Below are 144,179 nucleotides of genomic sequence, written 5' to 3'. Positions count from 1 at the left end.
TTCTCTAAGGTTGTCTAATTGGTTTGGGATTTTATTAAATAAAAGTATGACGCATACATGTTTTAGGACCAATTCCTTTCCTATCAATGTATTCTCATGCATATGCAAAAAAATGTTCTTTTAACATCTTGATTAATTTTCTCTTTTGAAAGTCTTCCAAGTTGTTATTAATGTTAAATGTTTTACCTGGAAAGATTTCTACTAAATAATTTCCAAACTTTCCCATATAATGAAAATCCATTTGATGAGATGATAAATATTTAATATTACATTGTTTTTGAAAAAATTGATCTTGTTCACAATATGAAGAAGAATCATTATTGTTCATCGAATTTATTAATTAATCTTACTCATCTATTTGTGAAAGACTAAATACTGATTGAATATCATCAAAGTCTTCATTGCCATCATCTATCCAAAATTCACTTTCTACTTCAGTTATTGTTTTTGCAGGTGGGTACAATGTGAATTTCTTAGTGGAGATACCATAAAAGATATACATATCACCATATCCACAACTTATGAATGCATCAACTATAGCTAGCCAAGTCACACCAAGGATCAATGGATGGTCTCCTAAATTATTCTTGGGAGTTAAAATCATAAAATCAACTAGATACTCTCATGAATCCAAAGAGATAGACACATCTTCTAATATACCATCCAATTTGATAACAAATCTAACATCTAATTGTAGTAAAGTTGGGGTATATTGAGGATTGGGAAGCTTTTAGTATACCTAGGGGTGATAATATGGGGTACAGAGGGAGGTACCCAAGGAAATAATTTAATGTAAGGATGATAAATAAATGGGCCATAATTAACAAATAAAGTGCTTAATCCATAAGTAGTTAGGGAATGAAATGTTAAGTCCATTGTATTGGATGTATGGTAATTAGAGACCCATGGTAATTTCCCATGGTACTGTATGTATGAAGCCTATATAGAGGCTATATCCTTCCCATTTAGAAATGTCAAGAATCATTGTATTGACAAGCATATGGCTTATGGAGTGATTTCCTTCCTTAAGGAGTAGTTGCATGTTGATGCCCTACCTCAAGGGTTTGACTAATAAAGAAAAAAAAAAAAAAAAATATATATTACTTTTGTATTGGCTCCTGGTTTTATTTTATCAGATTATTTTATAAATATGTAGGTTAGATCTCTTTATTGTTATGAGATCTATTTCTTGGGAAAAGTAGAAAGAATTATTTATTTTTTTCATTTTTTATAGGGATATTTTGGGCAACGAGTTTACCGATTAGATCTAAATTGTTTCATGAAAAAATTGCAAAAAAAGAAAAAAAAAGATCTCGATTCCTTGAAAAAAAATACACAAATTTAAAAAACAAATCATCTAAAACAAAGTCCGGATGAGGGAGATATCTTTGATTTAAAATTAATTGTGTTGCAGAAATTTTTCTAACTACAATTCGTGGATGGCAGATCTCTCATCATCTTTCACAATTTTTATGACAAATTTTATAAAATAGATTATAGGTCTGATCTCCTCTTGAAAAATCACCAAATTTCAAAAAAACAACCTGTTGAATTGGAATTTGGATGAGGTATATATCCCTAATTTAAAATCAACTCTTTTTAAGAAGTTTTTGTGATGGCAGGATAGTTGTAGTGAAGATCTGAATTTCCACTGTGCCCATATCAATATTTCAAACACATGGGAAGATTCATAGTGGTCATTAAATTTCCAAGGATTTTGATTTATATTGAACAATTTATTTCCATTTTAAATTTTCGCCAAAGTAAGTGATTTTCTTCCAAACACTTACTCTATTTTAAGGGTTCTAGCAAGATTATTTTTACAGGAAAATATAATGGCCCTACAATTGAAGAAATCCTAAAAAGTGAAATTTCAACATGTCTGAAATTTTGGAAAAATGTAGCATGGCCTTGTTTTAGAGCTGAGGTTGCCATATGGTGGGACTCGACATAATGAATTTAATAAGCCTTCCTGATGAAAAATTTGAAAAAGTCCTTTTGGACAAATGGTCTCATGCTATAAAACAGGATAATGAGAAACATAAGGGGCTATTTTCTGTTGATATCTCCTTATTACACGTTCATGGATGTATTTAGAAAGAGAAGATCATTGTGTCTATCAATCCTAGTTGCCAACATAATTTTATCAATGTTAATTTGGAAAAAAATTGTGAGTTCAAACAAAACACATTGAAAACACACTGGTTAATAATGATTATGTTCAAATTTATAAATATTTGAATATTTCTATGGATAAATATGTGTTGCATTATGATTTTTATGCTTCAGATATGGCTGATGTAGATGTTGTTTTGGGATACCCTTGGAGGGAATATGTGGTACTGTTAATATTAATGTGTAGAAGAAATTCATGAAGCTTTGGTATAAAAAGAAGAAAATTTCATTATAGGATATTTCCATCAGTAAACAGGTAGGTCCTAAGGAGACCCAAGTTGAAAACGCTATAGGTACTGACACATCAGATGAGGATTCTATGGTGGAAGTAATATTGGAAGACAAGAAACAAACACAAGCACCACAATAGGTACCCGATACCACTCAAGCTCCATCAGGTGGGAATTGAAGAAAGATACACCACCATTTAAAACTTCATCATATCACCACTAGGACTACACACTAGGACAACAACCAGCAAGGTGGAAACGAATGAGAAATAAGGACAACAACCCCTCGACAACATAGAGAGGTGCGGTGATCCACCCACAACACATCAACTTAAAGGAACCCCTAGAACCAACTTCCACCTCAAGCGAGTGAGGCATCGACTAAATCAACTAATCACCTTTCTTTTAGATGGCTAGATGAACGTGCATGTTACCAGTGGAATATTGTTTTGAGTAGATATTATTATTTATGTTCTTCTCATGTTTCGGAGATAAAACATGTTTAATGGGGGTCGAATGTAGTATACCTAGGGGGGATAATATGGGGTATAGAGGGAGGTACCTAGGGGAATAATGTAATGTAAGGATGATAAATAAATGGGGCATAATTAACAAAAAAAGTTGTTAACCCATAAATAGTTACAGAATAAAGAGATAAGTCCATTGTATTGGATGTATGGTAATTAGAGACCCATGGTATTGTATGTATGAAGCCTATATAGAGGCTACAGACTCTCCATTGAGCGATGCCAATAATTATTGTATTCACTACTGTATGGCTTGTGGAGTGATATCCTTCCTTAAGGAGTAGTTGCATGGTGTTGCCCTACCTCAAGGGTTTGATTAATGAAGAGAAATATTTCTATCTTATTTGTGTATTGGCTCTTTTGTTTATTTTATAAGACAATTTTATATATTTGCAGTGCATATCTATTACAAAGCTTCAATTGATCCAGAGTTTGTTTTCTCATGATATCAAGGGTTGTTGTTAAATAAAATAGAGTTTTTGGAATTTCACTACCGTTAATGTGAATTTTTACAATAGAACTAACCGGATATATATATTTTTTAACTATTGGTTTCCCCATCATAATATCTACTATCTTTCCTATCAATTGGATTTTCTCGACATCTTTTTTTTTTCTTTCTGTTTTTTTAATTCACAAATCCTTAATTATTTTTGCAAATGTTGGTATTTCTTTTATAGATTGGATTAAAGAAATTTTGATACAGATATTTTTATATTCATCTAGCATATCATATTTTAGTAAAACAATTTTATTTTCTATTCACTTATATATTTTGAGCCTTTTAGGAAAAGGTGGATTTTGTAGGGAAACAAAAGGTTGCTCTACTAGAGCAATTGTTAAAGTTGGGTTTATTTGATTATCATCTAAATATGTAGTAACAGCTTCCTTTGGAGTAGCATTTTCTTGATCATTAAGTGTTTCTTTTTTAATGACCTCATCCTCTTTAGATTCTTGGATGACAACTAAGGCTGAATTCTTTTGTAAAACCCTACCAAATATAAGTTGGGCACCATTTAGACCTAATGGGGGGCCTATCATAAAAGCTTACAAAAATTTACCCTATACATTGTAGATAGGTTGTTGATTTTCATTATTTGTGTTTAGGAGTGGTTGAGTAGGTAGTTGATTGAATTTATGAGGAAATGGAGTGGATGGTAATGGGAGTGGTTGATAGAGTGGTTGAGCTTGTAATTGAAGTTGAGGGGGTTTGATTGGTTGAAGGGGGTAGCATTGAGGTTGTTAAGTAGAATAAGGTTTTTGGAATTGAGGATAATTGGGATTTCTACCATAAGAATTTTCCCAGCTTTGTGCCCAAGATGGGTTTTGAGGTAGAGGTGGCCAAGGCTGCCAAGGCATAGGTGTAGTCCAATTTTTTTCTGGTTATGCATGTGATTGATATTGAGTGTTAAAACCATGTGACATACCTACATGTTGAGACTACCATGGTTTTTCAAAAATAAAGCACAGTGATTCAACTTGGCTTGACCCAACTTCATCCTGAAATACAACCTTAACCCCAGGTATTAAAGGAAATTATTTTGTATCATGATTTTTAGTACAAATGACACAAATGTATACACTATCAAGAGGAAATTATCTCATACCATGCATTTTCCGACACCTAGTACATAAGATAGATAATACAACATTCTCAAGTTTTCACTTGTTTTGTATCTTTAGAGTATCTACTTGTTCACGAAGATTTCCAAGGATATATTTTTCGAATTTATCAAGAAAATTGCTTAATTTTTCTCTACTCACTATTCTTGATGCAAAATTTACTAACTCTTGACATTGTTGGATCTCTTGTATTTTTACCATATATATCCTTACCTTTCAAAATATGTTTGCACAACCCGATGATTTTATCAAGTGATAGTTGGGAAACATCTCCCTTACCCATTAAATTGAGGAGGTCAATCCAGTCATCTCTTATAGCTTTTAAAAAAAGAGATTTTAATGTATCCTCATCTAAATCGTGCATCCTATCCTTTTAATATTATAGGTAAATATTTCCACTAGGTCTTCATGTTGGAAATAATACTGGGGAGGGGGAATTAGTATTAGCAAGTCCATAATATTTCATTTCAATATTCTGATTCATATACGCTACTTTAGTTAATGAAACTTGCATGTATATGCAACTGTATATAAAGCAACTAGCATATACCCTGTAAACTTACCTTTTAGTTAATTCTTCATAAGTTTATCTTTAATCTTTGCATCAGAACCATATAAACAGTAACCAGGAGCAGTAAGAATAGAACAGACAGTCACACACATGAACACAAGATATAAGGTGGAAACCAAATGTGGGTGAAAACCACCTACTACAATCGTCTCTATCTTTCTTTTAATAAGAAACTTCTTTTTACAATATTTTGTACTAGTGCAGTCTTATACCAGTACGCAGGCTTCTACCTACAGAAGGCTACAACCTTCTCTCATTCTCCAGCTTCTCCTGGAAGGGAACTACAACCCCCTAGCTCTTGTACTAGCTGATATACTAGTATGTAGGTGTTGACCTGTAGAAGGCTACAACCTTCTCTTTTCTTCTAGGGACCACATTTCATAAATTTTCAGACTGGATCCATCAATAACATCAATCAACCATCAAATATATTTGCATCAACCAATCTACTTTGCACCAACCAAAACTGAATCAAACAATCACTTCTCTGAATGTTGTAACTAGAATACAATAGTAGTAACTAGAACTCAAGCTAGAACCCAAAACACTAAAACAGCAATCAGAAGTAGCTAAAGCATATTTTATGAGGTGTACGCTACTTCACTGTGACTAACCTACGTGCATACGTACTTGTATCAAGCCAAACCTGCATATACACACTTTTGAAATATCGAACCTGCGTGTGTATGCACCTTTGCTATAGTGAACCTGTGTATAGATCTGTACATGATGATTTTAACTTCTACAAGTATTCAAACATCAATTATACCCAGATCATCATATTTAAAAATTACAACATGCGGCAGTTATTCAGATAAGAAATCAAAACCACACATAGATACTTCTCTTCAAGACTTAAGATTTTGACCCCTCAATAGAACTTATGCTTCATTAAGTACTCAGGTTCCTCCTTGATTCACATCTAGTTGTGCATCATAATGCAATAACCAGTATTCTAGATCTTGCTCTTCGTTAGATATTCAATTCATAAGTTCCTTTGCCTAATGTTCTTCTCCTCCTTTTATGTCCTCGGCCTTACTCAATACCATGGACCAAAACCACTTAGAACCAATGCCGTGGACTAAATACCTGGGGTCAACACTTCGGATCAAATACCACAGACCAAAATTTAGTTTTCCAACATGTACGTGCCTTTCCTTCCATGAAAGTGTGTGTGTACGCATCCCTTTTGTTCAGTGAACCTACATGTATACACGGGTTGGTCAAGGTGAACCAGCGTATACCTTTTCTTTGTTCATTCTATGTGGCCTGACTGTGATTTTTCATCTGAGAGAGTTGCCATCAAGTACAACACCTATATCACCTCCATCATAATGCCAACAATCTCCCCCTTTGGACTTCATGGCAACAACAACACCAATCACCAATCACTCTCCCCCTTTGTTATCAAGGGCAAAGGGTGATGCTCCCCTGAGTAACTGCTGAAGTCTCTGATATGCTGAAGTGTTGATTGAGCTCCTATGATCGAGTCCATGCTCCCCCTGAGCTTAAGCAAGGTCTGCAAAAAGATAACATGACTCTATACATACATCACCAAATACCTTCCTATCACCAAGGACTCATACATACATCCATCTCCTAACCAAGTGGGAATATACCAAGCTTGACTCATCCACCCAACCAAGTGGGGATATACCAATTGTTTATACATGTCAAAACAAGAACATTACATCATCCATCCCATGCATAGTGGCATAACAAAATATGACCTTTACATTGAAAGATATACGTGACATATAAAAATAGAGATCAACAATCTGAAATAAGACCATGATAGTCATCAGCAACTATCATCAGTAGCATCTCACAATCAACATCTAGACCAGCAACCATGATCTCCCCCTGAACCTGTTCCACCTGAATAAAAAACAACTATGAATTTATACCAAGACCTTCTAAGATAATACCAACAATGCATTACTATAAGTATATGTCCCCCTAAAGATGTGCCAAAATATCACTGTCAGACCCATATCAGACTCCTTTCATCCATTGTTTGTCTTCAAACCAACATATAAGTGACTGTATCCATAGAAACAGGCGTATATACATGGGTATGCTTCATGAAACTTGCGTACAACCACTTTTCTCTGAAATAGATAAGTTTTAATATCAAGATGATGCATCAACGACTCCCAACTTCTGTTTGAGATATTCAAATGTTTCTCTGGGTAGTGGTTTGGTGAATATATCAACAACCTGTTCTTTGGAGGGAACATACTCCAATTTTACCTTTTGTTCAAGCACCTGTTCACGTAGAAAATTATATTTGATGGGTATGTGCTTGGTCTTGGAATGCATGACTGGATTCTTTGAAATACTGATTGCACTTGTATTATCACATAGAATGGAGATGGGTGGAGTACATGTGATTTGAATGTCTTGCAATGTTTGCATCATCCAAAGGAGTTGTGTGCAGCAAGATGCAACAACCACATATTCTGCTTCAGATGTAGATAATGAAATGGAACTTTGTTTCTGGCTGAACCAAGACACTAATTAGAACCCATATAGAATGCACCACCACTAGTGCTTTTTCAGTCATCCACACTTCCTGCTCAATCTGCATTTGTATATGCATGAAGTGTAAGATCTGTATCCCTAGGATACCATAAACCAAAATTCTGAGTTCCTTGAAGATATTTGAAGATCCTTTTAACTGCCTGAAGGTGTGATTCCTTTAGATTTGCTTGGAATCTTCCAACTATTCCTATTGCATGCATGATTTCTGGTTGGGTACCTATTAGATAAAGCAAACTGCCAATCATGGATCTGTAGGTTGGTTGATGTACTATTGTTGATTCATCATTTGATCTGAGACTACATCCTGTTTCCATGGGGGTACATACTGGTTTAGAATCTTCCATGTCATATTTTTTTCAAAATTTGCTTGAGATACTTGGTTTGAGATAGAAAAATACCATCTTTATTTTGTTGAACTTGTAGACCAAGAAAATATGCGAGCTCACCAAGCAAGGACATTTCAAATTCTTTCTGCATTACCAAAGCAAAGTTTTGACTCATGGCTTCTTCATTGCTACTAAAAATGATATCATCAACATATACAAAAAGTATTAGCAATTTATCATTATCAATATTTATATATATATTGCTATCAGTTGATCCTTTTGAAAAAACTTGTTGATGGAGATATTTGTCAAGACGTTAATACCATGCCCTTGGAGCTTGTTTTAGACCATAAAGGACCTTTCTGAGTCTACATACAAGTTTTGGATCATTTCCAAGGATGAATCTGTCTGGTTGCTCAATATATACTTCTTCTTCTAAGTCCCCATTAAGAAAATAAGATTTGACATCCATTTGGTATACTTCAAATTTCTGAAAACTAGAAAGAGCAAGGAACATTCTTATGGCTTCAAGTCATGCCACAGGTGCAAAAGTTTCTTCAAAATCTATACCTTCCTATTGAGCATACCCTTTACAAGCATGTCTAGCCTTGTTTCTAATAACTTCTCCATTTTCATTCAGCTTGTTTTTGAATATAAATTTGGTTCCTATGATATTCTTATCATGAGGTCTAGGAACTAATTCCCAAGTATTATTCTTTTCAATCTGCTCAAGCTATTCATTCATGACTTTGACCCAACATTCATCTTTGCATGCTTCATTTACATTTTGAGATTCGACGGAGGAAAGCAATGCAAGATATATTGAGGATTCTGTAATGATTCTTCTTGTCTGCACAACTACCTCTTTCTATCCCAAAATTTGAGCCTCTGGATGATTTTTCTGGACATACCTAGATGGAGTCTTTTCTTCTACCGTTATATGTTCTTCTAGTGCTTCATTGGTTTCTTCTTCAGAATTAGTCTAATTTGATGTGGAGGGATAATCCTCATCTTCTTCATAATCTTTGGATTTTACCCACTTTGGATTTTTGCCTGCCTCATTAATCACAACATCAATACTTTCAACAATTTTCCCAAATCTTTTATTATAACACTTATATCCTTTACTTTGGGAAGAGTAACCAAGGAGAATGCCTTCATCAGCTCTAGGTTCAAACTTGCCAAGGTTTTCATCAGTCCTTTTGATGTAACATTTGCTTCCAAAAAATTTGAAGTATTTTACAGTAGGAGTCTTACCATACCAAAGTTCATGAGGAGTTTGAGTGTTGTTTACCCGAATGTTTGTTTTGTTGAGAATAGTGACGACAGCGAATGCAACTTCACCCTAGAAGGTTGCAAGAGTTCTAGACTCATCCAACATAGCATGAGCCATTTTTTGAACAGTTTTGTTCATCCTTTCTACCATTTCATTTTGCTGAGGTGTCCTTGCGGTGGAGAACTCCCTTTTTATTCCATGTACTTCCCAAAAATTAAATAATTCATCCGAGGTAAATTCCCCTCCTCAATCAAATCTGAGACATTTGATTTTCCGATCTGATTCATTTTCAACTAAAGCTTTGAAGGCTTTGAACTTTTCAAATGCTTCATCTTTATGCTTAAGAATTCCTATCCAACAAATTCTTGAAAAATCATCAATGAACAATATAAAATATTCTTCTCCACGAGGTGACTTTTTCCTTGATGGTCCACATAAATCAATATGAACAAGTTCAAGAGGCTTACTAGCTGATCCTTCCTTTTCAGGGAAATGTGCTCTGATTTGCTTACCAAATTGACATGATTTTCATATAGTATTTTCTGGAATGCGGATATCTGGAATATCATGAACCGCCTGGTATCTGCATGCTTTTATTATTTGAGGGAAGCTTATATGCCCCAGTCTTCTGTGCCATAGCCAATGTTCATCATTTTTTCTTAGATATAACTATTGTTGTCCTGCCTTGATTATGTACAAGTTGTTTGGAGTTATTACACCTTTGATCACTGTTTCCCCTATATCAAGCTCACGAACAACACATCCATTTGATCGAAATATTACTTCATTTCCTTGATAACACATTGCACTGACACTTAATAGGTTATGTTTAAGACCATCAACATACATAATATTTCCATCTTTAACCTTTTCTTTTAAGAGAATAGAGCCTTTACCTTTTATGACTACATGAGTATCATTTCCAAATGAGATCTTCGTTTCCTTTTCTAAGGCCTTATATGACTGAAGTTTTTCTTTATCACCTGTCATGTGTTTCGAGCATCCACTGTCGATGTACCACTGATTTTCTTGTCCTTCTGCATACAAGGCTATACCACATCTTTCTATTTGTGATTCTTTCTTTCTCCATGTTTTGGGACCTAATGAAGTTTGCTCCTTCTAAGATGTTTGCCTAAATTTACTCCTGCATCCAAAATCTTCATGACCGAAGTTGTTACAGATAGAGCATTCTATTTCATTTTCAAGAGTAGAAAAGTTATTGTTGGTCCTTTCCATGATCCCAGTCACATTCCTTTAATTTCGTGCTTCTCTAGTCATGATGGTCTTGTAAGCAACACATTGAGTAGCTTTGTGTCCAAAGTTATGACATGAAAAACATTGGCCATTAAAGAAATTTCTGCGATTATCGAACCTACTGACCTGGTGATTGTAGTTTTCATTGACATTCATTCTTGAAGCAAATTGTGTATGATTTACCTAAGGTTGGTTGTAGCTTCTGTTCATCCTTGAAGTAGATTGAACCTGATCTACCTAGTGATCTGCTTTATGCCTTTGCTGACGATTGTCAAACTATTGACTTCTCCTTGCTACAGCAAGATAGCTTTTGGAGGTTGATGGCTTCTGTGCTTGAGATGCTTCTTCAGTATATCCAAGACCTGTCTTTATCAGAGGAGAATATTTCACTTTGATAATTTCATCTAAAGTTTTTGATCCTTTAGCAAATCTAAGATTGAGAGCTTTTGTTTTCTCAATATCTTTTCTTAGACCCACAATTTCACATTCTAATTTTTCATTGTGTTTTCCCCTTTCAGCAAGTTGGAATGTCAGAGTATCTATAATCATATTCTTTTCTTCTAAACAAATTTTAAGTTTAGAAATTTCTTCATAAAGACCATCTTCATCTAAAGCATCCAAGAAATCATCATCTTCAAAAGCCATTAAGTCTATAGTCATTACCATGTTCATCTTCATCACTATTAGATAAATCATCGCTATCTTTATGCGTATAATAGCTCTTCTTGCTTACGTTCTATTTTCTATTCCATTTTTCTGATTCCTTACCTTTATCAAGCTAATCTTTATGAGGAAATTTGGCCACATAATGACCGACTCTTCCACAAGCAAAGCATTTGAAAGGTAGCTTACCTCTAAATCTTTCAGAACCCCGTTCAACATTCTTGAAAAAGTTTGCTTCTTCCTCTCCTTCTGAAATATGTCCTGATTCATTGAGTTCTTCTCTTCCTGAAGCTTTGAATGTGGCTTCTCTCATATCTTATGGACCCCCTTTTCTCATTTCGAAAGCAGTTAGGATTCCATGCAGCTGTGTCATAGTAATACTCTGAAGATTCTTCTTTTCCTCTATGGCAGAAACTTTTGATTCAAACTTAGAAGACAAGGATCTTAAAACCCTTTCAACTACAGTAACTTCTTTTCTCTCTTCACCCAAGTTTTTCATGCTATTAACAATCTCATCTATATGTAAGAAGTAATTAGCTATAGTTTCATCATTGTGCATTTTGAGAGTTTCATATTGAATTTTGAGAAATTGTGGTTTTGCATGTTTTACCTGATCGTCTCCTTCATAGCTTAGAACGATCTTGTCCCATATTTCTTTGGCGGTTTTGAGTTGCATAACCTTGAAAAATTATGATTGTGACAGACTCCCCAATAATGTATTGACAGCCTTGGCATTTGTTTCATACTACTTTTTACCTGCCGTATCTATAGGAATTCCTGATGGAAATGTGTATCCTCCTTCCACGATTTCCCAAACATCTGTCCCAAGAGATTGAAGGTAGGTTGTGGTTCTTACCTTCCAATAGACAAAGTTTCTCCCATCAAATATTGGTAGTCTAATGGATCCCTCTCTTTTGTAGGTACTCATAATGATAGATCTTCCTTCAAGTGATCAAGCTTCTTATAAAGGACCTACTCTGATACCAATTGTTGGAAATAACACTGAGAGGGGGGGTGAATTAGTATTAGCAAGTCAATAATATTTCATTTCAATATTTTGATTCATATATGCTACTTCAGTTAATGAAACTTGCGTGTATACGCAATTGTATATAAAGCAACTAGCGTATACCCTGTAAACTTATAATTTAGTTAATTCTTCATAAGTTGATCTTTAATCTGTGCCTCGGAACCATATAAACAATAACCAGGAGCAGTAAGAATAGAACAAACAGTCACACACATGAACACAAGATATAAGGTGGAAACCCAATGTGGGTGAAAACCACCTACTGTAATCATCTCTATCTTTCTTTTAATAAGAACTTCTTTTTTCAATATTTTGTACTAGTGCAGTCTTATACAAGTACACAGGCTTCTACCTGTAGAAGGCTACAACCTTCTCTCGTTCTCCAGCTTCTCTTGGAAGGGAGCTACAACCCCCTAGCTCTTGTACTAGCTAATGTACTAGTACATAGGTGCTGACCTACAGAAGGCTATGACCTTCTCTTTTCTTCGAGGGACCACGTTTCATAAATTTTCAGACTAGATCCATCAATAACATCAACCAACCATCAAATATATCTGCATCAACCAATCTCTTTTGCACCAACCAAAACTGAATCAAACAATCATTTCTCTGAATGTTGTAACCAGAATACAATAACAGTAACCAGAACTCAAGCCAAAACCCAGAACACTGCAACAACAATCAGAAGTAGCTAAAGATTATTTTATGAGGTGTACACTACTTCACTGTGACGAACCTATGTGCATATGCACTTGTATCAAGCCAAACCTATGTATACGCACTTTTCAAATGTCGAACCTGCATGTGTATGCACCTTTGCTATAATGAACCTACGTACAGATCTGTAAATGATGATTTTAACTTTTACAATTATTCAGACATTAGTTATACCCAAATCATCATATTTATAGATTACAACATGCGCCATTTATTTAGATAAGAAATCAAAACCAAACATAGATACTTCTCTTCAAGCCTTAAGATTTTGACCCCTCAATAGAACTTATCCTTCATCAAGAACTCAGATTCCTCCTTGATTCAGATCCAACTGTGCACCATAACCCAATAACCAATATTCTAGATCTTGCTCTTCATTATATATTCAATTCATGATTTCCTTTGCCTAATGCTCTTCTCCTCCTTTTATACTCCTAGGCCTTACTCAATACCATGGACCAAAACCACTTAGAACCAATACCGTGGACCAAATACCTGGGGTCAACACTTCAGATCAAATACCATGGATCAATATTGAAATACCATGGATCAAATACCATGAACCAAATTTTAGTTTTCCAACATTTACATGCCTTTCCTGTTGTGAAAGTGCGTGTGTACGCATACACACCTTTTGTTCGATGAACCTGCGTGTATACGTGGGTTGGTCAAGGTGAACCAGCGTATACCTTTTCTTTCCTAATTCTATGTGGCCTGAACTATAATTTGTCATCTGAGAGAGTTGCCATCAAGTACAACACCTGTATCACATGTATCATAATGCCAACACTTCAAGTCTTTCATCTTCCTTCAACATCATCTTAAATATTTCATCCTTAAGATTATGTGGCATACAAAAATATTTATATTTTTCTAGGAACACTCTCTTCATTTATTCCCATGTTATAATGGTATGTTTTCCTAGACCCATAAACCATTTAAGGGATCCATATTTTAGAGTAGCCAGAAATAATTTCAATTTTTGAGTATCAAGTAAATATTCATAGGATCTACATAATACTTCAAAGTCAAAAAGAAATGTCTCTGGATCCTCCATTCTTAAACCATGAAAGTTGGTAAGAATAGAAGGTGAGATAATTTTCATTGCGGTTGCAGTATCTTCATCAAAGATAGGAAATCTATAATGATCTAGTTTTCCCCTACCTCCTCTACCATATCTTCATCCACCACCTCTTCTATTTCCTCCTCTTCCTCTTCTACCACCAATACTAAGTTCATCTTTTACATTTTGTACTTCTCCTTCTCCTTCTCATGCCATTGTAGACTTTCCAGAGATAATATAAGGTTCAACAATAAGATTGTCTATTCATTCCTCTGGTTCTTCTACTAATGCTATTTCAGAATAAATTTATTCCTCTTCCTCACAAGGAACTTTTAACTCATGCCGTAAGATTTTTTCTCCTGTTGAAGAGACAAATATAACTCCTTCATTAGGAGACGTAGGTTCTTCAACTACAACTTCATTGGAAGAAGTTGGTGAGTCCCTAGGTTGAATTTTAGACCCATGCAAATTAGGAAGTCTATGTCTTCTTGATATAGATGGAATGTGAGTGTTTGTGGATGGTGTGGCACTACGTGGCCTAGTGGAGGTGAGTGGCCATGTTGGTATTGAACTTTTCCCTCTACTTCTACTTACAAATCTACCCCTATAATTGTGTTCTCTATACATGCATTCTGAATGATTTTTAATATGCTTTAATTATGCATATTTTGGATTAATGCATCTAAGATGATATTCAAACAAAAACTAAGTCATATATACACTTCCCGATAAGGGCACCAAAATTACTTCATTAATTGTCAACCAAGGTTCATGTACTTGTGAAGTGAATGTGCACAATATATGTTACGAGTTCTATTTTTTAGTTTAAAAGATGAAATTGAGTTACATATAAATGGAACTAGAATAAATCATAACTTTCCTATGCACATGTTCTTCCCGTCAAAATTACTCTTTCAAAATAAAATTAAAATTCAAGGCAAGGTCAATTGAAAATTATAACTATCAAACTGAATCAAATATTAATCTACTGCAACAAAAATTAAAAATTACTCTATTTGAATTGAATTGAAATATCTATTCTAATGGGAAGAATTGAAATTCAAATTCTACTTGCCAAAAACTGAAATACTATCCCAAATGCTGTTAAAAATCAAAATATCTATTCTATTTAACATAAGAGAAAATATTAATCTAATTGCTTCAAAAAAATAAAAAGCTAAAATGTAACTCTGAAGGATTATAGATGTGCACAGTTGTGATTAGAATTGGTTTGTCCATTTCTCATGAAATTAAAATAAGAAAAACTAAATGAAGAAAAATATAAGAAGGATATATTTTTGTCTTGTATGAGTGCTAGTCTTGTTCAAACTACTGAATGTTAAACCAAAGATCGATGAACAAAGTATGAAGCAAAAGAATTAACTATTTGTAATGAGAAAGAGACTATTCATGAAATAAGTTAATGACTAACATAACAAAAACACTAAACTAACTTACAACTCTTCACGGCCCTCCTGTTGAGTGTAAGAATGAGATCAACTATCAAACTATTCAGCCACTCATTGATCCCCAAATGAACAGAGTAAATTGTATTAAATTTCAAAGTCTTCAATAGAAAATGATTACAAACTTAAAAATATTAATGATGTCTATTGATTCACTCCAGGTATTTTTATAATCCTATGTTAAATAACAATATTACGAGTTATAAATCGAGAAGAAATTTTTAGTTTGACAACTTAGAGAGTAAATCAATATTGGGATCATTATTCTCATGATTTTCTATGAGAAGATAAAATCATGAAAAGATTAAAATTGGGCACATTATAGCATTTGACCCCTGATTCTCTTCATTTGATTCCATGCTCGCTTGATGGTGCCATGAACCTCCTTCAAATTCTTTGCTTAATTGAATTGTTATAACCATAATTGACTTTTGGTTTTACCTTTAGATCTCATGAACCATGTGAATTTCTAGATCAGTGTGTTAGGTGGATTTCCACATGTCAAGCATTTTCCATCTACGTATGTCCTTTATTTATCCCTAAACATGTTAGAATCTATCTAACCATGAATATAGCTGCAAAACCTCTAGTTAGATATTGAATGCGTGCGATTTGGTAGCTTATAGGAATGTTTGAGTTAAATTTCATAATGAAATAGAAAACTATAAACCATGAATTATTGAATCCTTTTTATGATGTCTGAGCATAAATTTTGTGACCTTTATCTTGAAAAGTAGGAAAACTATCATGAAAAAGATGGAAAGAAAAGAAAAAAGGGTGATCACAAGGAAGAAAATTCTAGTCTTCAACAATCAAATATGATTTTTCTTTGAAGAACAAGGAGGATTTTATCGATAACTATAAATGGATTTTTTCCAGCATTTTCCCATTACCCATTCTTGGCACCATCCCAAATTTAATTTTTTTCCCCTCTATGCTTGCCCCTATCCTTCAAAATAATATATATTTATCGGATTGAAAGAATTTTTATGGTGCTTAGCATTAAACACTGAGTCACTCAGATTGTTAGATAATCTCTTAGAAAATTATCCACATTTGAATATTTGTGTTGGTTTTTGTTATATTCTTTCCATGACTAGCCCACGTAGTTAACTAGGGGGGTTAGGAAGGGGGCAAAGTCCCCCCTTCATTGTGCCAATTGCGTAGTAGGGGGAGTCACAGGGGGTTTGAGGGGTGCAGGTAACTGGACTCTATGGGATCTGGGGTAGCGCCACGGAAAATTTTGGTTTTCGACCCTATGCTAGGTTGGGTAGACCTACCTATGGTTTTGTGCATGATTTTTGCACATGGTTTTGGACACGATGGTTTTCGGTCCATGGTATTGGATGCTTCAGCATGTATAAATATGTATTGTAACATTGAAATGAATATAATGAAAGATCAAGCTGGTAGTCTCGGTTTTGGGATCTAGGGGAAAATCTCTATGTATATGTGTTTTATGTGTTATGCTCTCGCATTGTTTATTTTCTATGTTTTAAGAATTTGTATGTAGGTAATATCCGTATGGGGTTAAAACCTACATTTGGTATCAGAGCTATTTTTGGCTTCAATCAGATGCCTTTGTTGCTGAGGGGTTTCGCTTGGGCCTACGGTAAACCCTGTTCAGTCAGATATCTGCGAGATCGATTATGGTGGTGAAAGAAAATGGCGAGCAGTGGAAAGATAAAGATGGAGAAATTTAATGGTCATAGTTTTGAGTTGTGGAAACTCAAGATGGAGGATCTGTTGGTGGATAAAGATAAGTGGATCAAGGTAGATCCAGGTACTAGACCAATGGGAGTGACCGATGAAGAATGGAAGAAGTTAGATCGGAAGGCAAGGAGCACAATACAATTGTGTGTCTCAGATTCAATATTGTTGAATGTATCAGGGGAAGCTACGACTAAGGCTTTGTGGGACAAGTTAGGGACTTTGTACCAATCTAAGTCTCTGGTGAATAAACTATTCCTACGGAAAAAGATGTATAACCTGAGGATGAAAGATGGAGACTCGGTGATAGAGAATCTGAATGCGTTTAATATTGTGGTAAGTCAGTTATCATCTATTGATATAAAAATTTCAAATGAAGATAAGTGCATTAGTTTGTTGCGTTCTCTACCATATTCATGGGATAGTATGGTTATTACAATAGGTGGCAATGCAACTACCTTGCAGTTTGATGAAATAGTCTCATCCTTGTTGACGGAGGAGATGAAACAAAAAAATATGGAGAACCAGAATGGTGATGCCTTATCTATACGAGGACAGTCCTAGAACAGAAACAAAAATAAGTCATCGAGTGGGAGATCTAAATCTAGAGTGATATCTAAATCTCCAGGAAAACTTGTAAAGGTGGTGTGCTAGAAATGCGGAAAGGAAGGGCACTACAAAAGGGATTGTAAATCTAAAGCTCCTAACAAAGGAAAGCGATGCGATGATGCTCCTTCTGCAGAGGCAAAAACCACCTCAGATGAAGGTGGGGATGTGTACTTGACTTCTTCAAGTACACATGTAGATCATGAGGCATGGTTGATTGACTCAGGTGCATCCTTTCACTTCACTCCACATAGAGAGTGGTTCAGCGAGTATGAGAAATATAATGGTGGTGATGTCTTCTTTGGGGATGATAGGAAGGCTAGAATCATTGGTCGTGGAAAAGTAAAATTGAAGTTGCAAAGTGGAAGGGTTAGAACACTTCCGGGTGTTTTGCATATTCCTGCATTGGCCAGAAATCTTATTTATGTAAGCAAGCTAGATGATGTAGGTGTTAAAACAATGTTTGAGAAGGATACCTGCAAGATGGTTCAGGGAGCACTGGTATTGATGCGGGGAGTTTGGATTGGAACTCTGTACAAGCTACAAGGTAGCACTATTGTTGATGGGTGCAATAGTTCTGTGGTTCCTGAAAGTGGAGCATAAAATCTAGTGGTCTCTGGAGAGAAGGCCATGCTGTGGCATCAAAGGCTTGGACATATTGAAGAGAAGGGCCTTCGAATACTTCATGGTAAATGTATGGTAGAAGGTATGAGTAATAACTCTTTGGATTTTGATTTCTGTGAAAATTGTGTATATGGGAAGAAGAATCAGGCGAGTTTCCCCTCTGGTGATAAGAGGGCGAAACAGATATTAGAGCTTGTGCACAGTGATGTGTTTGGACCTGTGAAGGTTCCATCACTAGGTAAGTCTGTGTACTATGTATGATTTATAGATGACTTCTCAAGGAATACATGGATATATTTCCTTAAGAAGAAATTTGAAGTCTTTGATAGGTTTAAATAATTTAAGGCTCTGGTGGAAAACCAGACAGAGAAGAAGATAAAAGTGTTGAGGACAGATAATGGTGGAGAGTTTTTTAGTAAGGAATTTGAAGAATTTTGTAAGAAGTGTGGTATAGCATGGCAGAAGACTACTCCATATACACCTCAGCAAAATGGAGTTGCAGAAAGAATGAACAAGACATTGATGGAAAGGGCAAGAAGCATGCTCAGTGGTGACGATTTAGGATAGGAGTTATGGGCAGAGGCAGTGGAGACAACATGTTACCTAGTCAACAAATCACCTTCATCAGCGTTGGAGGATAAGACTCCACAAGAGGTATGGACTGGTAAGAAACCCTCTCTTTCACATCTAAGGGTATTTGGATGTGATGCATATGTACATGTTCCAAACAAGAAATGAACCAAGTTAGATAGTAAATATGAAAAGTGCATCTTTATTGGGTATAAAGATGGTTTAAAGGGTTATAAGCTTTGGAACCCAATAACAAGGAAGGTTGTGTACAACCGAGATGTGGTGTTCAGAGAGGTAAGGTGCTATTAAACATGAAGTCCAACCAAAGGAACCTGAGAAGATAGAGTTTGAGCTGAAGGAGGAAGAATCAGACTCAACAACAGAGGAGGAATTAGAAGATGAAGAGCCACAAACTCCGGGTGTGAGAAGATCAGTTCAATAAAGAAGGTAGCCAAAAAGGTATAGTCCATTTGCTTTCTATTCAATTTTTTCTTTATCTATTACTAATGATGATCCTAGAACTGTGAAGGAAGTAGTAGATTCAAAGGATGGAAAACTCTGGAAAGAGGCCATGGTTGATGAAATGGCATCTTTGCACAAAAATGAGGCTTGGGATCTGGTGGAGTTGTCGGCTGGAAGGAAACCCATTGGCAACAAATGGGTGTTCAAGAAGAATACAAATGCAAAAGGAAAGGTGGAGAAATACAAAGCTTGGTTGGTAGCAAAAGGTTATTCCTAGGTGCCGAGAATTGATTTTGGTGATATTTTTTCTCCTATTCCCAAAGTAGCTTCTATTAGATTAATTTTATTTATTATTGTTGCTTTTGATTTTGAGGTAGAACAGATGGATGTGAAGACAACATTTCTTCATGGGGATCTAGAAGAGGAGATCTACATGAAGCAACCTAAAAGCTTTGTGATGAAGGGTAAGAAAGAACTGATATGCAAGTTAAAGAAGTCTCTTTATGGGTTAAAACAGTCACCAACGATGTGGTATCAAAAATTTGATACATTTATATGGGGACTTGGCTTCACCAGAAGCAAAGTAGATCACTGTGTATATTTTAAATTAATTGGTGACTGTGTTATTTATCTGGTCTTATATGTGGATGATATGTTGTTGGTTGGAAACGACAAAGAAATTATCCAATATTTGAAGACCCGATTGTCGTCCAAATTCGACATGAAAGATCTTTGTGCTACAAACTATATTTTGGGCATGGAAATTAAAAGAGGTTGGGCAAAGAGGAAGCTCTTGTTAAACCAGAGGAAGTATGTCGAGACAATATTGCAGAGGTTTAATATGCAAGATAGTAAGCTGGTGAAGATTCCTATTCCTGTAGATGTAAAGTTATCTGTTGAACAGTGTCCCAAGACACAAGAAGAGGAAGAGGATATGTCCCGTGTTCCATATGCAAGTGCAGTTGGTAGCCTGATTTATGCAATGGTCTATACTAGACCAGACATTGCACATGCACTGGGAGTATTGACCAGGTTTATGTCAAAACCAGGGAAGGAGCATTGGATAGCAGTGAAGCGGGTTTTCAGGTATTTGCGTGGCACTAGTGATTATGGTTTGTGCTACCAAGGAAGACCAAGATTGGACAAAGTTTTGGATATCCATGGCTTTGTTGATGCAGACTGGGCTAGAGATCTGGATCAGAGAAGATCTACAAGTGGGTATGCGTTTAACCTATTTGGAGGTGCAGTTAGGTGGATGAGTAAGAAACAATCTATAGTGGCACTATCAATTATAGAGACAAAATACATGGTAGCCACTCATGCAAGCAAGGAAGCAGTTTGGTTGCAAAGATTGTCTTCAAGTATGGGGTTAGTACAGGGAGCCATAAGGATAGACTGTGACAGCCAAAGTGCAATTTTCTTGGCAAATAACCCTGCTTACCATTCAAAGACAAAGCACATTGATGTTTAGTATCACTTTGTGAGGGATATGATACAAGACAAAAAGGTGTTGCTGGTAAAGGTCGACACTTTGAAGAATACTACAGATGCATTGACAAAATATGTGAGCTCTGAGAAGTTCTCTAGCTGTAGAGAAACAATGGGCATTGCAGGGCTGGATAAATGATTAAGTTCCCTTTTGCTCCCCTATGGAAAGGAAACAACAAGTGGGAGAATGTTGGGTTGTGTTATATTCTTTCCACGACTAGCCCACGTAGTTAACTGGGGGGTTAGGAAGGGGGTGGAGCCCCCACTTCGTTGCGCCGATTGCGTAGCAGTGGGAGTCACAAGGGGTTTGAGGGGTGCAGGTAACCCCACCCTATGGGGTCCAAGGTAGCACCACAATTTTTTTTTGTTTTCAACCCTATGTTAGGTTGGGAGGACCTACCTATGGTTTTGTGCATGATTTTTTCACATGGTTTTGGGCATGATGGTTTTCAATCCATGGCATTGGATGCTTCGGCATGTATAAATATGTATTGTAACATTGAAAGGAATATAATGAAAAATCAAGCTGGTAATCCCAGTTTTGGGATCCAACGGAAAATCTCTGTGTATGTGTGTTTTATGTGTTATGCTCACGCATTGTTTATTTTCTATGTTTTAAGAATTCGTATGCTTGTAATTTCTGTACAGGTTTAAAACCTACTATTTCTACCAATCCCTTTACCTCATTAATAAATAGAGATTCCAGCTTTGAATTCTGAACTTCGATGTCACAAATTTCATTTATTAGAATTTAAGATGAATTATATCCCGTTGCCTCTCCTAGCCACAATGGTCAACGAATCATTGAGACCCTAGATGAAACCAATTTTGCATGTTTCAGATACAAAGAATTACTATGAATACCCAACTGCACTATGCAACTTGTTTCACTACAACATCATTCTCAGAAGATATCAGGGATAACAATCCAACAAGAAACAATCATATTAGTGAAAAGAAATTAAACCTGAATATCTATGCCTTTGAATATCACCATTTGTTTTTTCTCCACTCTAAAATATAGTTTGAACAACCTTCCAACCATTTATTTGAAGATGGAATTATACTATCATACAAGACATTGGGATATTAACATATATGTTGCATCCAACAACACCAGCATAAGCTACATTTAATCCCCATGCGCCCACATTTTCATTTGAAATGTCCACTACTTACATTATTATTTCCATCGACCCCAACAACCTCCTGTTGTAAATAATACTGAGAGGGGGGGTGAATCAGTATTATCAAATTCTTTTCAATTTATACAATGATTTGCAAATCTAACTATTGAAACTTTCATATACCTTCCAGACTTATAATTTAATTTATTCTTCAGATGTTGATCATTAACCTGTGTGTCAGAACCATATAATAGTAAGTAGGAATAGAAAAGTAGAACAGATAGTCACACAAAAGGAACACAAGATATAAGGTGGAAACCCAATGTGGGTGAAAACCACCTGCTGCAATATGTCTCTATCTTCTTTCAATTAGAAACTTCTTTTTACAATGATTCTGTACTGGTGTAGTCTTATACCAGCACGCAGGCTTCAACCTGCAGAAGGCTACAACCTTCTCTCATTCTCCAGACTCTTCTAGATGGGAGCTACAACCCCCTTAGCTCTTGTACTAGCTGAGGTACTAGTACATAGGTGCTGACCTACAGAAAACTTCTCTTTTCTTCCAGGGACCACATTTCATAAATTTTCAAAATGGATCCATGAATATCAATCAAACATCAAATAGATCTGCAATCAACCAACTTCCTTGTGCAAATACTGAATCAATAACTTTTCAAAACACAGTACCAGTAACCAGACACTAAGTCAGAACCCTGAACACTGCAGTAATAGACATAAGCAGCTAAAACATATTTCAAGGAAAAGTTCGCAACTTCACCAATAGAAACCTGCGTACATTCGTGCCTTCTCTGTGGCCAACCTATGGGTATCTGCACCTTCACTCTGTCGGTCCTGTGGACTTTGCGCCTGCGCTATGTAAAACCTGCGGATATCCGTGCCTGCACTGTGACGATCCTGTGGATCTCCGCGCCTGAACTGTGTCAGACCTGCGAGTATCCGCGTCTACGCTGTGTCGGACCTGTAGGTATAGATAATTTTTCAGACTTCAATTATACCCCAGACTATCAGATTTACAGATCCGATCTTGCACCAAAGAGATTTCACCCCATCAGTAGATTCATCTTGTAATGTTTAGGTTTCTCCTTGGTTTAGGTCCAACTATAACTCACCAACCAATCATAGAATTTCAGATCTTTCTCTTCTTAAGATATTCAACACATTAGTACCCAAACCAAATGATCTCCTTTCCTTTTTATAGTCTAGGCCTCACTCAAAACATGGTCCAAAACCATAGAGATCTAATACTAGGGAGCCAATACCTGGGTTCAATACTTTAGATGCAAAACCATGGACCAAAACCATAGGATCAAGAATGTCAGACTAAATACCATGGACCAACCATAAGATTTCCCACGTGCATGCTTTTTCTCTACATGAAAGTGCTTGTACTTTACATCCGCACTTTTTGTTCGGAGTACCTGCGTACATGTCCGCAGCTTTTGTTTGGCACACCTACGTATGTCCGCGGCTTTATGAATAGGAACCTACAGGTATCTTATTTTCTACTATTTTGAGAGCCTGAACTTGTTATCTGCTATTTGAGTGAGTTGCCATCAAGGACAACACTAATGTCATCGAGCCAAACCTGTGCCAATCCTGCGTCATAATGCCAACAATCTCCCCCTTTGGACTTGATGGCAACCCAAAGTCACTCAAAGTCTTTCTCCCCCTTTGACATCAAGGGCAAAGGGTTATGCACCCCTTGAGTACATGCTAAAATCTCTTCTCTGCTTTGTTGTCCAAGCTCCCCCTGACATATAGGCAAGATCTGCAAGAAGATATTCTACAAAAAAAATCTAACATTATACACCATAACAAAGCTTCCTATCACCAAAGACTCATACATACAATTCCCAACCAAGTGGGAATATACCATTGACTCATCCACCCAACCAAATGGGGATACATGATAAGCACATTACATTATCCATCCCAGGCATAGTGGGGCAACCAAGATAGGCCGTTACATGACCTTGACAAAAGAAATATAAGACATAGAGGCAAAACATCAACAACATCTGTCAATCATTATTCAGATCAGCATCCATGTTCTCCTTCTCCTCCAAGATCTTCTATAATAATGCCAACAATGCATTATTAGAAGAATATATGCTCCCCCTGAACCTGTGCCTACTGGTCTCTGACAGATCCATAGCGGACTCTTCTCATCCTTGCTTTTCCATATAAACCAGCGAATATATTCATATACCCCATATGAAACTTGCATACAACCAACAATCTCTGAAACAGATAAGATTCAACAGCAATATGATGCATCAACTACCCCCATCTTTTGTCTAAGGTATTCAAAGGTCTCCCTGGGTAGTGGTTTGGTGAGAATATCAACAACTTGTTCCTTAGAGGGAACATACTCCAATTTGACCTTTTGTTCAAGCACTTGTTCCTTGAGAAAATGATACTTGATTGGTATGTGCTTAGTCTTTGAATGCATGACAGGATTCTTTGAAATACTGATTGCACTTGTATTATCACATAAGATGGAGATAGGTGGAGTACAAGTGATTTGCATGTCTTGCAATGTTTGCATCATCCAAAGGAGTTGTGTGCAGCAAGATGCAGCAGCTACATATTCTGCTTATGATGTAGATAATGCAATAGAGCTTTGTTTCTTGCTGAACCAAGATACTAATCTAGGACCCATGAAGAATGCACCACCACTAGTGCTTTTCCTGTCATCCACGCTTCTTGCCCAATCTGCATCTGTGTACGCATGAAGTGTGAGATCTGTACCTCTAGGATACCATAAGCCATAGTTTTGAGTTCCTTGAAGATACTTGAAGATTCTCTTAACTGCCTGAAGATGAGTTTCCTTTGGATTTGCCTGAAACCTTCCAACTATTCCCACTGCATGCATAATGTCTGGTCGGGTACGTGTTAGATAGAGCAGACTACCAATCATGGGTCTATAGGTTGATTGATGTATGACTACCGATTCATCATTTGTACTGAGGCTGCATCCTGTCACCATAGGGGTACATACTGGTTTCGAATCCTCCATCGCATATTTCTTCAAGATCTGCTTGAGATACTTGGTTTGTGATAGAAAAATACTGTCTTTGTTTTGTTGGACTTGTAAACCAAGAAAATATGTGAGCTCACCAAGCATGGACATTTCAAACTCATTTTGCATCACCAAGGAAAAATTTTGACTGATGTCTTCTTCATTGCTGCCAAAGATAATATCATCAACATACACAAAAAGTATTAGCATCTTTTCATTTTCAACCTTTATATATAGATTGCTATTAGTTGATCCTCTTATAAAGCCTTGTTGATGGAGGTACTTATCCAATCGATAATACCATGCCCTAGGAGCCTGTTTAAGGCCATAGAGAGCCTTTTTGAGTTTGCATACAAGTTTTGGATGATTTCCAAGAATAAACCCATCTGGTTGTTCAATATATACTTCTTCCTCCAAGTCTCCATTCAAGAAAGCAGACTTCACGTCCATTTGAAATACTTTGAACTTCTGAAAGCTAGACAGAGCAAGGAACATCCTTATAGCCTCAAGTCTGGAAACTGGTGCAAATGTTTCTTCAAAGTCTATGCCTTCTTGTTGTGCATACCCTTTACAAACAAGTCTTGCCTTGTTTCTAACCACATCCCCATTTTCGTTCAGCTTATTTTTGAAGATCCATTTTGTCCCTATGACATTCTTATCTTTTGGTCTAGGAACCAACTCCCAAGTATTATTCTTTTCAATCTGCTCGAGTTCTTCCTCTATGGCCTTGACCCAGCATTCATCTTTGCAAGCCTCTCTTACATTCTGTGGTTTAGTGGAGGAGAGAAATGCTAGATAACTTGAAGCTTCTGAAATGGTCCTCCTTATTTGTACACCTACCTCTTTCTACCCCAAAATTTGAGATTCTGGATGATTCTTCTGAACGTATCTGGATGGTGTCTTTTCTTTTATCCTTATCTGTTCTTTTGGAGCCTCATGAGTTTCTTCTTCGTTATGAATCTGATTTGTTGTTGATGGATAGTCTTCGCCATCTTCGAAATCTTCAGATTTTACCTGCCTAGGAGTGTTTCCTTCTTCATCAACCACTACATCAATACTTTCAACAATCTTACCAAGTCTTTTATTGTAACATTTGTAAGCTTTGCTATGGGGAGAGTAGCCAAGTAAAATGCCTTCATCTGCTCTAGGTTCAAACTTGCCAAGATTTTCATCAGTCCTTTTATGTAGCATTTGCTTCCAAAAATTTTGAAGTATTTTACCGTGGGATTCTTACCATACCAAAGTTCATGAGGATTCTGAGTGTTGTCTACCCAGAAGTTTGTCTTGTTGAGAATAGTAACAGCGGAAAATGCGGCTTCACCCCAGAAGGTTGCTGGAGTTCCAAACTCATCAAGCATAGCACGAGCCATTTGTTGAACCGTTCTATTCGTCCTTTCCACTACTCCATTTTGCTGAGGAGTCCTTGCAGCAGAGAATTCCCTTCTTATTCCATGTTCTTCACAAAAATTGAAGAATTCATTTGAGGTAAATTCCCCTCCTCGATCAGATCTGAGGCATTTGATTCTGCGATCTGATTCGTTTTCAACCAAAGCTTTGAATGACTTGAACTTTTCGAAGGCTTCATCTTTATACTTCATGAATCCTATCCAACACATCCTTGACAAGTTTTCAATGAATAATATGAAATACTCTTCTCCTCGAGGTGACCTTTTCCTAGTTGGACCACATATATCGATGTGGACAAGTTCAAGTGGCCTGCTAGCTAATCCTTCCTTCTCAGGGAAATTAGTTCTAGTTTTCTTACCAGCTTGACATGATTTTCATTGTTGGGTCCCTATAATACTAGTGATTACCCCATTACTATTGTAGTTATACCCCTTATAATATTGTTGTGCCCCTATTTCCCCCATATTTTTATTACTGTGCCCCATAGAATCCCTCTATTGTTATTTTTGTGGCTTTATATTATTATTGTTAGGTCGGCTGGATTATATTGTGACTCCTTAGACTCCTATATATAGAAAGGAGGTTTTGTCATTTGAATCATCCAAGAATTGTTCATTTATGTAATGTAAAGGAGGTTGCCCCCTCGAAGAGGCTGAATTCTAAGGCGTTGATCTATCTTTTCTATATTTTCTTGAGTTGGTTTCATAACATTTAGTATCAGAGCTTTGGATTCTAGGGTTTTGCTACTCCAAACAGGTCATTGTGGAACTGTCATTATAACTTTTTTCTGTGACATTTAAAAAGTTGCCAAAAAAAACCCATTTGATAAGAAATTGCGCTCAACCTCGGGTCCGATTTTCAAAGATTTTTGCGCTATATTTGCGGAGATATGATCTGAGGAAGTTGGTCTTTTTGCAGACTCCTGAATTACATTCCAAACAGGTGAACTGGGGAAAATTGTCATAACTTTCTCTCTAGGGATCGGATTGAAATTTTGTAAGAAGGTACAGAAAGAGGACGGATTGTAGTTTCTTATATGCATTTCTCAGATCCAAAGGTCAAAACAGTAACTCGTGGCACATCGTACAAGTTCGCTCTACTGAACTAGTCTATAAGAAAGTCACTGTGGGAGATTTCACATAACTCTTCCTTGGAGAATTCAATTTGGGTCAGACTTGTGGCATTAGAAAGAGGACGCAGAAGGCTACTAAAGGTTACAATTTCAGAACTGGAGGATCTGAATTTATAGAGATACATCAGATTCAATATCAGGCTTCTACAAAGTGAAAAAAGGTGTGTAGTTTTTTTTAAATTTTTGCATAAGCTTGGTTTGAAGGAATTCAAAGGGCATAGTAAAGCGTTATTATCGGTAACTGATGCCCCGAGGAAAGAAAATGAAAACAACTAGTAAGGAACCTGAAAGCTCTAGCATGACTCATGAAGAAGAGGAAGAAATGCTACATGATATATCAAAATTACAAGAGCAAGTGCAACAAATGTCACGCTCACAAAAGCTAACAGAAGCTAAGATAAATGGCGTGGAATCTCAGATAAATGGTGTGGAATCTCAGATAAATGGCGTGGAATCTAAGATAGAGGGTGTGGAAGCTAAGATGGATGATTCAAAGACAGATTTGAAGAGAGACATGGTAGATTTGAAGACAGATTTGAAGACAGACATGGCAGATTTGAAGATAGATTTGACAAATTTTCTACAAGAAATACTTACTAATGGTGAAAAGGTTGTAAAGGAAACTCATGATGTGAACAAAAGAAATGTTAATCATGATTCCATAGACTCTAATTTTGGATCGAAGACCCACCATATTCCAAAAATCGATATGAGGAAGTTTGATGGCAAGGATCCCGCCACATGGATATTACAGATGGAGCAATTCTTCGATCTCAATAATGTGCAAAACACACAAAAGGTACGTATGGCAACTTTATATTTCGAACCAAATTAGTTTGTATGGTATCAATGGCTTTCCTCTCGTAAACAATTTATCACTTGGGCAATTTTTACAGAAGAATTGATAGCACATTATGAGGATACAAAAATCAACACTTTTTTTAGCCAATTGATAAGTCTCAAACAAAAGGGTTCAATAATGGAGCACATTGAGGAATTCCAAAAATTGAACATAAGGGCAAAAGATATTCCAGAGGAGCATAGGATTGATGTGTTCATAGGGTCTTTAAAGGATAATATCCAACATGATATTCGCCTTTGGGAACCTGATTCATTAGAGAAGGCATTCAGGTTAGCAAGAAAAATGGAAAGCAAAATTATGGCAACCAGGAAGCATACCACTCACAACTATAAAGACGAAAGTGTTGTTGCCCTTAGTCTTCCACAACCTATAAGGTTGACACCACAACAATTGGAAGAAAAAATAGCAAAAGGGCTTTGTTACAGTTGTGATTGCAAATACACTAAAGGTCATAAGTGTGCTAAGAAGAAATTATTCTACATAGATTGTGAAGAGGAAGAAGAAAAGGAGCAAGAAAGGTCAAAAGAAGAGGATATACTCCAGGAACAAAGCCTGGATGAAGAACAAATAAATCCAACCATATCTTGTAATGCATTGGCGGGAATTACCACTCCTCAAACCATCAAGATAGAAGGACAAATCAAGAAGAAAAGGGAAGCACCCACAATTTTATTCGTTGTAAGGTAGCAAAAGAATTGAATTGCTTCCTATATCCAGCACCAGAGTGTCAAGTGATGATTGCAAATGGAGGAACAATAAATTTCTCTGGAAAGTACCATAATATCAACATATCCATGGGAGAATATGTATTGACTAGCCCAATGCTTTCCATTCCAATGGGAGGTGTTGATGTTGTACTAGGAGTCCAATGGCTACAATCCTTGGGTACAATAGCTTTTAATTTTCAAGAACTTTTCATCAAATTTTCTACGGAAGGAAAGGAAGTTGAATTAAGGGGTATTGTAGGGAAACCAGGAAAGATAATCAGCTCTAATGGTATGACAAAGCTTCTAAAAAAGGAGCAAAGAGGTGTAATTGCACAATTATGTTCGCTAGATGTTTCCACATCAGAATCATCTATTTCTCCAGATCTCCAAAAAGTCCTGGACAATCATTCCAAGGTATTTGAGACTCCCAAAGGTCTCCCACCTATGCGTGATCATGATCATGCTATTCATCTGATTCCAGGAAGTGTTCCTCCAAACATCAGGCCGTACAGATATCCCTATGTCCAAAAGAGTGAAATTGAACGTATGGTTGCAGAAATGCTAGAGGCTGGTATAATTCAACCGAGTCAAAGTTCTTTCTCTACTCCAGTAGTATTGGTGCACAAGAAGGATGGATCATGGCGCATGTGTCTGGATTATAGGGAGCTCAACAAGCTCACTATTAAAGATAAGTTCCCCATTCCAGTCATTGATGAATTACTGGATGAATTGCATGGATCAATTTACTTCACCAAGTTGGATATTTGTTCAGGATATCATCAAAACAGAATGAAGACTGAAGACATTCCGAAAACAGCATTTAGAACTCATGAGGGTCATTATGAATTTTTGGTCATGCCTTTTGGCCTTACCAATGCACCTTCAACATTTCAAGGTTTGATGAATTCAATTTTCAAACCATTCCTTAGAAAATTTGTGTTACAAAAGTGGGTCACAAAGATGTTGGGTTATGACTTTGAAATCATCTACAAAAAAGGGAAGAAAAATGTGCTGGCAGATGCACTCTCAAGAAAGGATGAGGATGTGGAAGCATTGTTGTGCGCTATTTCTATTATCCAACCAGATTGGATAAACGAAGCAAGGGAGGAATGGAAGAATGACGAAGAAGTGTGGGCACTTATTCGAAAGTTACAACAAGATTCCAGTACGTCTGATACATTTAGCTGGCAAAATGATTCGTTATGGTACAAAGATCGTTTATACCTCTATAAGAATTCCTAGCTAAAACAAAATATTCTTATGGAATTGCACACTTCTCCCTTAGGAGGGCACTCGGGTATTTTAAAAACTTACCACAAGGATAAGAAGGAATTTTTTTGGGATGGCCTTAAATCAGATATTCAAAAGTTTGTGGCGGAATGTTTTGTTTGCCAACAAAATAAAGTTGAAACAATTAAGACACCGGGTCAATTACAACCTTTATCCATTCCAAGCCAATGTTGGGAGGAGGTTTCAATGGATTTTATCACAGGTTTACCCAAGTTTGAGGGAAAGAGTGTCATCATGTTGGTAGTTGACAGACTTACCAAGTATGCGCACTTTTGTGCATTATCACATCCATTTAAAGCCAGTACAGTTTCTACTGCATTTATGGAAACAATTCAAAAGCTACATGGAAACCCAAAGATTATTGTAAGTGACAAAGATCCCATTTTCACGAGAAATTTTTTGACATAATTATTTTCTTGTCTTGGTACTCAGTTAGCTCATAGCTCATCTTATCATCCTTAATCTGATGGGCAAACTGAGATAGTAAACAAATGTTTGGAAGGATATCTTCGTTGCTTTGTATCTGATAAACAGACATAATGGGTCAAATGCTTGCCTCTAGCTGAATGGTGGTATAACACTTCCTTCCATACAAAAACAAAAATGACCCCATTTATGGCACTTTATGGGTATCAACCACCATCCATCACATCATATTTAAGAGAAAATTCTAAGGTTCAGGCAGTGGAACATCACATCGAACATCAACAACAAGTCCTCCAACTCTTAAAGGATAACCTCGTGTTGGCACAGAATAGAATGAAACAACATGCAGATCAACATCGTAGTGAAAGAAGTTTTGATGTAGGTGATTGGGTATTCCTACAGCTACAACCATATAAGCAAATGTCCTTCAAGCAAGCTAAGAAGGATAATAAATTATCACCAAAGTATTATGGTCCGTACAAGGTGTTGCAAAAGATTGGTACTATGGAATACACATTGGAGCTTCCTGCAGCTTCTCGATTGCACCCAGTTTTCCATGTTTCATGTTTAAAGAAGGTTATAGGCGACAAGCTCCCAGTTCAAATAATATTGCCAGAACTTGACGAGGAAGGAAAAATTATATTGGAACTAGAAGCAGTCACAGAAGCAAGAACTCGACAGCTACAAAATCGATCAATTTCAGAGTATCTTATCAAGTGGAAGAACTTATCCACTGAAGATTCCACATGGGAGGATGAGAATTTTATGCAGAAGTATCCATAACTACTCAAGCATTGAGGGTAACACTTTTTTGAAGGAGAGGGGCATGTTGGGTCCCTATAATACTAGTGATTACCCCATTACTATTGTAGTTATACCCCTTATTAATATTGTTGTGCCCCCATATTGTTATTACTGTGCCCCATAGAATCCCTCTATTGTTATTTTTGTGGCTTTATATTATTATTGTTAGGTTGGCTAGATTATATTGTGACTCCTTAGACTCATATATATAGAAAGGAGGTTTTGTCATTTGAATCATCCAAGAATTGTTCATTTACGTAATGTAAAGGAGGTTTCCCCCTCGAAGAGGCTGAATTCTAAGGCGTTGATATATCTTTTCTATCTTTTCTTGAGCTGGTTTCATAACATTCATATTGTATTGTCTGGAATTCTGATGTCAGGAAGATCCTGAACTGCCTGATATTTGCATGATTTCCTTATCTAAGAGAAGTTAAGATGCCCCAGTCTTCTGTGCCATAGCTAGTGTTCATCATTCTTGCTTAAATAGCAGTGTTGTTGTCCTCCCTTGAGTACGTATAAGTTATTTGGAGTTCTAATGCCTCTGATCACTATTTTTCCTGTATCGAGCTCACGAACAATGCATCCATTTGATCGAAATATTACCTCAGTTCCCTGATCACACATGTGACTGACACTCAATAAATTATGCTTTAAGCCATCAACATACATAACATTTCCAGCCTTGACCTTTTCTTTCAAACGAACAGAGCCTTTACCTTTTATGAATGCAGGGGTGTCATTTCCAAATGAGACCTTCTTTTCCTTTTCTAAGGCACTATATGACTGAAGTTTTTCTTTATCACCTATCATATGTTTCGAGCATCCACTGTCGATGTACCATTGATTTTCCTGTCCTTTCGCATATAAGGCTATCCCACATCTTTCCGGTTGCGTTTCTTTCCTTTTCCATGTTTTGGAACTCAATGAAGTTTTCTCCTTCTGAGTTGTTTGCCGAAACCTGCTTCTGCATTCAGAATCTTCATGACCGAAGTTGTTACAGATAGAACATTCTATTTCATTTTCAAGAGCAGAGAAGTTATTGTAGGTTCTTTTCATGATTCCAGTCATACTCCTTTGTTTTTTAGCTTCCTTAGTCATGATGGTCTTATAGGCAACACATTGAGCATCTTTATGACCAAAGTTATGACAAGAGAAACATTGGCCATTGAAGAAAGTCCTGCGATTATCAAATCTACCAATGATATGATTGTAGTTTCCATCCATTCTTTATCCAAATTGTGAATGAGTTACCTGTGGTTGGTTGAAGCTTTTGTTCATCCTTGAAGTAGATTGCCCCCAATTTACTTGATAATCTTTGATTATTCTTGAAGCAAATTGTCCCTGATTTACCTGGTGATCTGCATTGTGCTTTTGCTGTCGATTGTCAACTTGTTCACTTCTCCTTACTGCATCAAGATAACTTTTGGAGGTGGATGGCTTCTGTGCTTGCTTCTAAGCTTGAGATGCTTCTTCGGAATATCCGAGACCTATCTTGATTAGAGGAGAATGCTGCATTTTGATAATCTCATCTAGAGTTTCAGATCCTTTAGCAAATCTGAGATTAAGGGCTTTTGTTTTCTTAATTTCTTTTCTAAGTCCCACAATTTCACATTCTAACTCTTCATTGTGTTTATCTTTTTCAGTAAGTTGGAATGTTAGAGTATCTATAATCATATTCTTTTCTTCTAAACAAACTTTAAGTTTAGAAATTTCTTTATAAAGCCCTTCTTCATTTGTAGCATCCAAGAAATCATCATCTTCAAAAGCCATCAAAAGTCTATCATCATTACCTTGTTCATCTTCATCACTATTTGACAATCCATCACTATCTTCATGCGTGTAATAGCTCTTCTTATTTACATTTTGTTTTCTGTTCCATCTAACAGGTTCCTTACCTTTGTCTAGTTTATCTTTATGAGGACATTTTGCAGCATAATGACCAACTCTTCCACAAGCAAAGCATTTGAAAGGCAGCTTACCTCTGAATCTTCCAGTTCCCTGTTGAAGGTTCTTGACAAAATTTGATTCTTCCTCTTCTTATGACATATGTCCTGACTCATAGTAATCTCCTTTTCCTGAAGCCTTGAATGCAGCTTCTCTCCTGTTTGATGGAACTCCTTTTCTCATTTCGTAAGTAGTTAGAATTCCGTGCAGCTCTGACATGGTAAGGCTTTGTAGATTCTGTTTTTCTTCTATGGCAGAAACTTTTGAATCAAACTTAGAGGACAAAGATCTTAGAACCTTTTCAACCAAAACAACTTCTTTTATTTCTTCACCCAAGTTTTTCATACAATTTACGATCTCATCTATACGTAGGAAATAGCTAGCCACACTTTCATCATTATGCATTCTGAGACTTTCATATTGAATTCTAAGAGTTTGTAATTTTTCTCGTTTTACTTGTTCATCTCCTTCGTAGCTCAGAACGATCTTGTCCCATATTTCTTTTGCACTTTTGAGCTGCATAACCTTGACGAATTCTAATTGAGATAGACTTCCTAATAGAGTATTGACAGCTTTTGCATTTGTTTCATACTGCTTCTTACCAGCTGCATCTGTAGGAGTTGCTGATGGAAATGTGTATCCTGTTTCCACAATATCCCAAACTTCTGTACCAAGAGATTGAAGATAAGCAGTGATTCTTACCTTCCAATAGACGAAGTTGCTCCCATCAAAAATCAGTGGCCTGATAGATGCTTCTTTTTCGTAGTTGCTCATGATGATAGATCTTCCTTCAAGCGATCAAGCTTTTCCTGAAGGACCTGCTCTGATACCAATTGTTGGAAATAATACTGAGAGCGAGGGGGGGTGAATCAGTATTATCAAATTCTTTTCAATTTATACAAGGATTTGTAGATCTGACTATTGAAACTTGCATATACCTTCCAAACTTATAATTTAATTTATTCTTCAGATGTTGATCATTAGTCTATGTGTTAGAACCATATAACAGTAAGAAGGAATAGAAAAGTAGAACAGACAGTCACACAAAAGGAACACAAGATATAAGGTGGAAACCCAATGTGGGTGAAAACCACCTGCTGCAATATGTCTCTATCTTCTTTCAATTAGAAACTTCTTTTTACAATGATTCTATACTGGTGCAGTCTTATACCAACACACAGGCTTTAACCTACAGAAGGCTACAACCTTCTCTTGTTCTCCAGACTCTTCTGGAAGGCTACAACCCCCTTAGCTCTTGTACTAGCTGAGGTACTAGTACGTAGGTGCTAACCTACAGAAAACTTCTCTTTTCTTCCAAGGACCACGTTTCATAAATTTTCAAACTGGATCCATGAATATCAATCAAACATCAAATAGATCTGCAATCAACCAACTTCCTTGTGAAAATACTGAATCAATAACTTTTCAAAACATAGTACCAGTAACCAAACACCAATTTAGAACCCTGAACACTGCAGTAATAGACATAAGTAGCTAAAACATATTTCAAGGAAAAGTTCGCAACTTCACCAATAGAAACTTGCGTATGTCTGCGCCTTCTCTGTGGCCAACCTGCAGGTATCTGCGCCTTCACTCTGTCAGTCCTGTGGACTTCGCACCTGCACTATGTAAAACCTGCAGATATCCTTGCCTGCACTGTGACGATCTTGTGGATCTCTGCGCTTGAACTGTGTCGGACCTGCGGGTATCCGTGCCTACGCTGTGTCAAACCTGCGGGTATAGATAATTTTTTAGACTTCAATTATACCCCAGACTATCAGATTTACAGATTTGATCTTGATCCAAAGAGATTTCGCCCCATCAGTAGATTCGTCTTGTAATGTTTAGCTTTCTCCTTGGTTTAGGTCCAGCTATAACTCACCAACCGATCACAGAATTTCATATCTTGCTCTTCTTAAGATATTCAACGCATCAGTACCCAAACCAAATGATCTCCTTTCCTTTTTATATTCTAGGCCTCACTCAAACCATGGTCCAAAACCATAGAGATCTAATACTAGGGACCCAATACCTGGGTTCAATACTTTAGATGCAAAACCACGGACCAAAACCATAGGATCAAGAATGTCGGACTAAATACCATGGACCAACCATAAGATTTCCCACATGCATGCTTTTTCTTTACATGAAAGTGCATTTACTTTATGTCCACACTTTTTGTTCGGAGCACCTGCGTACATGTCTGCAGCTTTTTTTCAGCACACTTGCGTATGTCCACAGCTTTATGAACAAGAACCTGCGGGTATCTTATTTCCTACTATTTTGAGAGCCTGAACTTGTGATCTGCTATTTGAGTGAGTTGCCATCAAGGACAATACTGATGTCATCGAGCCAAACCTGTGCCAATCCTATGTCATAATGCCAACACCTCCCTATTATATGCAAGCTCCTCTTTGATGAGTATTTGCAGTGCTTCTTAAAATTGCACTATAGATGATTCTATCATCCTAATTTATTCATACTTGCATAATATTACCATTTGTTTCAAAATGAAACTACCAAATTCCATATTTTGTCACTTTACTACTAAATACCGCCTTCAGACCTCTGTAGCTACACTTCTCAATACTAGACAAGGTCCAACTTTGAACCATCCTCGAAACAAAGAGGAATGTGAATATCTAATGAGTTCTCCTCTTTCGAGACATTCTAAAATCAACTACAATAAGAAAAATCAAAGAGAAGGCTGCAAAAACTAACCCTGCCAACTGTGGAAATTCTAAAACTGACAACCTCAACATTTTTGGTTTTTCAAATACCCTGTTAATTAGGAAAACACTGCAAAAGGATAGAGGCAAGTTGCTTATAGCTCAATGATACTAGGCCATGGATCCATTGCAAACCATAATTTCTCCTTAATGTGCACCCCTGCATTGTCACTGTCACAAAGTTATCAGACTCTTTGTCCAAGCATGCCTACCAATGAAAATAACAATGCAAAAAATGACTGCTCATTTGAAGTTTCATAGAGTGACAACAGAAGTATATTTCTCAGCTAGGATAGTCAAATCCCTTTGGTCACATTGTGCAAGGATTTGGTGGTTAGCTTTTGTTTTCAATTGCAATGACATTAGATTTCAATTTGGCCAGTTATGATTTCGTATGTTTGTTGTGCCTATATTCATTTTTTGTAATTTTTATATGGTAGAGTCTGATTTATTTTTATACAAGCTCGATGTACCCAATTTATTTCGATTTGGCAAGGTATAATTTCCTTTCCTATAGGTTCGGTGTACCTATTTTCGATTTCATATTTTTAAGGTTCTATTTTGTAGATTAGGCTTGCCAAAATATGATTTCCATGTTTTAAATTAATTAAATAAAACTTGGAACCGGGTTTGATTTAAATACAAATTTAAATCACACTGCATATAACTCCAACATCACAGTTGAATTGTCGATTCAATATAAGTTTAGTGGATCTACTATATTCTTAGCCTTTAATATGAAATATGTTTCATAATCTTTTGGTTCAGCTACAAATTTTATCATTACCCTTTTATGTAACAATGTTCCTCTATTTAATAAAGAGAGATGCAATATATCTTTCTCACTCACAAATGTGATATTGTCATATGTCTCTGCGGAAATATGACAAAATGCAAAAGTTGTATGATAATGTTTCTACAGAGAGAACCAAAAAAGCCAAAATTTCAAAATTATTTAGGACTAAAATCAAATCAGTGTTTCAAATTTTTAATTGATAATTTTTTAGATTTATGTTTGTAAATGTAGCTTGGTTATGATTTAATTCTATTATTTTTTTTTGTCAATGTAATTACTTTATATTTCATCTCAAAACATTGAGTATTGCATGATGTTCTTTACCATGCTTATTGCCATACTGCTCCCCTTATTAAATAGAGAGACAAACTAGACTAAACAAACTAAAACCATAAACATTAAGCATTGGACCAAAAACAACATACACTCAGGGAATTGACTACTCAATAGACTAATACCATAGCCATCGACCATTGGACCAAAATCACCATATTTCCAAGAAAACTAAACCATCCCAGAAATACACACTAGAGAATACATAAGTTGTCAAGAAAGATTAAGACAAAGAATAGTTCAGAAAATAAAATAAGCTCAAGGTTATGCCATCATTTGCAGGGTGAACTAGCAAAAAGTAGCATTGAGAAAAAATAGAGACCTCATGCTTTAGTAACATAATTGTGCTACTTCAAAAATGATAAGTAATATGCACTTCTTAGACAATGAAGGATGTCATATTTATGTATACAACTTGAATTGAGGCCTAATACCATGCAACATTGTACCAATGTCCTCCTCCATACAAATTGCTAATGCTTCAAAATAAAGTAAAAACATTGCTTCCAGAGTTAAATGAAATTCATCAGCATATCAAAACCACATAATCCCCATGACCCATAGAGCCTAGAAAATGAAAGCGTGACCAAATATCCCTATGAGGCTATCGAGAGTGAACATGTATAAAAATAGAAGGAAAAATTGCATGCGCATCAAACTAGCCATGATCTAAAGTAATCAGAGGATGTGTTTGAAGACTATCATCCATAGGATTAGTGAGAACAATCGAGGTTGAATCTCTCACAAAGAAACTTTCCACCCATGCCAACTAAGATTTGACATTGTCCAAATAGAACCTTTGGTTGTGAAGCATGTGTTTAATGTCCTCTAACGAAGACAAAACTTTATAAATTCCCACTTGTTTATCCTTGATGATGAGACATAACAATGTCATCATTTGTTAATTTAATGGGCCCAAAGAACTCATGAAAAGAAGTCTCCTTTACCTGAATATACCAAGATGATGGAGACATTCTAGATCCTCCTAGATGAATCAGAGTTAGAGTAGTAAGGAAAAATCCTTGCCTCCTTATTCTCCAGCACCAGAATCTCCTTCCTCACCTATATATGAGTTGCATCAAACACAATAGTAACAATATCATATGAAAAATGAACACTTTTATACCTAATGTTTCCACGACCACATCCCCAACTATTCATTCTCTGGCTTGGAGGCATAATGAATGATGCAAATAAACACTGAGTGCAATGATTAATGATAACTCTACTTATAAAATGGGATGAAGAGTGATATGGAAGAACTTGAATTCCTAACTAGAAAATGATTAAAGAATCACCCAAATCCCACTCCACTCAACCAAAACCCAGAAGATTACCAAAATTGACACAATTCATATTTGTAACCCAACGAAGAGGAACCACTGGAAACTTGTTAGCACTCAGACTAGATAGCAAGGAATTATAACAAGACCTGGGCCACAGATCAATAAATAAGGAAATTTGGACACCCTAAACTGATTGCAATTGAATCAAAAAAGTAAAATCACAAACTTTAGGCATCACTGCTAATAATTCTAGAGGCCAATAACACATAGCCAAAATCACCTTGATTAGCCACAACAATAGAGAATTTGTTGCCAAAGACACCTGAAATTAGATAGAAAGTTGCAATGAACTAACAAAGCAAATTTATTCCCTAAGTACAACAAATTAACGCATAAACATGAAACGAAAAAATTGAAACTTTCATACATTAAGTGTAGCATAATACATATCAGAAAACGTACGAACCATAAAATACCACAATGAGTGTGAAATTCCAATGCCAAAGGCTAGCACACCATAATGCACATAATGGGAAAACCTAATTTATACCCTAATAACAACAAAGTAATCAAATTGAAACTCCTCCAAGTAAGCTTGGTGTATACAAAAAGAAATGTGAGCCAGTAGCGACCCCACCAAAAGTGAAATTCCAACAATAAAGAACCAATAAAGGAGGTTAAGGAATTGTCCTCGCCTCCTTGCATAATATGCTCATACCTCTACCCTTCCATCTCCATCAATTGACACTTCAAATATTTCAATGCAGCACAGTTGTTAACGCGCAAGCATTAACTACCTCATGTCAGGCCCACGTGAGGAGAAGCCAAATGTACTAGTGTCACCCTCATTAAATAAATCCTACCAACTATATTAACACCCTAGCAACACCCCACCGGGGTGACTTGATTCCATTGTCAAAGTCCATAGAATCACTATAAAATAAAAATAAAACAAATATTTAATATATAAAACTAAAACCTTTAATATATAATCTAAACAAAAGGAAAAAAATTGATACCTAGGTGTACCTTGTAATTGCTAATTACATATACCTAAATTTACAATGCACCATATATCTATATAATTTGCAAGAAATTAAATGTGTTAATCAAGTATAGCTAGTTAGGTGTGATGATTTGCATTAAAATATATTTACATCATTTGGCTATGTTTCATAGTTTAAATTGAATTCACAATCCCTCTTCTACATAATTTATAGAGTAAATAATAAATACAGACAAGGAAAAAATATCTCGATTAAATATATTACTTGCAATATCATGTGGGAAAACCACATTCAATTAACACATTTGGTAAATAATTTTCTTTGAATGTAAATGTCAATGATCACAACAATTTTTATTTAAGACCATATTCAAGATTATAGATTTATACTAAGTCACATTGTTCGGGTTCGACAATGATTAGGTTCAGTTCATGTTCAAACTTTTTGACGAGGTTCGAATGAGGTTCACCATTAGGTTAGTCTTGATATATTCTCTCTCTCTCTCTCTCTCTCTCTCTCTCTCTATATATATATATATATATATATATATATATATATATAGAGAGAGAGAGAGAGAGAGAGATATTAAGTTTAAAATGAAATATATGATAAAATGGTAAGATAACAACATCAATAAACATAAAAAAATGTTATCATGGACATAGAAATTGCAAGGATAGATCACAAGCTTGATTTGTGACATGAGGTTATAATTTTTTATCTATGGCTATGAGCTTCGATGAGGTTTGCTGAACCTCAATTTTATTTTTTTTCATTTTACCAAAATTTGAACCTCACGGTTGAAGTTCACTAAACCTTGTGACATAAGATTTGTATACAATAATCATGATCTTGTTTCACCCGAAAACAAAGTAGTTTTTTAATTTTTTACATTGTAAATTATAAATTATGATTATATATAGTGAGAAATTATAGATATTAATTTATAGTTAACATTTTGTATTAGGAAAATTATAAAAATTAATTTATTTTTACTGGTTTTGATCCATTGGATATTTGTACATTGAATTTCATATTTATACATCATACTTCATAGAAAAGCTATCACCAAATTCTACTATAAGCTTAACTAAATTATATATATATATATATATATATATATATATATATATATATATATATATATATATATATATATATATATATATTTAAATAATAATAATAATTTTTAATTATGAGAAGAATTATTACATGATTTGAACATACATACATTTAAAAAAAACATATAACAAGAAAAATGTAATAAATAAAAATAATTTAATGTTATAAATAAAAATAGAATAGCAATCAAACATGACACTTATTCAAACGACATTTTTTTAATTAAATTGAAAATAAAAATTGACATAACTACTTTTGAGCTAAATATGAATCCTCCATCATGACTACTAACAAGAATATTTCCGAGAGGTGAAATCCCTACCATCCACCAAATAATTACTAATAATTAAATTAAAATTGTGTATGCTCTCTTCAGAAATAAACATGTTTGTTAGTGCAATTCCCTGAAATATATGTTGGGATCCTTCCTCTCTCTTATCGTGAGTGTTAATAAATAGTTCCATGTAACTATAAGCATTAGGTTTATAAAAATACTTATATTTTTAAATATAATTTCTATATAAAATATTTATAATAATGTTAATATATATCCTTAATGTAAAAATAAGTTATCTTGTTAGATAAGTTTAATCATGTAAACATATAATTTATTATTAATATAATAATTATATTATTATATTATTTATTTTTATCATCTTCCTTCACTATGTATGTAGTCTCTCAGTGCCATCCCTTCTTAGTTCTTTCTTACTTAGACAACTATCATCAAATTTGTAACATTTAAGCCTAATATGATCAAATGCTCAAATATGATCTTCAATAGGCCTAATTTCTCAAAATCTTACCGATCTCACGACTAGTAGTATCTTGCATGATTTTTGTAAGCCCCAACAACTTCTATTTCTCTGAAAACATTTAGTGGCAAAGCTACGCATGGTTTTTGTCTTTCTCCTCGTCAACGGTTTCTCTCTTCATGGAATAACTCTTTGCATACATACTCCATGTTACTTTTCTATTCACCTACATGGGTGGATTATCCCTACAACCCAATGTGTATCCTCATTTTTCATACCCAAGAAGTCTCATGATTTTTCTCTTTCTGTTAAAGAAACACATGTTCAATCATGGAAATCAAAGATGGGTAGTCAATAGTACCTCTTCCTAACACTCTAATATCCAAACCATGTCTTAATACCTCCATAAGTATAGGTAGTTAGATACCCACCTAAGAAGCTCTCTCAATAATTTATGTTTGGGATAATGGAAAGAGACGGAAATAGTTTCAACTTTAAATTTGGAAAGTTGGCAATATGGATTTTTTTGAGTGAAAGTTGTTTTCAACATAGGAAATATATCTCCAACCCCTTTCCTATCTTAAGGTATGATATCATGGCTATTATTGGTGCTCCATCTTTCAATCAATTGTTTGATGATATTTTTAGTTAATAGAAAATATTAAAATATTGTTCTCATTTTAACTAATTGATCTCATTGCAATAATAATCTATCTATGTTTACATTTGTCCTTAGAAATTTCAATATAATTATTTACAAATTAATTGGATGTGAAGATGGGTATGTTACAATATTCCATTGTATACGATAAATATAATACACCATATCCATCTCAACTTTAAAAGAAGGAGATATTTGTAGAGAATATGCCACGAGCATTATGATGTTTGTGAAAAGTTGTGTTCAAAAACATAAACATGATATGTTATGTTTGCAAAAAAAACGTGAACAACACTAAAATTGGTTATATTTTTTATAGGACAATCTTAAAATAATACAAAAATTATATGTGAATATATAATTGTTATAGTGGATTATAATTCAAGGCATAAATCATATGATTCATGTGAGATGTACTTAGATGTCTCCAGAACAACCATAAATCATCATTTACAAATTTCAAGTTGGTTTGATAACAATGTCCTTATAACAATTATAAATGAACTTAATTTAATACTAATGTCTCTAAAATAAGTATTACATTAGTGTATGAAGTTCAATCTATTTTTCTAGAAAGATATTTCTAACTAGGATACATCGTGAGGCAAATATTGTTGAAAATAGCAACAAGAAATGTTAAAAATAGAATCCAGAAATTCCAATATAATTTGTTCTTGAATTAAACTGAGAATTAAAATAGAATTTTATTCTGATAGCAACTTGTAATAGTTAACTAGAGTTATTTGACTTAGTTAAATTAGAAATTTTGAGTTGGAAGTCTTTCTGAAGTCATTTATATGTTCTCCCTATATTATAGGGGTCGAGGATGAGTTAAGTGTGAGTGGTAATTTGTTAACTCTATTTAGTGAGTTATGTCTGGTTAAATTAGTTCCAAAATGTTTGAAGAACTAATAGTGAGCTAACAATCAATTGATGCATTAGTGCACTCAACTAGTGCTACTCCAGTTAATTGAAGATTCCCTCATCAGAAACTCATGCATGTCAATTCTGAGAAAGACCCAGTTAAGACTAGAGTGCAAGGACAATGTACTATTTTTTCTAGATTTTTCGGAGTTGTACAGATGGTGCATGCAATCAGGAACTAAACCTAGAAGGGATTGTGCAATTATGGATGAGGAATTTCCCTTTAAATATGGGCTAATTCTCTCTGGAATTGTGAAAATAATTAGAATCTTAGTGTCTTGGAAATTGCGCTAAGTATTGGCCAAAGGAAGTCATTAAGTAGAGGATAGGAAATACTTGTGCAGGCTAAGCTCAAGGTTGAGCAGAGCCTATTATATTCATCTGAATTCTTTGACCAAGTGCTCATTGGAATAGAGACTTATAGATATTTCTTATGAGTTGGAGATTGAATTTGTTGAGTGTTCGGATTGTTCTAGAGAGAACAAGCATTGTAGTTACATCTTGATTTTTCATATTAATGCAAAACAAAAGTGGGGTTTTGAGTTGTGGATTTCCCTAGATATTTATTTTGTTATGTGTCATTGATGTTATTCCTCTTGTCGATTATTGTTTTTCTCGATCTTTATGTGCTTTTGTTCTAAGGAGTAGAACTAGATTCTTGTCTCTTGTTTTAGTAGATTACATGTGCTTGAGTTTTGGGCCACGAGTTTGCAGAGAAGATCTGAAAAATTTTGAGCAAATTTTTAAGAAAAATATAGCATATTTGGATTCTTTATAAAAAAATACCCAAATTCGAAAAAAAAAAAGAATTGGCCGAATCGGAGCTCGAATGAGGGAGATATTGCTGATTTAAAATCATCGTTTTTTCTAGAAATTTTCATGATGGTGGGACAGATGAAACAGATTGGTGTACTAGCCAAGAACCTATATGGTCTTGAGGTACAAGATGCATGCAAAGTCTTGAGGAGAAAGGAAAAGGTTACAGACTTGGTGGTTGAGAGGGAGAGTAAATTACCTCTCAACATGCAACCCTAGAAGAAGCCTCAGAAGCAGCTTTAGAAAGTTGTGGAGCAGCCACAACTAGAGAAGATGAGAGGAGACTGAGTGGATAGATCCACTCTGGCAGAGAAGAAGTAGGCTCAGAAGTAGTATCAGACAATTGTGGAGTAGGCACAATTGGATAAGCCGAGAGGAGACTGAGTGGAGGCATCCAGTCATGCAGAGACCTCCCGTAGAGGGGAATTTCGAGCCAAGTGGGTAGAGGGATCACATGCAGCCATACCTTCAGGTATGAGGTGGGGCGATAAGAGGTGATAGTCAGAAGAGGGTGGAAGTTGGGCAAGGTCCATTGAGTGGTTTTATCTCATGGGTTGTACCTTACTACGAGAGCCCAAAGTACATAATAGCAGGAGGAATGAGTGGGGTTGATGCAGTTAGAGATCAAAGGTGAAAAAGGGCAGAGTAGTGAGATACTAAAGAACAATAGAGAGGGTTGGCAACAGGTCAGAAAGGAAAATTAAACCGAAGCACATAATTTTCAATCGACAAATGCAATAGTACTCAAAGACTTTGGTGACAGAGGAATCATTCTGATTCAGGTTGGATGTTTTCTTGTTTCTTGAGTTTTTGGAGCAACAACACTAGAGAGAAGTGTTGCATGAAGAACATTCAAACATTCAGGATTGAGATAGAGTTGAATTCCTTTCTTGTTGAGAGGCAGTGCTGAAAATGGCAACAAGAAATGTTAAAAATAGAATCCATAAATTCCAATTTAATTTGTCCTTGAATTAAGCTAAAAATTAAAATCTAATTTTATTATCATAGCAACTTGTAATAGTTAACTCGAGTGAGTTGACTTAGTTAACTAAGGAATTTCAAGTTGGAAGTTTTTCTAAAGTCATGTATATGTTCTCCCTATATTATAGGGGTCTAGCATGAGTTAAGTATGAGTGGTAATCAGTTAACTCAATTTACTGAGGTAAGTCGAGTTAAATTAGTTCCAAATTGTTTAAGGAACTAATAGCGAGTTAACAGTGAGTTGATGCATTAGTGAACTCAACTAGTGCTACTCCAGTTAATTGGAGATTCCCTCATCAGAAAATCATGCATATCAATTCTGAGAAAGACCCAGTTGAGACTAGAGTGCAGGGAGAGTGTACTATTTGTTCTAAATTTTTGAGTTGTACAAATGGTGCATGCAATCACGAACTGAACCTAGAAGGGATTACGCAATTATGGATGAGGAATTTCCCTTTAAATACGGGCTAATTCTCTCAAGAATTGTGAAAAGAATTATAACCTTGGTAGCTTGGAAATTTGGCTAAGTATTGGCCAAAGTAAGTCATCAAGCGGAGGATAGGAAATACGTGTGCACATTAAGCTCAAGGTTGATCAGAGAATATTGTATTCATCTGAATTCTTGGACAAAGGGCGCATTGGAATAGAGACTTGGAGAGCTTGTCAAGAGGCTAAGCTTTGGCACTGAGCTTTCTTATGATTTGGAGATTAAATTTGCTGAGTGCTGGGATTGTTCTAGAGAGAACAAGAATTATAATTTCATCTTGATTCTTCGGATTAATACAAAACAAATAGTGGGGTTTTGAGTTGTGGCTTTCCCCGGATATTTATTGTGTTATGTGTCATTAATGGCCTTCCTCTTGTTGATTATTGTTTTTCTCGACCTTTATGTGCTTCCATTGTAAAGAGTAGAAGTAAATTCTTGTCTCTTGTTTTAGTAGATTACATGAGCTTGTGAATCTACAAGATTTTCTACATGGTATTAGATCTGAGAACAATATACAAGAGGAGATTTCAAAATTTTGAGTTTTGGGCCATGTGCTTGGAGAGCAGATCTGAAATTTTTTGTGCAAAATTTTCATAAACAAATAGCATATTTGGATTTTTTATAAAAAAAATACCCAAATTCAAAAAAAATATGAATTGGCCGAATCGGAGTTTGGATGAGGGAGGTATCACTGATTTAAAATCAGATCTTTTTCTAGAAATTTGCGTGATGGTGGCACAGATGAAATAGATGGGTGTGCTAGCCAAAAATTTGTATGGTCTTGAGGTACAAGATGCATGAAAAATCTTGAGGAGAAATTCAAAGGTTAGAGACATGGTGGTTGAGAGAGAGAGTAAATTACCTCTCAACATGTAGCCCCAGAAGAAGCCTTAGAAGCAGCGTCAGAAAGTTGTGGAGCAGCCACAACTAGAGAAGCAGAGAGGAGACCGAGTGGATAGATCCACTCAAGTAGAGAGGAAGTAGTCTTAGAAGCAGTCTTAAACAATTATGGAGAAGGCACAATTGGATAAGCTGAGAGGAGACTAAGTGGAGGCATCCAATCATGCAGAGACCTCCCATAGAGGGGAATTGTGAGCCAAGTGGGTAGAGGGATCACATGCAGCCATACCTTGAGGTGTGAGGTGGGGTGATATGAAGTGATAGTCTGAAGAGGGTGGAAATTGAGTAGGGTCCACTGAATGGTTTTATCTCATAGATCGTACCTTTCTATGGGATCCCAAAGTACATAGTAGCGCAAGGAATCAGTGGGATTGATGGAGCCAGAGATCAAAGGTTAAAGAGGCTAGAGTAGTCAGATACTGAAGAAGTGTAGAGAGGGTTGGCAACAGGCTAGAAAGTTAAAGTCAACAGTAGCACATAATTTTCAATCGACAAAGGAAATAGTAGTTAGATACTTTGATGAGAGAGACATCATTTTGATTCAGGTTGGATGTTTTTTATTTTTGGAGTTGCTGGAGCAACAACACTAGAGAGGAGTGTTGCATGCAGAACATTCAAAGGTTTAGGATCGAGATCGAGTTGAATCTCTTTCTTGTTGAGAGGGAGTGTTGAAAATCGCAACAAGAAATGTTAAAAATAGAATCCATAAATTCCAATTTAATATGTCGTTGAATTAAACTAAGAATTAAAACTGAATTTTATTCTCATAGCAACTTGTAATAGTTAACTTGAGTTACTTGACTTATTTAACATAGGAATTTTGAGTTGGAATTCTTTCTGAAGTCATGTATATGTTCTCCCTATATTATAGAGGTCCAAAATGATTTAAGTATGAGTGGTAATTAGTTAACTCAGTTTACTGAGTTAAGTCCAGTTAAATTAGTTCCAAACTATTTGAGGAACTAATAGTGAGTTAACTGTCAGTTGATGCATTAGTGAACTCAACTAGTGCTACTCCAGTTAATTGAAGATTCCCTCATCGGAAACTCATGCATGTCAATTCTAAGAAAGACTTAGTTGAGACTAGTGTGCAGGGATAGTGTAGTATTTGTTTTAAATTTTTCTGAGTTGTACAGATGGTGCATGCAATCAGGAAATGAACCTAGAATGGATTTCACAGTTATGGATAAGGAATTTCCCTTTAAATATGGGCTAATTCTCTTAGGAATTGTGAAAATAATTATAAGCTTGGTGTCTTGGAAATTTGGTTAAGTATTGGCCAAAGGAAGTCATCAAGCGGAGGATAGGAAATACTTGTGTAGGTTAAGCTCAAGGTTGAGTAGAGCATATTGTATTCATCTTAATTGTTTAACAGAAGGCGCATTGGAATAGAGACTTGGAGAGCTTGTGAAGAGGCTAAGATTTGGCCATGATATTTATTATGAGTTGGAGATTGAATTTGCTAAGTGCTAGGTTTGTTCTAGAGAGAACAGGCATTGTAATTTCATCTTGATTTTTTTTATTAATACAAAACAGGTAGTGTGGTTTTGAGTTGTGGCTTTCCCCGGATATTTATTGTGTTATGTGCCATTGATGTTCTTCCTCTTGTCGATTATTTTTTCTCTTGATCTTTATGTGCCTCCACTGTAAAGAGTAGAAGTAGACTCTTGTCTCTTGTTTTAGTAGATTACATGAGCTTGTGAATCTACATGATTTTCTACAAATATATCTACTAGGTGCAGGAATTGCACTTAAGAAAAATCCTCAACACTTAATTGTCAACCCGGGGGTTTCATAAACTTAGAGACGAAGCACAGGAAATGCCATAGGTGGTATGAACTTTTCCTATTCTTAATCCTACTTCTTAAGGGAAATGATTGCAGAATCAGACAGAAAACAATCTTTAAAGGAAATTGAGACCAAAGAAACTCTAGTGCTGGAATATAAAAGAACAATTTGCAAGTAAATCAAGTATAGGAGCTTTCACGCAATTGAAGCAATCTTAAATTCTGGAAGGAAATGCTATGTTCTCTTCAGATAGACGGCTAATAGTCTGACAAGTGGGCCCTTGCAGAGATATTTTTTCCTCTTGATCTTCCTTCTACACAAACAACTTGTTCTTGTACTAATGTAATGTGCTTGCACTAGTGCAGGTATAGTGCCTCTGTGTAAAAGTATATTTTTCCTCCCTTTTTGAAGATTTATGTATTTGTGGAGGTTCTCTAAGCCTTGAGGCTTAGAGCACTGTGTTTCTGTGACAAGAGACCCACTCTTGCACCGAGGCAGAGTTTCCTTCACCAAGTTTCTAATTTACTTTCGAAAAGATTGAAAGACGTGGTAAAAAAGAATTGTAATTGCAAACAAAATTCTAAGATAAATTATCTATGGAAAAGAAATGCTTTAGTTAATTATATCTTGCAAAGAAAGTAAACTTCATGAAATGAAAGCAACTCGAGGTAATCAAAGCAACAGTCTATGTGATCTACATGTATTATATAACTTTGGCAACCCACTTGTTCCTTGGTTGTAAAGCATAAAATGCAAGTATAACGTGTCTATGATAAATTCATGCAATTTTCCTCAGATCCTTCAGAAATATACTTTTAATGATGAATACAATTTCTAAAATTAGAAGCCCATTTTCTTACAAGAATAACTAAAATGATAATCAGGGAAAGAAATGCAATGTTTGGTGTAAACTAATTGACTGAATCGGAGTGCAGGAAATCACATGCACTGGTACAGGAAAAGGGCTTCTTGCAGGATCCAAGCAGAAGCAAATCAAGACAAGAACTGCAAGTAAAGAAATGCGAGAAAGGAAGTACATAAAATAAATAACTCAATCAACTCCCAAGCCACAGATCCGTTACACACATAACTCCAAAATAGATTTAAATCAGAACTATAGAAATAAATATAAAATTGTTCACACCATGCAACTGCAAAGGGAAATATCCACATAGTCTTTCCGACTAATGAAAGCACAAGGGTAAATGAGCTGGTTTGGTTGGGCCCTAGCCAACCAACTCGTTTCCCTTTTAAGAAAAAAAAAGACTCAGCACTCAAGTACACATCAAAGATAAATTAAACACAGTTCTTGAATAACATGGTGGATTCCGTGTATTACTTGATCATGAAATGTACATAGTAGCACGAGTCTAGCCTAGAGTCGAGGGTGATACCAGATTACATAGAAAATGAAATTACTGTCTAAGGATCTCTAGCTAGTTCTACCTACAATCTATATTTTATACATCCTTTCAGCCTTAGCCGTATTCCACTAATTACACTCACTTTCCTATTTGGGTCTTTCGGCTGAACAGACTAACAACCCAACATTACAAAATTGGCTAACAACTATAATGGAATGTGTACTTCACCAGCCGTAGACCATCCTTGGCAAACATCCCTGATTATGTGCCACCGATATCCATCCTCAGTTAATCAGCAACCGAGCTCGGAGTCATGGATCGAAACATCCATGTGGAAAGATTCAGCGCATGGAAATCTTGGACCAATCATCGTGGTGACATAGGAATATGCCTACATTGATCATACTAACTCATAATTTACGCTAAGTTCCTCAATTAAATCTAGGAAATTATCATAAGGTACAAGAGGTACTTAATAGGCATGAAATATATGTAAAAATAATAAAGCACTTTAATAAATCTTAATGTAAAATATGAAGCATATGCAGGAATAAGTAGTTATTTTGGACTAGTGCATGAAAGAGAGGTTTAAGTTGAGATAAAATAGAGGTTAATGTTTATAGAAATGGGGTAAAAATAGGGCAATTTGGGACACCAACATCCTACCATCCCTAAGTTGTTGTGTGTCCTCAAACAACATTTTACCTGCTACAAAAAAATCCTCAAAAATAAGTGGCCAACTCTCAATCTTGAACTTCAATGCTTATTTCTACCTTCACTATCTTCGGCTTTTTCCCTCGGGCTCTTCTCAGCTGATTCGTCACCTTCTTGAGGCGTTTGTAGCATTTGGAAGCTCGATACTTCCACACTTTTACTTGTTGCTTCTGCCTTTTTACCTCTGCAAGTAGCTCCACCTCGCTCTGCTTCTGCCAACTTTGTTCCTTCATGACTTGGTTCAAAGCCTCAAGGTCATGAACTTGCTACTTCAATTCTACTATTCGGTTGTTGATGTAGAGAGTAGAGAGTGTCATGCTAAGATCTTCAGGTGTAAATGTCTTCTATGCAATGGACTTGAAACAGGTCCCATCATCGTCAAGGTCAAGGCCATAAAATGTCTGCATTATGATGTCGCCGAGGGTTTCTACACTTAGGGTTTCCTTGTCACCAAGGGTTTTGATGCCCACCACAATATTTGTGCCAAGGGTTTTAGTACCTTGTGCACTCAACTCCTCAAGGTTTTTAACGCCCTATTCTTCTAGTTCCTCAACAAACTTAGTACCCTGTCCATTCAGAGCAACAGGGGTCTTAGTATCCTATCTTTCTACAATAGTAGGGGATTCAGTACCCCATCCTCTAAAACAGTGGGGGTTTTAGTACCCCATTCCTCGAAAACACCGAGGGTTTCAATATCGAATTCACTGAAATTTTCTAGGGTCTCTCTATGATTATGTTCTTCATCCTCATGACCCTCTGTTTGGACTTTACCAGTACTTGGTGTCATCTTCTTCTTCCTTAATCTGCTGACAAAAGTTCACAATAATACGTCATCTTCCGCGTTCTCTTCATCTCCCATAATGTGTGTTGTTGCATCTAAAAGCACTGAGAGATTATGAACTTTAGGGGAAACTTGGGGTGATTCATTGATTATAATAAAAGAGCTCGATTGGTTTGTCCCTTGGGAGACAGTATTCCTCCTCACCGAGGTTTTTGTCTTTCTCTTCTTAGCCGAGGGTGGAGTAATTTCAACAGTCTTCTTCCATGTTTGCACTAGTGTGCTTTCCTCTTTCTGCTCAGTAGGAGATGATGTCTCTGCTTTCCTTTTCTTACTTGTACTTATGCTAGCAGACTTCTCTACACTTCTTGCTTGAAACTCCTTCAAGAATGCTCCCCAAGTTACTCCTTCTTCTGCGAGTTTCTTCTTAACCAAAATCGTGATAAGCCCGTGATGGTAGAGCTTATTTGCAACTTGGCTTGCATTTCCACTCTACATGCCCTTCGCCATTTTCTCAAGACTCCTAAGCAGGTAGTAAGGGAAATTAATAAATTTTCCCAACTCAAAGTGGAGCAACAACTGAAGGTGATACATGAACACCAATGTATAGCGTCCCTCTCCGGTCATGAATTTATGTAGTATGAACAAGAGGTATCGCCACTTCCAAATCATGGCGCCCTACGGAATTCCCTTCCTCCAGTCAACCTTAAGATTTTTGTCAGCCACGAACCAGTGCCATTGTTTCTTCCCGATCAACTCCTTTTTAAAGAATTGCTCTCCTATAAGTGGCAAGCCTGTAGCTTGCACAATAGACTCTTCTGTAACTTTGGACTTCAACGATCTGACCCTGACTTGACCTCCTTTGAATGCCCTTGCAAACTCTAGTACCACAACCATGTCAAACCCATAAAACTTTTGTAAGAATAGCAAGAACCCAGATTCTTGCAATAGTGTAAGACTGTTCCGATACTCTGTGGTTTGCTCAATCTCCTGCAAAGACAATGACTCACTCCTTATGGGTGCCATTTCAAACTGCACTTCACCCTTTTCTATCACACACTCAAAAGAATTCTAGCAAATGACATGAATGCTTTGCCAAGAGCTTTATGCTAGAGATTCGTCACCCTCCGTCCTTTTAGTCCCACTCACCCAGTCATGATGAAAAAAACTCTTCGTATTAGGCACAGATTCGTATCAACCCACTGCAAGTGAGTCATAATGATTGGGTGGAGTCGAGGTTTATGCGGTAGTGGCACAACAGTTACAATGATCGGGTTACGAGGTAAGGTAATAATGGAAAAGAAATGCGTAATTATTTAAAGGAATGTGAATACAGGCTATCGAACAACATTACTATCCCACAATCTACCTCATAATTTAATCAATACATACTTCAACACTTATTAAAAAAAATTATATTTCAAAACCCTATACACCTTGAACTTTAAAGATTTTTCCTAAGTCAGTAAATGATGAAACAATGTATTAATTGAAACACGTAATGCTATGATATATCAGTACGCATGTGTAGGAAAGTAAAGATCCATAAATATTCTTCATAAAACACTCCTGGACTGTGTGAATTTTACTTTCTTTCACAATCAGCAGCATTCCTGCGCTAAACCTTCTTGCACTGCGCATCTTGCACTAGGGACTTTAACCAAAGCAGAAAATATGATAGAACATAATTCTGTAGCTGGACGTAAAAGAAAAAATCCTCATTATATAAGAAAATTTTATTCGCCATCCTTTGGTGTTTCATGAGCATGCCTTCTCGATTGACTGCATCAAATTCTGCAATCAATTTATGAGGAAATAAAGAAGTGGGAGAGTAGGGATTCCTAAAACAATATCACTAAGAGGGATAAATGAAATGGGATGTGGGAAAAAAAATTCAAGGGAAAAGAGGGATTTTATGAAATAAGGCAAGGGTAGTTTCTTAGAAGAAAGAGGAAGGTAATTCATTGGTGATTTTAGAAAAGAAACTAGTGGAAATTTTCAAAAAGGGAAATAGAGGAAAGGCAAAGTTTTTACCTTGAAATCTGCCTGCACTGGTGAGGGAAAAAATTAACTACAGCGGGAAGTAAGCGTTTACTTGCATAAAAATGTCCATGCTAGTTACTCCAAACTTGGGTAAGTGCTCGGTTTCACGAACCTGCTTCTTCTTGGTGGCAGCCAGCATATCTAAAAATCAAGTAACGTTCCCCTTTTATTAAAATTTGTATCTCCCTGCCAGCATGCTGGTTTTCAAGTTGATCCTTTTGTAATCATGTCAGTCAACTGATTTTCATAATTATAGGATTTTTTTTTTCTTTTTATACTTTTATTTTTGTCATTTTTTCTTTTTATTCTTCTTTTTTTATTATTTTTAATAAGGACAAGAAGGAATCAAATATTCAACAGGTTCATGTTACCACCTGCCAACTCCTTTTCAAATGGTTGTTGGACTTGCTGCATAAAATCTCCTTTAGTAAGGGGCTGAAAATATACCTTCAATCTATGCCCGTTTACTAGGAACATAGAATTCCGTCCATCAATAGTTTTTATTTTTACCGTTCCATTTTTGAACACTTTGACCACCTCATAGGGTCCCATATAGCGTGTATGGAATTTTCCTTTAAAATATTTGAATCTAGAATCGCAAAGGAGTACCCAATCACCTGGTTGGAACTTCTTCTTTTGAATGGACTTGTCATGCCACTTCTTGCGTTGTTGTTGAACCAATATGTTTTGTTGAATAGCATCCATTCGGAATTCATCTAATCCATTTAACTGTAGAAGATGTTGTTGCTGTGCTTCAGAGAGATCTAGCCCCAATTAGACTGCAGTTTTGAAAGACTTGATCTGGAATTCTATCGGCAAGAGGACTTGTTTTCTATACACCAGCTCATATGGTGTGTGTCCTGTGCTATTTCTCCAAGTGGTTCGATATGCCCACAATGCTTTCGGTAATTTTTCAGCCCAATCCTTTCTATGCATATTTACCATCTTTGTGAGGATGAACTCAATCACCTTATTCGTGGACTCCACTTTACCATTTTCTTGCGTGTGATGCGGTGTAGATTTCCTGTGCCGTATTTTATACTTCTCCATCACACCCTGTACCAGATTAGAAATAAACTGTGGTCCATTGTCAGAAACAATTTCTCTAGGCACAACAAATCTAGTAAAGATTTTAGTAAAAAGAAAATCAACAACAATTCTTTCAGTAGCAAAAGAAACAACTTTAGCTTCTACCCATTTCGTAACAAAATCTGTACAAACCAAACTATGCTTTTTATTTGATGATGCTGGATTTATTAGCCCTACGAAATCAATGGCCCATTTTTCAAAAGGCTCAATCGTAACCTGAGGACATATAGGCATTTCATTGGTTTGATTAGGCTGGCCAACTCACTGACAACTATCACATCGCTTGACATATTGTTTGGCATCATTAAACAAGGAAGGCTAAAAATAGCCAGCTCGTAACACTTTGTATGCAGTCTTCTTATCAATGAAGTGACCCCCAAAAGGTTCATCATGGGAATATTTTAAATATCAAACACTTCTTCCTCTCTTACACATCTACGAATAATGAGATATGCTCTGGTGTAAAAGAGGTCTCCTTGGATCTAGGAATATGAATCACTTTTCTGAATGATATTCCTTTTTTCACGAGTGGATAAGTGAGGTGATAATTTTCCAGTGACTAAATAGTTAGCTATGTCAGCAAACCATGGGAATTTTGTTGACAAAGAAAAAAGATGTTCGTCAGGAAAATCATCATCAAGAGGAATTGCTTCGCCAGGATTATTTAACCTTGAAAGATAAATTGCTACTACATTTGATTTTCCTAGTCTATCAACAATAGGAATATTAAATTCCTGTAACAATCGTAACCACCTAGTCACTATACCATTAGTTAATGGTTTATTCATCAGATATCTTATTGCAGAATGGTTAGTATGTACAAAGACTTCATATCTTGTAATATAATGTCTGAATTTATTAATAGAAAAAATTACAACTAAAAACTCTTTCTCAGTAACCGTATAATTGAGCTCGGCAGGTGACAAGTTTTTACTAATGAAATAAATAACATAAGATTGTTTGTCTTCTTCTTTTCCTAAAGTTGTGCCAATAGAAGTATCTAAGGCATCAGAGGAAATATGAAATGGCAGGGACCAGTTTGGTCCTCTCAAAACTGGTGCCTGGACTAGTTTTTCCTTTAATGTCTCAAAGGACTGTTGGCAAGTTGTGGACCAAGAAAACTCACTATCTTTAGCCAAAAGTCGGAAAAGGGGGGTAGATATCCTTGAGAAATTCTTAATGAATCTCCTATAGTAGCCTACATGTATTAGAAAACCTCTCACTTCCCTTTGATTTTTAGGTATAGGGAGACTCAAAATGACTTCTATTTTTGCAGGGTCAACCTGGATACCTTTGTTAGAAATAATATGGCAAAGAACCACTCACACCTTGCACATTAATCTGCATTTCTTGTCACTCAAGGTGAGATGAGCTTCTTGGCAGTGAAGAAGCACTTTTTCTAGATTCTTGGTGGCTTCCTAAAACGAATCACCAAACACAGAGAAGTCATCCATATAGATCTCTACACACTCAACGTTAGAAAAAATAGCCAAGACTACCCTCTGAAAGGTAGCTGGGGCATTACATCGCCCAAAGGGAAGCACTTGGTAAGAAAATGTACCCCATGGACATGTAAAAGTGGTTTTGTCTTGATCCTCGACTGCTATCTATATCTGGTTACATCCACTAAAGCTGTCTAGAAAAGAAAACTACTTCTTACCAGCAAGGATATCGAGTACCTGATCAATTAAAGGAATGGGGAAGTAATTTTTGAGAGTGGCTTTAGTCAATTCTCTGTAGCCAATACAAATGCACCATCTCCCATCTTTCTTCAAGACTAATACTAATGCAGAGACCCACTGGCTGTCAAAAATGGGATAGATAAAATCAGCATGAGTTTTTGCAATTCTTCCTATACAACGTCTCTTAGAGCTAGGTTCATTCACCTTTGGGGTTGTCAGACTGGCTGGGCTCCATCCTGAATATAGATATGGTGTGTACATGTTTCAGGAGGGATGCCTTTTGTATCTTCATAACCCCATGCAAAGGCATCGAGATGGTCTCACAACAAATTCACAAGCTGCTCTTGCTGAGAAGGATCCAAGTATGAACTGATATACAGGGATTTACCTGGACTAATCTAAACAAGAGTAGTATCAGGCTAAAGAGTACACAAAGGTGTCGATAGAGATGGTGGTGATGGAGGTAGAGAGTCATATCTTTCCTGAAAATTTAGACTAAAAATCTGACTCAATGACTCAAAATTAGGCATGGTGTCTAGATTGTTAAAGAAGTCTTGAATCTCATCCTCCTGCGAGGACTCAACATTCTGATGTATCAAGGAAATAGGCTCAGTCTCCTCATAACTACTATAGTCTAACCATAAAGTGTCTTAGTGTTCCTGAATGGATCTGGTGGGTGGATATAAGGTGACCTTCTTCCTGGAATCTCCATGGGAAATATACATATCACTAGAATGACATCTGATATAAGCATTGGCTATAGCAAGCCATGGTCCTCCCAAGATCAAGGGATTCCCTCCCACAGGATTCTTTGGCTGAAGCATAATGAAATCTGTGGGATAATCCCAAGAGTCTAGTTGAGTAGGTAGCTGAGAAGGTAGAAACAGTGGAGGTAAAGGTAATGGTGGCATTGGGTAATCTGCATATGTAGGAAGGTATGATTACATAGGTGTAGGATAGGAATGATGTGAATGGTTTGGCCCTCTCCATCCTTGTTGCCAAGATTAGGAGGGTTGTCCATACTGATATTGGTTCCCATGCTACCAATGTTGAGAGTGACTAGTGTTAGGATAGGAATATGAGTGTGCATTATAACCAAAAAAATGTGGTGGAGGTTCAGGAACCATACCTACACTTACCTGAGGCCAATTTCTTCATGCTCCCATAGCATGTAGTGATTCAGCTTCAGGTTGTCCTCCCTTAAGTACAAATTTTAGCCCGGGTATGGAGGGACATTTTTCTATAGCATGGCTCTCTGCACAAATTACACATTTATTAGTTTCTTTAATATCTAAAGGGAATTCTCTTAAAGGATGCTTTTTTCTACACCTTGGACAAAAAATAGACAATGAGTCTTGCTCTTCTAAAAGTTTTTGTTGAATCTTCAAAGAGTCAATTTGTTTACTAACAGTATTCATTATTTCAATTTTCATATTGTCCATTTTGTTTTCTAATCCAATAATCATAGCATCAGTAGATTTGGTTTTCTTGTTTCTATTCAGAATTCCTTTATCGGATCTATATTGGTTCTTTGATAATGTCCTGCACAAGTCACGGATTTGATAAAAGATTTTTGAGAAATATCCCCTTTTCCTAACAGATTTAAATTATTCCTAGCATCATCAGTAAACCCACGAAAGAACAAGGTTCTAATGGTACTTGGATCAAATTTTTGCTTTGACCTTTGAAGGATATACAGGAATCTCTCCAAGTATTCCCCTAGAGTCTCATCATTATTTTGCCCAATAGTAAATATTTCATCTTGAATATCTCTAGTTTTACAATATTCCTAATATTTTGACAAGAACACTCTCTTCATTTTCTCCCAAGAAGATATAGTGTTTCCTCCCAGTCCCATGAACTAGCGAAGTGTTTTGTCCTTAAGAGTTGCAAGAAACAACTTTAACTTCTAGGCATCAGATGAATAACCACAACTTCTACAAAAAATATCAAACTCAAATAAGAAAGAGTCTGGGTCTTCATGTACCTTACCATAGAAATGAGGGAGAGATGATGGTGAAATATTTTTCATTTGTGCTTGTGTATCAAGATCCACAATTGGGAATCCAAAAGTGGATTGTTCCTCACTTACCTGAATTTCACCAGTTCCTTCTGCATGGTCCTCCTGATCTGCCATTGTTGTTTTTCCACATGAATCACTCTCAACACACTGAGAAGTATGACTATGGGTTCTAATAGCCTCTTTCTTCCCCTTTGTGGGTTGTGTCACAACTGGACTACTGCTACCAGATCCCTAATGGGCTATTCTTGCGTGATGAGTCTGAGTTTGCTTGGACTTTACTCCTACAAAATAAGGCCCAATATGAGATTTGGCTTTAGATTTGTTAGTATTTCGTTGGCCCCTAGTGGGCTTCGGACCCCTGCCTCTTTTAGGTATTCATGTCAAAAAATGACAAAACAAAATTGAAATAAAAAGCTGCAATATTCAATAAAATAACTCAGCACCTATAAATTTCTTCAAACAATAGAAGCACACTACAGGAAAAAATAATAATAAACTTACCCCTATGGAAAAAATGGAAAATTCTTACCAATTCAAATCGCCTCCCTGGCAACGGCGCCAAAATGTTGGGTGCAAAAATTGCACTTAAGCAAACTCCTCAACACTTAATTGTCAACCCAGGGGTTTTGTAAACTTCGAGACGAAGCACAAGAAATTCTAGAAGTGGTATGAACTTTTCCTATTCTTAATCCTCCTTCTTAAAGGAAATGTTTATAGAATCAGACGGAAAACAATCTTTAAAGGCAATTAACACCAAAGCAACTCTAGTGCTACAATATAAAAGAACAATTTGCAAGTAAATAAGTAAAGGAGCTTTCAGGAAATTGAAGAAATCTTAAATGCTAGGAGGAAATACTATTTTATCTTCAGATAGATGGCTAACAGTTTGACAAGTGGGCCCTTGTAGAGATCTGTTTTCCTCTTAATCTTCCTTCTACACAAGCAACCTGTTCTTGTACTATTGCAATGTGCTTGCACTAGTGCAGGTATAGTGCCTCTATGTAAAAGTATATTTCACCTCCCTTTTTGAAGATTTATGTCTTTTTGAAGGTGTTCTAAGGCTTAAGGCTTAGAGAACTTTGTTTCTATCACAAGAGACCAACTCTTGCATCGAGACAGAGTTTCCTTCACCTAGTTTCTAATTTACTTTTGAAAAGATTGAAAGACGTGTTGAAAAATAATTGCAATTGCAAACGAAATTATGAGACAAATTATCTATGGAAAAGAAATGATTTAATTAATTAAATCTTGCAAAGGAAGTAAACTTCATGAAATGAAAGAAACTCGAAGTAATCAAAGCAGTATTCTATGTGATCTACATGTATTATCTAACTTAGGCAACCACTTAAAGTGTTTTTGTTCCTTGGTTGTAAAGCATAAAATGCAAGTATAACGTGTCTATGATAAATTCATGAAATTGTTCTCAGATCCTTCAGAAATATACTTTTAATGTTGAAGACAATTACCGAAATTAGCAACCCATTTGCTTACATGAATTGTTACATAAAAATATCATCACCATGACTATTTACAGTTAGTATGAGTCTATCATTACTTACACTGTCCTCCTAAGCAAGTCTCAGACCTCAGCTCTTCATGTCAAGCTTTGAAAATGAGAGAAAGACCTTAAAAGTCAATAAAGCTCTGGTTCCGCACTTTCTCTCACTGTTACCTGCGGTCCCGCACCCCCTGTTCATGTTACCTGCGAACCTGCCTGCTCTGTCTCTAAAGGAGTGGGTGCGGACCCCTGTGAAAGTAAAAACGGTCCAAGTTTATTATAAAAAACTCACTTTGGGTTAATTCTAGATGATTCTAGAAGGAATTTTGACATGGATGGTTCGCTCCTAGGTGGTTCATGCATCCCAAAAGAGAAGGAGCTAATCCCTTGATGAGAGGAGCTATCCCTTTGAAGGAGGGCTTTATCCCTTTAAAGGAGGACCTAGTAACTTCCCTCCATTGCACTATAAATTAAGGCATTGGGCTGGTTGCTAGAGAGGTTAGAAGCTGAACATTTTTTAGGGTAAATGCTGGTGGAATTGAGACTTTCTAGTTAAGCTTGAGAGGAGAGATCACATACCTTTTGGCTTCATTGGGAAGAGAGTAAAACATGTCAAAGTAGAGGAGACTTCTTGTTGGACCCTGGGAGGAGCTTGTACAGCATCAAGGCACAGGTTGTAAAGTAGTTCTTTGATTTGAATTAATACAATCAGATTCATTTTTCTCGACAAATTGTCTTATGTCATTTGTTTCATGAATTCCTTGATCATCATGTTAAGTATGCTTTATTACATTGGCTTTTCAGGTGCTATTTAATTTGTGTTCTTGTTTTTGTTTGCAGATTCATGACAAGGGAGCTCATTTGGATCAAAGGAGTAAGGCTTCCACAAACTTGCATTGGACCCAAGGTAGGTCTAAAACACTTGTTTGCCTTTGTTTATGAATTGCATATTTAGAGAAAGATAGGATTTGATTGGCTTGCTTGTCACTAGATATCTTTAGATACTAGGGAGGTCGATCTTGTCTGCAAGAACGACTCATTCCATGTGACAAAATGGCGACTCCACTGGGGAATTGAATTTTTTATTTTTTCCTTGCTTTTACTTTGACTTGAGAAACTGTGTTTTTGTTTCTGTTTTTGGCTTGATGTGTGTGGGATTGGGTAGGTTTAGTAGATCTTGAATTATTTTTTGTTTTTCATACTTTTGGGAGAGGACCGCACCCTTTGCTTGTAACACAGTGCGGACCTATCCGCACTTTTTCTTTACACACAGAGCGGTCTCGCACTTGGGTAAACTAGGAGCCTGCGGACCTTGTCAAAATTTTGAAAAACTTAAGATTTTCTCTTTCAGTCAGCTTAGGATTTGTTAATGTGTTTTCAGCCTCTGCCCAAATCTTGCACGTAACTTGTCAGGAACTTTTCTTAGGTTAATTCCATTGGCATTCTTGTTTTAAGCTTTTATCAATTGGGTGTTTTGAGTCTCTTTTTTGAGAAATTCTTGATTTGTTTTCCTTTGGTCATTACTTGGAGGTTTGTCTCAGTCTTTTCACAATTTTGCATCTTTTTGCTTTTGTTTTTGCTTTTGTATGAGTGTTTTTATTTTTTGATATTTGGAACTCTCACCCAATTTTCTTGACTTGCACTAGATTGGTTCTTAGATTACATTAGAATCAACTTGTGTTTGAGAATTCTCTTGCATAGATCACATTTGCATAATTAGAATTCTCATTTTCAGAATATGAATGAAAAATGTGCATAGAGTACATTTGCATACTTTTCAAATGAATTGTGCATAGATTACAATTGCATAGTTTACATTCTGAAAAATCGATCGTAGATTTAGATCAGCTTTCTTTGATTTGAATTTACATATTTTTATTCTTGTTTTTAACACACAAAAAAAAAAAAAAACTTTTTGGAATTGATTTGCATTAGTTTTTCTTGATGAAATTAGTGCATTAGAGAATTTGTTATATTTTCTCTTAGTGATCAATTTCTTGCATTGTTAGAGGTGAATGGAAACTCTCTCCTTACTTTAGTTAGGATTCATCGAATTGAAAAGATTACATTATCATATTCGATTGCTTTCAGTTTTGGGTCAGGTCATAACACCATTGGTTTCATATCCATTTATCCTTTTGAGTAATAACAGCCTAAATAACACAGCGCTTAATTAAAATTCATTTAGTAATTTTTACATTTTTAGGGCTCTTTCCACCAATCTAGCTTAGGCTAGTATCTTGGAGTAGGGAGTAAATAACTCTCCAAGATAGTAAAACAAACAAGTAGTTTTATCTTGCGGTAGGAGAGAAATTCCAATTGTTACATCTATGCTCTAGGAAAGCTCCTCTTAAAGGAGAAGCACGAGATCATATCTGAACCAGTGAGGTAATCAATCCTTCCTCATTGGGAACGATAGAAGATATTCACGTATTAAAAATGGTAAACCTCGGATTAACCATTGTCGAGGAGCCTGGGGTCACTTGTTGGTAAACCTTGGATTATGTCAAGGAGCCTTCAAGGGGATTGAGCTTGTTACTCTGCCCTTGCATGCGTATCGGATCGTAGACTATTCCCCCAGGTATATTTGTTTCCGTTGGTAACCTTAGTGACCATATTCTATAGGATTCTTTCCTAAGGTGACGGTGGAGGGAAGATCCCACTGTACCTGGAGCAGACGTCGACTAGACTCACTTGGATTTTCTGGGGGGTTCTCTTCACTTGAGATGGTTTAGTGGAGAAACTTGTGCCAGTCTATTCATTAAGCAGGTTGTCGGGGTAACTGTTCCAACCGCCATTTCTGTATTGAATTCTGCGACGTTGGATTTCATCACCAACTAGTGTTTTCGGTACGGAAAGTTACTGTTTGTGTGTGGTTTGACTCCTAGATTTGATAGTGCGTGTTAATTTGTTTGTTTTTACTTTTAGAGACCATAGGTGTGAATTGTGAATTTTAATTGTTAGGTGTGAATTGTGAATTGTTAATTTTAGTTTTAAATTGTTAATAAAATTCACTGAAGTTGAATATAGTGGCAAATGTTTCAGAATTTACCAACCAAGGAACCCCTCTTAACGAGGATCCTAGTACTTTTCCTTTCTTTGGAAATGTTGGTCTTCCTTATATGGCTACTTTGTCATTACCTAGATTTACAATAGGTTTACTGATATGGTTATTTTCAACTTCGTTGGCCCCAAATACTCCAATTGTTCCACCTCAACCGAATGCTTCACCTCAATAGAGTTCACCATCTCAACATCACCAACCTTCTGTTGATCCTTTACCTTCTTCGCCTAATTTTTCTTCCTCCATTTCTTCCTCTTCGCTTGGTAAAAGCCTTGACGCTAGTAACCAGGTGGCTAAGAAGAAGAAGAAAGGGAAGAAGAAGAAGAAGAAGAAGAAGCAAGATAAGAAAGAGGTCAACCAACCAACCATGGCTGTAAGTGTTAGTTGTGTTGAGGAAACCTCCAACATGCATCATAAACCAAAATACCCTTGCAGGCTCTGTAAGGGTGACCACTTCCTTATCAATTGTCTTGGTATTCCAAAGGTCTTGGAAGTATGGTTAGAAAAGTCTCATCAACTTTCCATTAATCCATCAACCAGTGATAGTCAGGTTCCTGGGAAAAAGGGTAAAGTTAGGTTTCCTTATAAGTTATGCAAAGGGAGTCATCAAACTCACATTTTCCCTCACATGGATGAAGCCTCAAAATTGTTGGAAAACCTTACTGTTCCACAACAAGAATTTCCAACTGGTTACCGTAAACTTTCTCCCAACCTACCATCAACTGACAGAGTGATTGATCTAATTTCAAGTACAGTCGATCCCACTCTTCCATTGGAGAGTGAAACTCATATCACTCAGGTTGATGATCCTTTAGTTGATCAAGTGGTCGATTCAATTTCACATTCGATCGATCCCACTCTCCCTTTAGAGAGTGAACTTCATACCACTCAGGTTCTTCTTGTTACATCAGACTCTTCTATGCCGGGGGGCATTTCACCTGTTTCTACAGAACCCGCTCCAAATACTGAGGTCTTTTCCTTTGATTGGAATAGACTGACAGAACCTCGTCTTCCTTCCTCCATCCCTTTCCAAATCCTTGTCAAGGTTGGTGGTAGGGACATGCACCGCACACAGGTAGATGAAGGTGCTTCTGTTAGTATTTTATCCTCAACTACTTGGAAAGCTTTGGGTTTTCCTCATCTTGCACCTATTATGCAGAATCTGAAAGCTTTTAACAGAACCATTAGTGAACCTTTAGGGATCCTTCCTAAGTTTTCTATTACCTTGGAAGGTAAAACTGTCTATATTGATCTTATGGTAGTTCAAGGTCCCTTGGATTTCAATTTACTCCTTGGGAGAGACTATGTTTATGCAATGAAAGTTGTTGTATCGACACTCCTTCGCGTGATGTCTTTCCCTCACAATGGAAATATTGTGAATGTAGACCAGCTTTCGTTCCCTAGTCTTGTTTCAACTACCAATAATATGACACCCCTAAATGTTCCTGATTCTAAAGTGGTATCTACCCCGCCATGGGTTAATTATGTGGCAACTAGTCCCATGTTTTCAGTTACCGATGTACGTGAGCCTCTCACTATTTGCTCATCTTCCTTTGATTTAGATCCGGTAATTGACATGGAAAACTCTATGGGATTATTTGAAAGCGATGTTCTTATCCCTTTTGAGTCCCTTGACATGTGTTCCTTCTAGAGAACTATTCTTCCTTCTGATGAAGACCTCTTGGAAGCCATGATCAAGGTGTGTCCATTGCCATGTCTTTCTTCTAGTTGGAAGCCATGATCAATGAGCGCGAGGATAGTTTTTTCCTGTATCAACCTCGTTAAAAAATGAAACAGGCTGCCACGAGGATAGTTTTTTCCTGTGTCAACCTCGTTAAAAAATGAAATAGGGTGTTTCGAGGATAGTTCCTTGTCTTGTGTCAACCTCGTTAAAAAATGAAACAAGGAATCTGCGAGGATAGTTTTTTCCTGTATCAACCTCGTTAAAAAATGAAACAGGCTGTCATGAGGACAGTTCTTTTCCTATGTCAACCTCGTTAAAAAATGAATCAGTTTGTTCAAGGAAAGTTCCTTTTACTGTGTCGACCTCGTTAAAAAATGAATCAGTGAGTATGAGGACAGTTCTTTTCCTGTGTCAACCTTGTTAAAAAATGAATCAGTTGTTATGAGGATAGTTCTTTTCCTATGTCAACCTCGTTAAAAAATGAATCAGTTGGTCAGAGGATAGTTCATGTTATTGAGTCAACCTTGTTAAAAAATGAATTAGGTGTGAGGACAGTTCTTTTCCTGTGTCAACCTCGTTAAAAATGAATCAGTTAGTCTTGAGGAAAGTTCCTGTTACTGAGTCAACCTCATTAAAAAATGAATCAGGTTCGAGGATAGTTCCTTGTCTTGTGTCAACCTTGTTAAAAAATGAAACAAGGATAGGTTATATAGGTAGATTGTAGAGAGTAGTCATGAGCATAGTTCCTTGTCTTGTGTCAAGCTCGTTAAAAAATGAATCAAGGATTTTAGAGCATAGTTCCTTGTCTTGTGTCAAGCTCATTAAAAAATGAATCAAGGCTTTTAGAGTATAATTCCTTGTTAGGTAGATTGTAGAGAGTAGTTATGAGCATAGTTCCTTATCTTGTGTCAAGCTCGTTTAAAAAATGAAACAAGGGTTTTGAGAATAGTTCTTTTCCTGTGTCAACCTCACTAAAAAATGAAACAACTCCCGTGAGTCTTTCCAAGATTTCAAAAGTAAACCTTCATTTCATCCACCTGGTTGAATGCAATGAAGCTTGGGGGGCATGTACCTTGATTTGCGTCATTATGTTGGGGGCATGCGAACTTATAACAAGCATAGTTTTTCATTTCAAGCTTGCGTAAACATGAAACCGGATCCGAGCATAGTTCTTTTCCTGTGTCAAGCTCGTTAAAAAATGAAACAAATCCTCCTCTAATTGAGTCGAGAGTTTGAATAGATCTCATAAATGTTAAGTTGTATATTTAGGTTAGTTATTTCAGTTTTTGCATAATTTTCTTACAGTTTTAGGTCGAGTCTTTCAAATGATCTCGTAACTAAACCTTCATTCCATCTAGCTAATAATTACCAGTAGTGTACTTAGTTGAATAAAATGAAGCTGGGGGGCATGCGCTCTAGCAGTTATGCTTAGGGGGCATCAAGCATAGTTTTCTCTCTGTTTCAAGCTTGTGTAAAAATGAAACTACTTTGAAGCATAGTTTTTCTTTGTTTCAAGCTTTTGTAAAAATGAAACCTATCTCGAGTCAATTTCAGTTATTCTCAAGACTCGTTAAACTCAAGAAAATCCCAAGATTATTTTGCTATCTTTCATTCTCGTAAAACAAATGAAAATGCAGAGTTCTTTCTGTCTTTTCCTGCTCGTAAATTAAATTGAAAGTCGGCCATATGAGTACATTTTTATCTTTTTTTCGAACTCATTAAAACTTACGAAAAAATGAAAACCATGAGTACACTTTTATCATTTTTTCGAACTCGTTAAAACTTACGAAAAAGAGAAACCTTAGAGTCACCTTTAAGCTCTTTTCTGACTCCTAAAACATGAAAAGATCGTCGAGTTTTTCTTTTTAAGCTCGTTAAAAAGGAACTAAAAAGACGGTCCACTTACAACTCTTTTCTGACCGTAAAAACATGAAAAGATTGCCTGATTTTTGTCGTTTCAAATTCGATATTGGTTATAAAACGACGTGTCATTGGTTGCTTTTTTTACTTTTTCAGATCAAAGGCACTAATTACGAAAAGTACTCCTTGGTCGTAATGATCAAGCGGTTCTCTCAAGTATTATTTTATACTTTTTTGGGCTTGGGAGACACAAATTTACAAAAAAGGACAACCATGGAGTCTTCTTAAGTTTTTTTAGACTCTCTAAAATTGAAAAACGCCGAGTTTCTCCTATACTGGACTCGTTAAAATTTAACAGTAAAGGACCTGTTCAATTACAAACAGGAATGGACCACTCCTTCTTAGGGTTCGAATTTAAACTAAGTTGGACTCATCTGAAGGATGAGCTTATAATCAAGCAAATGTTATCCTCCTCAAGCTTGTCAAAAATAAAGAGGTACTTGCCATAAATGGTGGGGGAAAAGAGAGAAAAATGAGCCTATTTGTCATACTTTGTAACCACTCTTGAACACGACACTTTTATTCACCTGGGTTGGGAAATCCTTTGCCTAACAGTTGATCAAACCACATGGAAAGTCTTCAGCCAGTTTCTAGGTATTAACTTTGGGTCAATTGTCACCAAACCATCTACTGTGTCGTTATGTGTTCAAGAGGTCAGTGCAAATAAGCCATTCATCTGCAAAATATCTGTCATCCATCTTGACCATCCCTGAGTCAGTCCTTGCAACTAAATTTCTTCAAACTTGATCTATGATTTCGTGTTGTGGGCTTGCCTACGACGGATCGCTTTCTATCGAATTCAGCTTATTATCTAGAAAGATGATCTAGGAATGGTCAGTACCTTGGGATCTGCATGCCTCAATGGCAGGTTTCTCGCCTTCGACGATAGGTTGCATCATTGACCTTCGATTAAAGGATTCCGTGACATGTTCGACATCAACACATCTATTCACATCTCATGGATTGTACTGAGTACTTTGAGAGCCATTGACATCACTGGTGGTTTCTCTCACACTTGTTAATAGTTTACATCATTGACTGGTAATCAAGTGGTTTCTACCATGTTCGACTTCAACACATTCATTCGCATGGATAGAATCGTACTGTTTCGGGAAGTAGAAATGAAGACCCTGGATCTAGTTTCCACCATCCATGCTGCGAGGAATTTTGTATTCATTATACTGTGGACTATTCATAAATAGATGCTACATCCATACTGTGTCTACATGTGTCTATACTTGTGATGTATTACAAGATCATTCCTATATCAGAGCAGTAGTTAGTTGTCTAGTCAGTTTTGATCTGAGTATGGGAATGCCTACCTCAGTGATGATATGATCTCATATATATATTTTAGATTGAATGTTTTTACAGGTTCCAATCGGGCTCTCCACAAGATGATCCTCGAAATGATAAAGTACTTCACTCTTCCTAGATAATAAATGAAATCCTCATCTACTACAGACTTCGCACTTTAGGGGGCAATCTGTTACACGAAAATATCATCACCATGACTATTTGCAGTCAGTATGAGTCTATCATTACTTATACTGTCCTCCTAAGCAGGTCTCAGACCTCAGCTCTTCATGTCAAGCTTTGAAAATGAGAGAAAGACCTTAAAAATCAATAAAGCTCTGGTTCCGCACTTTCTCTCACTATTACCTGCGGTCCCGCACCCCCTGTTCATGTTACCTGTGGACCTGCCCACTCTGTCTCTAAAGGAGTGGGTGCAGACCCCTGTGAAAGTCAAAAAGGCACAAGTTTATTATAAAAAACTCACTTTGGGTTAATTCTAGATGATTCTAGAAGGAATTTTGACGTGGATGGTTCGCTCTTAGGTGGTTCATGCATCCCAAAAGAGAAGGAGCTAATCCCTTGATGAGAGGAGCTATCCCTTTGAAGGAGGGCTTTATCCCTTTGAAGGAGGACCTAGTAACATCCCTCCATTGCACTATAAATTAAGGCATTGGGCTGGTTGCTAGAGAGGTTAGAAGCTAAGCATTTTTGAGAGTAAATGCTGGTGCAATTGAGACTTCCTAGTTAATCTTGAGAGGAGAGATCACATACCTTTTGGCTTCATTGGGAAGAGAGTGAAACTTGTCAAAGTAGAGGAGACTTCTTGTTGGACCCTGGGAGGAGCTTGTACAGCATCAAGGCATAGGTTGTAAAGTTCTTCTTTGATTTGAATTAATACAATCAGATTCATTTTTCTCAACAAATTGTCTTATGTCATTTGTTTCATGAATTCCTTGATCATCATGTTAAGTATGCTTTATTACATTGGATTTTCAAGTGCTATTTAATTTGTGTGCTTGTTTGTGTTTGCAGATTCGCGACAAGGGAGCTCATTTGGATCAAAGGAGCGAGGCTTCCAAAAACTTGCATTGGACCCAAGGTAGGCCTAAAACACTTGTTTGCCTTTGTTTATGAATTGCATATTTAGAGAAAGATAGGATTTGATTGGCTTGCTTGTCAATAGATATCTTTAGATACTAGGGAGGTCGATCTTGTCCACAAGAACGACTCATTCCATTGGACATGAATAACTGAAATGATAATCAGAGAAAGAAATGCAATGTTTGCTGTAAAATAAATGACTTAATTGGAGTGCAGGAAATCACATGCACTGGTACAAGAAAAGGGCTTCCTGCAGGATCCAACCAGAAGCAAATCGAGACAAGAGCTGTGAGTAAAGAAATGCGAGAAAGGAATTATAGAAAATAAATAACTCAATCAACTCCCAAACCAATGATCTGTTTCACACTTAACTCCAAAATAGATTTAAATCAAAACTTCGGAAATAAATATAAAACTATTCACACCACACAACTGCAAAGGGAAATATCCACACAGTATTTCCGAATAATGGAAGCACAAGGGTAAATGAGTTGGGTTCGCTGGGCCCTAGCCAACCAACTCGTTTCCCTTTTAAGAAACGAAAAGACTCAGCACCCAAGTACGCATCAAAGATAAATTAAACACAGTGCATGAATAACATGGTGGATTCCTTGTGTTACTTAATTAACAAATGTACATAGTAGTGTGAGTCCAGCCCAGAGCCGAGGGCGATACTAGATTACATAGAAAATGAAATTATAGTCTAAGGATCGCTAGCTAGTTCTACCTACAATCTATATTTTATACATCCTTTTGGCCTTAGCTGTATTCCACTAATTACAGTCATTTTCTTATTCATGCCTTTTGGTTGAACAAACTAATAACCAAACATTACAAAATTGGCTAACAATTATAATGGAACATGTACTTCACTGGTTGTAGACCATCCTTGGAAAACATCCCTGATTGTGCGCCATCAATATCCATCCTCAGTTAATGAGAAACCAAACTTAGAGTCATGGATCAAAACATTTGCGTGGAAAGATTCAACTCAAGGAAATCTCATACCAATCATCGTGGCAGTGCAGGAATCTTCCTGCACTGATCATACTAACTCATAACTAACACTAAGTTCCTCAATTACTTCTAGTAAATTATATTAAGTTACAAGAGGTACTTAGTAGGCATGAAATCTATGTAAAAATGATTAATAAAGAACTTTAATAAATATTAATGTAAAATACGAAGCATATGTAGGAATAGGTAGTTATCTTGGACTAGTGCAGGAAAGAGAGGTTTAAGTTGAGATAAAACAGAGGTTAATGTTTATAGAAATGGGGTAAAAATAGGGCAATTTGGAACACCAAAAATATCATCATGTTGTAATGTTTTTTCAAGATATATTTGTGACAAACATTTCTCAACATTGCAATTCCTTTCGTAGAAGTATAATTAGTACTTGAATTAATATTATATGAAATATGATTAACATAATTATCAATGACAACCATAACTATAACATTTTTTAATCTTAACTAAAATTCGTATAGTCATTTAAACGAATATTGGATTAATTATACTCAGTATATTCAATGTTATTCTTTGATTCGAAACCATCATATTCATCAACTTTAAAAGGATTATATCCTTGTAGATATTCCACATCACGTTGTGAATGGCTATGTTTCTAACTGGAAGTATGATATGTTATGTTTACAAACCAATTTCAACAAACCTTAAGTTGTTGATATTTCCCTTTGGTCAATGTTAACATAATATATATATATATATATATATATATATATATATATAATAATTATAATGTCAATAATTATGCAATTCATATGCCATATTATTCTTGTGTGTTGTACTTATATGTCCATACAACAAGTGCAAATCCTAATCTCTAGAGTTCATGTTCTTTTTCTAGAAATATATTTCTAATTATAGTACATCATGAGACAAACACCTCCATAAGTCTTAACGTGATGTTGGATATTTGTGCCAAACATTCTTCAATGTCATAAAGTGACAAACACTATTTGACATCACAATGTAATAAAGAAATGTCAAAATAATTACTTGACAATAGAATGTGACAAATATTTCTTAACATCACAATGTGAGAGGTATTACACAAATTCACAATGTGATAAATAAATCTCAATGTCACAATGTTCCACGTTACTCAATGTCACAATGTGACAAACATTTCTCAACATTGCAATGTGACAAGATTTCTGTAGCATCAAAATGTGACAAGAAAATTTTGATGTCGCATGGGATGAACTTCTCTCAAATTCATAACATGAAAAAGGTTATTTGATGTCACAATGTGTCAATCATATTCCAACATCATAATGTGCCAAACATAATCCAATGTCATAATGTAGAATACATATCCCAATGACACAATCTGATGAATATAACCCAAACGAGCAATGTGTTAAATGCAACATAACAAGAAATGAATCAGATATAGCCCGATATTGCAACACAATAAGCATAGCTTAATGTCTTAGCGAGTTGATCATAACCCAGTGATGATATGTAATGAACATAACTTAATGTCACACTGTGATGACCATAACCTGTCATCAAAATGTTACAAACTTATCTGGTATTATAATGTGACAAACAAAACATGATCTCAATCTATGACAAAAATGCACAATGTTGTAATATGATTACCATGTCTTGATATCATGATGTGACAAACAAAACCTAAAGCCCCAATATGATGACCATAAGTTTGTATTACAATCTAATGAACAAAACCCATTATTTTAATGTCTTAAAAAAACCAACGTCATAATATGCCAATTGTATCCTAAAGTCATAATTGAATATAATCCTTCACAAATTTTAGAGCGGGATGAAATCCAACCACAACGAACTATAGTCAACCATGTTTAAATATAATTACTAATGGCCATATGTGGTCAAACATCATCCAATGTGGAAACATATGGCTAACCGTAGAAAAACATGGCGATCCATAGTCATGCATGTTCAATCATAGTCACCCATGGTCTACGTGGTTGACCATACTCATGCATAGTTAACCACGGTCATTCATAAGAAACCAAAATCACACATTTCTCAATAGAACAATGTGATTCTCATTGATTAACCTTGTAGTTTGATGGGCATAGCTTGATATTGTGATGTGATGACCATAACTCAACATGGAAGTGTGATAAACATAAAATATTGTTGTAGTGTGTCAAGCTATATTTTGATCTAATGAACATAAATGGACATAAAAATGTTACAATCATATCTTAATGTCATAATTGAACATAACTCTTCACTATTGTCACATTGTGACATAATGTGGCCAAAGTATAAAAACCATGGTCAACCTTGTTCAAATGCAGTCAACCATGGTCAACCTTAATCAAACACAGTCAACCATGGTCAACCTTAATCAAAGGCTATCATCCATAATCTACCATGGTAATTTATAGTTAATTGTAGCTAGTGATGGTCAACATGGTCTTCCATAATAAACCATGGTTTATGCAACCCAACCATACTCTATCATGGTAAACCATATTTGACCATGGTTAACATGGGTAACTTGATCACCAATGCCAAAATTTGTTAACCATGATCTAACACAATCAACTACAACTTTTGATGGGTATCCATGGTTAACCATGTTATCACCTTAAAAATGATCACCTAGCCATTTCTAATAAGGTGGATCAAAATAGCCCATGTAGGATTAATTTTACTATAGTAAAATCACTTTCCCCATAGGAAATAATTTAGTAAACTATTTTTATTAAATTATTTCTATTTAAAATCAAAAGCCCAATGAGAATAATTCAATAAATCATTATTTATTTAATTTTATCTAGAAATAATTATTAAATCATTTTTTGATAATTATTTCTTAATACATTTGATTAAACCACCTTGAAATAATTAAATAAATCACTCTTTATTTATTATTCTTTATTCTTATTTTTTGAATAATTGTTAAATTATTATTTAATAATTATTTAAAATTCACATTTTTCTTAATCCTCACAAAGTGATTAATAAATCATTTTATTTGTTAGTGACTTCAATGATTTTTTAAATAAAGATATTTGACAATTTTGAATATATTTTCCCTCTCCAAAAAAATATAATAAAATATTCCTAATGGTTAGATTTTGATTTCGCCAATAATACTTTATTATTCTCTGATTCCTAATTTAGCTCAATACCTTGTTATAAATAAGAGGGTTTCCATTCATTCTTCACCATGATCATTATCATCATCACTATTATGATCTCATAACATTTGAGCTCCCACTTGAGTTCTATCTTGGTTTTGGGTTTTCTGCATTTTGAAAGAGGAACAATATCGCTAAAGCACAAGGACATCAAAAGGACCCATTCCACAAAGGGGGATTTACATACCCATGTTTTAGATCTTCTTCAAAAGGTGTTTCATTAAAATTATAATTCATTTAAAGTCTTCTCTTGTCTTATTAAACTTCTCTTTTCCACTGCTATATGTTTTGGGCTTGCATCGGATATTTTCTTGCGAGGTTTTATTATATTTTATTACATATCTGAAGCATAAAAGAGGTCATATCTTGTTGTTAGGGTCACTTGTCATGAGTGAATCATTTTCGGTATACATACTAAGAATTTCCATACTAACAAACCATGTTCAAACATACTATGCATGGTCAAACATTTTCTATCATAGTCAACATGGTCAACCATAGCCAAACATTGAGACCCTTGGTCAACCATAATCAAACATGTTTATATAAATTCAAACATGGCCAATTGTAGTATGGTCTTCCATAGTCGACAATAGTATACCATGCTGAATCGTAGATAACCATAGTTAACCATGCTAAACCATAGATAAAACGTTAGCTACCATTGTTAACCATGGCTAGTCACAACCAGCTTTAGCTTTTCGTGGTAACCATATGCAATCATAAGCAACCATGATCAATGTCCTCAAGTTTGGTGATATATTTTCTACATCGCCAAACATGGTTAATCATATTCAATAGGGTTGGATGTGGTCAACAATTTAGACATAAACAATTGTAGTCAATTTATAGTCAACTATGGCCTTTCATAGTTAGTCATACTCAACTATGGTTAACTAAAGTCAACATGGTAAACCCTAGTCAACCATATCCAACATGGTCAAATATCGTCATCAAGGTCAAATAATGTTAACATGTTCAATGCTCATCAATGATGTTAACATGGTCAACCACGATCAATAAAGGAAACATAATCACTTAAAGTCAACATAGCCAACTAAAAATAACATGGTCAACTAAAGTTAATATTGTCTACAATGATCAACCATAGCCAACTATAGTTAAAAATAGACAACCATACTTTGTTAAATCATTGTTAACTATAATTTAATCATATTCAAGTAATATCAACCATCATCAACCACAGTTAAATAATCCTCTCCAAAAACATCAATTATCTATTAATACAACAACGCTAAAAGACCAAACTAAAACTAATGGATATACACCAAAAGTGAAAAATAACTTTATCATTTACCTTAGTATAATTATGGTGATATATAATTATATTGAATATCACATTTAAATATATTTTTAAATGCAATAAGTCATTAAAAAAATATTTAATAAACAAATAACTTTATTCATGCAATAAATTTTAATAAAACACATAATTAATTATTGTTAGTGAAATATATCATTTAACAACCAAAACACCAACCAGATACGAAGAAAATATTAACATTCACATTTAAAAATTCATAACTTTCATAGTTAAATCTATCATAATTTTCATATTTAAAATCTAACATGGTAGCAATAAACAAAAAAAATCCAAAACTGTATGATTTGTTTGGGGTTTAATTTCAAAATTTGTAAAAGAATTCAGAGCGAGAACTATTAAACGTTGACTATGACTACCAGAAAATTTAAAATCAAATGTAAAATTTGTGGTCCATGACTTCACCAGTCAAACTCAATTTTAGACCAGATCTTCCATTATGAGCTTTTCAATTGCATTTGGATCTAGTATGCAGTTGCAGGAAAACAATACGAGAACAAACAGTATTTCCAATCTGATTTTGCCCATTCCATTCGAAATTGTTTTACCAATCAAATTTCAAAAGTCAACACATAAAGTCAGAGAAAACAAATGACAAATGATAATACCAGGTTAATATAAATAATCTATATGATCCTGTAATATTTTCATTTTTTAAATAAAGTAATAGTTGTATCAAAAGATGTTTACGATATTCATTTTCATCGTATGTAATCAAAGCTTGAGTTTTTAAAATTGTTTATTATACTATTTACTATATTTTTATACATTAAAATCATATTTCCAGTACAAAATTATATATATTAGCTAAACATAACATATATTTGTTTAAAATAAATTTATTAAAATGGGTAAATAACAATTTTATGTTTCATTTTAAAATTAAATTTTACATTAATATAAATATTAAAAAATGTAATTTTATAATTAAGTTAGAGAAAGATTTCGGCGTAAATCACATGAAAAGTCATTTGTCGACGCGTTTCGAACCAACCATTGTGGTTCATCGTCAGGACAAGATGAAGAAAACAGATCTAGCTTAACATGCTATATAGAACGAGCAGAGCCTCCAACGGCTAGTTTGACCCAACCGCTAATATTGACCAGAGGACCAGGATCAAAATAAAGATAACCAGTAAATAATAAAAAATTAAAGGTCAAATTACTAATAAAAGAAAATTAGTTGCAAAGGACCGTTTCTAAGAAAGAATTAAGGGAGAATAACAAATTAAATAAATAAATAGATATAAAAACCTGAACTAAAATAGTAAAATAAAACAAACACACAAACACAAAAATAAAAATAAATAAAATAAAAGAGAAATTAAACAAAAATAGACCACGGATATGACTAAGAGTTAATCAAGAATAAAAATAAATAGATAAAATAAAGCGCAAAACAAAAATAAAAATAAAATAATAAATCAAGCGATAATAAATTAATTAAATTAATTAATTAATAATATTAACAATTAATAATATTAAAAATTAATAATAAAAATAATAAAAATAACCAACTAAATGAACGAAAAGTACTAATAAAACAACGAAAAAATGAAATAGAATAATAATAAATATATAAGAATGAATAACTAAAAGGGAATAAAATAAAATAATAACCTCAGCAGAGAGGAATATTTAGCTCTCAGATCCTTAAACCAGAACAAGGATATCATCGTCCTCAGGGCTGACAAGGGTGGTGCCGCCGTGATTCTTAACATGGTTGATTACCGCAGCAAGATGTTGGATCATCTTCATAATAGTGGAAGCTACAAAAAGCTTTCCAAAAATCCCTTGAAGAAGGTTGCTAAGAATGTGGCTATGGCCATTAAGTCCATTGGATCGTTGAGCTCCATGCACCATAAGCTAATTGAAAGCAACCCTATTACTCCTAGAATCTATGGCCTCCCTAAAATTCACAAGGAAGGTGCCCCCTTAAGGCCCATCGTCAACACCATTGGAGGTCCTACCTATCTTCTAGCGAAGTTCCTGGCTTTAAAGCTTAAGCCCCTCGTTGGTAGGACCGAGTCCTTCGTAAAAGACTCTGCCTCCTTTATCGATGAGCTCAAGGACATTAAGCTTGATCCTGGGGACATTCTTGTCAGTTTTGATGTTGTTTCCCTGTTCACTTGCATCCCTATTAATGAGGCCATGATTGTGATCAACCGCCTAACGGATCCTGACACGGCTAGGTTGGTGGAGATCTGTCTCACTTCTACCTTTTTCAGTTTTGAAGGGGAGTTCTTCGAGCAAACATGTGGGGTTGCTATGGGATCCCCCCTCTCCCCTGTTGTGGCTAATCTTTTTATGGAAGATTTCGAGTCCAAAGCTTTGAACTCTTCCCGGCTCCTTCCTAAGCTATGGAAGAGGTATGTGGATGACACCAATGTCATTTGGTCTCACGGCCAAGATGAGCTTGATCTCTTCTTTGATCATCTTAACAGTGAGTCCTCGGCCGTTAAGTTCACTAAGAGCAGGAAGTTGATGGATGCCTCCCTTTCCTTGATATTCTCATTTCTAGGAATGAGGATGGTTCCCTAGCCCATCAAGTTTTTCGGAAGAAAACTCATACGGAGCAGTACCTTCATGACAGTTCCCACCATTTCCCAGCTCAAAAGATGGGGGTTCTTAGTACCCTTGCTACTCGGGCCCTGAGGATCTCGGACAAGAAGAGCTTTGAGAAGGAGAAATCCCATCTGCTGGATGTCTTTGTGGAGAATGGTTACAGTAGGTACATGGGTCATAGGGCTTTCCGTAAAGCTTCCAAGAATTCTCTGGTGAAAAGAGAGCCAAAAGATCGTGTTCCTGGTGTCCTTCTTCCTTATGTTCAAGGGACCACTGATAGAATTGGTAGGATCCTCAGGAGACATAGTATCCTGGTATCCTTCAGGCCCCTGAACACCATTCATTCGTCTCTCAGATCGGTGAAGGATCCCATCGACCCTAAAGATATGAAAGGTGTTTATTTGATCCCTTGTTCTTGTGGGACCCCCTATATTGGGGAGACTGGTCGTTCCATTAATCAGAGGATTAGTGAGCACGCAGCGGATCTGAAGCATAGGAGATTTAAGTCTTCCGCTTTGGCTGAACATGTGGAGAAAACCAAGCATCAGGTTTGTATCGAAGAAGCCAGTGTTATTGCTAAGGTCCCGCATTTCCATCATCGAAAATTCAGGGAAGCTCTGGAGATTGAAAAGAGACCTAGCAATCTCAATAGAGACGATGGTTGGAAAATCAGCAGATGCTGGGTCCCTGCCCTCTCCTCCTAGTCTTTTTTCCGTCCTCTGTGGTTTTTATTGTTTTTTCACATATTGTCATTCTTCTAATCGCCTTTCCTTTATGTTTCTGATTATTTAAGGGCTTGGTGGTAACTTATTTCCTTATATTGTTACTATTTTACTCGCAATTTAGCTGTATTCAGGACTCTTTTCTTCTATTTTTCCCTTTTATTCTTATTTAGTTATTTTATTTATTATTATTATTTTTGTTATTTTTTGATTTTTATTATTTATTTATTTTATTCGTTTATTTATTTATTAGTACTGTTTAAGTTATGGTTTAATCCCTTTTAATTATTCGATTCTATTTATTCATTTCATTCTTATTTTTACTAATTCCTCGTGTTTTGTTATTATTTTACCTTTATTTAGTTAGTTACTTTATTATTATTATTATTTTTAGCTTTTATTAATTAATTAATTCAATTAATTTAGTATATTTTTTAAGCTTATTATTTTATTTTATTCCCTTTTAGTTATTCATTCTTATATATTTATTATTATTCTATTTCATTTTTTCGTTGTTTTATTAGTACTTTTCGTTCATTTAGTTGGTTATTTTTATTATTTTTATTATTAATTTTTAATATTATTAATTGTTAATATTATTAATTAATTAATTTAATTAATTTATTATCGCTTGATTTATTATTTTATTTTTATTTTTGTTTTGCGCTTTATTTTATCTATTTATTTTTATTCTCGATTAACTCTTAGTCATATCCGTGGTCTATTTTTGTTTAATTTCTCTTTTATTTTATTTATTTTTATTTTTGTGTTTGTGTATTTGTTTTATTTTACTATTTTAGTTCAGGTTTTTATATCTATTTATTTATTTAATTTGTTATTCTCCCTTAATTCTTTCTTAGAAACGGTCCTTTGCAACTAATTTTCTTTTATTAGTAATTTGACCTTTAATTTTTGATTATTTACTGGTTATCTTTATTTTGATCCTGGTCCTCTGGTCAATATTAGCGGTTGGGTCAAACTAGCCGTTGGAGGCTCTGCTCGTTCTATATAGCATGCTAAGCTAGATCTGTTTTCTTCATCTTGTCCTGACGATGAACCACACTGGTTGGTTCGAAACGCGTCGACAAATGACTTTTCATGTGATTTACGCCGAAATCTTTCTCTAACTTAATATGGATCACAGAAGCCTAAACTCTGTAATTTTATAATGTTTAAAAATTTAAGATTTTCAAAACAATAATTTTATATATTAATGTTTTAATCAAATTTTAAGCTTAATATGTCGAGAGGTGCCTCAATTGTGGGAGAGATAATATGTTATAATATTATATTAATGTAATTTTATAATTTTAAAAATATATTAATTTTATATATTAATATTTTAATATAATTTTAAATTTATTGCATATAGAGGCTTTTCCAACTAAACATAAAAGATGTAATGTTATGTTTCTAAGCAAATATGAAATAGTGTTATGTATCTAACCCAATAAAATATTTTGATCAAGTGAAATAAAAATTAAAAAATAAAATAAAATAATAAAATAATAATTTAAAGTTAATAGTTTTTGGATTCATGATTTTAATAATTTATAATTTTGTTAATATATAAGTTTGTTTATTATAAAATAATAATTTGAAGTTAATAGTTTTTGGATTTATGATTTTAATAATTTATAATTTTGTTAATATATAAGTTTTAAACAAAGTTTTTCGCTAGAAATCACATGAGAGAATTTTTGGTCAATGCCTTTAGAACCAACAAGTGTGGTTCATCATCAGGACCAAATGATGAATCACACTCATTGGTTCGAAACGCGTTGGCCAAAAATTCTCTCATGTGATTTCTACCGAAAGGCTTTGTTTAATTCATTATGGATCACAGAAGCTTGAATATAGAAAATATATATGTTTGTTTATTATTGAATTGAGAGGCTCATTCTATAGTGCCTAAGGATCCTCATCAAAATTAAATTGAAATTTTGCTTATATCCATCATCAAAATTATATTGAAATTTCGCTTAGCTCCGCTAAAATAAAAATTATGAACAATCTAAAAAAAAAAATTAAATAGCTATACAAAACATTTAAATAATGTCACCTCATAAAAAAAAAAAATTAACTCTATTACACTGGAACCGCTCCCAAGAGTTGGGAAACCGTTCCAAAGGTTGGTGCACTCCAAGGAGCTTCGGGAGCTGTTTGGAACTGTATGGGAATGTTCCCTTTTTAGCGGGAGCTGCAATGGGAGCTTGGGAAAGTTCCCTTTTTAGCGGGAGCTGCAATGGGAGCTTGGCAAAGTTCCAGGTTTGAAGACTATTTTTTTTTGGAGTTTCGACATTCCCTGGGGTTGGGGAATACAAATTTTGTACAAAAATATGTTGAAACCTTCGCAAGAAGAAAGGGAAAAGACATTCTTAACACCAATATCCTTAATTGAGAAACTAGAGCAATGGGTTAAGGAAGCCTGTGACACCTCGATGTAAGGGCGATATCTGAGATGTGATGCTGATGAGTATTTCTTTTGTTGCTTTTATATATATCTCAAAGAAGATTGTGTGTGCATATTGTATGTGGCAGTGAATGCTTAAACATTAGCGTTTCTTTACTTTTTCTCTTCAGATACATATGTAAAACTTTTCTTTTGTATTTTTAAGCTAGATTGTTTCAAAGACTCGTCATGTGTCATAATGAACTTGACATTTTAATAGTTTATATATATAAAAGGGAGAGACTCAGAAAGAGAGACACCCAAAGAATATATTTATATATAAGAGAGATTATATATTTATTATTTATATATTTAAATTGATTTTAATATTTCAATATTTTGATTCAATATTAATTTTGATTATTATATAAATTATATAATTAAAAAAATATTTTTTATTATATAATATTACGGCTTTTAGTAGTTTCGTGTAAATTTTGTGGAAATCTCTAGCGTTCCTACACCCGTATCCAAGTTCCCAACGTTCCTACGTTCCAGAAACTCATGCCACATAGCATTTAAATAATGTCCATTCATAAAAAAATTACAGGTGAAAAAATTAAATCCCTCTCTAAGCATGTTAAAATAATATCAGCTCATAAAAAAATTAAAGTGAAAAAATTAAATCCCTTTCTAGATCCGTATTTAAAATAAATCTATGCTATATTGGTTATAATCAAACTTACTTAAAAACTTAAAAAAAATCCATTATGAAAATACCGGTGGAAACTTGGTAAATCTCGGACGGATATAAAACCATTATTTAACATAATTTTGTAACGCGTTATGAAAATACCGGTGGAAACTTGTAAATCTAGAACGGATATAAAACCATTAATTAACATAATTTTGTAACGCGAAGGTTCACTGCAACACCATTGAAATATCAACCTTTTATATTTTCACCGCAATACGATTGGATGGATTAATCATTTATATTTCCAAAACACCATACTTACGTCGGCCGAAGGGTGGTCAATTTCGCCTCGCCTGTCAATTTTCGGTGTTGATTAGCCATAAGGCTTTCTCTCTTGCCTGCTATGTCCGCACGTCGCGCGATCAGTCCGCAATTACATCCCCAACTAAAATGGATCCAGAACGCCCAGAATGCTAATACTGCCCCCCATATCGCGAGCGAAGAAGGTTAGCATAGGTGGACTGTCCCCAACCATTCCATATGTTTCTTTTAGACGGCATTGATATAAATGCTAAACCTTCCACCTGTCTGAGCTAAGAATCTTCACTGAATCCATCAGAATAGTTAAGGACCCTGCTGTAAGGTTAGGTGGAACAGCTCAATCAAGTAGACACATTCCTGTAATGTTGGTGGAACAGCTCAATCAAGGAGACACATTCCTGTTTATCTTGATTACCGATGTGATAGTGGTCCTCAAGTAAACACATTTATTTTTATCTAGAAATACTATGATCTTTTTAGAAACCATACCTACATGTTATTGTAAATGGAGCCATTGGCAAACAGATTATAGAGTGCAAAGTCAACTTCTTTCGTTTTCGGCCCTTCCCTAAATAATAAAACCCAGATTAATATAGGTTCACACGGCCTAGCTTCAAATGAATGTCGCCACAAATGATTGAATAACTGCGTATATAAATGTCAAGAGATGATTGTTACTGAATGTACTGATTCTGTAGTAAATATATATCAGTACACAGAGGGGAAAATAAAGAAACACTGCAGCACTATATTAATAATATATATTTATTTTAAATATAAATTTAATATGAGTTGAGATTTTATGTGTAATTTTTTTATCAGTAGATATTATTTAAATGTCTTGTATAGTTATTAAATTTTTTTTAATATTTTGTATATTATTTTATTTTTAAATTTTTTATTTTAATTGAAATGAACAAAATTTCAATTTTAATAATCGACTTATCAGATTACACATTATATTAAGCTGTAAAATAAACCTCTAAACTCAATAATTTGATTTTTATGAAAATAAATAAACCACAATAGTAGATAGGCCATTTAATCTGATATGCGATGTTTCACTGGTCAAAGTGATTATTGGACTTCTTTATGGCACATGGACGACAGAAGGCAGTCAGGCATATGTGGCATTGAAGTTGTTCAGACATCAGTGACATTTAAATTATTTTCTTCCTTTTAAGTCAAACGTTACCCTTTCTCATTTAATTGTGAGGTACAGTCCTCATCTTCTAAGATGCGGCGATCGCAGCTTTTAAATTTTTATGAAACAATCAAAATGAATTCACTAGATGAACTGTAAAGGTAATTGTTGGCTTTCTGGTTAAAACAATAATCTAAATCTACAGTCGGTTATGGTCCAGAGTTATTTCAAAATCTTCAAACAGAAAAGTTAGATGAAACTTGTTTTTTCAATCGATTAAAGTTTTACGAAATAATTCTAAATCAGACTTCAATAATTTTAAATGAACTCATTAGAATAAATTTGAACGGATAATGCATAAAATGCATTTATAAGTCAAACCTGGCAGTGGAACCACGTGGTTGTGTGATCACCTTATCCATGAAATGTGTTCTGGTTTCCTTGGAAATAATACTGCCTTTTATCCTTATATGATTGCGACCCACGAGTTCATCTTGAAATGAAATAAAAATATGGTAATGGATTAATGAGACCATTTCCATTGGGCATGTCCAATAATAATAGTGTTAGGGAGTCTTTCCCCCTTTGCATTTCTTAACAAGACCTGGAGGCAGCCCAAAGGAAAAATCGGGTATGGTCAAAGTGTTATGTTCTTACTAGATGAGCAAGTCTTGCTTAGATAACTTATCCATAAAACAACTATTCTTTATCTATTTGATTTGCCATGTTATATTGTTCCAAACGAGCCTGAACCAAACTTTCTCAATTCTTCAATGTCAATTTTTTTTTGTGGGGAAACCATGTTCTTTCCATTTGTTAAGGTCAGCATTTTTTTTAATTGAATGTTGACATTTGTTGGTTTTGGGAAACCAGGTTCTTTATTTTTTAAGGTCACCATTTTTTTTTACTGTCTGATAAAATGCATGCAAAGACAAATAAGGAATGCTCAATATGAAACCATTGAATTGAAAAAAAGCACTTCCAAAAATTATATAAAAGGTCATTAAATTTCAAAGTACCAAAAAATAAATCTCTGGACCTACAACAGTTGTAATGAGTGGCATTAATTTATACATTGACATGTTTGATCATTCTAAGTGTGATTACTTTCAGCCTAAACCTTTCCATGATCTATTCTATATGCATAATGCTTTCCATAATTTGCATGGAAATCATAGGTTGGATGTGTATGGGAATCAACAAAGAGGGTATACTCATATCGAACAAGCATGTAGTGTCAATCTGTGGATCACTGATTGACATAGAGCTTGACTAATTCTGCTTTTCTTCTTTAGGATTATGATTCAAGCTCGATGATCTTCTTTTCTCACTAAAGCCAACATTCATCACCAAACGGGGCAGGCATTTGCTCATTTGCCCCTCATAATGTTTGTGTGACTTATTTTCCTCATTGGTTTTTGCTTTACAGAATTCCCCGAGGACATTTTGGGAGTACATTCTTTACATCATTAGTTTCATTATCACCCTTGGTGATAAACCTCAGGGTATAGTAATTAATGGATGAGTATGCATAGTACTATGAGTAATATTACTTCATAATCCAAGGTAAAAGAGGCTATGATGTGGTGAGAAGATGGATGAGTTCGTATTTATTAAATCATTAATAAATCCCAGCATTTACTCAGTGACACTAACAGCTTATTACAATGGCTAGAATATTATTTATTACAATGGCTAGTATATTATCTCTATATTAAGCCATAAGTAAATAATCAATAAATATGTGTAACTTCTAAGATCACCACAGCTAGTAGATACTACACACTGAACACACTACATTTCCTCAGCACTAATACATGCACTACACTAAGCCAGAAAAGAAATGCAATTATTTTCCCGTCTTACTAGTCAAAAGAAATAAGAAATGCATTTATTCTGAACTAAATCTTGTGACAATGGAAAAAAAATCAAAACCAAACACTAACAAAACAGAGCCCGCAATACATTTCATATCTAGAACGAGTATAACATAGATAAGTTTTGTCCCAGTTCTTTTGTAGTTGTGTGATTACACCCTTGATTAGGCGACAAAACCATAGGCCCAATCTGTAATTGATTCATGTCATGTTTCTGGACGGAAATAATAAAACTCCTCCTACAGCCATCTTCACTATTTTCCTAACAAACAACAATGCATGTAAGCAATAGGAAAAACTCATAGCTGCAAGATGTTTAACCAATACAAGCTAACATTGAAATTAAAGTAATATAAAGTAGATTTGTGACTTTAAAAACTTAGTTTATATAATCTATTATAAATATGTACTGTGGCAAAATAGTATATTATTTGCAATTTGCAAGCTGAACACAGAAAGATGTAACTTGGATTGAAAGATATGCCACATTAAAATGTGGTGCCATTGCATCAAAATCCAACATCTCTCAATAGCAAAAATGAATCCAGTTAACATTTTCCTCCATAAGAGAGGCCCTTTTACAAACTTGCAAAAAATAGGAAAAATGGCAAACACATTTCCCTCCGAAATTGTTTCCCCCAAAACTCAAAAATATCTCAATCTCCAAAAGAAAGAATTTGATGTGCTTAGGTGTGATAATAATCAAGAAGTTCTATAATTGGTTTCTTATGTTGGTCTAAAAGAAAAAGGTTGAGACTGTTGGAGAATCTAAGTCTATCTCCGGTTAAGTGTCATAGTGGTTACTCCAAGTGTCCTAGTTCAGTTTTAGTTAGTTAAGTTTAGTTGAGTTCCACTCTAGTCAGTTAATGTTGATATCTCCAATGTAATATTATTTAACTGATTAGTAATATTAAGAAGATAAATCTTATGCTCCACATTTATTTTCATAAATTGTTATGGTATCAAAGCACCACGTCGCATAAGGCTCAACAGAGAGTAGTATCTCAATTCTTTTGTAACAAAAGTGGTAAAAATTCTTCGAAAAGAAGCTGAGGAGAAAATGTGAAATCAGCTTAAATTTCACACCTGTGAAAAAAATCCAAATAAGTCACTTTTGCACCTCTGGAAAAAATAAATGGCTTAAGAAACGACAAACTTATGAAATTGTAAAAAAAAAAAAAAATGCACCTGGTAGATTGAAAGAGTGCACAAAATTTACATTACTCTTCCAAAGCTTATGGGGGCTAGGGAATTTTAAATCTACGTCACTTTGGATGGTCATTACTGTTGAAATCATTGTGGAGGGGCATATTTGGTGTTGGTATTTGGGGCAAAATGATCCGATATAAATACCAAAAGGAACATGACTTTCTGTGTTCGTACCACAAAGGATGTATTGGTATTCGGACGGGCTCGACAATCTGGCTTAGTTTCCAAAAGATAAGTGAATTTTTTATACAATATCTTTCTTGGTCTATGGGGTCGGGTCACAGGATTCTCATTGGCGCTGATCACATCCTAGGTGTTGGTGTGGAATGCAACATTTCAGAGGAGTTCATTCGATGCATAAATGGACATGGAATTTACTTTTGGAGTGAAGTATTATCTACTTGGCGAGGTCATTGTCCTGTTTGGAAAATCGCACATGAGTTGGCACTGGATGGGAAATCGACGTTGGAGTGGGATCAGATATGTGTTGCTATGAAACTACTTGGTATATGTTGTGATGGGAATTGTGACCAACTTGTCTGGACTGGAAAGATGAAGGTGGGAAATATCATGGTTGCCGATATATATAACACCCTCTGTGGTAGGGAAGTTCTTCATGAGAGTATTCATGTTTTATATGCTTTCTAGAAGACTAATATTCCCATCAAAATCATCCTTTTTTTTTGGCTGGTTTATAATAACAAAAATCTCACTTGGGAAAAACTTCAAAATAGGCAGTGGCACCAGTATCTATGTTATATGCAGAATGGTTGTGGAAAACAATGATCATATGTTTCTCAATTGCCTCTTCACTGTTCACGTATGGGAAAAATTAGCAAATTTTTTTGCATTCGGCACTCACATAAGCTTGCATGGAAGATCATTCCCCCCATTCTTTTCTGGGCAATATGGAAGTGGAGGAACAAATACATATTCAAAAAATAAATTGATAACTACATGATGGTATATGAGCCTACCTTACAATGTCACTCTATGTTTATCACTCTTGATACTAGAAATAAAAAAGATAAGCATAAGCGACTAGACCCACAGCTGGAGTATCCGGCAGGCTTTTTTGATGGCACTGCCCAAAGGAACACTTTTGGATGCAGGTTTTGGATAGATCTAACCAAAGAACAGGAATATAGGATTCACTTGAATGCAAGCAGTGTCACAAATACCAGGGCAATGTCCCTGTGGGGCCTTATATGTTTCACACACTTCCTCAATATCCCTGACATCCATATATATGGAGACTCCAATATCATTATTGATCATGTAAATGGATGTGCTAAAATCAACCAACAACTGCTCCTTGGATAGCTATGGAAAATAAACAATCTATGGACATAGTTCAGCAATTCAACAATCAAGTATATAGGAAGAGAACACAACCAACTAGAAGATGAACTTTCAAAGAAGGGTCTTTAGAAAAACCTTGGTTGTATGCACATTGAGATCAAATTGGAGGATAAAGTACTAGATGTTGGGGAATTTCCTTTTCCTAGGTAACTATAGTAAGTTTTTTTTTGTATACTTTTGTGTATCTTTTTCCATTTTTTATCTGAATCTGTAGGGAGCATGTCTATGGATGTGATTATATGTTTTTTGATGAGGAAGGAACAATGGATCTCTATGTATATCCTCAATGCTGCACTACTAGATGGCTTATATCTTTTTCATCCTTTACACTATTTTCTGCAACCTGCTTTATATGGCTGCCATGCCCCTTTGCTATATGATATATGTATGTATATAGGATTTCGGTCATCTCTAGCTGGGAAACATGTCTTTTTTCCCAGATTGAAACATGTTTTATAGGAAATGGATGGATGATTTCTATGCATGTATTTTGATCACATAGGATAATATATCAAATCTTTTTTCGTACTGAAAAAAGAAAGAGTGCTCTCTGAGGAATGCGGAGATACGAAGTTGATTTTTTTTTTTGAAGTTTCTCTGTGGCTTGTTACGACGACATGAGCGTTAAATAAAAAAGGAGGCTAGCGTTAAATAAGAAAGGAAGCTTATGTGAAAAACCAAGTGTTCGATTGAATCATGGACATTCAGTTCCCCTCCAACATTTCACATAAACTCAAAAGGTGTTTATGCACATGTTTTGTGAAATACTTATGATATTTGTGAAGTGTTTATGAATTGGTTATGACATGCGCATGAGCTAATAAAATGAGCATTGTTGAAATTTTAAAGAGCTTGTGAAAGGGTTTATGTAAAATCATGAGATTACTTTAAAAGGCCAAAGTGTGAGGTGTGGATTTAAAGGTGCGATGGAATTATTATTTTAAAAGGGTTTATGAAATGTTTTTAAGATATTTTTTCATAAGATGGTTTAAAAAAGTATTCAAAGCTTAAAAAGGGTTTATTAAAAACAAGAGGGTGTGTAATATTTTTTTTTGTAAAGATAGGTGTTTTTGAAAGTTTTTGTGAAGGCGTTAAATTTGTTTATTTTGGGGAAGCTAAGAAGTAAATAAGCCACCCTAGAGGCATAGTCATTATGTTTGTAGTTTGATTGGCTTGTTGAATCATAGTGAGCCAACACTCAACGAATGTGAAAAGCTAAAAGGCCGACAAGGTCAAAGTGACAACATGACATGTTTGAGATATTTTTAGATTTGGAGGTGAAAAGGCAGAATAATGTAATGCTTGCCCTCATTTAAGATGCCAAGATAGCCAAGGATGTTTGGGACACCCTTGACAGGAGTTTTGGTGTAAGTTGGAGTATTGAAGTTGAAGATGAAGGTGGATCTATAGCAACATATCTACAACAAGATGAATATTTTGGTGAATCCCACTTCAAAGTGGATGTCAATGGTTTGGTACAGCTGCAAAGAAAGAGCATGTAGATGTTTGTGAACCCAACTATGCACAATCATAAAGTGGATGAAGATTTATTGAGTCCAACAAAAGAGCTTGATGATGAAAATTTGGTGATTCCAACAACAGAGCTTGTTGATAACAATTTGGTGATTCCAGCAACAGAGCTTTCTGATGACAATTTGGTGATTCCAGCTAGTGTTATGGTTAATTCAACAATTCCATTTGGTGATGTTCAATTTAATGAATATTTATTACGTAATGCTGAATAGTTGCAGATGATGCAACGAAACCATGATATCGACATGATGTTATATGGTGAGATAATCCCACTTGAATCTTAAAACCAAGTGGAAGACATCGTGTCTACAACAACACACGTTAGTAAATAATTGGAAGAAAAAGAGACAGAGACAGAGATAGAGGCAAGGGAAAAGAAGGAATCCCACAAAGAGAAAACGGAGACATAGGCATAAGTAGATACTGAAATGCAATAGGAGAAAGCTCTCATTACACAGCAGAAAGGACATAACCAATGTGGTTTTATAGATGTTTTTACTCTTACCATTGATTTCCAATGTGTAGGTACACAAAACGATTATGAAGAAGAATTAAATTTCCTTGAGGCATGGCTTGCAACACCATGCCTTGATGAAGTCTGCATAGAAGTTGTAGAAATGAATGTTGAAGAAAACGTAGAGGATGAAAACATCATTGATTTTTTTAGGTATTGACGTCCTAAAGAAATATTATTTATTATAATATTATGTTATAACAAATTGACGATGAGGATCACATAACAAAATATGATATGTGGTAGCAATCTACATACAATTCGATTTTTGAAGAGGTTTAGGACATACCTAGACAAACTGGAAAAATGGAAGACTTGCACCGACAAATGAAGAAACTGAGGTTTGAAGGATACAACAAAGTGAAAAATTTGAAATAAATTAGGGGCTAGAGGATTTGGAAGAAGAGAAGAAAAGTAATTGTAGTTGAAGTCATTTTTTTTAATTATAAGCCTAGCTGAGACATAGACCAGCAGACATATTAATTTTAATTTTTTTTGTGGTTGAAATAAAGGGGGAGTGTTGGAGAATCTAATTCAAACCACCTACTAGGTGTCATAGTCATTAATCCAAGTGTCCTAGTTCAGTTTAGTTGAGTTTCATTTTGGACATTTAATGTTGATGTCCTCGATGTAATCTTATTTAACTGATTCATAATATTGAGAAGAGAAATCCTCTACTCCACATTTCTCTTCATTATTTTTCAGAGACTAATACTATAAAACATGAAAGAACTTAACATTTTCTATTAGTGGATGAGCTTGTCATGTGTTGCCATGGAAATTCCAAAACAAATTCAAAATATCAACACCAATGAGGCAGATGATTGTTCAATTGGGAAATCGCTTGCACAAAAATAGAACAGAAGGAGGAGCTGAGAAACAAACTTGACGTTGTAGAACCTTTTTTAGAAGTGTGACTTGCATATATAAAGCTTTGTCTATAATATGTTTGCAATGGTTATGTTGAGATTCTCATTGGTATTAGACCCCAACCCTGCAATGGACACCAATTTCCCATATGTTGTTGGAACCTTAATATCACCAAATGAAATTGTTATGGATCCTTTCAACTACACCATCACATACCAACAAACAAATAATGTTAGATCCATTAAACCCTCATACCAAATAACAAAATACCATTGTAGATAAAATGATTAGCTAGAAAAGAAATAAAGAGAAAAGAGAGGTGGAGTAGGGTTAGTTTGTAATGATTTACAACTTATAGCTTTCCAATGATATTAGCAACATCTTATTTTATATCATCAATATTTTGGGTTGGGTCAAGAGACAATTCTATCATTACGAAACGAAGCGTGGATTTTCACAAAGAATTAAGTTTATTAATGACAATTTGAAACTTCTAGAAAATGCCAAATGGGATGAAGAATCAAACTTGTAGCATGTGAATTAAGATATAATATCAAACTCGTAGCAATTGTAATTGAGTAAGCTGAATTATCCAACCAAACTTAAGAATCCTATGAGGCCCTAATTGAGTTAGCTTTGAATTGTGTATACAATTTTTTTAATACATGTTAAACTTGTTTAGTTTCTAAAGAGACATATTAAAATAACAATACATAAACTTGTGGTACCAATCTACTTTAAACGTAAAACAACATAACGATCATAAAGAAACCAAATGAAAAACTTTGACAAAGGAATGCCAACCAAAAGTTTGTCAAGTAGGCATGCATATCCAGCATGAATCCCACTTGCCCCTTCTAGAAAAGTTCCCCTTGTGTGAATGGTATTTAATGATTTTTGTATCATATGTGCATGGAGAAGTGTGGGTTATGAATATGATATGGGTTATGAATATTACATAATGTTGGATCGTTTATGCATGGAGAACTGAGGATTATGAACATGAGCTTGGGCATGACCATAGCTCCACAGACAACACTATGATATCACCTCACACATGGACCAATAGCTTTGGTTTGGTTGTGTCATACCCATATATAGTTGCTTCTGTAGAGGAATTAGCCAGTGCTTCTTGAGAAATTTTATCAACTTCATATCGAACTACAATATCTCTGGTTTGGTTGTGGCATACCCCTTTATAATTTCTTCTGCGACTGAATTACACATCATTGTACCTAGCCCCTTTCCTGTGGTATCGTCACTAGTCTAGCCTGCTTGAGAAAAGAGAAAATAGTTGTGATATTGATGGGGAAGCAAGGTCATATATCATCGAGGCAAGTGCATATAGTGAAGAAATAATTTTGTTGCCCCTACCTTTTATTGTGTTCATATTTTTTGGGACTATCTAGGCCAAGGGTTTCAACTACAACAGAATATTTTCACCATGGTCAATATAGGTCAAGATAGCAGAAGGCTCAATAGGGTTCATTTTCATCTAGCTCTTCCTATGTTTCATGTTCCTTTGTGCCTTTCGCAACAACTCAGTTCAACTAAAAGATTGTGTGAGGGTATCCTCAACATAAGAATATATAGGAAAACATGGCAATGACCCTTATTCTAGAATTGTATGCACATCTTCCTCCACTGTTGATATTGCTATTAATGGGTTTTCAATTTTATCTTTCTTATGGAGGTCTATTACTACTTATAGGTTGACCTAAAACCATGGAAATCAAATTATTATCTTTTAGGTCAATTGCTAGACCTTCAAAATGAACAAGTAAGTTCTTTGTGGGGTAGGAAAAATAGAGGGATAGAGAAGGAGAACCTATTTTCTCTATGAGTCACATTCTTAACAAGTGAGTGAGGGGTTACGTAGTCAACATTTCATGGGAACGTGAGATAAGTTGAGTGCACAACAGTGTGGGTGCATAAATCAATACTAACTTAATAGGGAATAGTACCCCCAACAATGATGTAGGATGTATCTCACCTTAGGCTTGCTTACCCCACTCTTACAGTAGTGGGAAACATAGTTGATACAAGATTTGGTGAAACATAGATTTATTTTGTCAAAACTATTTTTTGATTATAATCTTATCTATGCATTGGATTGATGAGATGCGTCTATACCACACATTCTACTAGTTAATGGATTCGAATAAGGATTGAAATAAATGAGGTTTTATTTATCTATTTGTTTATTCTAGTCTGGTTAAGTATTCTCCCACCACCTTGGGATGATATCATAGTAGCACTTTCCTCTATTTAAGGTAAAGGGTATAGTTCATACTCGGGAAAGTTGATACTACTACTTGGTGCTGGTGGAAGGGAAAGGGTATGAACAGTCACTAGTGTGGCTTTCCTTCTCCACTCTTAGAGTGCGCAACACTTGCAGAAGAAAAGGAAACACATGCAAGCACAAGACACACAGGTGTAAAATAAAAACACATAATTTTCATATTAAATCAAATTTGGATGTTAATTTACAATGAAATAGGCTTTCATTTATGTTATTTACCTCTATTCCTTGTTTCAATCACTATCTCTATGGTTTTTGCAACAAGCCTCATGTATAAGTTTTGAATTCGATCTAGAAGTCACTAGAGTCTTTATGGAAAAGGGACCAGTGATGGATAGAGTGTTAGAGCTAGTATTAATCTTTGCAACAAGCCCTATGCATAAGATTTAATTCAGGCCAATTCTTTTAAGAGACTTTTCAACAAAGGGACCAATGACAGGTCAAGTGTTATAGCCAATATTAATATGTGTAGAGGTAGGAACAAATGGGAAGATGATCTGTAAACTACCATGGATATTCCACTAGAAATTTCATCATAACATATCTGGTAATAATATATTCAAATATTCAAATTTTACACTATTACAGTTTTATTTAATTGATAGATCTATAGATTTTACTATAATTAGTGCATGCATGCGAATTGAAATTACACAGAAAAGTAGATAACGACAAAATAAGCTCACACACATAAGACACAAGATATGCTCTATGAGAAACCCTTTTAGGAGAAAACCCATATGGAAGGTGATGTCGCTTCACTCTCTTTATCTGTTTGGAAATATGGTTGCAAGTACAAAGAAGTAATTATTGTGGCCCATGGGATGCCAAAATGCACAAATCCTCTCTGTGTGCTCTACCTCCTATCTCTCCTGGCTATATTTTCTCAACTATGGAACACAATTCTCTCGAAAGAATGGAATGCCTCTTCCTCCTAGTGGCCCGGTTATAACACGACTTGATAGCCTAGTAGTGGTTAAGTTTGACTACATCAACTCTTAACTAGAGTTACAAAATAGACACTTCTAGAGTGTTTTACATTACAAACACGTGGCTACCCAATTTTCCATGAATAATGGGGGTTGATGTGGCATCCTCCAAAATTATAGGTGTGAAAACATGAAGTTCAAATTTTGAGTGTCATAACTTTTGCATACAGACTCCAATTGACGCACTTATTGCACCATTAGAAAGGTCTTTGTGCATAGAATAGAATGAAAAAGGTGTGGTTCTAAAAATAAAAACTGTTAAGTCCATATAATACTAGTGATTCCCCCATTACTATTGTCGATGTATTCCTTATTATTATTGTTGTTCCCATATTGTCCCCATATTGTTATTATTGTGTCCCATAGAATCCCACTATTGTTATTTTTGTGCCTTTATATTATGGTTAGGTCACCTTTGGTTATCTTGTGACCCCTTAGACTCATATATATAGCAAGGAGGTTTTGTCATTTGAGTCATCTAAGAATTGTTCATTTGTGTAATGTAAATGAGGTTTCCCCCTTGAAGAGACTTATTTCTATGGCGTTTATTTATCTTTTCTATCTTTTTGTGAGCTAGTTTCATAACATTTGGTATCTGAGCTTTGGATTCTAGGTTTTCACTGCTTCAAATAGGTCATCATGGCATGTTCGCTATAACCTTTTCACTAGAAAATTTCATAAGCTAAAACAAAAACCCATTTGAGATGGAATCAGTTTGAACCTCGGGCCTAAATTTCAGATCTTGTCTTGCTACATTTTCAGAGATATAATCTGAGGAATTTAGGGTTTTTGCAGACCCTCGAATTACATTCCAAACACGTGACCTTGGGAAAATCATCATAACTTTCGCTTTGAGCATCAGATTGAATTTGCGTAAGAAGCTATAGAAAGAGGATGGGCTGTAGTTGTTTGGGTATAACTTTTAGAAAATAAGGTTGAAACAGTAACCCGCGGCACGTCATACAAGTTCACTCTATTGAACCAGTCTATACTCAGGTCATCATGGGAGATTTGGTATAACTCTTCATTGGAGAATCCAATCTTGATCAAACTTGTGGGGTTAGAAATATTACTCAAAGGGTTACCGCAGGAAGAAATTTCAGGTCTTGGAGATCCAAAATTACAGAGATACATCAGATTCAATATCGAGCTCCTACAAAGTGAAAAAATGTGTGTAGTTTTTTTTAAATTTTGCCATAAGTTTGGTTTGAAAAATTAGTTTGAAGGAATTCAAAGGGCATAGTGAAGAATTATTATCAGTAATTTATGCCCCGAAGAAAGAATATGGAAACACCTAGTAAGCAACCTGAAAGCTCTAGCATGACTCATGAAGAAGAGGAAGAAATGCAACATGATATATCAAAATTACGAGACTAAGTAACAAAAAGTAACAAAAGATAAGATGGATGTTTTAAAGAAAGGCATAGAAGCTAAGATGTATGGCATGGAAGCTAAGATGGATGGTTTAAAGAAATACGTAGAAGCTAAGATGAAAGGTGTAGAAGCTAAGATAAATGACGTGGAAGCTAAGATGGACAGCGTGGAAGTTAAGAAGGATGGCGTGGAAGCTAAGATGGATGATTTAAAGAAACGCATGGAAGATTTGAAGACAGATTTGAAGACAAATTTGACAATGTTTCCACAACAAATTCTTACTAATGGCAAAATGGTAGTAAAGGAAACTCATGATGAGAAAAAAATAAATGTTAATCATGATTTCATAGACTCTAGCATTGGATCGAAGAACCACCATGTTCCAAAGATTGATATGAGGATGTTTGATGGCAAGGATCCTGGAACATGGATACTACAGATGGAGCAATTTTTCAATCTCCATAATGTGCAAAACACACAAAAGGTACGCATTACAACTTTATATTTGGAACCAAATTAGTTTGTATGGTATCAATGGCATTGCTCTCATAAACAAATTGTCACTTGGGCTATTTTTATGGATGAAATGATAGCACATTATGAGGATACAAAAAGCAACACTTTTTTTAGCCAATTGATAAATCTCAAACAAAAGGGTTCAAGGATGGAGCACATTGAGGACATCCAAAAAATGAATATAAGGGTAAAATATATTTCAGAGGAGCATAGGATTGATGTGTTCATAGGGACTTTAAATATAACATCCAACATGATGTTCGCCTTTGGGAACCATATTCATTGAAGAAGGCATTCAGGTTGGCAAGAAAAATGGAAAGCAAAATTATGGCAACAAGGAAGCCTACCACTCACAATCATAAATATGGAAGTGCTGCTACCCCTAGCCATCCACAACCTACAAGTTTGACACCACAACAATTGGAAGAAAAAAGAGCAAAAGGGCTTTGTTATAGTTGTGATAGCAAATACACTAAATTTCATAAGTGTTTCGAGAATAAATTATTTTACATAGATTGTGAAGAGGAAGAACAAAAGGAACAAGAAATGTCAAAAGAAGAGGATAAACACCAGGAACAAACCCTAGAAAAAGAGGAAATGAATCCGACCATATCTTGCAATGCATAGGCTGGAATTACCACTCCTCAAACTATCAAGATAGAAGGGCATATCAAGAAGAAAAAGGTAATAGTGTTGATTGATTTGGGAAGTACCCATAATTTTATTCATTGTAAGATAGCCAAGGAATTGAATTGCTTCTTATATCCAGAACCAGAGAGTCAAGTGATGGTTGCAAGTGGAGGAACCACAAATTTCTTAGGAAAGTGCCATAATATCAAGCTATCCATGAGAGAATATGTATTGAATATCCCAATGCTTTCCATTCCAATGGGTGGTGTTGATGATGTACTAGGAGTCCAATGGATACAATCCTTGGGTACAATAACTTTTAATTTTCAAGAACTTTTCATGAAATTACCTTGGGAAGGAAAAGAAGTTGAATTAAGGGGTAACACAGGGGAATGGGGAAAGATAATTAGCTCTAACAGAATGACAACGCTTCTAAAGAAAGAACAATGAGGCATAATTGCACCATTATGTTCATTAGAGGTTCCCACATAGAAATCATCCATTTCTCCAAATCTCCAAAAAGCCTTAGACAATCATTCCAAGGTATTTGAGACTCCCAAAGGCCTCCCACATATTCGTGATCATGATCATGCTATTAATTTGATTCCAGGAAGTGTTCCTCCAAACATCAGGCCTTACAGATATCCCTATGTACAAAAGAGTGAAATTGAACGTATGGTTGCAGAAGTGCTAGAGGTTGGTATACTTAAACCTAGTATTGAAAGTCATTTCTCTGCTCCAATATTATTGGTTCACAAGAAGGATGGATCATGGTCCATGTGTCCAGATTATAGGGAGCTCAAGAAGCTCACTATTAAAGATAAATTTCCTATTCCTATCATTGATGAATTATTAGATGAATTGCATGGATCAATTTACTTCACCAAGTTGGATCTTCATTCAGGATATCATCAAATCAAAATGAAGATTGAAGACATTCCAAAAACAGCATTTAGGACTCATGAGGGTCATTATGAATTTTTGGTCATGCTTTTTGGCCTTACTAATGCACCTTCTACATTTCAAAGTTTGATGAATTCCATTTTCAATGCCTTCCTTAGAAAATTTGTGTTAGTATTTTTTGATGATATACTAATCTACAGAATGTCTTGGAAGGAACATGTCGAAACATGTTGACATAGTGCTCAAACTATTGGAGGAGAAACACTTATATGCAAAAATCTCCAAATATTTCTTTGGAGTACAAGAGGTGGAATATCTGGGTCATATTGTATCTCATGAAGGTGTTAATGTAGACCCTAGAAAAATTAAAACCATTAAAGAATGGAAGATCCCCACATCCGTAAAGCATCTAAGAGGATTTCTCAAGTTGGCAGGGTATTATCACAAGTTTGTTAATAATTATGGGAGAATAGCAACACCTCTAACAACATTATTGAAGAAAGATGCACTTTCATGGCCTCCAGAAGCAACAAAGGCCTTTGAACATCTTAAAGAGGCAATGTGCCAAGCACCAGTCTTAGCTACACTGGACTTCATAAAAACCTTTATTGTGGAATGTGATGCCTCAGGAAATGGAATTGGTGTTGTTTTAATGCGAGAAGAAAGACCCATTTCTTTCAAAAGTCATCCAATCAAAGGAAAGTATTTACACAAAGCTATTTATGAGAAGGAAATGTTGGAAATACTACATGCACTTATGAAATGGTGACCCTACCTAATGGGATTACACTTCAAGGTAAAAACAGATCATGATAGTCTTAAATAATTTTTAGAACAAAGATTATCTTCAGAAGAGAAGAAAAATGGGTCACAAATATGTTGGGTTATGGCTTTGAAATCGTCTACAAAAAAGGGAAGCAAAATGTTGTGGCAGATGCTCTCTCAAGAAAGGATGAGGATGTGGAAGCATTTCTTTACGCCATTTCTATTATCCAACTAGAATGTATAAACGAAGTATGGGATGAATGGAAGAATGACAAGGAAGTGTGGGCACTCATTCAAAAGATACAACAAGATCCCAGTACATCCGATACATTTAGCTAGAAAAATGATTCGTTATGGTACAAGGATTGGTTATACCTATGTAATAATTCCAAACTCAAACAAAATATTGTTAGGGAATTTCACACCTCTCCCTTAAGAGGGCACTCAGAATTTCTAAAAACCAACCACAGGGTTAAGAAGGATTTTTTTTTGGATGGCCTCAAATAGGATGTTCAAAAGTTTGTGGCAAAATGTTTGGTTTGCCAACAAAATAAAGTTGAAAAAATTAAGACCCAAGACTATTACAAAATTTATCCATTCCAAGCCAACGTTGGGAGGAGGTTTCAATGGATTTTATCACAAATTTACCCAAGTCTGAAGGAAAGAGTGTTATCATGGTGGTAGTTGACATACTTACCAAGTATGCACACTTTTGTGCATTACCTCATCCATTTAAAGGGAGTACAGTTTCTACTTCATTTATGGAAACAATTCAAAAGCTACATGTAAACCCAAAGATTATTGTAAGCGATAGAGATCCCATTTTCTCTGGAAATTTTTTAACAGAATTATTTTCTTGTCTTGGTACTCAGTTAGCTCATAGCTCATCTTATCATCCTCAATCTGATGGGAAAATTGAGACAGTAAACAAATGTTTGGAAGGATATCTTTGTTGCTTTGTATCTGATAAACAGACACAATGGGTCAAATGGTTGCCTATCGCTAAATGGTGGTATAACACTTCCTTCCATACTGCAACAAAAATGACCCCGTTTATGGCACTTTATGGATATCATCCACCATCCATCACATCATATTTAAAAGAAAATTCTAAGGTTCAAGTTGTGGAAGATCACATCAAGCATTAGCAACAAGTTCTCCAACTCTTAAAGGATAACCTCACGTTGTTTCAGAATAGAATGAAACAGCAGGCAGATCAACATCGCATCAAAAGAAGTTTTGATGTAGGTGATTGGGTGTTCCTACAACTACAACCATATAAATAAATGTCTCTCAAGCAAGATAAGAAGGATAATAAATTATCACCAAAGTATTACGGTATGTACAAGGTTTTGCAAAAGATAGGGAGCTTCCTGCAGCTTGTTGAGTGCACCTAGTTTTCCATGTTTCAGTCTTAAAGAAGGTTATGGTGACGAGCTTCCATTTCAAAAAATATTTCCAGAACTTGATGAGGAAGGAAAAATCATATTGGAACCTGAAGTAGTCAAAGAAACATGCACTCGACAGCTACGAAATCATTCAATTTCAAAGTATCTCATCAAGTGGAAGAACTTACCTGTTGACAATTCCACATGGGAGGATGGGAATTTTATACAGAAGCATCCAAAACTACTCAAGCATTGATGACAACAATTTTTTGAAAGAGAGGGGCATGTTAGGTCCCTATAATACTAGTGATTCCCCCATTACTATTTTCGTTGTATCCCTTACTGTTATTGTTGTGCCCCTATTGTCCCCATATTGTTGTTATTATGCCCCATAGAATCCCATTATTGTTATTTTTATACCTTTATATTATTATGTTTAGGTCGGATTTGGTTATATTGTGACCGCTTAGACTCCTATATATAGAAAATAGGTTTTTTCATTTGAATCATCTAAGAATTGTTCATTTGTGTAATGTAAAGGAGTTTCCCCCATCGAAGAGTCTTATTTCTAATGTGTTGATCTATCCTTTATATCTTTTTGTGAGCTGGTTTCATAACAATACGACAATAAAACTTCATTTCATGGGTCAAAATTCTCCCGGAAGGTTTCAGACCATATTTCGCCAAATTGGGTCCCACCAGTAAAAATAGTCACATGAGCTGATTCCTCCATTTTTTACACTCCAAAAAAACCGAGATGGATGAGAAACAATATAATGATCCAATTTGGATCAGACCTCCCCATTTTGGGGGACTTATGGTCCCCAGAAGATTTTATTCAATGAGGTGAGGAAATTTTTCCTCCACCTTCTCTCTGGTGTACCATTTAGCTTTACCTGGAAGTTGTCCCTTCAACCCAATATGCGAAAGGTCATGCTACCCCTGTCTTGTATTTCTAGACCTCTTCTGCAAAATGGTATCTTTTGTCAACTCTTACTGAGCATCTGATGCCAAATCCTCCACAGAAGGTAAAACTTGTTCCTCTTCCTAATTTAGTATGGAAGGCTCATAGAGTTTCAAATTATCTACATTCACAACTCAGTAAATGTGTATATATGGTGGTAAACTAAGTCCATAGGCATTATCACCCACCTTTTCCAGTATCTCAAAGGGACCATACCTTAGAGCCTTCATTTTCTTACAAAACCCCTACAACCTCTCCTTATTAAGTTGTAGCCATACGCTGACTCCCACGTTGAATGATTTATCTGTTATGTGTTGATCATGCTCGGCCTTGTACTTCTCCTACGACTTCTGCAATATTTCTTGTACTAGTAGATGGATCTTCCTAATCTTCTCTATAAATTTTTCAGCCCTCAAATCATCTCATGTAAGATCTTCCCTCACTACTCCTTGCTGCCCCTATGAAATATCCAATGGTGAAGGTGGAAAGTATCCAAAACAAGTCTCAAATGGGGACTTTCCTATAGAAGTGTGGATTTATTTACTATAAGAATGTTGTATTTATACCATATTTTCATCCTAGGCCTTCAGATCCTTCTAGTTGTATCCCCTCAGAACCTGGACCAAAGTCCTATTTACTACTTTTGTCTACCAATCTTTATGTGGATGGAATATTCTATATCTCTTCAACTATTTGTCCATCTTCTCCCACAATGTAGTCCAAAATTCACCCAGAAATCTTGTGTCCCTATTTGAAATCATGGTCCTTGGTATCCCAAAGTGCACCTAGACTTGTCCAAAGAACAAGTTTGTTTCTTCTTGTCCACTTATGGTCTTCTTAGAGGGCATCACAACACACATGTTATTGAACATGTCAACCAACATGAACAGGTAGTCATGTCCCTTCCTATTTATCAATAAAATTCCTACAGATTCCATGGAAATGCTCTCCCAAATATGAATAGGTATAGGTAAGGGATGATACATATCATGTTTCCTATTGTTAGGCTTGTTGGTACAAAAAAGCATGTATCCCCTTATGTACCTAGATACCTGCTCTTTCATCTTAGGCCAATACACATACCTCTGCAAGTTAGCCATTATCTTCCTTACACCTAAGTGCCCCACAAACTTGGAGATGTGAACCTCTCTTATGAGCTGTAAATACTCACCTTTAGGAACAAATATAGCTTATCCAACCTATAGAGTAACCATTCATGGAGATGGTAGTCAACGGTGTTGTCGCCATCATGCATATGACTCTGACTTTGAAACTATTGATACACCTCCTTGAAGTCCTTATATTTTGAATATGCATCTTTGTATGCATCATGGCTGAATGGCTCCATGTGCATAAGAGTCCCCAAAATTGTAATATTTGATGTGGGTGGCCTTGAAAGCATATCGACCAACTTGTTTGTGTTTCCCTTCTTATACTTGATCAACAAATGAAACTGCTATAAAAATGCCATCCACTTGTAATTCCTAGTCTATTATAACTTACTATGGACGTGCAAGTACAGTGACAGTTGATGACCTGTGTGGGTTATTGTCTCCTTTCCCATCAAATAGTGCTTCCACTTCATCCCATCTTGCACTGTGGCATATATCTCCTTATCATAGGTAGGGTAATTGAGAAATCACCCATGAAATACTTCATAATGGTAGGATATAGGAATTCCCCCTGCATCAAGACAACTCCCATGGCACACCCACTCGCATCTATGTCCACTTCGAAAGGCCACTGCAAGTTTGGTAATGGTAGAAATTTTGCTTGATTGATCTTTTTCTTTAACTCCTCGAAAGCCCTTAGGTGACATTTCCACACTGAAAACTCTTGCCACTTGTCATTATGGCATGGAGCGGTGCTACTACCACTAAAAACGAGGCTATGAATTTCCTCAGGTACTTTGATGCTCCAATGAAACTTCCGACCTAAGAAACATTAGTAGGAACTGGCCATTTCATGATGGAATCCATCTTTGAAGGATCTATCTTCATCTCTCATCCACTGATAACAAACTCACACTTCTGGAGATTTTCTAGCAGTTGGTGCTTCTTCAATGTCTTAAGAACCTATGTCAAATGTGAAATATGCTCCTCCAAGGTAGCACTATACACTAGTATATCATCCAGATAGACAATAACAAATGAATCTGTAAATGGGTAAAGTATATCATTCATTAATATCATAATTGTAGATGGTTCATTACATAGGCCAAATGACATAACTAACCACTCATACAAACCTTGCCTGGTTTTGAAGGCAGTATTCCATGTATCTTATTATTTGGCTCAAATTTGGTTATATTCAGACTTCAAGTCTAGCTTAGTGAAACACTTTGCTTGTTGCAACTAATATAACATATCATCTATCCTGGGTAGGGGGTATCTGTTATCGATCATTATTTTATTCAACACCATATAGTCTATACATATGTGCGAAGTCCCATCCTTCTTTTGCACAATCATGATGGGTGACCCGTATGGTGATGGACTCAGTCAAATGATACCTTGTTCCAGTAGCTGATGCAATTGATTCTTCCCCTGAACTTGTTTTATAGCATACTACCTCTACAACCCAATAATTAGCAATGGGGAATCTGGCTATAACACCCTCCTCCAACATCTACCCAAGCAACTGGTCAATCAGGGTAAACATGCGACGAGAGGCAATTTCGATATGATTCAACCTCCTAGGTAACTTTAAGAAATGGAATGGATGGAACATCACATACATTCTACTATCATCATCAAAAAACCCTTAGAATACATGTCAGCCACTCAGACAACCTATCCCTGGGTCCTACTACGATTCTAGACCTCTTAGGTCATAGTTGCTCTCATGTTATGGGCAAGGGAGCAACCAGAAACCAAAAGTCCCTCTCATAGGCCTGCTTGCCAGTGACTGTGGACCAAAATTTACAGTTTTGTGCCAGCGACCCTTGGATTTAAGCCACTTTTTTAGGTCTAGAGCCCAAGCCACTATCCAGAATGGAATGAATTCTTAGAATTAGGAAAATTACAAGGAAACAATGAATGCAAAAGAAATGAGATCACCAAGACCTTAGCCAGACCTCTACTAGCCATGACAAGAATTTCGTCAAACATATCATCGACATGTAACCTACAAGTGTGAACAACATAATTAAGAGTAGGGATCTCATATTTATTTGAGAATCGTTATGAACCATTGTCTCCTTATCACATTAGCTTACATTTCATCCATTAGTTCATAGATACATTGATCATTCAATAACAAGTAATAACATGATGAGCGACACTCATGTCTACTATCATAAAACATGTAAATAAGGAGCATAATTAGGACCGAAATACATTTGAAATCATAGCCATATAAACCACATTAATCCATCATAATGTTCATATAGATACAAGGAGAAATAACCTTTCAGTAGTGACCAAAATCCAAACCGGAGACGGGACTTCCATGTTCCACCCGACCATATAATGGTTGAGCCAAATATCTCTTCAAAAATTCACCCCCATGCCATATTCCAAGCATGAATGTGGGATCTCATAGAACACATCAATCAAAGCTCATCCAGAGCTTCCAGAGGCCACACACCTCAACCCATCAAACATTTATTCCATGCCATGGTTAGACATCACAAAACCATCATCAAATCAGTCTTTATCCCAACCATCCTAGGCTCTAGAGTGACTTTTCCAACCAGCTTCCAAGACTAGTACCTCAACCCATGGTTGTCTCTGGGGCCCAGATCATTTTTCCAACTAAGGCTCCAGGACTAGTGACTTAACCCACAACTATTGTGAGGCTCCAAAGCATTTTTCTAACCAAGGCTCGAGGAACTAATAACTCAACCCAAGCTAGTGAACATGAGAACCAACCAAAACAAAACAATGAAAGTAAACCCATAAACTTCATGGATATCGAGGAAATGGAAAGGTTAGGAAATCCAATGTCAACCCACACAATCCTCCATGCCAATGATAGATCCTGACCAAGAATCCATATGCATATGCCATGCATGTCCAAACTAGTGAAGAAATCATACATGCAACTCAGTTCCGGCAAGAAAATATGATGTAGCTATTGATGTTGATGTGTTCTTTCACTTTCTTTCTCTTGCTTTACCTTCTTGCTCCAAAACTCCAAGTATTCCACCACTCTAAGAGTGCTCCAAGAAAACTCTAAGTATCCAAGAGTATGAGAAAGAGAGAATAATGAGGGACCTCCAAAATTGAACTGATCAAGTCTTTTTACACTGACCAAGCTTTCCAATTGATACTCATAAGCCTTTTTATTAATGAGGCATCTATTTTATTTATTTTCAATTATTTTCCTTCAATTTCCTCCTCACATGAAACTTGTGACCTTTCACCTTCATTTTCTCCGAATTTCCATTATTTTCATAAATAATGTGCCAAAATAATTTTTGCCTCTTTATTGAATTAGTCATTTCCTTTGTCAGTTTCCTTTAGCCATAGTAAACCGAATCAACACCCATTAGGATGTTTCCCCCACCATTCATATTGGAATACATGTCCCGTTCATCTGTGGTTATTTTTTTTAGCATTTATTACATGGAATTTTCATCAGGGTTGTTACACTGGAAATAGCTAGATCTCATGCTCCACTTCTCTCTTAGGTGGTAACCCTTTAGGCTCTCGGAACACATCCTTGTATTCCTTTAAAAACTCATCCAATTATTGTTTTTGTTTCTTAGTACAACTCTCCAGGGATGCCTTGCCTCTTATTGACTCCTCTTCAGACTGAATTTCTCTTAAAAACAAAAAAGCATACTTCTTGCTGGAACTGATCAATTTCTTGGCTTTGTTGGCACTTACCGGAGAAATTTTTGACTTTCCTTTGTGCGCATTTATAATGAATGATTTTTCGTCCTTTATGAGCTGATATTAGTTAGCTCTCCTCATGAATATTGCATCATGCATGTACATGTATGAACTTCCAAACATGACTCCACATACATCAAGGGGATCCACGTCCAGATCTACTTCATCAATAAAATCAGCACTGATAGGAAATCTAATTTGGATGATCACAAACTTCCAACCCCAACTTCTTGACCAACTTTGCTACAATGAAATTATACTGCAACTCTCAGTCAAGTAGAGCATCAATATTTTTCTTCTTTACATGTATCATTATATGGAAGAGTTTGTTCATTCCTTTCTCTTCCTGTTGCTAAAGGCTAATCATATTCACCTCCATCTGCACTGATGGACAAATGATCTTCTCATCCACGTGCGAGTTTATTTCAACTTGGTTACTCAAATAAATGGCCATAAGGTTCTTCTTCTTATTATATTTGTTCTTGTTTTTTAGGTTTAGCTCTAGATGCAAATTTTAGCACTTCTCCTCTATATGGCCATCATTGTTGTAGTGGTTGCAGTGGTTGTTAGGATCTTTGCACTGGTATGCTAGGGTTGCTATCTTTTTATATGTTCCCTCCTTTTTCTTCTTCTTCCCCAACTGAGAAGCTTGTTGTTGCTCCATCTGCTTCAGTCCACTTCATTACGCTCTTTTTGGGCCTATTTTCTCCAGGTACTCTAGTTGTACACAAGCCTCGTCCACTAATTTGGGCTTGAACAACATCACTTGCTCACGCAAATGGTAGTGGAGACCCCCCAAAGACTTGAGGAGTACATCTAGGTTCTTTGGAGAGATACCCAACATTATAGCCATCTTTTCTAAATTCTATGGTGTACTCCTAGACGATTTGGCCTAATTTTTGCCCAAAGTAATGCCACCAGATCCAACATTCCTCCATGTACCCAATTGGATTAAACTGTGACTTAATGAGTGTTTTGAAATCCTCTCACTTATTTACTAGAGGTTCTCTCTCCAACCTTAAGTTTTCTGTGTGTCGCTCCCAACAAGTCAGGGCATGGCCCACTATTTTCTGTCATGCGAATGAGATCCTTTTCCCTTCCTTGGCCTGACTACGCTGAAATAAACTTCCAATTGTTGTAACCAGTGGTTCAACTTTAGAGTGTCACTCTCACTATGGTATGGGTTGATATTGACTTTTTCTTCCATTTTGAACATGGATTGAGTCACGATGCTTGAACTGGGTTGACGTTTTAGAAATTCTTTGTTTAGTTGTTTCTTTGTTTCCTCCTGATCTCCCGACCCTCCTTGTGATTTGTCCTTTGTATTCGAACCCCATCTTCTCCAAATATACATAGCTTATTACTTAGGGCTGCCACGACGAGGTTTACATTGTTGTTTACATCCACAACTTGTTGTTCATGCCATGAAAACCTCACCTCTACATGATCACGATGTTCGTTTACTTATTCATTGGCCATGACTAGGGTTTTAAGATTTTAATCCCGCCAACCTATATCCCCTGCAAATATCCACAAATACCCAAATAAAATTGCTTTGATGCCAAATGATCCATAAACTACAATGGATATTCCATTAGACAATTTGTCACAATAGATCTGATAATAATATATTCAAATATTCAACTTTTACACTATTACAATTTTAATGAATTTCTAGATCTGTAGATTTTATTGTAATTAGTGGAGGCATGCAAATGGAAATTATATAGAAAAGTATAGAACGAGAAAATAAGCTTACACACATAAGACACAATATATTCTCTCTAGGAAACCCTTTCAGGAGAAAACCTAGCTGGAAGGTGAGCCTGCTTCACTCTCTTACTATGTCTGGAAATATGGCTGCAAGTATAAAGAAGTAATGGTTGTGGCCTGTGGGCTGCTACAATGCATAGATCCTCTTTGTTTGTTGTACCTCCTATCTCTCATAGTTATCTTTTCTCAGTTATGGAACAAAACTCTCTCGAGAGGATGGAATACCTCTTCCTCCTAGTGGCCCAGTTATAACACAATCCAATAACCTACTAGTGGTTATGTTTGACTACATCAACTCTTAACTAGAGTTACAAAATAGACTCTCCTATAGTATTTTACATCAAAAACACATTTATAGCCCCACTTCCATGAATAATGGGTGCTGGCATGGCATCCTCTTGAATTATAGGTGTGAAAACAGGAAGGTCAAATTTTGAGTGCCATAATTTTTGCATATGGACTCTGATTGCCATGCTTCTTGCGCTATTGGAAAGTTATCTATGTGTAGAATAGAATGAAAAGGTGTGGCACTAAAGAAACAAAGTTTTTACCCCAAAAAAGATCATTTGAAGCCTCAAAATGCTCCCAGAAGGTTTCAGACCTTGTTTCGCCAAACTGGGTTCCGCCGGTAAAATGCGGTCTCGTGAGTTGATTCCTCCATTTTTTTCCACTCCAAATGAATCAAGATCGATGGAAAAAAATATAGTGATCCAATTGAGATCAGAAGAGGTTGTGAATTGGTGCCATAGATGCATTGAAATATCCTTTTGGAAAGGGACTTGTAAGGACATTGGCTCAAGTGCACAAGTAGAATATGAAGAAAACTTTGGATTAACAAAACATTGCCACAACCTTCTTTTGTTTCTTTGGATAAAATAATTTTTCCCCAACCTTCCTTGTAGAATTGAGCTGAAATAGATTAGCACATACAATGTTTCCAATAAGATACCGAATATTTTTCAACCCAAAACTTTTTTTAAAATTTTGCTAAAGGGAAATTGCCAACTTAAAACTTGGTTAAATTTCCATAAAGAGAAAAAAATATTTGGTCAAAAAATGGATTAATTTATTTTTAGTGCTCCAACAATTGCTAGAGTCCCTACATTTTCAAAGATAGAGACTAATCATGTTTCCATGAATTATATATATAAATGAGGCTTTCCCACAATAATGAAATGGGAAACTTGGATTTTGAGGTTAGAAACTACTAAAATATATGATTCTAGGATCATTATTTTTTTTGCAAGGAAAAAGAACCGTAATTTTATTCACCTCAAAAACAAGCAACAAAATCACATTTTGTATATAGTTAAAGAATTCAAAAATATAAGCCTCTCGGCTCACCATCAATAAGAAGGGAGAACAAAAAAATACATAGAAAAAACCAAATTTAAGTGTGATAATGATCACTTAACTTCTCCTTTTTTCCTTTCTTTTTCTAAACCTTTTTCCAACCCCTAGTGTTGGGGTCAACTAGTACCATTGCCAATTCATTAGCAGATATCAGTGGGGAGGTTTCTTTGTTTGATTCTAAACATTCAGAAGCATGCAATCTTTTTGTACCCACCAACCCATTTTTTGAAAGGCCCTCATTTTTTTTTCTAATCTTCTTCCCGGTTATCTTGTATTTAATTTTCATTTTGTTCATGGGAAATTGCCCCACATTGAGTGTGAGTGACCACTTCTTCTTGGCTTAGAGGAAACTCCATATTTTCCTCTTCTTCATTTTCTAACAGGTAGGGGTTTAAGGTTGGAAAACCTTTTAGTTTATGTACCTTACCCTTTTTCTTATTTAGGACCTTTTTTACCTGTGAGCATGTACTCCATAGGTGACCTATTTGGAAGAGTGTTTTGGCATCTGACTGTCATATTCTCATAGTCAAATACTTGTGTCCACTAATTTTTTTGTTTGTTTCAATTGAGTTTTATCAGGTTGAACTTTATTAATGTCTATCTTTACATAGATTTTGGTAAAGGAAAATAAACCTTTCTATCATCCCTCAAGGTCCTTCTTTTTGTATTTTCCCAAGATTTTTCCAATTCCCTCTAGGACTTTATGGTGCCAAAATGGGAGAGGGATATTTGGTAGACTCATCCAAATTGACGTTGTTGAGACCAACATGCTTTTGGAATCAGAATTTGGGAATCATGAGGGTGATGAAGGGCCCAACTCTACCCCGGAACTAGGGCCCTTCATTTGGAACTTCAAATATTTCTATGTATCAAATTGTAAAAAAACAAATTCATTTGGAACATAAATAGATGTCAAAATTAAACAACAGTAAAAGGTGATTTTAACTCTGAAAGATTCACCTCCCTCACGAGTGCTTGTTCCATTTATTATATGATGTATGGACCTGGGTTGAATTGAAGCTGGTATATTATTTTAATTGACTTCCCTTGCACTACATCACTAAAATAGGTATATCCATTGAGCTTTTGTGTCCTAAAGCTCCTTCACATAATCTCAGGTTAGAATAATGTTGAAGCTCCTTGAAATGTAATAGTCTTTCATCTTGAATGGGTCGTAGAGCACCTTTAATTCAAAAGACAAGCATTAAGATTTAGAAAATATTTCGTACATGATCTCAATATGCTACTTCAAAGAATCCACCTGTAGGTTTTAACCCCATATAGAAATTACTTGAATACGAATTCTAAAACATAGAAAATAAACAATGCGAGAGCATAACACATAAAACACATATACACAGAGATTTTCCCCTGGATCCCAAAACCAGGACTACCAACTTGATTTTTTCATTATGTTCCTTTCAATGTTACAATACATATTTATACATGACAAAGTATCCAATAACATGGACCGAAAATCATCGCGTCCAAAACCATGTGCGAAAAATCATGCAAAAAAACATAGGTAGGTCTGCCCAACCTTATATAGGGTCCAAAATCAAAATTTTCCAGGTCGTTGCCTCGAACCCCCTAGAGTGGGGTTACCTGCACCCCTCAAACCCCCTGTGACTCCCCCCACTATGTAATCCATGCAACGAAGGGGGCCTCCGTCCCCCTTCTAAACCCCCGGTTAACTACATGGGCTAGTCATGGAAAGAATATAACACAACCCAAAATTCTCCCACTTGTTGTTTTCTTTCCACGGGGGCCACAAGAGAGTTTAGTCATTTATCCAACCCTGCAATGCGCATTGTTTTTCTACACCAAGAGAAATTCTCAAAGCTCACAGAATTTTTCAATGCATCTACAGTATTCTTCAAAGTGTCCACCTTTACCAACAACTTTTTGTCTTCTATCATATCCCTCACAAAGTGATACTGAACATCTATGTGCTCTGTCTTTGAATGATATGCAGGGTTTTTTGCCAAGAAAATTGCACTTTGGCTGTCACAGTCTATCCTTATAGCTCACTGTACTAACCCCATACTTGAACACAATATCTGCAACCAAACTACTTCCTTTCATGCATGAGTGGCCGCCATGTATTCTGCCTTTGCAGTTGATAGTGCCACTACAATTTGTTTCTTACTCATCCAGCTGACTGCACCTCCAAATAGGTTAAACACATACCCACTCGTAGATCTTCTCTGATCCAGATCTCCAACCCAGTCTGCATCAACAAAGCCACGAATATTAAACACTCTATCCAATCCTGGTCTTCCTTGATAACACAAACCATAATCACTAGTGCCACACAAATACCTAAAAACACGCTTCGCTACTGTCCAATGCACCTTCCTTGGTTTTGACATAAACCTGCTCAATACTCCCATTGCATGTGCAATGTCTAGTATAGTACAAACCATCACATACATCATGCTATCGACTGCACTTGCATATGGAACATGGGACATGTCCTCTTCCTATTCTTGTGTCTTGAGACATTATTCAGCAGATACCTTTACACCTACAGGAATAGGAACCTTCACCGGTTTACTATCCTGCATATTAAACCTCTGTAATATTGTCTCGTTATACTTCCTCTGGTTTAACCATAGCTTACTCTTTGTCCGATCTCTTTTAATTTCCATGCCAAAAATATAGTTTGCAACACCAAGATCTTTCATGTGGAATTTGGAGGACAAGTGGGTCTTCAAATCCTGGATAATTTCTTTGTCATTTCCAACCAGCGACATATCATCCACATACAAGATGAGATAGTTTAAAATACAACCAGTGATTTGCTTTGCTTCTGGTGAAGCCAAGTCCATGTAGAAATGTATCAAATTTTTGATACCACATCCTTGGTGACTAATTTAATACATGCATAGACTTCTTTAACTTGCATACCATTTCTTTCTTACCCTTCACCGCAAAACCTTCAGGTTGCTTCATGTAGATCTCCTCTTCCAAATCCCTGTGAAGAAATGTTGTCTTCACATCCATCTGTTCTACCTCAAAATCAAAAGAAGCAGCAGCAGATAAAAGTAATCTATTAGAAGCTACCTTGGAAACACGAGAAAAAATATCACCAAAATCAATTCCTGACACCTGGGAATAACCTTTTTCTACCAACCGAGCTTTGCATTTCTACACCTTTCCTTCTGCATTTGTCTTCTTATTGAACACCCATTTGCTGCTAATGGGTTTCCTTCCAGCCGACAACTCCACCAAATCCCAAGCCTCGTTTTTGTGCAAAGATGCCATTTCATCAACCATGGCTTCTTTCCAGAGTTTTCCATCCTCTAAATCTACTACTTCCTTCATAGTTCTGGGATCATCATCAGTAATAGATAAAGAAAAATCTGAATAGAAAGCAGATGGACTATACCTTTCTAGCTACCTTCTTTCTCGAACTAATCTTCTCACACCCAGAGTTTGTGGCTCTTCATCTTCTAATTCCTACTTTGCTGTAGAGTCTGATTCTTCCTCCTTAAGCTCAAACTCTATCTTCTCAGGTTCCTTTGGTTGGACTTCATGTTTAATAACATCTTTCACCTCTATGAACACCACATCTTGGTTGTAAACAACCTTCCTTTATACTGGGTTCCAAAGCTTATAAACCTTTAAACCATCCTTATACCCAATAAAGATGCAATTTTCAGATTTACTATACAACTTGGTTCTTTTCTCCTTTAGAACATGTACATATGCATCACATCCAAATACCTTTAGATGTGAAAGAGAGGGTTTCTTACCTATCCATACCTCTTGTGGAGTCTTATCCTCCAACGTTGATGAAGGTGATCTGTTGACCAGGTAACACGCTGTTTCCACTACCTCTGCCTAGAATTCCTGTCCTAACCCGACACCACTGAGCATACTTCTTTCCCTTTCCATCAACATCTTGTTCATTCTTTCTGAAACTCCATTTTTCTCAGGTGTGTATGTAGTAGTATTCTTCTATGCTATATCAAACTTCTTACTAAATTCTTCAAATTCCTTGCTACAAAACTCTCCACCGTTATCTGTCCTCAATGCCTTTATCTTCTTCTCTGTGTGGTTTTCCACCAGAGCCATAAATTCTTTAAACCTATCAAAGACTTTATATTTCTTCTTAAGGAAATATATCCATGTATTTCTTGAGAAGTCATCTATAAATGATACATAGTACACAGACTTACCCAATGATGGAACCTTCATAGGTCCAAACACATCACTGTGCACAAGTTCTAATATATGTTTCACCCTCTTACAACTAGAGGTGAAACTCACCCCATTTCACTTCCTGTATATACAATTTTCACATAAATAAAAATCCATAGAGCTATTACTCATACCTTCTACCATACCTTTACCATGAAGTATTTGAAGGCCCTTCTCTCCATTATGTCCAAGCCTTTGATGCCACAACATGGTCTTCTCTCCAGAGACCACTAGATTTTCTTCTTCACTTTCAAGAACTACAAAATTGTTGCACCCATCAATAATAGTGCTACCTTGCAGTGTGTACAAAGTTGCAATTCGGACTCCCCGAATCAATACCAATGCCCCCAGAAACCATCTTGCAGCTATCCTTCTCGAACACTATTTTTACACCTGTATCATCTAGCTTGCTTACATAAATAAGATTTCTACATAATGCAGGAATATGCAGAACACCCGGAAGTGTTCTAACCCTTCCACCTTGCAACTTCAACTTTACTTTTTCATGACCAACAATTCTAGCCTTCTTATCATGCCCCAAGAAGACATCACCACCATCATATTTCTCATACCCGCAGAACCACTCTCTATGGGGAGTGAAGTGAAATAATGCACCTGAGTCAATCAACCATGCCTCATGATATACATTTGTACTTGAAGAAGCCAAGTACACATCCCCACCTTCATCTGAGGCGGTTTTCACCTCTACAGAAGGAGCATCATCATATCCCTTTCCTTTATCAGGATCTTTAGATTTACAGTCTCTTTTGTAGTGCCCTTCCTTTCCTCATTTCCAACACACCACCTTTATAGGTTTTCCTAGAGATTTAGATCTCCCTCTAGATTTAGATCTCCCACTCAATGACTTATTTTTATTTCTGTTGTGGGACTGTCCTCATATAGACAAGGCATCACCATTTTGGCTCTCCATATTTTTCCATCTCATTTCCTCCGTCAGCAAGGATGAGAGTATTTCACCAAACTACAAGGCAATTGTATTGCTGCCTATTGCAATAACCAGATTATCCCATGAATTTGGTAGAGAACACAACAAATTGATGCACTTATCTTCATCTAAAATTTTAATATCAACATATAATAACTTACTTACCACAGTATTAAATGCATTCAAATGCTTTGTCACCAAGTCTCCATCTTTCGGGTTATACAACTTTTTTCGCAGGAACAGTTTATTCACCAGAGACTTAGATTGGTACAAAGACCCTAACTTTTCCCACAAAGCCTTCGCCATAGCTTCCCCTGATACATTTAGCAATACTGAATCTGAGACACGCAATCATATTTTGCTCTTAGCCTTCTGATCCAACTTCTTCCATTCTTCATTGGACACTCCCGTTGGTTTAGTACCTGGATCTACCTCAATCCATGGATCTTTATCCACCAACAGATCCTCCATCTTGAGTTTCCATAAATCAAAACTCTGACCATTAAATTTCTCGATCTCTATCTTTCCACTTCTCGCCATCTTCTTTCACCACCCAAATCGATCCCACAGATCTCCCACTGAACAAGATCTACCACAGACCCAAGCGAAACCCCTTAGCAACAAAGGCGTCCCCTTGAAGCCAAAACAACTCTAATACCAAATGTAGGTTTTAACCCCATATAGAAATTACCTGCATACGAATTCTAAAACATAGAAAATAAACAATGTGAGAGCATAACACATAAAACACATATACATAAAGATTTCCCCTGGATCCCAAAACCAAGACTACCAACTTGATTTTTTCATTATGTTCCTTTCAATGTTGCAATACATATATATACATGTCAAAGCATCTAATACCATGGACCAAAAACCATCGCGTCCAAAACCATGTGCAAAAAATCATGCAGAAAAACATAGGTAGGTCTGCCCAACCTAATATAGGGTTCAAAAACAAAATTTTCTGGGGCGCTACCTCGGAAACCCATAGAGTGGGGTTACCTACACCCCTCAAACCCCCTATGACTCCACCTTGTTACGCAATCGGAGCAATGAAGGGGGGGCTCCGCCCCCCCTTCCAACCCCCCTGGTTAACTACGTGGGCTAGTCGTGGAAAGAATATAACACAACCCAACACCACCACATTTGACCCCCATTCCAAAAGGAGTGGATTTCCCATTAATGTTTTTAAGAAAAACTTGGAATGGTTCTTGTGTTGGTTTCAGCAGACTACTATTGTCCAGATCAAAGTTGGGACTGTAAGAGAATGCCCCATATGAGGGTGGAACATAAGGGAGCATTGGCCAAAATGACTCCACAAAACTTGAAGTGAACCACACCAGCTTCATGGAAGAGCCTCAAGCATAAAAGAAAAATATTTTACCATTCAATCGAGAAGGGTATGACATACACAAGCACCCTATGAATGTCAACCCCCTAATATAATAATAATCTGCAAATCCATTTTGCAGACATTGAGATAATTCTTCTAACTCGTTTCTCACCATGTCATTCATTGTTTCCAGGGGACTGAGTCTTCCCTTCCTATAGAGACCATGAACATCCTATAGCAAGGACTCAACCATTTGCCTAGAAAATCTCTCAGAATAGCCAGCCTCGAACACCATGAAGGAAAAAAGGCACCTCAAATCCATTTCTTGATCCGCCTCCAATGTTAAACACAAACTCAAGTCCTTTAGTAGTGCGTGATAGGAGAGTGCAATATAAACAAACCCAGAACAATACACGGGATCCATTTTTCCCTCTCAACTGCCTAATTTTCAGCAATTGTCAAATTATAAAAACATTAAATTATGTCACAAATTCCACATTAATCATATCTTAGGATTTTTCCAAGCCATATTATATATTTCTATCATTCACTTCTTTTACACATGCACAACATATAACATGATGTATGAAAATATATTTCCCAAATTTATATTTCCATTATGCAACATGTATCATATTTTGCATAATAATCATTTCACATCACACGACCTAATGCAATAAAAATATTTGCAATGTGTTTGCTCAATATTGAGATAATTAACAGGTCTAAAAAGCGTGTTGCATTGAATTTATATCTCTCTTTGTTATCCTTTTGGATCATATTTGCACCACTGTTGAAGAAGTGGCATCATGGTAGGTCACAAAACAAAATATCTAATAAACAGTTTCATAATAAAAAATATATTATTTCATAATAATACATAAATAAAATAAATAATGGCTATACTAAATTAATAATAAAAATAAATAACTATTATTAATAAAAATAAATATTAATTTATTAATAGAATTAATAATAACAATTATTTTATAAACAATAACTTATTAATGAAATGATAGAATAAAAAGAATGACATAATAGAAATTGATATACTCAAATCACTTAATTTTTAAGAGTATTTTATACTTTTATCAGGTTGTCGTTAGATTGCTATATTTATATGCCTATTACTTATCCCAAAGATTGGTTATATGCATTATTATAATATAGCTTATGTATTTTCGACTCTAATTCATTAAATTTTATAAATTGACATTATGAAACCACTATAAATTTGTACCAAAAAATAGTAAGAGCATAGAATACTCTCCAACACTACACTCTTAATTTTACATTATTCTCCTTTACATTTACATTTACATCCTCTTGATTATTATTTTTATTTTTTTAAATAGTAGGAGAAAATAATACTTTCCAACACTACATTCTTAATTTTAATTTTACTTAAACATGCACATTTACTTCACTTACATTTACATCATCCTCCTTTTTGTCTAGTGTAACAACCCTTACAAGTGAATTTTCAAAAGTACCTTTTTCCCGTACATATAAGGAATGAAGATGATCAATTTGTTTTTAGATATATTAAGATGGAAGAAAACATGTTCATAGTATTCTAAAAAAACATATGGTTTAAAATTTGTCTATATGGTCATGTATAACATGTCTCCTTTTATCAAAAAAAAAAAACCATTTGCATTGAGAATTCATACATCTCAAGTTACTACATTTCAACTCATTTATCTTCTATGGTGCATTCATAATCAAGTTTTCCTTCTAATGGCTCATACCTCTTGAACTTCTATCACATCTTTAATAAAATGAAATAAAAACTGCATAATCACATCTCTCTACCATAATCTTTATTTCCACTCTAAAATGATGACAATATTTTCACATCAAGGGATATGTTATTAGATTAATTCATAGACAAATTTTTGTATTAAGACCAACATTTTTATCAAAAGAATGGTTAGGAAATTCCATTAAAAAATATTTATTTTCAGGTAAAAAATCTTACATACTTCATCCATATCCATAATAATTCTACCTTCAGAAGTCCAAAACAAGTGGAGCCTATTCTTGTGGCATTTTTTACCTCTACCTTCAGAAGTCGAAAACAAACGGAGCTTGTTCTTGTGGCATTTTTTACCTATGATAATAAAGAGATGGCTTTTGTATTCTCTATAAAGACTCACTGAAACAAACAAAATTTACATGACATTAGATAAAACTAAACAAAATATTTAGCTAAACAATGACTAAATTGTTGTTCCACATTCTTTCCCAAACATTCTATCAGTCAAAGGTGTTTGTCAGGCCAAGCACCAACTTTCCTTCTTTTCGGATGAAGCTTTTGTTGGCTTCCACCTTTGATGTCACAATGTGAAGTCCTATTGCATAGGATTTTTCCAATTCAACCATTTTTCAATTCATTGCGGCAAGTTGAGTTCAAATTTCATTTAGGAAGTAGTCCATTTTTATTTCCAATAGCTCAAACTTGGCATTGATTAGATCCTAAAAGGATATTTGAGCCTTCAATAAAAAGGCCATCCATGGCTTCAAGAATATTGTCCAAAAAGGTATTCACATCTACCTGCATATGGTCTTGGGAATAACAACCGATATTCTTGATGGAATGATTGTACCTCAGAGAAACTTGACTCGCTCCACTCAACACACCAAAGGTAGCTCTAATTGTCAATTCAGTTCTACTTCTATAGACTCCCTAACTCACTATGCTCGACATGATTAATAAATGTTTGCTTTTCCTAATATAATCTTTATGATGCTTGGAGTCAAGCCTTCCATTTCCTCCTCAGCTGATCTACATTCTCCCTATAGCTATTAATTGTGAAACTGAGACGTTTGAACCCCACTTGCTTCAAAATGCTTGCTATATGTGTGAATGGATACAAAAATAGAAATGAATTAACCATCCAAGACAAATTTAATTAAGTCTCAAAACTAATTATCTCAATGTTGGCATTATGACACATGTTTGGCGCTATGACATAGGTGTTGTCCTTGATGGCAACTCACTCAAATGACAAATTATCTCAGGCTCTCAAAATGAAGGAAAAAGAAATATACATAGGTTCCTCTTAACCAAGTCGCATATACACGCAGGATTGACGATCAAAAGGTGTGTATAGATATGCATGCACTTTCATGCAAGGAAAAGTGCGTACATGTGGGAAAGCTTATTTTTTGGTCCATGGTATTTAGTCCTTGGTATTTGGACCTATGGTTTTGGACCATGGTATCTCGTCCGATGTGTTGAACCCAGTTATTGGGTCCATGGTATTGATTCTCTATGGTTTTGGACCATGGTATTGAGTAAGGCCTAAGACTATAAAAGGGGAAGGAAATCATTAGGCAAATGCATTCACTCAAGCATTGAATATATGAACAACAAGATCTAGAATTGGGTTATGGTGCATAGCTGGATCTGAACCAAGGAGGAACCTGAGCGCTAGAAGAAGGATAAGTTCTATTGTTGGGTCAAGATCTTAAGGCTTGAATAGTAGTATCTTTGTGTGATTTTGATCTGTTATATTTGGTGCATGAATTGATCTATAAATCTGATAATCTAGGTATAACTGATGTCTAAATAAGTGAAAACAGTAAATTATCTTTCATAGATCTGTACGCAGGTTCAGCACAGAAAAGGTGCGTATACACGCTGGTTCAGTAAGTCAAAGCAGCGTATACACTGGTTGGCCTTAATAAAGAAGCATATGCACGCAGTTTCTACATGTTGAAGTAGCATACGTCTCATGAAATATGTTTTAACTACTTTTGTTTATTGCTGCAGTGTTTTGGGTTCAGGATTGGTTTCTGGTTACTGCTATTCTGATGACAGCATTCAGAAAAATGATTGTTTGATTTAGTTTTGGTTGGTGCAAAGGAGATTGGTTGATGTAAATTTATTTGATGTCTGATTAATGTTATTGATGGATCCAGTCTGAAAATTTATGAAACATGGTCCCTGGAAGAAAAGAGAAGGTTGTAGCCTTCTGTAGGTTAGCACCTATGTACTATTACATCAGCTTGTACAAGAGCTAAGGGGGTTGTAGCTCCCTTCCAGGAGAAGCTAGAAAATGAGAGAAGGTTGTAGCCTTCTACAGGTAAAAGCCTGCATACTGGTATAAGATTGCACCAGTACAGAAACATTGTAAAAAGAAGTTTCTAATTGAAAGAAGATAGAGACAAATTGCAGTAGGTGGTTTTCACCCACATTGGGTTTCCACCTTATATCTTGTGTTCTTGTGTGTGACTGTCTGTTCTATTTTACTGTTCCTGGTTACTGTTTATATGGTTCTGACACTCAGATTAATGATCAATATCTGAAGAATAAATTAAATTATAAGTTTGCAAGTTATACGTGAGTTTCCTTAACTGCATTTGCGTATATATGTCGTTTTCACTAACTGAAGTAGCGTATGCAAATCTGATTATGAAATGGAAAATAATTGACTTGATAATACTGATTCACCCACCCTCTCAGTATTATTTCCAACACTCAAATCTTTAAAAACCCAACTTCTAAGGTTGTTCAAGTTGTTGTTTTAACACATATGCATTTGATACACATGAATCAGGTGCCATTTGTGCAAATAGTGGGGGTGGGAGAACATAAGGGATGCATGCGGGATGGAGGAGTGATTTCATGTTGCCAAAATTTGAAGATCTTCGATAGATGGTGTCCTGAATATTCACCAAAAATTATTATTAAACATTTAAAAATACATAATGTATTTAAGTATGTGTGTTTAATTTAATAATGATCCACTACATATCATCCTTTCACATCCCATTACTATGTTGAATGCATATTGTTCACATTCCTTATTGAGTAGAGCTATTTTATAAATTTTCTCCTCTATCCATGCATTTATACACTTTGTAGACAACTAGCCATGTATCTCTTCATGGACTGGATGAGGGTTTCAGATTCTAAATTATTATACCTCCTCATACAAAAAATGTATGCATCCCATTGTATAATCCACCCATTTCTTAGTGGCCTCTATATCGAATGAAATGAATTTATTCATCTTATCCCATTCATCATGGTCTAAAGTATTAGTGAGAACCTATTAATTTTCTTTATGAGAAAAGTAGTCATTCATGAGAAACATTATATATATATATATATTCCCTTTCCTCATTCCAAGAAGTAAGAGAGAAATTAACTAGAAGAGGTGAAATAATGCATTCACTATCATGTCTATGATCCTAAACATATACATAAAAGATACTATTGAAAGAGAGGATAACATATAGAAAAAGAAAAGTTGTATTATACAATCAAAATTAGTAGATAAAACAAATAATACAAAAAAATATTAATTTGAAAAATAACCATGAAAACATTATAGATAACCATCTAAATAAATAAATTCATTGTAAGGAACTAAACATTTCACTATTATAGAAATAGAATTTCTCAATACAAACCCATTTGTTGTAATTGTTTTGGAATACCACATTTCTTTCTTGTGTCCATTTGGATCTATAATAGGAAGACCGAATACTTTCATTTTCCTTCTAGTACATTTAGTTTTATGGTAATCATATTCTAGTAACAACTAAATTAAACAAATTTTCATGTATAACTACATACACAAACATATAATTTCACAATCCTAGATGACATTAATTTTTCGTTGTAATTAGTTTTTTTACAAAGAGAAATTATGCATTAATTTCTTGAGATGTTAATGATGCTTTGTTTCAAGAACAAACACAATATGTATTGTGCAATAAATATTATAATAGCAAATGCATAACAAGATAGAACAAACAATGAAATTATGTATGGATGATGCCTACAGTTTTCATTTTCCACAATACCCCCCTAGAGCACAACTAGAGAGTGCACTCAAAATAGGAATTGTAGTGCTAGTGAGATCCACTGCTAGGTATTTATGTGCTTCACTCCTAAGATATCTTAAAAAATTATGAATATATACTTACTGAAACTCTTGGTGATGATCTCAAAAATATATTTGAATATGGGATGTACCACATATAAATAACTCCATCAGGATTATGTGCTTCGATAATGTGCATACAAACATTAATCTATGTAGTTCACTACCTCTGTACAAGGGATCTACAGAAATTGAGCGTATTTTGATTATAATACTATATTGCTTTTGGATTATGAAATTGAAGACCCAACTGTATAAGAAAGTGCTACAACCATATATCCTAAGTAGAAATCTTTATTACACCCATGTACTCAAACACTATTGACAATAAATAAATAGCTACTACTTCTTACATAACCAACATCTCGAACTAGATCCAAGTAGAAAAATAGCTTAAGGTGCTCTTGTTATCTATGCCATTTCTAGCCCATCATGATTTTGTGTATCCAACAAGATTTACAAAATAACCCATTGTATAGTGTAAACTAAAGCTAGTACTCCACTTGACATATCTACAATTGTCTTTGATATCTTTTTATGTAGCTCTTATTTCTCTTGCATTTACATAGAAATATATCCAACCAAATAGGATATGTCAATTCAAGAATAAGTAATGTACAAAATATTCCCTACTATCAATACATGGTATAGTCATATAAGGTTGTAGTATCCCCATCTTTTGGATTAATGATAGAGAGGAATGGGTTTAGGGATATATTACAACCCTCTATATGGAATATATTAGGGATATTTCTAGTATAATTGGATTGACTAATTTTAATCCATGTATGAGTTTGGGTGATTTAAAAAATAAAGAAATAGTGGAACACTCTGATATTTCTCATACCAAACTTGTGATGTAAATTATAATTAACTACAACAATGGAAGAAGTTGAACTCCTTATAATGTAATCCATATACATAGGGTATTATCAATATGATTGAATATGTATGCCTCAAGATATATACATTAGGACCTTACTTTCATTTAATGAAACCCTAGGAGATAAGGTAAGGATATGTCTTTCTATATAATGCTTGCGATGTTTGCTTAAGACCATATAAATATTTTTTCAGTTTTACACACTAATGAACGAACTTTCACATAATGCTATGGTTGATTCATATACATATCCTCATGTCCATAAAAATATACTAAATAAATTTTCACATACATATGGTATACCTATAATAGCTAGTGTTAACTGAATAGAGAACATCTTAATTGTTGGTGCAAAAGTATCATCATACTCAATGCCTTACACATATGAGAAGCCTCTAGATACCATTTAATATTTATGATTTTTGTTCATCCCATTAATATTCCTCTTTTTCTTATAAATCCACTTACATATGGAAAGTTTCATCTGGGTTTGAAAAGCAACCAATTCCCATCTATCGTTCTCCATAAAGGAACTGTACTCCCTCATTACTTCTTCCCAAAAATGTATTACCTTCAACCTATCAGTATATTTGAGAGTATTATATTATAATCATAAAAATGGAACAAGTAATATAGACTATGTATCTCAAAATTCTTATAGAAAGTCCACAAATCATGCTCTATATCTCTTTAGATCATTATAATTACCCACTAGTTCCCTAGCTACTTGAAGTGTTTGTTGTACCCATCACGGTATATATTTGGATAAATAATATCATGATATTTATCATAAATATTGTATTTTAAAACATGATTAGAAATATGATTTTAATAAGTCTCTCTAATAGTTATGGCTAGAAATGGTTGAGATGATGAAGTAGGCTCCTCTTAAGGTGATTTTTAAGGGGCCTTCTCTAAACTAAACAATACACTATATGATAAAATTATATATGCATGAATCTAATGATATATACCCACTAACTTCCTATGGATATCACACAAATATAAACTCCATACTCTGAGGTTCCATACCCTTCCTCCTATCGTATGAGATTTTCCCCATGAATGGGAACTAAAAGTTTTGAATTCTGTAACATTTAATTTATTCCATATCAAGCATTAATAAGAATTTATTCCCTTTAGTAATTTATTAGAATTTATTTTAATATAGGATGCATAGTTAATTGCCTCATCCCATATCTTAGGAGGAAGTGCACTATCCAGAAATATACCATCTATGATCTCTTTTAATAACATGTTCTTTCTATTCACTACTCAATTTTGTTTTGTTATGATATTGTACATCGCACCTATATAACTAATTATTAACAAATATTTCAATATATTTATTGATAAACGATCCTTCATAAACTATATAAATCTTCTTAATCCTCTTCCTTGTTTTACTCTTAGCAAACTATTCGAAAACCCTGCATTTTTCAAAGGCTTTGAATTTATGCTTTACAGAATACACCCATCTAAATCTTGAATAATTATTAGTACATGTAATTGGATACCTTGATTTTTTCATTGATAAGTAAGGAATAACAACGATAACATCACTAGGAACCAACTATAGAAGTGTAGTACCTCTCTATGCTTTTTTCGTGTTAAGATTCTTCTTTAGAGGATTTCTGGGTATGCAGCCCCAGAGAACTCCATCTATGTATTTAATTTTTTCTATGACTTCAAGAATTCCTTCTTTGCTTAGTTAATCAAAATGCCTATAGTTTACATGATAAAACCTATATTTTTAAAACTTTCTCTTCTCTTATGCATGACTAATAAGAGAGACAAAACCTAATTTTTGAATCGGGCACAAGAAAGAATACAATTTGGAATGGTGATCAACATTTCCAACTACTATATTAGAAACATCTACCATGTTAAAAATCACCAATACATAGAAAATGAATTGAAAAAATTTACTGAAGTCTAAGTTTGTAATATAGTACATGGAGAAAAGATTTATGGAGAACCTAGATACATTAAGAACATTATTAAAGTTGCCATAATGTATACCAACACCTTCTTCAACCACACACCTCAAGGGAAGCATCCCATATCAAAGTAGGTGGTCCATCAGAACTTTCCAAGTGTGATAAAGTATGATATGAAGAAGATATATTTTGAGTGAATATTGAATCAATAATCCAAGAGTTACTATAAGAAGTAAGTGAAATGAAGGTGTTACTCTTACATCTATGTTTGAGTGGCTTGACCCCATAATTCTTTTTGGCATTACATGTAGTTTTTTCCTTAATTTGATGTTGTTGAAGGGGATATTACATGAGGTCAATTATATTCTTCATTCATTCACTCTCAACATAGAATCCTCTACTACAATAAGTGTACTTAGTATTCCCCTTCTTGGACATTCCACCTTGGAATTGAAACCCTCATTAGTTGCATTTTTCTTCCCTTTCTTCTTATGATTCATTTCCTTTTGTCCTTTTTTTCTAGTTGTTTGTCTTAGTTTCATGTGTTGGAAGAAAATGGGCCTTGGATGAATTTGATGTCCCCATATGAATTTTCTTTTATTTTCTCTTGAACCAAAGATTCCGTTAATATATTCATTGAAGGAATTTTCTAGTTTTTCTTTCCATGGATATTTTATTAATATGGAGAAAAGGAATAAATATAGAATAATTACGACCTAGATTTAAAATAATTAAAATGATCAACTTCTGTTTGATTCTAACAACACCATAAGCTATTATCTATTGAAGTGAAATCTTAAACATAGAAAAAAAAATCCCTACAAGGTATTGAATTGCTTGAGATCAATGATATAAGTTCTTTTTATTTTTTTCGGAATGTCCTCTCACTTCATCCAACTTGCCAAACAATGTGTCTAACTTGTTCCTTACCTTGTTTTGTGTGTTGCAAGCATCAATGAGGAAGTCGAGGTCTACGGAAATTTACAAGCAAAGGATCCCATATGAATCATCTATCCTATTGAAGTAATTTGACTTTTCTATAGTGAAATTGACCTCTAATTCAATCCCCATAGTGATACTGCAAGCTCCCTTATTATGAAGTAGTAGTATAATATTTTGCTTCCACTCAAAGTACTTGAGTGGAGTTAGTACCACACTGAATACTTGCTAATCCATTATGTTTGGTCGATTGAAACTTGTAAAACTTACACAAATATGTTAGTATTCCTATCAAACAGTCTAGTGCTACAATACTGTGTTGGATTTTAATCATAGTAACAAGATTTATTGTGTAAAAACTACTATTCTAGTAACTGCATAATAAGAATGAAGAGAAAATGAAATTGCATTTAAAAATGAGTAAGAAGATAAAGATATCAATGTGAATTACTCATATACTATTGTATGTATTATTGCTTGACATGAAATCACATAAATAACCCTCCTTGAGAATGATCCAATGTATAGTAGGTAGGCATTCAGTCATACAGCCACATTGAAAAATATAGAATTAATGTCCTTGATTCACTAGTATACTAAAATCAAAGTAGGACATGCTAAGATAGAGTGAGAGACTAAAATAAGGTTGACCGAGTATTGTTGGATTTCATAATTATACTTAGAGGAAGGGTGAATCATTATAATGACAGGTTTTACTTATTTATTTTCATTCAATCATCATAAGACATCAATCTCATAAACTCAACCTGTAACATGAAATAGATCTAGAAACTCTTATGAGATAAAATAACAAAAAAAATTATATAAAATATGTTGTAGGCACAAACCTTTAGGATACACGAATCCCCTTTTCAACTTTGTAGGAACCAACCTACAGGGGACACCAATCCTCTTTGTTACTTTGAAGGCATCAACATGCAAGAGAAACGTATCCCCTATATTGCTTTATAGAGACCAACTTATAGGAGACAAAAATCCTCTATGTTTCTTTGTAGGCACTAACCTACAAGAGTCACCAATCACCTCGGCTACTTTATAGGAACCAACTTATAGCATGAGACAACAATCCCCTCTCCTTTTTTATAGGAACCAACTTGCGAGAGACACTAATCCCATACGCTTTTTTGTGGGAACCAACCTATGGGAGACACCAATCCACACTGCTTCAAATATTTGTAGAAATAGACCTACTTCACCAAGTTTTCCTACTTCTTCACAATGTATGTTAGTCGTTTACGCTTTGACCAAGTCTACTTTATACTTCTATATCTACCAACTCTATTAATTTCCTCTACCTTCATGAGGTATACCTACTTCCTCCTTCATCAATTCTACTTATCACAAAACTTGTTTCTTTTGGCTTCTTATCAAGAACAAATTTACACAACATCTCACATATACAATTTCTCAAATATGGTTCTAAAATTTCTACCATAGATACTTAGATATCTATTCTTATAATTTCATAGAAAAAAATCTATGGTTTCTAAAATAGTCTCAAACTTATCAAAAAAAATTATAATAAAAAATCCAAGTTGATGTATTTGATGCATGTTTCAGGAGAATTCAAGAACACTAATTTCGTCATATCATATCTTTGAAATTATAGACAAACAAGGTCTAAAATTTATATCTTAGGTACCTTGAGATATATTCTCTTCCTCCTCTACATTTAAAATTATAAAACATCAAATAAAGAAGGATATAGTGAAAATAGGAATATAACCTATTTGATTAAGATCTCTAGATCATTCAAGAAGCCTAAGTTCTTTAGAGCATATCTCTAATGTTCTAGTGCACCAAGTTTGATATTTGAACCAAAACTATGTAATTATTTTCTAACTATATCCTCAATTTTTTATAGCTTGAAACATCCAAAAATAAAAGGTTAGCGAAAATGCCATGTTGATCTGTTTGAAGAAGATTTCAAAAGCTTTTAGAAAGCCTAATTTCCTTATACCATATGTCCAAAGTTATATAAAATCATGGTATAGAATTTAAACCACAAGTATATAATGATCTTTAATTTCTATCATCCACATTTCATGCTTAGAAACATCCCAGAATTGAATATATGGAGAAAATTCCGAGATGACTCATTTATCCTATAAATAACAATTTTACTTCCACCTTTAAACTCTAAGAATCACCCCAAAAGTTATTCCCTAGATCCTCTTACCAAATGGAATCTCTTCTTTCATAGATCATATTCAAATCAACTCATATTTCCTTTATTTATAATGTTTATACATTCACTTATGTGGTGTACTTGTAAAATTGGTTAATTTAGTTTTCTTGTACTTTGGTTGGATCATCTTGAAGAGATCTTTCATATCTTTTCATTCCTATGGAGTTAGAGGGTTTTCCATATACCATTGAAAATATATAAAAATAATGTTTCCAATAATATTTTCTATGCTCATAACTGGGCTAAGATAATTAGGGTAAAAATACCTTCAAAGATAGTTTATCCAAATGGGGCATAAAGAGTATGAAAAACAAATATTTTCAATAACATTCATTTTCTAATATTTATATTTGACATAAATAGTATTTTGATGCAGTTAACCTAAATGACAAGAAAGTTTCCAAAAATATCCCCATTCATCATTGAGGGAAATCCTTTAGTTAATTCTACAATAATATTGTAGACTTCCCCTATCTTCAACTCTCCTTGCGCTTTGAAATTCTCCCGCTTTGACATCAATTGCAAAGGGATGCCCCCCCTGAACTTGTGATTCTCATGTTCTATAAATTTTCTTTCGTATGCAACTTCTTTTAGTGTCTACAACTCTTAAATTATTTCCAACTTATGTTATTGATGGTAACTTCTCCTCCTATTTGTTATCTCTCAAAATGTCTACATATTCTCTTGTTGTACTGATATGAAGGGAAAGATGTTTCTTCCCTGAACTTATGCACTAATTTTAATTGAATTACATCATTTACTTCACTTTATTCAGACAACATCACTTGTCTAGATCCTTTAGACTCATCATTCCTCCATTTCATATTATGTTCCAACACTTCCATCTTTTTTATGGCATCTTCCATTGCTTGCTTCACTTGAAACTATTCTTTCTTTTATTGATGAGACATTAGGAATATTACTACCCGAGAGTATTTTTTCTTTCTTTAAATATCATTGAGGACATATGTTGTTTTGAAACCTAATTACATTTGATATTGATCTTCCCAAACTTGCTTTTCCTATTTCACATCCTTCGCAATTGAATGTGATATCACCCTTAATCAACCATTTTACCCGCACTTGGTAGATTGTGAATTAATCCACCACTAAGAAAAAAATATAAAGTTTTTTTCCTTCCATCGTCAATATCGATTGTGCCCTTTCCAATTTGTATCATTATTTCCAAGGATAATGTTATCTCGTTTAACTTCCTTGAGAGAGAGAGAGATATTTTATTTGATCACATATCATATGATTTCAGCATCAACTATCTATACACCATTAGCGTTGTTTGTATTAGACACAATTATCTAGACTACATTCTTAATGCTTCATTTTATTTCTTCTCCATATCTTCATAATTTGAATTCTATTGATGATGATGTATTTTCCTCTTCTTTGATGATGATATTAAGGCATTAATATTTTTCTTCTCCATTCACAAGCTTTGTGTCTAGAATTGTTTCACTTGAATCATTCAATGGCATCCAATACGGGAGAAAATGAATTTTCGTTCCTAATTCCATAATTGTAGGAATTTCTAAATCTAATAGGGTTCCTCACGGAGGTTTCATTACAATGTTTGTTGCTACTTGATCTATAATAGTTTCATTTTTAGCCAAAGTTAAGAAAAATAAAAAAATATCCATTAAATAAGTTTTAATACCTTTATGTGAATGGTCTTCTTGGAGGAATTGATTAATTTGAAGGAATTGGCTTGCTTTGGATGCTTACTTCAGGAAGTACAAACTTTGCTTGCCTTCTTACTGCATCGCTACCTGTGGCGATGATTTGATTTTTCTTTAACTCATCCTCGCTTTCTTTCATGTTGTTTGTGTGGATAGTTTGATCAATATTCTATTTAACATTGGCTTTTTTTCTCACTATTTTTGTTTGAATGTTGGTTCCTTTAACCACATTGACATAGCGCTTAGGTTCTTCTATCTTTGACATGTTTGCACATGATTCTCCATTGAAAATTTCATTATAAATGACACCTATTTTAATAAAAGGTGATCTACGAACTCTAGGTATACTATCCAAGATTTCAAAACCCTTCCAAACTTCAATTGATTATTTTGCTTTTCAACATCATTTTTCATGGAAACAATATTAGCTACTAGTTTGTCACAATGTCCTTCCTCTTCTTCCAACTAGTTTGTTACAAATTATTTCATCTTCCCTGCTTCTTGTAATTTATTTTAAAGGATGAAAACCTTTTACTTTATTCATAAATACCATGATATTTATCTTCGTGTTCTTGAAATAGTTCCTTACGAGTTTGTTTCTAATTATAAGTCTTTTTGTATCTTCTAAGGTAGCAGAGGGCTCACCTTGAAAATATTTCTTACTTCTCCATTTAATTTCTCTTCTTGGTTATCTTTATTTTGTTGATTAAAAGTTTGATCATTTAGGTCCATAAAGTCATCTTCATCATCATTTCCTTCATGTCTTTCATATGGAATTCTAGAGGTAAAATGACCTTCATTTCCACAATTGAAACATAGTGGAACATGAGCTTTTCCTTTGTTGGCTCCTTCCAAGACAAATTCCATTGAATTTGATTTCTCTTTTTTATTTCCCAAGGACATGTGTAGGAATTATTCTTTATTATAATTAGATGCATCTTCATTACTATCTTTTGATGAGTTGTTATCTTCCTTGGAATAGAAACTTCTCTTCTTGAGAGATCTTCCCTTCCAATTTATAGGAAATGTCCTCCATTTTTGTGTTCTTTTCCATCATCATTATCTTCAGATTTAACATGTGGAAATTTTGAAGCTTAATGTCCTAATCCACCACGAATAAGACATTTGAATGATATCTTGCCTTTATATTTTCTAGAACCTCTTTTAATCTTTCCCATAAACTGAGCCTCTTCTTCATTTGATTTAGGGATGGAGTGATCATTGTCCTTGTGTTGTTTTGTGTTCTTTAATGCTTTGAAGGTTACCTCCATAGTCCAAATTTCCCTTTTCCTATTATCATCGAATATGCAATGACTATTCCATGTATTTGATCCATATTCAAGCTTTCAAGATCTATGATTTCATTAATATTTGAAACCTTTCGTTTGAACCTCAATAGAAGAGATATCAAGTCTTTCTAAACAATTCTTAAATTTTCAATAATTTCACCCAATCCTTTAACAGCTTTCACAACTTCGTCTACTCAAATGAAATAATCTATAATGCCTTCTTTTTTATTAATCTTTAAACACTCAAATTGTGTTCTACAAGTTTGAAGTGTATCCCCTTTTACCTTTTCATCTCCTTCATATATTTTTTGAAGCTTATCACAAATTTATTTTGTAGATTAATAGTGCATTACCTTGACAAATACTGAATTAGCAAGACCACATAAGAATACATTCATGGCTTTGGAATTTTTTACATAAATCATTTTCTCATCCGACTCTATCGGGGGAATTACAAGAACCTTATAGCCTTCTACAACTAAATGACATACATCAACACTAAGAGATATTATATGTTCTCTCATCCTTAACTTCCAAAAAGTTTTTTTTGTTTCATCACAGGAAGGGGCACTATTATGCTTGATAGACACATGTCCCTATAATATATAGCTTCTAATGCTTAGACTACTTCTAAAGGAAACAAAATCTAAAACCAAATGTTGGATTTCACAATTAGGCTGAGAGAAAGGTGAGTTAGTATAATGAAAATATTTATCCATTTAATTCCATTCAAACATCATAAAACATTAATATCATAAATTGAATAAGTAACATGAGATATATGTGCAAACCCTTCCAGTAGAAAACTATAAAATTTCTTTATAAGAAATATATTGTAGGCACCAACCTATTATTACATCAATTTGTAGACACCAACCTATATGAGAGACCAATATTCTCTGCAACTTTATAGTCACCAACCTACAAGAGACATCAATCCCCTTGTTTTCTTTGTAGGTGCCAACATATAGGATACATCAATCCCCTTTGTTTCTTTGTCAGCACCAACCTATTAGAGAAAGAAATCCATTTTTCTTATTTGGTGAAACCAACCTACAGGAGACACCAATCCCCTCTACTTATTTTTAGGAACGAACTTATAGGAGAGACTGATATATGCAATGACGTACTTCACTAAGTCTTCTTTCCTCTTCATAATGTTTGTTATTTTCTTTTCCTTTCACCAAGTTTGATTTTTGCTTCTATCTTTACCGTTTTTGTCATTTTTTTTATCACAAAATCAACCTATTGCTACCTCCTTCATTAAGTCTATTTATCTAAATACTTATTTATTTTTTATTCTTCCTAAGAACTAACATGCATAGCATGCCATATATCCAATTTTGTAAACTTGGTTTTAGAATTGCTACAATAGGTAACAAGAGACCTCTTCTCGAACTCATCCAATTTTGATGGTTTGAAACTTCTGAGGAAAAGAATTATAGAAAAAATGCCAAGCTAACCCATTTGAAGCATCTTTTAGGAGAATTCAACAATAGTAGCTTCCTTATATCATATCTACGAAATTATATCAAAATAAGGTCTGGAATTTCTATCACTAGTACCTTGACATGTATTCGTTGTCTCCCCTAGGTTTTCGATTTTGAAAAATCACGTAAATAAATAATGAAAATAGCAAGCTGACTTATTTGAATAATATTTTTAGAGAATTCAAGAAGCCTAACTTCCTTAGATCAAATCTCTAAAATTATAGTGCACGAAGGTCATAAATTTGAATGAAAAGTACACAATTATCTTTTATCTATGTCCTCCATGTTTTATGGTTTGAAACATCCCAAGAAAAGTTATAGAAAATATGCAATGTTGACTTGCCTTAAGAAGATTTTAGGTGAATTCAAGAACCCTAACATCCTTAGGCCATATCTCTAAACTTATTGAAAATAAAGGTTTAGATTTTGAACCACAGGTACATAAAGATATTCTATCCATATCCTCTAAGTTTCATTTTTCGATAAATTCCAAATGAAAAGTTACAATGCAAATTCCCAAATGAATCATTCACCCCATAAATCACATTTTTACTTTGGCCATTAGTCTCCAAGAATCACTCCAAGATTTATTCCCCAACTCCTATTATGAATTCATATCCATTTCTTCTTGGATTGTATTCAATTGAACTCATATTCTCTTTGTTTATAGTGTTTGTATGTTCACTTATGGGGTTGACTTGTAAAACCAGTTGGGTTGTTTCACTTATACTAGTTTGACTGGGTCGTCTTGACTGAAGTCCTGATTCATGTAAATTTAGAGGGAGGGATATATACTATTAGAAAATACATGGAATAATATTTCCAACCATATATAGTATGCTCCCATTTGAGCTAAGTAATTGGAGTAAAAAATCCTTCAAATATAGGTTACCCAAATGGGGCATAAAAATTCCAAAAACAATATTTTCAAAAATATTTATTTTCCAATCTTTATCTTGGACATAAGTACTCTCCCCTTTTATTTTAAATAAATGAAAACAATATTTCCAACAATATGTGCAGTCAAAATTAACTTATACAATATGAGCATTCAAAATTAATTTATAGTTGAAGTGGATAATACCTCCTATTGCTCCTAACTTAGAAATAGCAAGAAACAACCAAAAATAAGACTAAACGTAAAATGATCAGGTTTGTAGGTGAGTGGATAAACTTGTGGAAGGAAGTCTCGTAAAATAAGAGAGGAAATGTGAATTATTGATTATGGAACCTATGTATAAGTTTACACACACTAGTTGATGGTAAATCACAATGCCACTCCCTAGTCCTAGGTGGCACCTGTTACTAAAAATAGTCTGTAAAATAAGCAAAATGCTAGAAATAGAAGATGGCCCCAAATGTTAGGGAATGACTAGTATATGAATGAATGTAACCATATGTGTCCATAATTATGTATGGATGAGGCCCAAACTATGCATTTACCCCAACAAATGAATCATATAATGTTCCCATATATGTGTGAAAGACCATATATTTATATTGAATCATTTAAGGTTTCCAATTAATTGAAATGCATATTCCAATTAGACATACAACTTTTGTATGTTGTCAATTTTATATAATCATTTTATCCATATAGAAGTCGACAAAAATGTTATAACGTAACTTTTCTCTAGTGAGGAAAATGCACATGTGACATTATATACAGACATGAGTTCTCTCCTCATATTTTGGAAGTTTTTATCATGAAACTTGATATAACCTATGTTATGGTAGGAAATGCATAAGATGCATGTCAATCACCATATTTTGATCTATTGCAAGGCTATTTATATAATGGATCCAAGTTACCTTGAAGTTTACACCTTCCAAGATGTAAGTATCTTTCTTGTCGTCTATTTGTGGAAATAAATTTTTCTCTAATTAATTTTATTGTGAACCAAAACAAGTCTTTGATTGATTTTGTATCCCTCATGATTTTTCCCTCCTAGTCAACTAACCACCACTTTTACTTTGTAAATTGGAGGAATATTTTGATGTTTACTTATGACTTTCATCCTCTAATTTTTCATTACAAGGTATTTCATAGGATTCGTCAATATTTTTGAAGTATTTTTACATCTTTAAAGCTAAATTGGGTTCTACATTAGTCCCCATAATGATCATATAGAGTCGGTTGTTCTGTACCAGTAGCGAGATCATTGGCTTCCACTTAAAGTAGTTGAATAGAGTTAGAACCACATTGATTGATAGATAATCCCTTCTATTTGATATAAAACATGCAATAATATGTTTTTTCTCCTCACAAACATTTTGGTACTTTGAAACCATGTTGGATTTTAAGCATAAGCACAAGATTTATTGTGTAAAAAAAAACTATGTTATTAATTGCATAATAAGAAAGTAGAGAGAATGGAAACACACACAAAAAAGCTTAAGCAACTAAAGGACCAATTTAAATTAATAATAAACCCTTATATATATTGTTACTTTAAATAAATAAACTTAAGTAACCATCCTTGAGAGGGAACTGATGCACATTATGTTGGGGTTCCATAATGCATGCTCACCAAAAAATAGAAAACAATTTTTCCTGATTAGCTATTATTCTAAAATTAGAGTAGGAGTGAATAAAGAAGAGTGAAAGTATAAAATAGGGTTGAATAAATATTATTGGAGTGAGAAAGCATTTAGAAATAAAGAAAAGTCTTCGCCATGTGACTCATATCTTAGAAATATAAATAAAAGTGAAAAAATACGAATGAAAGTCAAAGGATAAGGTTGGTAGGTGAGTAGAGAGTGTAATGGAATATATGGATAGGTTTAGTACATAACCATAGAGAAATGTTACAATATTGGTCTCTTTGGGATAATTGTTTTTGCATTGCACTTCCTACTAATTGATTAACACTCCAATATCATTATTAGACATTCCACAATCAATGTTTATCTCATATATCACTCATTGTTGCTCATCAACACTGAATAGAGGGATATGTACCTCCAACTACCATTAGGGGAATTATGAGCTCTAAAATTATTCTTCCAAGAAAAAGATTAAAATAACAGTTAAAATAAGAAAATAAGGGTGATAATTGCTTAAAGGAAAAGAAAGAAAACTACTGTTTTTTCAAATGTCAAGTGCAAATGCTTATTGGATGTAGAATTAAATTCCACATCCAAATAGTACCCACTCTACATACTTTTGAGTAGGTCCACACTAAAAAATATGATATAGATGAAAACTTGAAAGAAAAACATTTGTCCATGTATTTTCAAATTTTTTTACTATGGTTATACTCAATAGTATGTATTGTGGGTACTCATTTAATGTGGGATGCAATTATGTATCAAACGGGTGTCTACATTTGAAATTTGAGTAAAACTATAAGGACATAAGATACAAATATAATTAAAAAAAAAAAAAATCTTCTTTTCTCTCCAAAATTATTTATCATTGGACACAAGATGACATCATCATTTTGAATCTTATTGGTTTTCTTAAAGTTGGTTTTACTATTACATTTCATTTTGAGACAACTTTTTACCTCATTATTCCCATAATAATAGATAAAGAAGCCAACAAAACAGGGAAATTTTTAGGGGCTAATATTCGTAGGTGGGTTAATATTCCATGCTTCTTCCCAAAAAACTATTTGCCAATTTCCTTTTTTATAAAAATGAAGTTGCCCAAATTTTATAGCATAAATTATTTTACCTTAAAAATAGCCAATATTATATATTATCTAATATAAAATAATTAGAAATCGAAACATTTTTACAAAATTATCATCAAACATTTTAAAATTTGGATATTAGGGACTAGTAAGATTCTCTAAGGTTGCTAAACTATAAGATAAACTTCCATCCTTAAAATTTTCCCTACTTCAAAAATTAGAGGGGAATTTCATATTAGTGAATAGGGAATCTATGTAGAAGATAACACATAGTAATAGATATAAAATCACCATGTCATTAACAAATCAGTGTCTACTCACTTCTACATATCGTCCTAGGTGGCATTTCTTGTTAAAAATATAATTACCAGAATTAGAAAATGCTAAAAATAAAATATGGTTCTAGATTGTATGGAATATTTAGAAGATGAATAAAATTGGTCATATGTGGGCATAATTATGTATGCATTAGGCACTAAGTATGCATTAACCCCAACAAATGGATCATGTAATGTTCCCATTAAGTATGCATTAACCCCAACAAATGGATCATGTAATGTTCCCATTTATTTTTGGGATGTTATATATAATTGTTTAAGTTCCCAAATTAATTCAAACACATATTGCATTTAGACATATAAGAATTGTATTATCTTGTTTTTCTATAATAATTTCATCCATAATGAGGTCCACAATAATTTATTATTGTAGCTTCTCCTCAGTGAGGAGCATGGACATGTGACATTATATAATTTCCTAAGTTACGTCCCCAACTTTTAAAAGTGGCAATTATGAAACTTGATAAAGCCTTAATAAATGCACCAGATTCATGCCAACCACCATATGTATTGCATATATTATAAGTATCTTCATTTAATGGAGCCAAGTTACTTCGATTATTTTCATCAACACCAATTCCTCTCTCTTTCTCCTAGTGTATGCATGGGAAAAAAAAGTGTTTGAGTATTCTTTCTTGAACCAATAAAAGTCTTGGATAATTTTTTTCATTCCTACATATTCTTCCCTTCTAGTCACTTGACCACCTTTTGTACTCCTTAGGTTTGAGGAATGATTGTATGTTTGAACTCTAATTTAGCACTTCTTTAATGAGACTCTAAGGAAGAGATTAACTGTCATGTTCACTCTACGATATCCATCAAATCTACAACAACTATAGGGGAAAAGTCTCATCAATAAGAGGAAGTCGATTTCAATAGTAATCTTCCATTATAATATGAATTCTCTAGGTCTCTAATATTTTCCACTTAAATTATTATTCATAGTAAAGATATAGAGTATATTAATCATTTAAGTTTTAGTTTGTTGACATCTAGAATATGGCATTTCATAATTTTCAAGAGAATTTTAATATTAACATGCACAAGATTATGATCGAGGTATATTTTGAATGTGTTTTATAGTTTTTCCCAATCTCTGGATGAGTGGCATAAGGATGCAAAGATTAGGATATATCATTGCTTTCTTACAAACAATATACATATACATAAAAATATCATACACATATCTAGTCATCTTGCTAAACCTCCATAGTCTACATATGTTTTTTTGGCACATTTTGTCAAGGTACCATGAAAGATTATTGGAGAAAGATGGGATATTTGTACATAGTAGGATTAACAAGGATGAAAATTGAAAAATGCATGTTATGTTTATAAAATATAATCTAATATTCATATCATTACATATACCACTACTTAGAAATAATTTTGGAGGTAGAACACTAAATTTAAAAAAAAAAAAATAGAAATCCAATACTTATGAATGGACATAAAAGGTCTTGTAACAAAAACATGCAACTTTTTCTCAATAAGAAACACGTGAAATTCAAGTTATTTTTATATCAACTTCCTAAGAAAACTTTATATGGGTTGAAGATTATTAGCTTAATGAATGTAACATTTCTTACAATCTAACACAAAATTTGATAATTTGAAAGAACTAAAACAATTCAAAGACAACATGCTATAGTGTGGCAAATAATTTTGAGCGTTAGGAGACTATTGTTATATGGGTTGGGGGTTGAGGTTAATGATTGTAAGTATTAGGGATTAAAGTAGTAATGGGTGTCAAGAGTTGGACATGATGATGGTTAATATAATATGGGAATTAAGAATGAGAGGAGAATTATGGCATAACTCTACAATGATCGATTTTATCATATCATGAGAAATTCATCATAAATGATTATTGAATTTGCAAAGGTTATTTATATTTATTGAATCAATATATATTTTCTAACTATTTAATTACATGGATATACATATGCATTAAGTAATTACTAGTCAGATTTCCATTAAATTCATGTAGATAGAAGGAGTGAAAAATTCGTCATAGTTGGGTAAGTGTTGGGAACAAGATTAATACTAAGGGGGTGAATCAATATTAAGGATAATTTTAAAATCATTTCCTATTTATAATTTTTTCTTTTATATGACAACCATTCATGTGAGCAACCAACAACATATTATGTAACCAACAAATTTAAATCATCACATGATCCATACACAACACCATAAGAAGCATGCACACAAGACACGGAAATTTTTAACATGGAAACCCATAAAGGGATAAAACCAAAAATCTTACTTTTGTTATGATGTGAATCTAACGCCACCACTCAAGCTGCATCCAGTTTTGTGAGAACCCACTGATAGGAAGCACCAATTCCCATGATTTTTTTTCTAGCACCCACTTGTAGAAGACACCAACCTTTCCATTTTTTCTCAGGAAACCACCTAAAGACAGAACCAATTACATGATGTGTAGGGACCAACCTAATATATCTTGTAGACCACTATTTCATCTCATTGTCATACCTAGATCCACATTTGTCTTGTTTTCACTTACTACTCTCAGTTATGGCACTCACTCAGCCTAATACATAGCCTCAATTAGCACTCTATCATCTGGTACACTCCCTCACAGTAAAGAAGCATATGCTAATGTCTATGGGTTCACAGACAACCTTACATAACAACCTTATCTCCAAACAACTCTAATGTTCTCAAAAACATCAATACATGACTTGCTTGTTTTGTCTCCGTTATAATATCTCTCAGCCTTATTTTCTTAAGAGGCACTCACTCTCACACATTTTTTATTTCCCCCACTTCTTCCACTATGTTGTAGCAGCTACAACCACCCTCAAAAAATTTTCCTTAGCTTTGTTTTGGAGCCTCCCTCCCAACCGTCCTTAGTAGCATGTCATACACTGTCAAGTAAATGAGCTTCAATGGTTTTCTAGCAGATTTTCAGCCTGTGCATGATAGCTTATTTCACTCCCATCACAGGCTGTTTCTCCCGACTTGGTCCAGCTGCAGGCTGAGCATCTCCCTCAAGAAATTGTGCAATTCTAGAGGGGAACTAGTCTTCCCTCTAGAAATTGCACAATTTTGACTCGCGGCCTGTTGGGCTTAGAAACTACGAAATCCTATCTATCAACCTTCCCAGTGAAAAGTACACAATCTAGCCAAACAAGACTGCTCAGCCCAAAAATTGCACAATTCTGGGCAGAAGTAAGCTTCTTCTCCCAGAAATTACGCAATTCTTCTAGGCAGTTGGCCCAACTCCCTCCCACAAATGTGCAGATTCTACCTCACGCAAGCAGGCTATTGCATGTGCCATCATATTGACTAGTTCCACCTAGGACTAAGAAAATTTGACTTGCATGCATGGGCTGCTTTTTCCCCAAATAGCAAAAAGAAACATGCAAAAAGAATCCCTAGATTTGAGGGAGCTATTTTTAGCAACTGGAAGTTACATGCAAAGATCGTTTTAGAAACCTTCCTCCAAGTGTCTCTTTTTCCTAGATTTGTGGCATGCGCGTCATGAGCCTCAAACTTATTTATTTGATGCTTCAGAGCTCACTTTTTCACATCAATCTTGGAGCTGTAACATCCCACAGCACATCCAAGAGTCTTCGACATGTCCAGCTCAGCTATTTCCAGGTAAGTCCGCTTAACTTGCCTTTTGCAGCATTTCTATCACTTTTTGTGTTTTGGCTTGTCTTAGTTTTGTCTATTTGATTTCTATGTATGCTTGTTGTTGCTTGCATGCATATTAGCTTGTACTAGGACTATTTCAGTTTGTAGCATCTCACTATTGTCGCATGCATGAGATTTTTTTGCACGAACGGTCTCTGATTGGGTGACTCATTTCACACACATGAATGTTGTTCCGTTTTCTGAATCTTGCATTCACTGTTTTCATGCACAATCATTCACTCCTTCTTACACTCGGTATTTCCATGCATTAACACCCACATTTACTTTCAGTTGCCCGTCGGCGGGTCTAGGCAGCCTTGGCCTGGACTCTGTCTCACCAAGATAGCATTGCGCAATCCTGAGAGGGAACACCTTGCCTTCTTCCTAGAAAATGTGGATTACTTCCCAGTGATTGTCCTCCAGTCTTGCCTTGTGCAATTTTGACAGGCAGTGACTGCTGGACCAAAAAATTGTGCAATGTAGTCCCTTGGCCCACATCACTTGCCAGCTCAAATTGCGCATTGCGCAATCCCAACACCCAGGAAGCCAGTCTAGATTACGCACAATTCCAGTAGCCAGCCAACCTACCAGTAGTTCGGACTGCCTTTTGTGAAGTTCCAGGAGCCAGTCTCCCAACCTTCCAGGGAAAATTACGTAATCCTTGCCAGTCAATCCCTAGGTATGTAGCAAGTCATGCCTCAAGCTTTCCTTGGTTTTAGCTGAGAGATTTCTTACCATGCATTTCAACATGTCTCCAGATCTAGCAGGTGTTCATCCATCTCTCATTAGTTCAAAATCAATGGCCTCCAAAAGATAAGGATCAAAGGAGACTAAAGGAAGTGCAACTAGAGTTGCAGTTGAGCGAGTGTCTACAAGTTTGCCGATCTATGAAGACACCAAGAAAATTGTAGACAAAGACATCAAGCTGAAATGGAAAAAGGTCAATGATGCATTCATTGGAAAATTTGGGGAAGACCTCGAAGACTGCCAAGTCTGTGTGAACATTCACAAGTCTGGCTTGTACCGGATTGCATGTAGGTACCCCATGTTCCCATGTGCTAACATGATGCATTCGATTGTATCGCACACTGATCCCAAGACGATGACATTGAGCAGTGTCAGTGGGACAAAGACTTCTACCTTCAGGGCACAAGATTATCAACAGATGTATTATTTGTCGAAGCCAATGATCACCATGGAGACACCTTTCAGCCTACCCAAAAGCAATTCCAACTCTAGGGATATCTTGAAGAACTGGGTAAAGGAGTCGGCGAAATTCAGGATGACACCCAACCATATTTACAAGACAAAGATACTACAGAAGGCGTATCAATACTTGGTCATATCTGCATGTCACTTTTATGGTGAAGAGAGCATGGAGACCTTCCCGCAGAGTTAGGTGATCGCATTGGACCAACTGGCCAGTTAAGGCAAAGCATGCAATTGGCCCGACATGTTGGCTCATAGGCTGAAGGAACAAGTAACAGGAGCTCGACAGCTGCCCAAAGGCCAGCAAGAAAAAATCTACATGTCCACATACATCTTGGATGCAATATGTGCCCGTCAGAAGTTCTTGGGCATGAAATGGGCATGGACATTGGCGACGACCTCTATGAACACTTATTCTAAATTGTTTTCCGAATGTAGCTTCAAAGGAGTTATCACACAGCTGTCAGATCATTTTGTCACCCAAGTGTACAAGATGATATTTGAGCAGGATGCACCTTGCATGTCAAAGGTAGTAATGGAGGCACTGATCGATATTGCGGATTGGTATGCATCACCATCCAACACCTTCATACGGATGTACAATGCAGATAAGCCCCTACATGTTTTGCCAAAGTTTTCCATGGAAAAGCTAATCATGCAAGAAGTGTCATATCACATCTCAGCAGGAATGTCCGCTAGCCTGCACCAGAAGAAGAAGGCACCTTGGCCCACTCTTCCATTGCGGATCAGGTTATACAAGACACAGAACCTCAAGCATGTAGATGTCGAAACAAAAGAGATCAAGAAATATCCTTTCGATGTCCAAAGCTTCATTCCATATGACCTACACTGTATTGTGAAAGATCGCTATGCGAGAGTACAATTTCAGTGTATCCACAGGGCATGTCATTGGGCAGAGGAAGACCCATGGAGATATTGTTATAGTTCCTCCAGGCCCAATGAATTGGTCGGCATTGTTGTAGAATGGTTAGCAAAGCAGCATGAAGCAGCATCCAAGAGCGCACCAGCATCAATATTAGTAGAGGTAAACATATTGATGCGCGACAAAGGCAAGGCGAAGATTGTCGACAACACGTAGGCAGAAAAAAGCTACAAGTTTAGAGCATGCCCACTTGTGTAGAAAGAATATTTGATAATAGAGGCGAAGAGGCAACATCGTGACAAGAGGAACGGGCAAAGGCAGAGAGAAAAATGGAGAATGGAGGAAACAAAGAAGGATTTGCATGAGTTGAAGGAGCAACTCCCGAAGGAACAAAAGTTGCACAGATAGGAGAAGTAATCACAACAACAAGAGGTATAGCAGGGGGTGCAACATGTACAGATAGATGAAACTGCTTCATATAGGTAGTAGACTCATTAGAATAGTTGCACCAAGGAGACAGGGTGAACAGTCACAGGAGCAAGACTTCACTCAAGAGATAAAACAAGCACTTGAACAGATGAATATGGATATGGATCAACAAGAGTTAGAACAAGATATCGACCTCATGCCTTATCATGAAGAGGTAGACCCACCAGCTTCATAGGATCCAGAAGCAGAGAAAGTACCAAGCAACCAAGGAGACACTGAGATCCTTGGAGACAATTCAGAAGGTGATATGCACAACATAGAGTTGTGGAGTCTCATAGACTGTCTACTTCAGATGATCACACATCTCTTACACAGTTTGAGGAAAGAGTGATCGTGTCTGACATGTGCAAGCATCCATCAACATTGGATGATGCTACTAGAGCATATGCCGAGGAAACTAGCTCGAATGTTCGCTTCTTGATAGCTGAGAATTAGTGAATAGCTAAGGAGCTACAGATGGCCAAGAAAGGAGGAGAACTGGTTACAACATCTACCCAAGAAGATTTGAAGAAGGAAAACTCGATGAAGTATTGTCCCTTGAGTCAATCATGTGGGCGTTGTATTCCAATTTTGGCACCGTGCATAAGGCAATTGTCCATCTCAACAGTTGGCAGCAGCGATGTGCTAGGAAAGCATGTATCTTGTTAAACGTGCATACTTATATTGACTACATGAAAACATGGAAAATGAGATACAAGGGAGCCTCATTACACTTGCCCAAGATGATGAAGCCTAGAGCGGTCGAGCTGAAGGCACGCATCTAGAGTCAAATCTAGAACTATGAATATCTCCCACATCTCATCACTAATTTGCAGGCTTTCCATGCGTGGGTGCTCAAGAGTATGGATGTTTTTGTGCACGCACATGTGATCTCATCTATTGGGAAACTCACCAAGGAAAAGACAAAGTCACAAGTCCAACTGGATCTTGACTCGTACTTTGACGAGTTGATGTGCACAGCCACCAGCCTAGAGTTGGTGATTAGTGCAGACACCATGCATCAGTATTTTTCTAGTCCAAGCGCACTCAAGACAATGATGCACATGTTATCAGATGAATTGGATACAGGAGATCGAGCAGTGTACCTGGATGCAATGGAGGTAAGAGTTCATTTCCATAAAGATGTCACCACAGAGTACACGGACACAATCACGGACTACCAAGCATGGCATTAGTTCACTACTGTTGACCACCATGATGATGTTGAAGAACTAGTCTTCCCATAGTTGTCTAAGTCATAGTGATGTCTTGCATGGCTTTCTCAAGCATATTTTGTCTCACATGGGTACATGTGCAGATAGTATGTAATGTCTTGTCAAGTGGAAGTTCAAGTGTCGATAGTTGGATGTAATAGTCATAGAGTAGATGAAGAGTCATGAGGGTAGATGAACAGTCACAAAGGGGAATGTTGAGGGCCACCCCACCCTTTGCTATAAATAGTCCCTCATAACTCATTGTAAATTATTTTGGTTAGCCAAGCTTCCGATAGGAGTATCTTAGAGAAGGCTTGGAGAGTATTGTAATGAGCCTTGGCTTCTCCACTATGTAGAGCTAGTGTATCTCTTTGGAGGAATAGGCGACAGTTCTGTTGTTGGAACTAGTGGTTAGTCATGGTTGTATTGTATCACTGGAAATTACACTTCTTAATATAACAGAGCCAACACGTTTCATGCATAAGTGGTATTGTATTTCAGCTATCTTGTTTACTCTAAATGATATATATCTGTTTTCTTACACATGCATGTGTAGTTATTTTTTGTATACGTATGTATGAATCTTACTGAAATGTTTTGTTGGTTTAACCATCACTCTGGATTTCTAACTCACTTGCCATCCATTTTGTGATGAATCTTAGATCGTGTGTTCCCTTCTTAACTCCGTGCTTTCACAGGTTTCCAAGGGGTGCACTCACCTCACCCTCTGTGTTAGAACTGCTCATGCACCTTCCTTGACTTACTACATATGTCACACACTTGCTACCAACAGGGACATACCATTTGCCTCTATGTGAAACTGCAGTCAAGGTGATATTGCACGACCCACTATTGGGAGTCCTACACCAAACGATATAAGGTCTAGTTGGGACTTCTTACCAGGGGGATCCCTTGACATGTTGGCAGGTCCAGCACCATCAACATTTTTGGTGCTAGAAGGAGGTCCAGATGACAAGTTGTGTCTTCTCATCCTATTTTTAACCTTTTCACATCCATCATGGATTCTGTTACACTCACCCCTCCACGATGTTTTTCGCATCTCGAACCTCTCAACATCACGAGGTAGTTTTTTTATCTCTTTTCCGAATTCACATATGATGGTGAATGTGAAGTGGCATAGCCTGTGTTCTTGCAAGACTTATTTTCCATTATTGACAAGGAAGTTGGATGTTCTGATGAAGAGGTCAGTCCGTTGCTTGCATACACACTTCATGATTCCCCACAATGCTGGTGCTGCAGCCTACCTACTCACAGAGTGCACTCACTTGAGTAGTTTCGTGATATCCTTAAATCTACTTTCCATCGTTTTGATCCAAAACCTCTTGACCAAAAAGTGTTACAACAACAGAAGGCCCCACATGAATTGCTTATGGATTTTTGGCAGCACTTTCATGATTTGCAATTTAAAGCTCTGAAAAGCCAGATCAATTTTCCATTTATTTGGGATAGATTTAAATATTGTCTTAAAAAATCAGTCCATCCCAAGAAGAAGTTTGAGCCCAAGCCCCACTCAACATACTTCAATGATGGATTTGCACAATCGCAGATAGATACAATCACTATCCCAAGGGACTATTTGTCGTCCCCTCATCAAATATCTCCACCATTGCAGAGTGATACGGGAGAATAGGTGCACACAATTGTTCAACTATCACATCCTCCCAACATCACTTCGCTTAATTTTCGCACAGATTTGGCTGTGATTCCATTGAGTTGTCACATGCATTTTGTACATCAACCTCCATCTTCATACTGAGATAGTCATCCGAATGATATTGTCTTGTGTTGTCCCATGTTGTGAATGAGGATCAAGCCATTGATGGAGTTGGTGTTGCACAACCAACATGCATTGTCACACATGAAGAGTATGACTGGGAGCTTGAGCATCAACACTTGGCGAAGGATGACTCCCTTCTATCCTAGAATCCTCCATTCTTTCCTAACATCTTTGGTGAACCTACCATCCATGATTTCGCATGTGGATCTCTGTCTATGGATGCACCCATTGTTGATCATTCGTGGGACACACCGGATGTCAGTCCATTATCTGACAATGAAGAGGACAAATTATTCTTTGAAAATCCACTTAACTTTTCATCTGCCTTTTCCAGAAATAAAGAGGTTGAATTTGTCTACTTCTCATTTACCCCTCTGTTTGATTCATCATATTATGAGGTTGCCAATGAAATCATTGATTTTTATGATCATAGTTCTTGTGATCTATTTACTCCTGTATTCAATCATGATGATGATTCTATCATAGTTGATTTTTCGAAGCTAGCTGTTTATGATGATCTATATGTCGATAAAGTTGAATGCCCCCAGAACTTTGAGGCACTTCAACCCAAGCTGATGGTTATTTCAGGCCCTCATTATCCTGAGGTTGGTTTCACTTCCGATCAAGAAATTGTTGAAATACCCAAGGCTCCTCATCACTCATTTGTATGCATTGAAGATCAATCTCATACACATATCGTTCTTTCCCCACTAGAACTACATGATACCATTGCTCATGCATTGGAGGAATCTTACATTGCAAGCACACGTGCATGATGCAAGTTGTCTTTTTTTCTTTCGTTTTCTTTCATGTCACAGTCAAGAGTATGCGTATGCTTAATAGTTGCACATAGTGTTTCATATCACCACGATAAGTCCACGGATTGCATGTCATGTACTTGCACTCACTTATGTTCTATGGACGCTTTTAAACTTGGAGTTTGTTTGTCTTCATTGTTATATCTTTCATGTTTGTTGGTTCGCACAGTTCTGTTGCTCGCGAACCATGCCTTCACCAACATGGTTCAACCAATGCATCAGTGGTTGGATTGGAAGTATCACTTCATGTGATCAGGCCCATGCACCGTTAGCTTAGTAGTAGGAGTAGTGTTCTACT

Source organism: Pinus tabuliformis, chromosome 8 (genome assembly GCF_031772625.1).
Source record: "Pinus tabuliformis cultivar Carrire ecotype Pingquan chromosome 8, CPIR1, whole genome shotgun sequence".
NCBI lineage: Eukaryota > Viridiplantae > Streptophyta > Pinopsida > Pinales > Pinaceae > Pinus > Pinus tabuliformis.
The sequence above is the reverse complement of the archived record's forward strand: the minus strand, read 5'-3'. Positions refer to the sequence as shown.